At 47.0% G+C, this 140,156-nt stretch overlaps 4 protein-coding genes across 10 annotated transcripts; 1 reads left to right on the forward strand and 3 right to left on the reverse strand.

Annotated features, from left to right (window-relative positions):
* Window positions 1–720: 720 nt before the first annotated feature.
* Window positions 721–59,886, reverse strand: LIMK2 (LIM domain kinase 2). Of its 3 annotated transcripts, XM_080822046.1 has the most exons (16): window positions 59,687–59,886; window positions 47,470–47,569; window positions 17,672–17,807; window positions 16,904–17,013; window positions 16,136–16,324; window positions 14,837–14,942; window positions 14,279–14,475; window positions 12,223–12,409; window positions 11,298–11,384; window positions 10,088–10,219; window positions 9,870–9,926; window positions 7,745–7,810; window positions 6,617–6,791; window positions 5,839–5,894; window positions 4,667–4,824; window positions 721–2,553 (listed from the first exon to the last, which is right to left on the reverse strand). In XM_080822046.1, the coding sequence occupies exons 1-16, from the start codon at window positions 59,700–59,702 to the stop codon at window positions 2,409–2,411; spliced, it is 1,917 nt and encodes a 638-aa protein (XP_080678172.1). In that variant the 5' UTR covers window positions 59,703–59,886; the 3' UTR covers window positions 721–2,408. The 3 variants fall into 3 exon arrangements, with proteins under 3 accessions (XP_080678172.1, XP_080678174.1, XP_080678173.1); XM_080822048.1 differs by lacking the exons at window positions 47,470–47,569; window positions 59,687–59,886 and adding an exon at window positions 26,730–27,168; XM_080822047.1 differs by lacking the exons at window positions 47,470–47,569; window positions 59,687–59,886 and adding an exon at window positions 26,917–27,161.
* A 4,081-nt stretch (window positions 59,887–63,967) lies between these two features.
* On the reverse strand, window positions 63,968–103,786 carry RNF185 (ring finger protein 185). Of its 2 annotated transcripts, XM_080822049.1 has the most exons (8): window positions 103,660–103,731; window positions 79,547–79,597; window positions 77,045–77,265; window positions 74,350–74,368; window positions 73,066–73,178; window positions 71,592–71,646; window positions 67,915–68,032; window positions 63,968–66,445 (listed from the first exon to the last, which is right to left on the reverse strand). In XM_080822049.1, exons 3-8 carry the CDS (start codon window positions 77,218–77,220, stop codon window positions 66,348–66,350), a joined length of 579 nt encoding a protein of 192 aa, XP_080678175.1. In that variant the 5' UTR covers window positions 77,221–77,265; window positions 79,547–79,597; window positions 103,660–103,731; the 3' UTR covers window positions 63,968–66,347. The 2 variants fall into 2 exon arrangements, with proteins under 2 accessions (XP_080678175.1, XP_080678176.1); XM_080822050.1 differs by lacking the exon at window positions 79,547–79,597 and having other exon boundaries at window positions 103,660–103,786.
* A 15,753-nt stretch (window positions 103,787–119,539) lies between these two features.
* On the forward strand, window positions 119,540–124,594 carry PLA2G3 (phospholipase A2 group III; the record flags this gene model as incomplete). Its single annotated transcript, XM_080822196.1, has 7 exons — window positions 119,540–120,059; window positions 121,080–121,219; window positions 121,465–121,592; window positions 121,910–122,217; window positions 122,868–122,997; window positions 123,106–123,222; window positions 123,802–124,594. 7 exons carry the CDS (start codon window positions 119,540–119,542, stop codon window positions 123,998–124,000), a joined length of 1,542 nt encoding a protein of 513 aa, XP_080678322.1. The 3' UTR covers window positions 124,001–124,594.
* A 435-nt stretch (window positions 124,595–125,029) lies between these two features.
* Window positions 125,030–133,697, reverse strand: INPP5J (inositol polyphosphate-5-phosphatase J; the record flags this gene model as incomplete). 4 transcript variants are annotated; one of them, XM_080822220.1, is made up of 14 exons in its annotated part: window positions 125,030–125,797; window positions 126,000–126,104; window positions 126,230–126,307; window positions 126,434–126,571; window positions 128,162–128,345; window positions 128,485–128,594; window positions 128,735–128,846; window positions 129,222–129,397; window positions 129,738–129,854; window positions 130,081–130,189; window positions 130,333–130,449; window positions 130,811–131,642; window positions 131,724–131,973; window positions 133,572–133,682. In XM_080822220.1, 14 exons carry the CDS (start codon window positions 133,680–133,682, stop codon window positions 125,291–125,293), a joined length of 2,946 nt encoding a protein of 981 aa, XP_080678346.1. In that variant the 3' UTR covers window positions 125,030–125,290. The 4 variants fall into 4 exon arrangements, with proteins under 4 accessions (XP_080678346.1, XP_080678348.1, XP_080678345.1 ...); XM_080822222.1 differs by having other exon boundaries at window positions 130,811–131,955; window positions 133,572–133,697; XM_080822219.1 differs by having other exon boundaries at window positions 130,811–131,973; window positions 133,572–133,697.
* Between the last annotated feature and the right edge of the window lie 6,459 nt (window positions 133,698–140,156).

Raw genomic sequence — 140,156 nt, forward strand, 5'->3', positions numbered from 1 at the left:
AAGTTGTTGGACTTTCAGCATGAGATTTCAGCAACATGTTCTCCACTTCTAGGAACACCCAGGGTGATCTCTGCCCATGCCTAGACATTGCTTATACTTCTACAAACAAGGGATACCCTAGATTATCAGTTTAGCCAGAAACCAGGTTCTGTTCTTCAATTGAACTCCCCAAGCTTTGTGAAAAATCACCTTCGGGTTATATGGATTTATACCATGCCCAGGATCCTACTGGCCAGATATTATCCTGTCTGAAATCACCTTCGGGTTATATGGATTTATACTGTGCCCACAATCTCTACTGGCCAGATATTATCCTGTCCAGTGCTCCACATCTCCCATGTGCAGAAGCAAGGCACATCTTCTCTCAATCACTTGAAGGGAAACACAAGGGGTGGAGATGACTTGCATTCATTTCTTCTCTTTATAAAGGTGGCACCCAGCCCTGCAGAGAGGATATCCAGGTTTATAGGAGTATACGTGCATCAGAGGGTGGAAATGCTGTCCCCAAAGGAAGGATTGGGTTGCCTTGTTCCTTGGAGCAGATTGGTGTCTATATAAAAGGGAGTCAGAGGTGGGGTGGGGCATGAGAAGTCCCCCCGCTGTGGGGAGTCATCAAGCAGGGCCCTGAAAGTGGCCAACAGACCACCCCGCCCCCCGACATGTGTATCCTCCTGCTGAGTCAGGCCCCAAGTCAATTTTTCATTCTCAGTAACGTCACTTATGTTAACTGCTTAATTTATTTGGTCTGCTCAATGGCCCACCATGGGCCCACCATTCCCATGCTTGCTGGGGACAGCTGAGGCACAACCAGCTGACTCAGGGTTGCTCAGAGCCAGGACTCAACCCTACAGCAAGCTTGCACACTCCACACATAAGTATGGTCTATAAAGCAGGTAAACTCTGTCCAAAGAGGACATCTAATCCCACAACTTATCAGGTCTATGTACAGTATTTTCACATATCACCCAACAGATAAAGCAACAAAAACGGTATTAACATCAACCACTCTCCTGGATCACTCCCCCTCCCCTTACCTCCCCCTATTCCCCCAAAAAACACAACCACCACACATTGCAGTAATATCCCAAACCCATTCCCAATTTGTTAAATATGGTGCAAGCTCACAGACACACAGGAGGTGGCAAATTTTGTTGTGTTGAAGGGTCCCTGAAGTTCTGGGAGCCAATGTAGAGCATGTCTCCAGGGCTTTTGAGTGCCCATAGCTGTGTCAGGAAGCTGCAGCCAGGAGCTACAAGGAGCTAGTGAGCTGGGCCAACCAACAAGGGAGGTAGAAGCCAGAAAGCCCAGCTCAGGGAGCAACCTCCCCCAGCATCCCAGCTCCGGAACTCTGCCACCACCTCTTCCTGCCCAAGTTGCTGCCTGGACCAGGCATGGTGAAGGGGGAGCAATGGCTGCCACAAGGGAAGGGCTGGGATTGCTGAGACAGCCATTCTCTTGGCTCATATGCTGGGCCTGTGGCAAGCCACACAATCCTCCAGAACCCATCCAGCACTAAGCTAAAGGTCTCGGCTTCTGACTGAGGTGCCCACCAGGGTATGAATGACAGCAGCCAGGATATGGGCTTTCTAGAGGGCAGGGCCCCTTTCTCTCCAGGCCCCAGTCTCTTGCTGCATTTGTGAGTGAGTGCTCGTTGCAGGTAGAGAGGCCCAGGAGCTCTCAGCAAGCCTCTAGCAGTACAGTTTGACAGCGTGAGGAGGAAGCTCCCCCTCACACTGATGTGGCCCCTAGGCCGAGGAGATGAGCCAACTAGCCCTTCCCCTGACTCCTGGCCAGTTCCACCACAAACTAAGGGACTCTTCAAAACCTGCCGCCTCAACCCCTATCCCAGGGGACGGTGGGTGGGACACAGAGTGGAAGGGGAGGGGTAGCACCACTGTCATTTCACATCCTCGGACAGCCGCCTGGCCACCAGTCTTTCTCTTGTCCACACTCCCACTTGAAGTCCTCCTGTACCCAGCTGGACTAGAGACTTCAGAGCCCACAGGCAGGTTCACCCTGGAATCCTGCCCAGCAGGTCCAGGTCGTGCTGATTAGTGTAAGGAAGAGCCTCCTGGAATCCCAGTGCCAGGGAGGTCCCAAGTGGTCCCAAGTAACAGATTCCTCCTGGCCCATGGGCCACGCTTTTTTTCTTTTTTTTTTTTTTTTTTCTTCACAGCTTTCAGGCGAGTGTTGGATCTACAGACAGTAACCAGGCCCCCAAACCTTGATGTGTTTTCCTGGTGCTGCACCCGCTCGCCTCCTGGGGAGGTAGTAGGGATGGCTTGTTCTGTTTCTAAACAAGCTGCCAATCCACAGGAAGCCCGGGTGACCCTGCCCACAACAGGGATGGGGCGCAGAGGGGGCAATGGTGGATACAGAACGCCCCCCTGCAGGGGGCTGGGCCAAGGCTAGGTGGGTGAGTCCCGGGTCAGGCCGTACTGCATGCTCACAGTGTGGTCCAGCTCTTCCAGCTCTGCAGGCAGCGGGATGCCCAACTCTCCCAGGTACAGGCAGAGAGCCTCAAAGGAGTCCTCCAGTTTTGAGAATGCTGGTCTATTAAAAAAGAAAAGAGGGGGGTGAGTTGGAGGCAGGTGAGACAAGGGCAGGGCCAAGGATGCTGTGTAAGGCCTGCAGCTCAACCACTTCCTAGTTGTGTGACCTTGGGCAAACCCCTTAACCTTGTGCCTCTGCAGGAAGCGGGGAGGTTACATAACTTTACAGCTACTGTGTAGGGCTGCTGTGAAGATGAGAGATAGCACTGTGACAAGGCTGGCCTTGCTCGAGGGGGTAGCTTAAAAAAAAAAAAGTCCAGGGGGAAAAAAGCTTGTCTCATGTCTTGGAGAAAATGCAATCATCAAAGATGGAATTGGACTAAGTGCCTTTTTAAAGATTCTTTCCAGTCCTCAGACTGTTTCCACATCAATGGATCTGCTCAGGAAGGGACGTTTCATACTCAGCAGCTCTTCCCAAGGGGAAAACAAACAGCAGGCTCCCAGTGCTGTGGAAACAGCTTAGCTGGCCTGGAACCCTAAGCCAGCTCAGGCTTACTCCTCCACCTCCTCCATGTTTTTGTTTAACCATCTTGTCACCTTCTCAGCAAGGCCCACTCTCACCACCGTATTTAAAATTACAATTTGCACTCTACACATCCCTCTTTCTTCAGTTCTGCTCTTTTTTCCATACCATTTGTTACTTCCTAATATTCAGTGAAGGGTATTCTACCTACTGCTTATCATCTCTCCTTGTGAGAATGTGAGTTCCAGGAGGACAGGACCATGTCGAGCTCAGGGTAGGCACTCAGTATTTTCTGAGTGAATTAAACATGGGCAATTAAAATGACTAGGAAGGGATGTTAGCAAACAAATACTATGTAGCTTCACATTTTCTCCTCATGCTCTTACTCTGGTATTATTGAAGGACTGCAGTCCTTTGGCCCATGAAGGAACTAAATGTAGAGCCTCCCACCAGCAAATTCCAACTCTAACATGGACCTTTGGAAACCATTTTAAAATAAAGGCTATGTACCAACTGGTTATCTTGAGGGGATGGAGCAGGAGAATGAGGAGAGCTGAGGGGCATGGTTAGATAATCACAGAAAATGTGCACTTTCTGTGCTATATATTTTAGTCATATATGAATTTTTTTTTGAAGATTTACTTATTTAAATAACCTCTATGCCCAAAGTGGGCTCGAACTCACAACCCTGAGATCAAGAATTAGATGGTTCGGGGCACCTGGGTGGCTCAGTGGGTTAAAGCCTCTGCCTTCGGCTCAGGTCATGATCCCAGGGTCCTAGGATCAAGCCCCACATCGGGCTCTCTGCTCAGTAGGGAGCCTGCTTCCTCCTCTCTCTCTGCCTGCCTCTCCACCTACTTGTGATCTCTGTCAAATGAATAAATAAAATCTCAAAAAAAAAAAAAAAAAAAAAAAAAAAAAAAAGAATTAGATGGTTCACTAACTGAGCCAGCCAGGTGCCCTTTGAATTTGTTTAAAAGAAACAGAATTTTTGAGAGCAGGGAAAAAAAGGCATAGATTCTAGTTGTCTAATGCAGAAACTTGGAAAGAACTGGGGTAGTGCTGACAATAATGAAAACCATAACCTGAGATGAATAAAGGTCATTTAAAGAATTTTCCTTAAAGGAGATGATCAGCTGAATGCATAAAGATGCTCACTGCAGTACTACCTATTATAAGGAAAAACAGAAAAAAACCCGAGTATCTACCTTATGTATATTATAATATATTCAGACAGTCTCTTGAACTGAAGTTCACGTAGTCAAAAAAAATGATAAACAGGAAGACTGAGTAGTAACAAGGAAAATGCAGGGCAAAATATAAAACTTTTCTTTATTTGAGAGTATAACTATATGCATTTGGACATAGGTGAACATGAAAAACACTTATTCTGTGAATTTTCTTCTGTTAAAACAATTTGTTTTCATGGCTGTGTCTGTGTTATATCTAGGTCACTCATGGCTATGCCCTTGTCCCCCTATCCACCCCACCAGGCATGTCAGAGGTGTTAGGGCGGCTTCAGTGAGGGACAGCCGCATCCTTGAGCTCAAGGCTTTTGCCACCCTGCACCTGGGAAGGGCTTGGGGATGGCCAAGGCTGGGGCAACCATCCCAGGCCTGTGTGAGCTGGTGGAAAGGGGCAGGATACCAACCTGCTCTCAGGCTCCAGTTTGCAGCAGATGGCAGCCAGGGGGAAGAAGGCTGGGGGGCAGTCTGTGGGGACAAACTTCTCCCAGAAGAGCTTCACGTTGAGGCCAAAGTCCAGTGTTCGGGGCAGGCAGTCAGGATCTGCATACACCTGCCCAATGATCTGCAGATGAGAAGATGGCTGGTCAGGAATGGACTGTGGTGGGTGCAGTCACAGGGAAGTGGGATACTAGTGTATGGACAGGAAGGATAGGTAGAAGAGGGAGATAAAAACCAAGATTAGAGAGCTGTCCCCCATGCCCAAATGTCACTAATTCAGACTCTTCTCTCAGCTCAGAATCTGGTTACTGAGGAGGGTTTAGAAGAGGCTTCATTGTAGTAGAAGCAAGAGGTTTCAAATTGGAGAGGCAGTTCTACACATCCCACTCTGCCCTGCTATGTCCCCTCATGTCTATGTCCCCTGTCAGAGTTCAGGCTCTGGGAAGTGAGGTCCTGGGTCAGATTTATGTCTGCAACCTTTCAGTGGCAGCCTTGTGCTTTGCACACAATAAATGTTCAACTGACTTCTATTAAAGAAAATAATTTTTAAAAAACCTTCCTTCATTATTCCAACTGTCCCTTGTCTCCTCTCACCATTTGTAGGAATTACAGAAGACTCTGAACATATGTGCTTGACTGTTTCCAGACACAGAGAGCTAAGCTCCTAATGGCAGAGATCTTTCCAAGACTCACTGTGTCCATCCCTAGTGCTCAGTACTGTGCTAGACAGGCTGGCACTTGTTGCAGTGGCTACTTCCACTTGTGCAGCTGAGGACCAAGGCACTACTAGGACCCAGGGAAGGGAGACCAGAGGGAAGGGTTGCATCTGGACCAAGAGCTAGTTGGACAACTGTAAGGACCCTCTCATCTGCCCCTTACTGGCTGTGGGACTAAGAGCAAGTCCCTGCCCCTTTCTGAGCCTGTCTCCTCACCTGAAAAAACCCTGCCCAATCCATCTCATGGGACCAAGGAGATTCCAGTGTGTCAAGAGATGTGTGATAAACTGTACAACCCTACATGACTCGTGCTGATTTTATGGTGGAAATGCTCATCATGAGCAGTAGTCCCAGTACTGAGGCAGGGCAGAACTACTAGGCCTGCTGCCTCAGGCCTGGCCTCTGTGCTGGCTGGAGCTCACCTCGCAGAGAACGATCCCAAAAGAGAAGACATCCACCGTCTCATCATAGCTCTTTCCTGGGGGAACACAGGAGAGCAGGCTGTTAGTTTTAGTCTCTTACCCGCTCTGTACTGAGTCTGGGGCCAAACCAGGCCACAGCCAAGAACCAGGGCTAGAACAGGCTCCGCTGGGATGCCGTAAAGGCTGCCCAGGACAAAGCGCCCTCTGAATATTGTCTTTCCTCAGCCCTGGGTGGGCTGCCTGAGTCTTAATAAAACACACTGCCCAAAATGAAACTGCATGGGACAGCGAAAGAGAACTGGATCAGGGTTGACCTGCACTCTGTCATTAGCTAGCTGTATGTTCCTGTGCAAGCCACCGAACTTCTCTGGGCCTCCGACTCCATAAAATGGTTGAATTAGGCCTTCTGAGGCCTCACAACCCCATTCAGTTCAAGAATCCCAGCCCCAGTAATCTCTGGTTGGTTTGAACATTGTCCACAAGGGGGCACCATACTTCAGATCTCAGCAGGGTGAAAGAAAAGGCAAAATCTCTGGCAATAAACACCCTGAGTTCTCAGCTACCCCTGGGGCACAAAAGTCAGTCAGATCTCACCCTAGGTCCAGGAGATCAGGGAGGAAGGAGTTTATGAGGTCCAGTCTGGCAAGGGATAAATCATCTAGCCATCAGCTGTGGGTACCTGGCCTTACACTTCACAGGCCTCCCCCTGGAACACCCAGGACTCTGATCCAAGATGTGGACCCCAAACTCCCCTCCATTGTCCAGTGTCAGGACTCACCGTTCAGCATCTCAGGGGCCATCCAGTAGGGGTTTCCCACCACTGTATAGCGCTTCTTGCGGTCATTCTTACGCAAGGTGCGTTTCTTGGTGGTGGCCTTCTCCACTGGGGGCTTTTTCCTCTCCTCAACTATGAGCCGTGACAGCCCAAAGTCTGCCACCACCACAGTCTTGTCCTGGTAGGACAAGGGCCAGGTAAGGGCTTGGTGAGGACAATCCCAAGAGAAGGGGAGAAAAGGTATGTAGTAAAGGGGAGTCACAGCTAAAGATCGCTCTGGCTGACAAGGCTTAGTTATTTGTTTTCTAATAGTCTGCATCTGCATAACAGATTCCCCAGACCTTGGGGTGTTGACAGCAGATATCCTAGAGCCTGGAGGGGTAAGGCTCTGGGATCTGGAGAGTGGAACTCAGGGGCAGAAAAAGGGATTTTTCTTTCTCTTTTCTTTCTTTCTTTCACCATTCTGCCTTGTTCCCCAACAGATTTAAGGCATGGCTAGAACCAGGATAAGACAGAAAAAGATAAGGTGGAGGAAGTCAGTGGGGGAACTTGGGGGGAGATAAGTTCTTCAAATAGCTCCAGGGCAGTCATGCAGAAAAGGGTTAAGATTATTTAGTATGGACCCAGAGGGTCATCTAGCCAGGGCCAGTTACTGGACACCCAGGGAGCTAGACTGCAAGCTAACAGGAGAAAAGACTTGCTAACAACCAGAGCTGATGGGTGGTGGGAAAAATGCTGGCCCCAAACTGGCCACTGTATATTTACCAGTTCTGTGGCCTCAGAGTGAGGCTTCAAGGTGCCACAGCTATGGAACAGGGTGTGTAGGGAGCTGCATTACAGAACTACCATGGGGTGGAACCAGGAAAAACAACAGGACTTTATATTCAGTTAAGGAACTTCTGGAACTCCCTCTGACCAAAGGATTTCAAAGCCTGCTACTGGGAGGAGGTGTAACTGTGTTGGCATCTATTTGAGAGCCCCAGAAGACAGAGGAGAGCATCAGGTGCAGCAGGAAGGGCAAGACAGGAGCCCTAGGTGACAACTCAGGTCAAAGCACACGGGGACAGTAAGTCTCCTTTGTGACACGGTAAGAGGGCTGGCCCCAGGGAGACCCAGGGTGGTGGGACATACCAACTTGATAAGGCAGTTGTGTGAGTTCAGATCCCGGTGGATGATACACATGGAGTGCAAATAGGCCTGGAACAGAAGTACCAGCTGAGGCCAATGGCCAGTAACTGAAGCAGTTGCAGACTCTGAAACTGGGGCTGCTCTTCCCCCAGGCCATCCCTACTCAGCTTCAGAACCCAACCTGGACCCTAGGGCGAGGGCCTCCTGTAGTCACTAGTCCCAACACCAAGAGAAAGCCGACGGCTGCCTGGGCTTCCTCTCTCTTCCTGCTACTACCTTCTGACCATCCTTTGTTCACTGACCCCAACCCAGTGGCTGCTCTAGACCCTCACAGCTCTCTCCTAAAGTCCCCAACTCTATGGGCCCTGGCTCCTGCATGCTCCCAGCCCCTCTACCCACTTTATGTAGATACAGTCCACCTGAAGTGAGTGCCCTCAGATGCACTGCTCCTAGGCCCCCTCACTGCCATCCTCACCCCAATCTCTGGCTTCAGCTGCCCTGGATCCTTCCTGCCTGTGATAGGGGAAGCAGTGACTTCCCCCTGGTTAGCTGGTTCTGTATTCCTAACATTCTCCTTCCCTGAGTCTCAGCACACTCCTTGCTCTTCCCTGCCTACACTTTAACTTCTCCCTCTTCCTACCCCAATGTTTTCATGCAAATCTCTGCTATTCCACTCCCCGCCCCCACAACATCCAGGCCTCCACTCTTGGCTCTTGTCACTCTGCAGCCACTTCCTTTTCTTTCTCTTCCCTTCCCCAGAGAATGTGGAAGGAGCTACCTACACCACCCCCTCCACTCCCTTACAATACTGCTTCCATCCCAGAGGTTCCTGGCTCTGCTCACACACCCAGGGAGCACTTCCTGAATGTTGTAGCTCTTGTGACCTGCCCGCCTGTCCTTTCTCCAAAGGCTGCCTGCACTTCTCCCATGATACCTACTCCTGAGACTCTTAATGTGCCCACATTTTCCTTCCAGCCGCCTCAAAGCCACCTTCTCTACACATGCTGACCTCTACTAACCACACATCAGCCTCAGCCAACACTAGCTCTTCCCAAGCCTGTTTCCCCAACATCACTGCCCCAGCAAACATCTGGTAAATGACCCCATTCTTCTAGGTACCTCAAGCCACCCCAACTCCTCCTCCCCCTACCTCTGCTCCCTTGCTGCCAACTAGTCTCTCTGCACCCTGCCTCCCAGTCTCCCATCCCCACAGCCATACCTTAATTCAGAAACCCGAAATGTTTCACTAGCCCCACCCCTGGTCTCCCTGCCTTCGGTTCTCCTAACTTGACCCCCACCTACTGACTACACTGGACTCATATTAAAATAAAAAAACACAGCTCTGCTCACAAAACTTTCTTAAGTATCTTTTACACCTGTCTTTTTGGCTTCCTAAGTAAAATCCAGACTCTGTCATCTGAAACACAGGGATCTTCATGTATCTCCAGACTAACAGTCTTTATGGACCCCACATGAAGAGCAGTGATTAAAATCTCAGGCTTGGGGGTCAGACTGACAAGCCTAATCTCCTTGCTCTGTCCCTTTCTAGCATCAGCTTCTCATCTGGAAACTCGGGTTGTCATGAGAAACACATACATACATGTTAGTCCCTCAGCTCAGCACCTGGCATACAGGAAGCACTCAGCAATAGTCACTGGTATTACTACTATAACTGGTCTCCTTTCCCAGGTGAAACACACTATTTCCTCCTCCCTCCTCCCAGGTCTTTGCTGCTGTCATCACCTCAACCTTGGGGCCTCTCTGCCAAGAGGAACTTTTATCTAATTCCGACCCATCCTTCAGGCTTAATTAGAACATATATCCCCCTCTCTGATTTCATAGGCCGTGGTAGCTGGACACTACTAATTTGCCTTACCCTTGCCCTGTTTGCCTTGAAGATTTAGAACTCATTGAAAGTAGGTTGTGAGTGAAGAGAAGGCAACTGGGGACAATATCACAGGCACTGAGAGAAGCTCATTAAATAGCTGCTGACTGACCCAGCCCACACATGCTGCCCAGGCTGGGGACTCTGCCTTCTCGCCCCTGCCTGTAATCCCTGCAGCTATCCTGACTCCCCACCCCGCCTTGCCCCCCACTCCCACCCTTGGCAGTTGTTGGCAGAACTCACCATTCCAGAGGCGATGCCTTTGGCAAATCGGACCTTCTGCTGCCAGGGAAACGGGTCCTATGGGATGGAGGAATGCCATCAGAGGCTGTGGGGCCCTGTCCCATTTGGAATCCAGGCCCCAAGGGTGAACATGTTCTGCCAGTGAACCCTCCCTGCCTGTGCCCAGTCCTGCCCAGCATGACCCTTTGTAAGCAAAGCCATGAGGGTGGTTTGCTTACCACACTGCGCAGGAAGTCCTTCAGCGTGCCCCCCTCAATGTACTCTGTCAGCAAGTTCAGCTTCTTGTCCTTGTATAGCACACCAATGAACTTGAGCACATTGGGGTGGTCTAGGCTTCGCATCACCTTCACCTGGGGGTGGTAGAGGCCAAGGAGGGTGGATGGTTACTTTCTACTATGTCTTCCTTATCCCCTTCCCTCCAGGGAGTCAGTCTGACAAGTGTCACCTGCATCTCCTACCTCCAGTCTTATGTGATGGGGTAGAATACTTCCACATGGATAGGGATGCCTCAGAGGCCTCACCCTTGGGATCCTGCTTTTCTAGGAATTTTATTTGGGGGGAACTGGAATGGGAGGGTTTGAGAATAAAACAAAGGCCTGGAGGGCACTGGCCAGACCACAGGAATACCAACTAAAGGAATGGAACAACTTGGGAAGGGTGGTAAAAACTGTGTAAATGCTCCAGGGATGACAGTTCTCTGGGAGCCCCCACTCCAGGCTCCCTTAGCAGGGTGTTCAGGTGATGAGTGTAACTCCTACTTGTCCTAAACTGGTCTGTTTTCATGTCTATCACCCCCACAGCTATAAGCTCCTCTGAACCACATCCCATTTGTTACTGTATCCTTTGTACCCAGATCATGCTGTCATTAGTAAATGCTCACTGAACAGATAATTACTCATTCCTCTAGAGCTCTTTTCTCGTCGGCTTTTTTTTTTTTTAAGATTTTATTTATTTATTTATTTGACAGATCACAAGTAGGCAGAGAGGCAGGCAGAGAGAGGGGGGTAAGCAGGCTTCCCGCTGAGCCGAGAGCCTGATGCGGGGCTCGATCCCAGGACCCTGAGATCATGACCTCAGCTGAAGGCAGAGGCTTTAATCCACTGAGCCACCCAGGCGCCCCTAAGAAAGTGATTCTGAAGTAAGTTTCCTCCCAGGGCACCTGGGTGGCTCAGTCATTAAGTGTCTGCCTTTAGCTCAGGTCATGATCCCAGGGTCCTGGGATAGAGCCCTGCATCAGGCTCTCTGCTCAGCGGGGAGCCTGCTTCTCCCTCTTCCACTCCCCCTGCTTGTGTTCCTACTTTCGCTGTCTTTCTGTCAAATAAATAAATAAAATCTTAAAATAAAAAAGTTTCCTCCGAAACTGTTATTTATTAAGATCTTTCCCTCTTCCAACAGTGACACCTAACTCCCACCACCGTATCCTCTTACCTCAGTCAGGAAAGTCTTCTGTGTTTCCTCATCACACCGAATTAACTCCTTCATGACCATCACTTTGCCAGTGGCTTTGTGTGTTACCTAGTTACAAAGGAGGGCAACTATTACTGGCACAGAGTCCTGGTGAACTGTGTGGAAATATATGCAACTGGGCATCCCATCCCCTGGAAGACACACTGAGTCAGATCAGACTGACAGAGTTCATCTGTAGAAGACACAGCATGAGGTAACAGGGGCCTCAGAGGGGAGCATACCCTCTTCCTTGGAGAGCTGGGCATGCACAGAGGGGAGGCGAGAATGCAGAAAAGGCAAGTGTAGGAGGCAGGAGGGGACACTGCCAAGCCAAGCAGGGGCTCTGGTCATCTGACACAGGAGTGAATCCCTTGGGCAAACAGAAGTCTAGGGACAGGAGGGTCAGTGCCACAGACATGCACCAGGGAGCTGGGTGGGTCAGGGTGAGCTCTCCAGCCCCAAGGCCCTGAAAGCTGAGACACACGGCTTACCTGACCCCCCCTCCCAGCTCTCAGCAGAGGAGGAGGAGGAGAGAAAGAGAGAGAGGTTAGTCCCCAAGACTGTTCATCAGGGAGGCAAGAGCCACTCCCCTGTGTGCTCCCTGCAATATGCCCAGCAGTGAGGCCTCAGGGTACCTAAAAACACCGGCTGACTGGAGGTGGCAGAACCATGGGCACAATTCATCCCAACCTGGGTCTCCAGGTCCACCAAGCTCACTGTGACAGCAACGCTGCCTTTAGGTGGCCTGGGAGGGCCAGAGTGTAGCCCTCACACCATCACCTGCAGCCAGGAAAGGGGCCTGGTGTCCTCTAGCGTGTGGAGTGAGAGCATGTGATGAGAACTCCCCGAAAGAAGGTGAGAGAGAGGTTGGGGGCAGAAGAGCAGAGCAGCTGCTGCCTGTGCTCACCTTGATGGCCTGCCCAAAGAAGCCCTTCCCCAGGACCTCCCCGTGGATCAGGTCACATGGCCGGAAGATCTGCTGTGAGTTACTGCTGGTACAGCGGAGGGATTCCGAGCGGCTGATGTCACGGCTAAAGAGCAGGGGCTCCTTTGGGGAGCTGGGGCCAGGGGACTTGGAGATGCTGTTACTGCGCCTAAAGATGAGGAAAGATTAGGGTAGGGCTAGGGTAGTCCTCAGAGACCTGCCAGTAAAACCCTGGAAGTAGAAACCTCAAGGCCACCCTACTACCCTACCAATCCCAATGTCTGTAGCTCTGCTGCTATGATGAGGGAAAGGAACTCTTACGTCAGACAGATGTGCCATTTTGGGGCTGCAAACATCGGCAGTTTATTTAAGTATCAAAGCAGGAACCCTCGGGGTGCCTGGGTGGCTCAGTGGGTTAAACGTCTGCCTTCAGCTCGGGTCATGATCTCAGGGTCCTGGGATCGAGCCCTGCATCGGGCTCTCTGCTCAGTGGGAAGCCTGCTTCCCCTCTCTCTGCCTGCTCGCCTACTTGTGATTTCTCTGTCAAATAAATAAATAAATAAATAAAAATTTTTTTAAAAGGGCAGGAACCCTGAGCACTCACCTGGAATGATTGACTAGACTACTAGCTTACAGGGCTCAACATGTGACAGCGCTGTAAGGTGGCAACCCACCACTTCCCATGTCTGTTTGAGTCAAAGTGCTAAATGGGTTAGAGTGAGAGCCTACCACCATCCAAAAAATGACATGGGATTCTGGCTATTTTGCTCATCTTTCTACCTGTCTACATTTCCCAAATTCTAAAATAATGAGCATGTATGATTCTTACAGCAGCAGAGCCAGTGTATATACATTTTTAAGAGCAGTCCATAGCAGTAATGGTTGGTAACTGTTACTGACTTCTTGAAGAAGGGAAAAGAAGGCTGAAGTCCACTGCAGGTGAACTGCAACCCTGAAAATTCTCTCCCGTACATCCTGTCTCACTTGGGCTCTGAGAAAGGACCGTCCGCAGGCTTCTTAGCCCTTGCTCTACTCTCTTTGCCGCCCACCGACCACACCCACGGAAGCACACAAGGTGAGCTGCCCTCTCTCCCACAACGATGGCCCTCCAGATATCTAAGCAGCTCTCTGGCTACCCCTATGTGCTCAAGGCTTCTCTGCCCTCAGGCGTACTACTCTACCAGCTCACTTGTGCTGAGGCCAAGAGGGCAGCCAGAAATTCATGCCAGCAACCTGTGGGGAGGGCCCTGTTTCCAAAAGATGCCAGGCAAGCACCCTGAGTGATTCAGTCTGTTTGATCAGGAGGGCGGATAGAGAACTTGACTCCTAATGATACTAACAACACCTTGGTGCTGACCCTTTGCTGGCACTGTGCTACTTTGCATCCCTTTCCACACTGAATCCTAATGTAATTGGTGAGACAACCGTCTTTGTCTTACAACCCCACTTCATAGATGCAGAAACAGCATCTCAGAGATGATGTGATTTGTGAAGGGAGGGAGCTCAGCTCAAAGGCATGGTATGGGTGTGTCTATCTAGAGAGCTGGCTGCGTCTAACTCCTGTTCTTTCAGGCTCCCTACTCGGCACCTGCATCCAGGGCTAGTGCTCCCTCCTGTTGCACCTGGACAACTCTGGGGTTTTAACTGTTGGTCCCTCAAATCTAAAACAGCTTGCATTCATCTCTTGCTTTATAGTTTTCAGTGTTCTTATTTATACTTATTAATCCTCCCTGTGCCCCTACTCCAGTCTCTGAGCCCCATGCCTCCCTTTGCTGGTCCTTCAGGAGCCAGCACTGGTGCTTCCTGTTCAGCTCAGGAGTTCAGTGGACAGGTCCTGATTCTCCGGTTTCTAAGGAAACCTGGCAGACAGCTGGGTCAGATCACACACAGGCCCTGGCTATAAACTGTGACTCCCATGGGGGGAGCTGGGTCAGCACAATCCTCATGGCCCGTCCCTGGCCAGCGGTTTCCCTTCCTAACCATGCCGGCCTCCCAAAGCCAGCTCAGCCTCATCTGAGGGATAAGCATGGGTCAGCACCTCAGGGAGCGTCTCCTGAGTGTCCCTTCCAGATTCTCCTTGGTGTCCAGGGTGCTGAGGGTATGGGAGTGTGCAGCATTCTGCATGTGGGGAGAGAGTCGTGCATCCAGCCGCAGCTGGTCCAGGCGCTGGGAGACAGGATCATGTTCAATCAAGAGCTGAAGCGTCTGGCTTGTCTGGTTAATCGCATCCTCTACCTGTAGCCAAGAGCAGTGTAAGGCTGGCTCCCACAGGCTGTCCCAACCCAGGCCACCCACTGTCAGCCCAGATGATCCAAGCACACTATGGCCAATGTTCAACTTGCTAATGGTGGCCTCCAGCTGCCAGGAGCCCCCCCAGTGCCCTGTCCCTGGCATCCTGTCAGATATCTTATCTGTCAGGCCATCCCTGCTGTCCTGGGAATGTGCCAGCCTGACAAAGGAGGTCACCAGTGGTCACAAGCTCTTTGGCAAGACAAGAGATAGACTGGGGTGGAGAAAGGCAAAGGCCATAGCATGATGTCCCAGGGGGTCTGTTCCATGTCCCATCCTCACATGACAGACAGGACACACACTGTACCTCTTCCACTCGGAGTGTGCGGACAGGGGTCCCATTGATCTCCAGGATGCGATCCCCAGGGTGGATGGCGTTGCGGTTGTTGGGACTGATGTGCATCCGGTTGACCCTGGGCCAGACAAGAGTTGAGGCAGGATGAAGACATCCTAAAAATGTACCTGACCAATTTCATTTGTGCAGGAAGGCTCATCACGCCCCAGGCTCCTACCAGCCCTCAAGACTCAAACCACTCACAGGAGAAATGCAATGCCCTTTACAGGGGGCCCCCAGTGAAGGGCACCTCCATTCACCCAGTGGCCTAAGCCAGAGACTTGGATGGCATCTTCTCTACCTGGGGTCCCCCAACCCTCTCTGTCTTCAAAAACCCTGTCCTCACTTCATCACCATAGTTACCAACACCTCTCACCTGATCTTTCAATAGCCTCCTAAATGGTCTCTACAATACCAGGCTTGCGCCTCTCCCACCCAGCACCCATCCCAGCAACCCTTCTAGAACACTAACCGGGTTGCATCACCTTGTTGCTTATCCCTCAAAAAGACCTCCTGAGTTTTCGTAATCCCTATATGTCTTAATAGCCCCCTTTCTGGCTATTCCGAACTACCCAATCTACACCAGACACAATCACAGACTCCCACCTCTGCACTGAACACAATGGCCTCCCCTCTTCATCTAATGAGGTCTGAGTGCAGATCTCACTTCCTGATGACTCCCCCAACCCTCATACCTCTCACCTATACTGCAAGCACTTGGTGCTCAGCACACAGTAAACACACAATCACTATTTACAGGGTTGGCAGCCACAGGTGCCTCATTAATGGTATTAGACAAACACAGACTCTTTCCCTATCTGGTCTCTGGCCTGGACCTAGGATAAAGTCTTAACTTTTTTCTCTTCCTTCCTCCATTTACTCAACCAACAAAACAATAATCAATGAACATGTACTACATGCCAGGCACCATTCTAGGCCCTGGGCATGCAATACTGAACAAGACTAAGTTCCAGAAGGAATTCATCAGGAGGACAGATGATAAACTAACACACATACTAAAGCCAGGTAATTTCAGAGAATAAACATGATCTGAAACTTGACATGTGAAAGGTGAGCCGTTCTGGCATTGGTATCTGGTGGGAAGCAACCGAGTCAGAGGGAAGAGTACGTGCCAAGACCCAGGTGGAGTTACAGCATAGCTAGCTCCAGGAGAAAGATATGAGATGGGGTGAAGGGAACTCCACACCCCTGGAGCTCCATCTAAGGGCTCTGTGTAACAAGTCCTGCTCTAGGGGTCCTCAAAGTACTCACTCTTTGACTTGCACAGTGGTGGCGTAGTTGGAGCAGGCCCTTTCCACGGACACGGAGAAGCCCCGTCTGCCCTCGGTGGTGGCTGGCATGGAGATGTGTGTGACGGAGTAGGGCAGCTGGTCCTGAACAGACTCCGTGGAGAGCCTCTCAAACATGGGTGCCAGCACCACCTCATTATGGCACTTCCCACTGGGAAGAGGAACATAAAGGGGGCTAAGATCCTGGAGCCCCACCTGGAAGCCCCCAACAACTACTGCACCATGTGGCTTCAAGCAATAGTACCCACATTCCCACTATTACCATCCTTGTCTGCTCAGAATGAGGAACCCAGGGTCTCTAGGGTAGGCTGGGAATGTGGGTGCAATGGCCTGGGTTCTCTTTGCTCTGCTTTTGACTCACAGTGAGAACCAAGCCTCCTTCCCCTCTTAGGGCCTCAGCCTGACTTCTTTGTCAACTGAGGCAATTGGACCAAGCGAATTTTAAGGGGCTTTTGCCTTTAACTTTCTGGGATCATTCTCTGAGAGCATCTTCCCAGCCACTCTCCCTCCGGGAGGACTCCAGGGCCAAGTGTCATTATTCTCACAGCAAGTGAAGACAGAGGGCAGAGAGATGTTAACTCTCTTGCTCACGGATTACAGAGGTGGTTACAGGCATTGGAATGATAGGAATCCAGTACTGTGATATGCTCGCTGTTTCGGCCCAACTCACACTGCCACCTCTTTCTCTCTCTTGGCCACTCTTGCAGGGAGAGGATGGACACCACCTTACCAGTAGAGGGTGGCGTGCTGCACCAGGGCGTATGCATCCCCATCCTCAATGATCACCTTGCAGCTCATACAGGCAAAGCACTCCGGGTGGTACTTGAACTCCCCAGCCACCTGTTAGCAGATAGGGAGAAGGGTAGACAGATGACAGACGTCACCGCTGGAGGGTAGGGGTAGGTGAGGTGACCTTCAATCAAGGATGTACAGGTCCCAGTCACAATCCACTTTTGCACTCCTTGCCCTAGGAGCTTCCAGAGGACAAGTCAGATTGGTGCCTCCCTGTCATTTCTGAGATTACAAAATGTTTTGGTCTAATCCATGAAAGCAAGTCGCCAGAAGTCATCATCCCCACTAGAAAGGGACAGTTCCTCCAACACAGGGTTGGCAAATCTGTGATTAGGCTTAAAGACCTTTTCTGGAGCAGGTAGGGAAGGTGGAACTTCTCTCTAGCGTCCCACTCCAGGGTCTCCTTTTCTGATTCTCTGCACACAATGTGAGCGTATCCTCCTCAACCTGTAATGCTCTCCTTTGAGGCCTTCACCGCACTGTATTGTGTCTCTTCCCTGCCCACCCATCCACACCCAAAATCAGACTGTTAAGTTTTTAAGGGAAAGATCTTACCTGGCACTTAACTGGTATTCAACAAACATTTGTTAAATGACTGAAGAAATAAAAGGGGAGGGCTTGGCTAATGGAAGACTAGAAGATGAAAGGCCATGGGGAATCAGAGGTGCCGTCAATGGACTCTGATGACCAAGAGGGACTCACTCACCATGACAGGCCCTGTCATCAGCAGAGAGCATCCATGGCAGAACTCCCCAAACTTCCCCCAGTAGTCCTTGTGGCAGTAAAGCTTCCCATCCTTCTCATAGTACCAGTTGGTGAGGGAATCCTGGCATTCTGAACACCTGAAAGGGAGGAAGCAAGAAATTCTTCTCGATTCTTGGAACCAGGCTACACAGGCTGTCTCTGGCTCCCAGGTTTAACAACAAAATGGACAGACCTCTCTTTGATCCAAAGCCAGGATGGGGGAAAGTTACGGTTTACTGCTAGCCCCTCAAAGGAAGTTGATTCAGAGTGAAGAAGGTCCCAGAAACCAGTTCTGTATTGCCTGCCTCACCCAGCAGACATTAACCTTTTTGGGTCTTCAAGCCCTTAGAGAATCTAACAAAGGTCAAGAAGCCTCTCTCAGAAAAAGGCACACACAAGGAAAATGTGCATTTTTTTAAAAAAGATTTTATCCATTTATTTGACAGAGAGAGAGAGAGAGAGATCACAAGTAGACAGAGAGGCAGGCAGAGAGAGAGGGAGGAGCTGGCTCCCCACTGAGCAGAGAGCCCGGGGTGGGGCTCGATCCCAGGACCCTGAGATCATGACCTGAGCCGAAGGCAGAGGCCTTAAGCCACTGAGCCACCCAGGCGCCCTGAAAATGTGCATATTATTTAGGTATGGGGTGTGTGTGTGGTGTGTATATGTGTATGTGTGTCAAGGACTGAAACCAAGTCATGGCCCCAGTTAAAAACCTCTGGTCTACACAGGTATCTTGATGAACCAAAAAAGCTCCAATCACCTCTGTTTAAAAAACCTACCCACACCACCACCATTACTGATGTAACACTCTTGTGAAAAAATTATGTTAAGCATTAAGAAACAATCAGGCAAATCCAGAATGTGGGTCATTTTGTAAGACTACTCGTCTTGACTCTTCCAAAAAGTTAATGTCGTGAAGGAATAAAGGTACAGGGATTAAAAAGGCCTAGAGACGCAGCAACCAAGTGCAACACTTAAACCTAGGATTCAATTCTGGACTGAAAAACAAAACAGCCATGAGTGACATTTTCGGAACAACTTAGGAAATTTGAATTTGGGCTGTACATTAGATTATATTGTGAAATTACTATTACTTTCTTAGGTGCCATAACGATACTTTGGTTATACAGAATTTTTAGAAGAAACATTGTTAGAGTAAGGGTGAAAGCTATCTACAACTTAGTTTTCCATAGTTCAGCAAAAATAAAATACATTGTGTGTGTGTGTGTGTACATGTCTGTGTGTACATACTTAAAGAAAAAAGGGCTTAAAGTTAACAAATCTAGGTGAAGGATACATGGGTATTCTTTGAATTATTCTTTCAACTCTTCTATATAATTGAAAATAAATACTGTGGGGGGCAAAATTCCATTAGCACTGTGTGAGACACATGTTAGACCCACAACTCCTTTCTCCTCCAAGTTACCTGGTTGTAAAGCTCCACCCCTCAGCCAGGTTGGGTGTGTTCTCAGACCAAGTCTACATAAGATAAGCTCCTCCTCATTTCTGAGCCTCCCAGGACCCAGAGCTAAGGGCTTCCTGGCCTGCTGAGCCCATGTTATCTTTCCAGTGAAGAATCTACTCTTGTTGTCAAGACTTTGTACCACCCACCCTGGCCACATCCTTGTTTCTAAGAGGCAGGATGGAGCGACCTCTTAGTGTGAATCCTGACCCTGCCAACTCATGTCATCTTGGGGAAGTTACCTTACTTCTTTGACCCAGTTTCCTCATCTGTGAAATGGACTACTGTGAAAATGAAATAACATGTATCAAACTATAAAGATGTTTGTATAAAAGGCTAAGTCCAGGAGGAACTCAGTTTAAGTGTTAACTGCTCTTTAAGATGATAATTATGCTAGCCGCTAACATTATTTGCCACTTCCTCCACTAGCTGGGTAGCTCTGGACAACTTCTTTCATTTGCTTTTCCTCCTTGACAAAATGTGACCAACAGCATCTTAGTACAAAGAGCACTGTGAAGATCAAGTGAGCTAATATATGAGGAAAGCCTTTTGCAAACTGTGAAGAGCAAAGCAAGTATACTATTACAGTAACTTGGCAGGCACTGTAGATATAAAAGATAGAGGTACAAATTTCCCTACTCCACTTTCCAAGAGCTTATAATGAGTTAGGGAAGAGAAAGTCTAAACAAAACTTTACAATGAAAGGTGAGAGGTCACAATGGGTGCTACTACTTCCGGGCATTGCAGGAGGTAGAGAAGGGAGACAGGAAGGCATTGAAGCAGCTGTAGAAAGCAACCAAGCGAGGGAGGTCTAGAGAAGCAGGACCCTGAGAATTTCTCTTTAAGGAGTGTCCAGTTCCCTCTTGGTGCTCAACTCCCGATGGCTTCTGCCATCAGTCATTCCCATCCTATAGCATTTCCTCTTGTTCTTTGGATGCTGAACTTCAAGGACTTGATAGCTGGATACAGCATGAAGAGTATGGGTATGCAGTACCTAGAATGGTGTATAATCAGAACCATGAATTATAGGAGGTGGTGGAGGAAGACCCTGTTCTGGGCAAGCAGTTCAAATTCCTTCCAGTGTAAAAGGCATACAAGATGAGCTCTGAATTGGGAAAAATGAGGTCTGGTTCAAGTTCTTGGGAGCTATCTGCCCTTGGACAAGGCCCTTTCTCTGCGTAGTTTCCCCATCTGTAAAATGAGGTAATTATACCCCATTTCCCCTTAATCCCGTGTATATCAGGTCTTTCCCTAAATGATCCAAGGTTCAAATTTCAGAATCACCACTTACCACCTAACTGATGTTGGGCTGGCGGCTTCACTTCTCATCTGTGAAATGACGACGACACCACCTACTTTCAGGGTAGCAGTGAGGACATTAAATCCAGTTCTGAATGACTGTGAGAAGCCTAGCAAATGGCCAGCACTAGAAACAGAGGCTTCCTTCTCGCCTCCCAGCTTCTGACTTGAAGCTCTTAGGTACCAGTCTTTCTCCTTCACTAGACTCTGAGCTCCTTGAGGACAGGAGCAGTCCCATTTACTGTTGGTAGATTCAGCACCTAACAAAGGGCCTAGCAAAGTAAGCCCTTGGCAGATGTTTCCAAACTGAAAATGGTGGGAGTGGCAAGAACAGGCAGTCTAGATGGGAGCACAAGCGTTCTGTGGCTCACGGTCACCAGGTCTTGCCCTTTTGCTGTCTGCAGTGGAGAAAAGCTGGTGCACATGTATCTGCACCTAACTGCAGGCCTGGGCCCTGTTACACCCTCTCAATGGTATGTGTGCTGCAGGGCACAGGAGTACCAGAACACGTCCTCCTTTCCACTGCCAATATCCTGCTTTTGTTTGTTGCGAGTAGCCCTGGCCAGGCCCAGGAGAGTGGGGAGAGAAACGAGTGCAGACATGCCGGACAGAGCCACGCCAGGCTTCTGGGAAGAACACCTGCCTGGAGAACGACATCACCAATGCACACATCTGTGTCAAGAAATACTTTTGGAGGGTATGGCCAGCTATATGGTCAAAGTCGGCTGTCACAGGTGTCTGAAGAACAGGAAGCTGAACAGCTGATAGGAGGGCTGGCTGTGGGTCCCTAAGCTGTTTTGTCACAACTGGTTCTTAGGTCACTGGAGTGGTAGACTTAGAGTCCTAGTTTAGAAATTAAGGAGAGTTACTATTACCTGTTACTTGAATGCCAACTGTATTCTGGGCACTGTATGAGGTGCCTTACTTCCACCATCTCTAATCTTGATTACATCCTGCAAGGTGACAGGATTATCCCTATTCTAAGACCAGAGACTGAAAAGCAGAGTCAAATCACTTCTGCAAAGTCGCCTAATACATATTGATGGAGCTGGAGTTTTAACCTGTGTGTACTTGGCCATGAAGCCATTTCCACTAGACTGCATCAACCAAAGTAATGCAGCACATTGACTAAGCTGGGCCTCAGGATTTGCATCTGTGAAAATAAGGTAGTCTGGAGCCCTGAGAGCTCAAGTTCCTTTGGGGGTTAACACATAACGAATGAGGTTTTTCTTTAAATTCAAGTACTTAATGTTAAATGGCACAATGATTCTCTCCTTCCTTTAGTTCACAGCTGTGTGTTCCCCAGCAGTCTCTGCCTTTTTAAGAATCTAAAATACAGTCTGGAAATTTAAGGAGCTACTCCAAAAAATCCCCTCAGATTCTTGGAGGCCATGGTCACAATATATTTCTCCAAAGCCAAGGCTTTTTTTCCAGCTTTCAATTTTTTAAACGTTTCAAGTAAAAGTCAAAATCTGCCCTAGCTGTGGGCTGCCCAAGGGCATCCAGCTTAGAAGTAGTGGAGCTATAAATCAAGGTCTGAGGCACTGGTCAACACCCTCTCCCAAACAACCAGAGTGAATAGACCCGAAATCCTCCAGTCAGGAGACCACAGAGAGGTCCACATGCACTGAGGGCAACCTCCAAAATTCCTCTCCCAAAGCACTAAAGTGGGCCTGGGTAGCTGCCAAGTGAACTGAAACTTGGGGGTCAGTTCAGTGGGCAGTTCAGATCCAAACGGGACTTTTTTTTTTTTTTTAAGATTTTAACTTTTTAAAAAATATTTTATTTACTTATTTTAGACAGAGAGAGAGCAAGCGGGTGAGCGGGTTGTAGGGTGGGGTGGGGGAACAGAGGCAGAAGGAGAGAATCTGAAGCAGATTCCTGCTGAGCATGGAGCCTGATGCAGGGCTCAATCCCAGGACTTTGAGATCATGACCTGAGCCGAAATCAAGAGTCAGGTGCTTTACCCACTGAGCCATCCAGGTGCTCCTAATGATTTTATTTTTAAGTAATCGCTATACCCAATATGGGGCTTGAACCCACAACCTCAAGATCAAGAGTCACGTGCTCCACCAACCAATCCAGCCAGGGATCCCAAACTCAGGACTTTGAGTCAGCAGGGAACACACAGTTTAAAAAAAAAAAAAAAGATAATCAGGTTGAGATTCTCAAAAATAACTCAAAACCTGGGTCTACATTCCTTCTTTGCCATTTACTATCTGTGTCACCTCAAGCCAGTTATTTCATGATCTGGGCCTTAGTTTCCTCATTTGTGCACTGGTGATGGTAAAACCTCGTGAATTTATGAGAATTACGTACAAATGCCTAGAATGATCCCAGGCAGGTGTCCAGTAAATGTTCATTTCCCTCCCTCCCCTCTTTAATTTGAGAACAACAAGGGCAAAGGCAAGCAGACTCCTTTCCCTCCGTGCCTAAGCAGTATGGATCTGTACCTAGGCCCATGACCAAACAGATTTCTGTGAGTAGAGAAGGTCATAAAATGAATTATTTATCAAACCAGTTAGAAAGCAATTGATTATTATCAATTCCTATCAATTGGGAAATAGTTACTGTGCATCTAGGATGTGCAAGACCAAACAGGTAAGGTGCTGTGCTGGGAGAAGCCAAGTAAGACAAGACATCAGCCCAGCCCTCACTCACATGCACATTCTTCAGACCAAATGTTTACAGGTTAAATTTTCAACCTTATGTGGTTGAAGCAGCCACTATTACAGTGTATTTACAAAGGTTAAAGAACGAGCCCTCCCATGTCCTGGTAAAGGCCTGGTTGGATGCTCATCCTTAGCCTCCTGAATGAACAGACTGTTGGAGAGCAGCTGTTTCCAGCCCCTTGCCTCTGAGCTCTGACTGGGCTAAAAAGGGAAAATGGGTAGGTCTCTCTGCCACAGCCTGAGGGTACTGTGACCAGGGATGCCAACTCTCCCCCAGGCACAGAAGGGCAGATGTAACAGGGGCCTCACACTTCAGGGTAAAGCCTTCATGACAAGGAAAAAGTGGAAAAAAGCTTGTGTGTCTCTGAGGAGCCACATGAGTTGCGGACTTAGAGGAATCACTCACCTGATGTGAGTCCTTCACTTTCCAGATAAAGAGAGTCCTAGAGGAATCTAAGACAGCTGCCAATGTTACTGCTAAGCTGGACAGAGTTAAGAATAATTTTTCCCTTTAAACATGGGTTGCAGGGGCACCCGGATGGCTCAGTGGGTTAAAGCCTCTGCCTTTGGCTCAGGTCATGATCCCAGGGTCCTGGGATAGAGGCCCGCATCAGGCTCTCTGCTCAGCAGGGAGCCTGCCTCCCCCTCTCTCTCTCTGCCTGCCCCTCTGCCTACTTGTGATCTGTCTATCAAATAAATAAAATCTTTAAAAACAAACAAATAAACATGGGTTGCAAAAACAACAACAGAAAAACAAACCATGGGTTGCTTTAGAATACAAAGATGTACTTGTTTTCTTTAAGAGACAATGTGTAAATCAAATCCATTAAGTCAATGTTGGACATTAAGTGAAATTCTCTAAGAAAAAAGTCCTTTAAACATATCAAACAAAAAGTCACTGCTTAATTTACCTCTTCTGTAAATTCCAATTTGAGCATTTTCTTACTTGGGAGCACAACTATAATTGTATCTCTCCCCTTTCACTAGGGGCAATGGCAGAGAAGACCATGCACTCTGCTGAGCGCAGTCTGTCAGGTAGGGTGGTACAGGGTACAGAAATTACATTCTTCATTCCCTGCTCCCTCATCCCTCCCTTGTGCATTGTCACGCCTGATCATGTCCCCGTGGAATTTGGTTGCGTCACTTTCCTGCAACCACAGTCCTAGAACTCCTGTGGACTTTGTACTCCCCCAGATACTTGGGGTCAAGGACTTAATTTGTTTCACAGAATCTGTCAAGGGTTGTGTTCAGGAGCCCACGAAGTCCAACCCCTATGCTCTGCAGCAGAGGAAACTGAGGCCCAGGGAGGGGACTGGCCCCTGGTCAGCGAGGAGCCCTTGAGGATGCCCTGTAATAATGGAGGAGGCAGATAGTGGGAGCAGTTTTCTGACCAGTGACAGTAGTGATTGATTAGAATGATACCTAAGAGAGCAGAAGGTCTGGGTGATCCCTCCTATGGGGCACAGGACCGTGCATGCTGGCTATCTCTTCAGAAGTGGCTCCAGGAATGTGGCCTCTCATTTGGGGGAGATTGGGTGGGGGGGCTAAAGTGAATCAGTACACCCTTGACTCCAGCTGGGCAAACAAGAACTAGGGCAGAGAGAAGGTAGTCAGTTCCCCAGAGGCATGGAGAGAGCAAGGCAAGGAACAGGCAGACCTGGGCGGCATTGGTGGCATGACCCTCAAAAGGTCCAGGTTGAGAGTTCATTATCTGCTCTAGCTCCTGAGTTGTGTCCAGTTCCCAGAGATTAAAAGGGGCACGGCATTCCTTGCTCCTAAGGGAACAACCCCTCCCCCAAGCTGCCTTTCCAGGATTAAGAGTAAAAGGATTAATGAGGCCCTGGTCTAAACTAGTGGCTACTTCAAACACTTGGCATCTTGATTCCACATGGTAAAACCTACTCCTAAACTCAAGATCAATTCCCATTTGCTCTTCAGAAAAGAATTTTTGCCATCCCTTCAATGCGCCAGGCAAACTATGGGGGCCCTTTTTGGACTCTCTCTGCTGGGAGAGAAAAGCAAATCTGAGACTTGCCCTTGCAGGAGGTTTGAACAGAGGATGATGCAGCCTCCTGAAGGATGAAACAAACTCAGGAAGACGGGAAAAGCTGACCAGAGACCACCCCCCCCCCCACATGTTAATTCTGTTGAAAGTGGTTGCCTCTTTTGTAAAATGGGGATACATAGTTCCAACAGGCTTTGAGAGAATCAAAGGATAAAGTGCCTAGTGAGGGCGGGGGTGGGGGCGAGCACCTGGGTGGCTTAGTTGTTAAGAGTCTGCCTTTGACTCAGGTCATGATCCCAGTGTCCTGGGATGGAGCCCTACACTGGGCTCCCTGCTTGGTGGAAAGCCTACTTCTCCCTCTCCCACTGCTCCTGCTTGTGTTCCCTCTCTCGCTGTGTCTCCATCAAATAAAAAAATAAAATCTTAAAAAAAAAAAAAAAGTGCCTAGCAGAATGCCTGGAAGAGTCAGCACTGAGGACCGGTTCCCTTCCCCCTCCCCCAAAATCCAAACGCTTCCCACCACTCTACCAGGGTCCAGTAATTCCGGAAAACCACATGGTGTTCTGCTTTTCTGCTCAGGGCATGGCCACCTGACTAGTATCCTGGCAGCGAGGTCTGGGCATGGAGCTGAGCTGGGGAAGCCAAAAGGGAGAGGTCGACCAGGACCACTGGTGAGGGGGAGGCAGCCCTTGGAACAACAGGCTGCTCCCAAAGAATGAAAACAAGCCCCACCCTGGCCAGGAATGGCTCCATTCAGGAGGGACCCTGAGGGCCAGAAACCCCCTGGGGAGTTTCTGTTGGAGATAGGGTGGGGCAGAAGCAAAGAAAGGCAGGTCAGAAGTATAAAGTTTCCACATCTCCCTCGAGAAGCCCTACCGAAAAAGGCCCACAGAGGTCTCAGGCTTGGGGACCTGGCCTGCATGGGGTGGGTGTTGGGGGGGGTAGGCAGAAGCTCAGAACACTCCGAAACCAATTGCCCCAGTCTTGGAAGCACCTGCCCAGGCCTTTCCCTAGCAACTGTACTCACCTGGGAGCTTAGAAGCCCTCAGAGCCAGAGGCAAACGTGCCTGCCATTAATAGAAAAAACGTTTATAGAGTACCTACTGTGTACCAGGCTGCCCACACCCAGGCCTTGCCAGCTTCTTCCATGCTTTTTGACAAAACCTGCCTATCCTGTTTGTTGGGACAAATTCCTGGCAGACAGTACGGCCTGCAGGTAAGACATGTGAAAGCTGGAAGAAAGCACCCTATTTGTGCTCTTCCCCCGGAAGCAGTAAGAACAGGCAGGGTCACCGGCATCTTCTGGAGGCTCTTCCAGGTGTGCCTGGGAAGGAAGGAGAGCCGGAGTTCCCCAGGAGCTTCCGTCTGGGCATATCCCCCACCTCACCATTCCTAGAACATGGTGGAAGCCTTCACCAGGCCTATTCTGCTTGGGAAGAGCTTCTGCTAGCTTCTGCCTGACAGTACCGATGGTGAAGGGACAAGTGAAATCTGAGAAGCAGGTTCAGGGAGACCTCGGCCCTCCCCTCAGGACCAGGGGCCAGAAGAGGAGATGGAGAGGGGGACTCAGAGCCCAACTCACCGAAAGGGGTCTCTGGAGGTGAAGTAAGCCGGGACGGACAAGTAACTCCCCATCTTCTTCCCACACCAGATAAACAAGCTCAGCTGCAAACCCGTCTGGGAGTGCCTCAGGCTGGCTGCGGACGGCCACCATGACAGGCCTAGGGCTCCCGGTACCTCTGGCTGTGGGCGGGCTGCCCAGGGCTCACCTCTCCCTCCGGAGAAGCCGGAGGGGCGTGAGGACTCCAGGCCACTTGCCCCCCAGCAGATTCCTGCAGGGGGTCATGACTGGGACGGCTCCTCCCCAGTTCTCCGAAGCTCCAGCGGACCCTTGGGACTCCGGGAGAAACACCTCTCTGCAGAGGTTACACACACACAGGGATTCTCGGGCCGGGCCGGTGACTAGCTAAGAAAGAAACGCGGCTGTCAAGTTAGCCTTCTTCTTCAGTCCCTCCCCTGATGAGGGAGGGAGGGAGGGAGGAAGAGGAGGGGCTCCTCGCGGAACCGAGGTGTGTGGTTGGAGCAGCTATTAGGAAATAGACCTTGCAGGCAAGGGGTGGAGCTGGGCTGGAGGGAGGCTGCAGGCTAGCGCCACAGACAATAACCAGGACTGGCTGAGCGTCCATCCCTGAGCTGGGGAAGGGCACGGCAGGGAGAGAAAAAGAGCCCATCTGCTTCCGAGTGTCCCCAGCTTGAGGAGCCGCCCAAAGGATAGTCAGTTCTGCTCGGAGATGAAGGAAAGCACAGGATACCAATTCCAGGCCAAGCCACGCCCCCCCCAAAAGCCGGGGTGGGGGGGGGTCTCTTGGGCAAGGGAGGCAGGTCTAGAGACTAGAGAGCCAGGTCTAGAGAGCTGCCCTCTAGGTTCTATGCTCTGGACTGGTATCTACTGGGTCCTGGTGCTAGGTCCCCATTCATCCCTTTCCTCTGCCTGGCCTGGGGACAGCCCCCAGAGCTAGCCAATGCGGGTTGCCACTCCACTTCTGGGCAGAGCTGTGCTAAGCATGAGGAAAGGAGACCTAGAGTGTTAACTGACACCTGACGTTTCTCCAAGTAGCAAGCCCTATAAGGCACTCTCTTATTTCTCCAAGATGAGAATTATCTCCATTAACAAGGAAAGCAAGGTTCAGAGAGATTAGCTAACTAACCCAAGGCCAAAATATTATTCAGTAGCAGGGCTGGGATTTAAAGATTTTTTAATTTGAGATAGAGAATGAGTGGGGGGACAGAGGGAGATGGAGAAGCAAGCTCCCCATGAGCAGGGAGCCCGAGGCAGGGCTCAATCCCAGGACCAGAGGATCACGACCTGAGTGGAAGGCAGATGCCCAACCGACCAAGCCACCCAGGCACCCCAGGGCTGGGATTTAAATGTAGGCCCCTATGAGAGCTCCACAGCCAGAGCTCTCAGCCCAGAGCTCATTCTGACTCTTTAAGGGAAAATATCTCCCTCAAAGCCTTTCTTCAAGTTGGAAACAGCGCAGGAACTGGAGCCCAGGTCACCTGTTACCTCTCTCATTTTTTTCTTTCATTGCTAGAATGCCATCCATTGGCCCCAGGGGGCAGTGGTGCCTCTTCCGTTGTGCCATGGCAACCAGGCTTCTCAAACTGAAAAATGGGGCATGATGGAGGACAAGTGTCTGGGGGGATAATGTGCCTTGGTATCTGGAGGGTGGCCTGGCAGAAGAGTAACAGCTGAGGGGATGACCAAACCGGAGCCCACCATTGAGAAAGCCCCTTAATCCCTCTGCCTGCAGGACTGTGAGGGGGAAAGCAAGGTTGCTGGAGTGGGACACGTCCAGACCTCACTGTTGGACTTGAGGGAGTAACAGCAGCTCTCTCTCACCAGGCACACATTCCTCTCTACTGAAGTCACCCTGTCACCATGACAGGAAAATCTGTGGCAAAGGTGGTGGCTGGGTTACAAGGGAACGTTTCTCCATTCCTCTATTGATTGGGCACACAGGTAACAATGAATGTGATAAGAGAGATTGTGTTTAAACCCTGTTATATCATTTATTAAACACTTAGTATGTTCCAGGCTCTGTGTTAAGTGCTCTCCACTTGTTATCTATCATACTTAAACTGCTAATATACGGGGTAGATATTATCATCCCCATTTAACAGATGAGGAAACTGAGGTCTGGAAGGGTTATATCAATAACCTGAAGACAAACAACTAATAAGTGGTACAGCTGGGTTTCAAACCTAGTCAGTGTGATTGTAGATCAGGGGTCAAGACACTTTTCCCCTAAAGGGCCAGAGACAAATATTTTAGGCTTTGCAGGCCTACACAAATACAGAATCTGTCAGTGCAGTGCAGAAGTGGCCATATATAAAATATAAACAAATGGACATGGCTGTTTTCCAATAAGCCTTTATTTGTGGACAATGAAAATTGAATTTCATGGAATTTTCATGTGCCATGAAACATTCTTTTTCTCCCCTCCTGCCGTCATTAAAAAATGTAAAAATCACAGGCCATACAAAACCAGGCAATGGGCTATAGTTTGCCATCCTCCACTCTGTAGCCAAGGCACTCAACCACTCTGTTAACTGCCCCTAATACTGAAGACCAGCTTTTGGCATGTGTGCAGAGCTCAGCCACATCTATCTACTAGCACACAGACACCACACTCCAGACCCAGAGGCAGCCAGCAGGGAGTAAGCACTGGACAGGCGCTCACTCTACACCAAGCACTGCTCACAGCACTCACACATAAAAATGAATTTTAACCCACACTAGTCAGTGCTATACTTTTTCCCTATTTTTTTAAATTTATTTTTTTTCAGTGTTCCAAGATTCATTGTTTATGCACCACACCCAGTGCTCCATGCAATACATGCCGTCCTTAATACCCACCACCATGTTCACCCAAACCCCCACCCTCCTCCCCTTCTCCAAAACCCTCAGCTTGTTTCTCAGAGTCCACAGTCTCTCATGGTTCGTCTCCCTCTCCGATTTCCCCCAACTCCCTTCTCCTCTCCAACTCCTTCTCCCTTTTTACAGAGGGAGGAACTGAAGTACAGAGTCTAAATTGCTTGTATGAGGCTACCCAGTTGTATAAGTGAAAGGACAAGCCAGGATTCGAACCACATTTTCTATACTGAGCTCCACCATCGCTATGCTGGAGCCCAGTCTGGGCCGGGAGCCAGACTGTCTGGGTTTGAATGCGACAATGCAGTGTGTGTAAGCCCTTGGCACAGAGTCTGGAACACATTAAGGTTTGATAAATGTTAGCTGCTAATATCATTAAGACTATTGTTACTACCACTATGGACTAGCTATGTGGCCTTCAGCAAGTCGCAGCCTCTGTCTGGGCCTTGGTTATACGTCTCTAAATAGCTTCCGGCTTCAACATTTGTCAACCCTATGAGGTTGCAGAGGGCTCCCTGTTTCCCTTGGGTCTCAAATTGAGTTTAAACCTCTTGAGCCAGCTCTGAGGTGATTGGGATCCCAACCTGGGGGCCACACAGGAGCAGCAGAGGAGGTCAGGCAGGGTGGAAAGGGTAAACAACACACAGGATACCAAAAGGCCTGTCCAGCTGGAAAGCTGGGAGCTCTCTTTCTCCTAGTGATAGAGCCAACTATTTCTCACCAAAACTCTATTATGTTCCCTTGTAATTTGATCAGGCCAGAAGGGGGCCCCAAATTAAGTCTGGAACTAGCAAATTATCTTCTAATTGCACCCTCTGATTTCCATCTGATGAACAGAGTACAGATGGAAGAAAATGCAAGCCACAAAGGGACTGGGGCCAGGGAGCCCATGAGCATAACTCCTCTTGACATTTCACACAGCTCTGCTGCTCCAGCGGCGGCGGGCGCAGTGAGTCGGTGTCTAGGAATGCGAGCAGGAGGCTGCAGGCGTTCTCTATTCCCCCCACTCTGCTTACAAAGGACTCGGTGGGTCGGTGGGTGGGTGGGTGGGCGGGCGGGTGTGTGGGGAACTAGTGTGAGGGCTTCTCAATGCTATGAAAACTGCCTCCCCCTCAAAGAGGGGCAGCTGTCTCCCCATGTCATGAGCGGAAGCCCCTCCTAGGTGGAATCCATCTGACCTCCATAAATCCAGACTTCAGGAGGAACCACTGAAGGACTGATCACCAGATGTGATAAGCTGTTGGCTGCTCAGACCCAAGTGCGTGGTTCCTCAAGGCGAACTTCAAAGGCCTAAACCACCAGAACTGGGAGGTGAAAGGTCACAATGGAGACTATACTTCCCCTTCCTGCGTTTGGATACTGGCCCTGGGTGGAAAGCTGCTCTTCTAGGTCCCTACAGCATCTGGCAGAGGATTCAGCAGTTACAGATGACAGAGGCAACTGCAAGGATCCTTGGACTGGCAGTTACGAACAGGACAAGATGGCAAGAGAGGTACTAATCTCCAGCACATTTCTTAAGTTGGAAACCTGATGAGGAGCCCAGCAAACTGATTCTTCAGAGCCAAATGGGATGCGAGTGGCTGAAGGCAATAGCCTTCAAGGCTGGCAGACCCAAGTGAGCACTCTGCTGAGGAGTGGTGAATGAATGAATCACGGGAACCTCCCCACAGAAGGCAGCTCTGGTTAGATCATCTGAAGCCCAAGAAACTGTGTTTGTGTGGGGCCCTCTATTGGTCGGGAGGACTCCATCCAAGGAAGGGAGCTTCTGGGGACTCTATGGCTTCTGAACCTTGAAAGGTGAGCATTGCCAGCCCCATTTTCTGACCATCAGTCTCTGTTCCTTCTCTCTCTCTCTCTCTCTTTTTTTAAAAGATTTTATTAATTTATTTGACAGAGATCACAAGTAGGCAGAGAGGCAGGCAGAGAGAGAGAGGAAGGGAAGCAGGCTCCCTGCTGAGCAGAGAGCCCGACTTGGGGCTCTATCCTAGGACCCTGGGATCATGACCTGACCCGAAGGCAGAGGCTTTAGTCCACTGAGCCACCGAGGTGCCTCTCCTCCTCTCTTTCAACATGACTATAGCAGTCATCTTTCTAAAACAGGAGTCCTAGAAATTCCACTGAGAGAAATTTTCCCCAGAAGGGGTGCCTGGGTGGCTCAGTCAGTTAAGCATCTGCCTTCTGCTCAGGTCATTGATCCCAGGGTCCTGGGACTGAGGCCCCCCTCTCTACACCCACCCCGTGTGTCATCAGGGTCCCTGCTAAGCTAGAAGCCTGCTTCTCCCTCTGCCTGCCCCTGCCTCTACTTGTGTGCACTCACTCTCTCTCTCTCAAATAAATAAAATCTTAAAAAAGAAATAAATTTTGCCCAGAGAAATATTCCTACAAATGAGCTAGAACATATCCAGCACTGTTTAATACTAAAAGACTAGGAACAGTCGTGTGTCTATTAATAGGAGTGGGCTTGGGACACCTGGGTGGTTCAGTCAGTTAAGCATCTACCTTTATCTCAGACCATGATCTCAGGGTCCTGGGATTGAGCCCCTCATTCTTCTCCCTCTCCCGCTCACCCTGCTTGTTCTCTCTCTCTCTCTCTCTCTCTGTCAAATAAAGAAAATCTTAAAAAAAAGGAGTGGGCTAAATACAATTACATAAGCATACTATAGAATATTATGCAGCTGTTAAAAATAATGAGGTAAGGTGTTACATAAAAAATCCAAGTGTCAGAGACAGTGTACACTATAATTCCATTATTTAAAAACTCTATGTGCACAATCCTTAAAGAATATCTGGAAGACCCCACTACTTGGTTATCAGTTTCTCCTTTCAAGTAGTGAGACATCTATAAGCAGGGATAAAAACAGCATTGATTTTCTACCATTTTGATACTGTTTGCACTATTTTCTTACACTTAAGTGCTGCTTTTTAAAATGATAAGTGGGGGGTGCCTGGGTGGCTCAGTGGGTTAAAGCCTCTGCCTTCAGCTCAGGTCATGATCTCAGGGTCCTGGGATGGAGCCCCACGTCAGGCTCTCTGCTCAGCGGGGAGCCTGCTTCCTTCTCTCTGCCTGCTTGTGATCTCTCTCTGTCAAATAAATAAATAAAATCTTTAAAAAAAAAATAAAATGATAAGTGGAGGGGCGCCTGGCTCAGTCGTTGAGTGTCTGCCTTTGGCTTGGATCATGGTCCAGGGGTCATGGGGTCCCATCCCGCATTAGGCTCCCTGCTCAGTGGGAAGCCTGCTTCTCTCTCCCCCACTCCCCCTGCTTGTGCTCCCTCTCTCACTGTCTCTCTCTCCCTGTCAAATAAATAAATAGAACCTTAAAAAAAAAAAAAGATAAATGGATAACAACCAAAAGAAGTCCCAAGATTTAGAACAAACACCTCCTCACACTTTTTTCCTAGTGCTCTTGTCCAAAGACAAAGCCTGTCTGGGTGCACTGCACTGAAGACTCCTGGGGCTATTTCTTTTTCTTTCTTCCTTTTTTTATTTTTTTAAAGATTTATTTATTTATTTGAGAGAGAGAGGGAGTGCATGTACAAAGCGGGGGAGGGGGAGAGGGAGAAGAAGAGGGAGAGAGCCAGACTCCCCACTGATAAGAAGCCCGATCCCACAACCCTGAGATCATGCCCTGAGCTGAAATCAAGAGTCAGACGCTTTACTGACTGAGCCACCCAGGCACCCCTCCTGGGGTTCTTTCTTCAGCTTCCCCAGCAGGGTCATGGCTCTGGCCACCTCCTGCCCCATTCCACTTCCTGACCCAGTGACATAGGCTTGCCCAAGCCTTTGCTGTCTTAGCTCCTCCCAAAGTCTCCTCCATCTTCAGGCTGGTGGCTGTCTCCTCCTTTTTCCATGTCTAACTTCACCAGAGCACTCAATTTCCTCTGGGAAGAGTTCCCATGATGTGTCCCTAAGCACCACACGCAAGAAGGGCTCTGAGCCTGTATCTGTCTAGTGTCAGATCAAACTACATGAGGCCCATACCAGGCTCGCCCTGCATCCAGAGATGGCCACTACGAAACATATGACTCAAGAACCCCCTTATGAGCAACTACAGTACTAGAATGACAATGTTAACTAATGTTTGTAATGCATTTTCAGTTTACAGAGGGTTTTTATACTCACCATCTAAACAACCTCATGAGGACTACCTATAGCACAGACCGGGTAAGGGAAGCCCAGAGATGTTAGGTGATTCATCCAAGGTTACTGCTGGGAAGTGCAAGACTGAAATTAAAAGCTGCCTTGCTGACCTCAAATCCCATGCCTTTTCCTCAACGTGAGCCCTACCTAGCAAGGTGTTTAGGAATCCCACCTCTCCAGTATAGAGCCCCAAACTGCTGGGTGTGTTGAATTCCTGCATCTGATTTTTCTAGGTCTCCTGCCCATATTCTTACTGTCAGGATCATGAAAGAGTTTACCAAATGCCTTGTGGCAATCAAGAGAGGGTCTCATGACTTTCAACCCAGTGAAAACATGAAGTCATGACTTATTCACTACTGCTGAATCCTAGTGATTGGCTCTTTTCTAAGTGCTCCCTGTCCACCTAGTCTATCATCTGCAAAATTCCACAGAATTCCATTGGGATTTGATGAGGAAGTCAAGTCAAAAGGATTATGAGTTTGCTTTTTCCAGGACCTCTTTTTCCTCCTTTTTGAAGACTGAGCCAGTTAGCCATTTCCACTTTATTTTAATAGATCCCTGATACATGGCAGGTGTGGATCAAATAATCATTATACTTGGGTACTGCCCCCATTCTACCAGGTTTCTCCAAAAAGTTAAAAATAGTGGTTCTGCTACTATGTCACAAAGATTTTTCATTTTTTTTTTCTTTTTTCAGTATACTGGGAAATAATTTTCTGTCTAAAAACTAAACACATTTCATGTGATTGGGTACCCTCATGCATCTTGGGCTTCCCATCCACCCTTCCTAGTTTCAAGTTGATGAGCTGTAAATCAAAGGATTGGACTAAATCTCTGAGGTTCTATCCAGATTTCCATGACACTTAAGACGGATGCCAAGGATTATCTTTTGCTGGGTGTTTGTTAGCATGACACCACATTCCAGAAGTTGTGGACACTCTGCAAAACACTGACTAAGTTCTATGAGTTAGGCACTGAGATAGGCTTGCTCATATATGCTTTCACTTAATTCTCAAAACTTTCTGAGGTTGAGGTTGCCATCTCCTTTTTACGTATGAAGAACTAAGGTTCACAGAGAAGGCTGTGATTCGAGGTCACAGGTCTAGGAATTGGCAGAGCTGCGATTTAACCCAAGTCCTTGGATTCCAGATCCAAGACAGTAAAGTTGCCTCAAATAACTATTTTACACTTGCTATTTGATTTGCAGGGTATTTCTGAAATGTAGTTGAGAGAACAGCAGCATCAGACTCCTGGGGGCAGCTTGTTGACAGTGAAGACTCCAGGGCCTTACCCGAAGCCTATAGTAAGAACTGCTTAGACTGAGCCCAAGAATCTGCATTTTAAACAAGCCCCAGTGTTTCTGATGCACACTGAAGACTGAATCCACTACTTTACTCTTTCCTATGGGCTCTTCCATTTGATTTCATTCTTCTCTCACATTAACCTTGAGAGGCAGGCAGGATAGGTCATTATTACCCCTGGCTACAAATGAGGAAACGATTCAGATAGGTTGTCTACCTTCTTATTGTGGACTGAGCTTAAAAAATAAATGTTTGGAGGCTGACATTTTGTAAAGCCTTGACTCACTGGGAACTTTCACCTTCCTGGTATTGTTCTTACTCATTTGTAACCCCACAGTAGCTGCCTCTCTTTTTTCTTCAGTGACATTATAGTGGTATTCAGGGTACGGTGGGAAAAGATGGCTCCAGCATATAGGGTCATCTCATGCAAGGCCACCTTTGGAACTGAAACAAAACACAAGGGCTGACAGCCAATTTCAGAAACAGCTGATGCCACTGTACGAGTCAGTACCATTGAGGGGGGCCCAGTTGAGCACCCTCTGATCTAAGCTGGATCACTACAGAGCAGTCTCAGGAAGGTATGAACAGAAGATAACTGACAGAGAGAAGAAAACTGTCCTCAAATCTGGTTTGAGGTACTTGGGAAGTTTTTCCTGGTAACAGTGATGAATGTAGAGAAAGAGCATTTGTTAGCACCCCTCCAGTACTGCCCAAGGGAAAAGGGATTCTATTAGCCCTTGGGGGAAAAATACAAGGCAAATTAGCTGCCACAGTACAGAAGCCATGCCATCTCTTGAGCTTTGATGGTTTCAGGCTTTGTAATGATATTTATAGGCAGAGGTCTGCCTATGTCTCCATGCTCCCACTTCAGAAGGAAAGCTCTTGCTTAGGAGAAAACTGCAGAGCAAAGAGATGGTGATGATGCATACCGAAAGGGCTCATCCACATGTCAAAGAGAAAGGTGGTCATTTGACAAAAACATCATTTGCTTAACAGACACTGAGCACCCACTACACTCTGGGCCCTCTGCTAAGCTCTGGGATACAAAGACGAACTAGATATGGCTCCAGACCTGGAGTGATGTTAGATGTGTACATAAATACCAACAGAACTATAACAGAGGCATGAGAAAAACAAAGGAGAAAGGCTCCTCTGTTTGGTTGGGAAGGTTCAGGGTGGATTTGGTGAGGCTCTTCCACAGGGGACAAGATGTATCAGTTGAATCTAAAGGCTGATTACCAGGCAGACAAGAGGTATTCCAGCCTGATGGAACAACATGTGCAAATGCACTGAGGCATAACACAGTATGGTCCCTAAGCTGCAGAGCAGGGCACATGTGAAAGGTGATCGGAGGGGAGGCTGGGATGGTGGGAGAGGGCTAGGGCAGATCACTAAGAGGTAGGTCTGTCAGGTGAAAGAGTCACCCACAGGCAGTGAAGAGTTATCAGAAGTGTTGAAGCAACAAGAGGTTCACAATAAATGGAACATAAAGCCGAAAACACCAAAGACAGTGCTGGTCTTTAGTGGTCAGTTTGTCTCCTTCAATGTCTCAAGTCTACACTGGCTGCAGATATGCCCACTTGAAGTTTCCTGGCCAGTTAGTGTTCACAAACAGCAAACTATGGCTTCATCCTCAGGCAACAGTAGAGACTGAGCTGGTCATTTTATCAGCTGAAATTTGCCTGTATGGGCTACAAGCACTTAAGAATGAAGTTGTGACCCCTTAAAGATAATCAGCTACTGTTGCTCTGTGATACAACTTAATGTCCAACATTCAGTGTCCAAAACTGTGTTTACATAGACATTCTTCTCCTGGCTGCACTGGAAAATAAATGCTTTGGACACCTTAATAAATCTCCAGGTGATGCCAGGAAAAGAACCCTGGCCTGAAAGAGAAGACCTGATAATTTGACCTGGCTAAAAATAGACTTGCTATGTGATCTGAGGCAAGCCATTAAACCTTTCTGGGCTTCAATTTCTTCCTCTGTAAAAGGAAGGATTTAGGTTAAAAAAAAAAAAAAATTCCACAACAGTAGGCCAATACTAAAGACACAAGGAAGAGTTGTGGTCAGAAAAAGGTTGACTGGCTGATCACCCAGGGACCTTTCCAAGGCTAGCATTACCTTGGTGAATGACCCTAATTCAGGCCTCATTTTTGGCCTCTGAGGTCCAGAAACAGGTACCCAGAGAGGTGAAGACATTCTAGGATGGCTCTAACCATTTATCAATTCCATGGTCCATTTATGAATTCACACTTGGAATTAGAAACACCTATATCATCTTACAGTTACCACCTCCAGACCCTTCCAGTTATCAAGAAGCACAAGAAGCTGAATTAGGCATCAGAAGGTTGTTCTATGAGCATGGACTTAAAGGGAGATGAGCAGCCACGGAGGGAAATTTCATTCTGGCACTAGTGAGTCAGCCCAACCAACCCTGTTTACACTAAAGAACCCCCTTCTGGTGACCAAATCCAGATTCAATATTTTTATCTGGCCACTCAATACTTCACTGATTTTAACTCATTTTTAAAAAACATTATTTATTTATTTATTTGAGACAGAGCGTAAGAGAGCGAGCACGAGCAGGGGGAGGGGCAGAGAGAGAGGGAGAAGCAGGCTCCCTGCTGAGCTGGGATTCCAATGTGGGACTTGATTCCAGGACCCCAGGATCATGACCCGAGCCAAAGGCAGAGGCTTAACCAACTGAGCCATCCAGGCGCCCTCAACAATTTTTAATGGAAAAAATAGCATTACTTCTTCAGATACTTAACAATCACCGATTCACATATTATTCAGCTCTGAGAGACATGTGGCTCCCTAGTAGCTAGTTACAAATGGCTAACACTCATGAGTGCTCACTCCCTGTGAGGCCCTATTCCTACCCAATACTACACAGGACTTCCTTCATTTACCCCTCCACGATAACATTAGGAACTAGGCAGAAGGTTAGTATCTCCATATTATAGATGAAGAAATTTGGGCACCTGGGTGACTCAGTAGTTAAGCAGCTGCTTTTGGCTCAGGTCATGTTCCCCGTGTCCTGGGATTGAGGCCCGCGTCGGGCTCCCTGCTCAGCGGGAAGCTTGCTTCTCCCTCTCCCACTCCCCCTGGTTGTGTTCCCTCTCTCGATGTCTCTCTCTCTTTGCCGAATAAATAAATAAAATCTTAAAAAAAGATAGATGAAGAAATGAAGCACAGAAGGGGTAAGTAACTTGTCCGGCATGAACAACTAATAAATATGACAGAATCAGGATCTGAACCCAAGCAATCTGGTTCTAGAGTCTGTGCTCTTAACGACCACATGACACTCCTATTACATGTAGATCTAAGTATTTAACCTCCAGAGGACAAATTTCATTTCTAACTTCTTGGAGAATCACCAACCTATTAACCCACTCCCTACCAAAAATTACCCATAAGTAAAAGATACTTTGTAAGTATTCCATTTTTTCCACACTCTTCTTATGTATATCTTTAGCTAATGCTATCCTTCAAAGATTTCTAAAATATAAAAAAAAACAGGGGCACTTGGGTGGCTCAGTAGTTAAGTGTCTGTCTTCGCTCAGGTCATGATCTTGGGGTCCTGGGATAAGCCCCACATCGGGCTCCCTGCTTTGTGGAGTCTGCTTCTCCCTCTTCCTCTGTTCCTCCCCCCTGCTCATGCTTTCTCTCTCTTCAATAAATAAAATACTTAAAATAAATAAATAAAATATTAAAAAACAAATAAATGGGGGTACCTGGGTGGCACAGTAATTTAAGTGTCTAACTCTTGGTTTCAGCTCAGGTTGTGATATTGGGGTCCTGAAATTGAGCCCTGTGTTGGGCTCCATGCTCACCATGGAGTCTGCTTAAGACTCTCTCTCCATCTGCCCCTCCTCTCCCCATGCACTTTCCTCATTCTCTCTCTCTCCCTAATAAATTAAAATATAGTGGCACCTGGATGGCTCAGTCAGGTAAGCATATGGCTCTTGATTTGGGCTCAGGTCATAATCTCAGGGTTGTGGGATTAAGCCCCGTGTTGGGCTCTGCATTGGATATAGAGCCTGCATGAGATTCTCTCTCTCTATCCCTCTCTCCCCCACTAAACTAACAAACAAACTTATGATTTCAATTCAAATTTGTTTGGTCTACAGTAGTTGAACTCATTCTTCCCTCTACCGCTTTTCGCTCCAGTGTTTGTTACTGTCTGGGCAGTACCTACAGAGAAGTATAACTCTGGGTCATCCTTATCTCCTTTAGGGGAAGAAGACAAAGCTTTAACTTCTTGCCTGGACCCTTGCAGGCAATTTTCCAAAAACAACCCAATCTCTGGAACCTACTCCTCTCTGCCACTTACAGTAACTGCAGCCACAGTGGCTGCTAAGGGAAGGATATGGAGAAGGGCAGGGAAAAGCCTCACTTACATCATATCTCTTGGCCACCCCTGGCAATTCATACGACAAATATCTCCCCCATACCAATGATGTGCTCAGTGGTGACACAATGGGGGGCAAAATGTCGCATGGTCCATGACTAGGTTATACTTATAGAATATTAGAGGTCTCAGGATATCATTAAGAAGATGATCAAATGAATAAATGTAAAGTTAAAACCACAAAAAAAGCTTCAAACGGAAGGTCTGTGAAAGCATAGAAGAGGGGCCATGACCTATTCTATTACTATCTCCCTGAGACATCGAAGTAAAGATCTGAAGGTTGAGGAGGAGTTAATTAGGCCGAAAGGGAGTGAGGGCATTCCACACAGAGAGAAGAGCAGGAACAAGGGCCTGTCAGAAGGAAGCAGGGTGTATTCTGGGCCCTGTGAAGAAAAGCAGTGAGACTGGAATAGAGAGAGCAGGAAGTTGTAGGGAGAGGCCAGACCACAAGGGGCTTTGTAGGCCACATTAAGGACTGGTCTTTATCCAAGAGTGCTACCAAGTCATGGAGATATATAAGGATGGAGAGACAGCAGTGTGAAAAAAACGGATTTTTTTTAAGGTCATTCACTCTGGCCACTTTGTGGAGAATGGATTGGGTAGTGTGAGTGACTGCACAGTTAGAAGGCTACTGCAATTATCCAGGTGAGACATGATGGTAGCCTGAACAGGGTGGTGGTAGGAGAAATAGAAAGACATGGACGCATTCAAAATATAATCTGGAGGGGTGCTTGGGTGGCTCAGTGGGTTAAGGCCTCTGCCTTTGGCTCGGGTCATGATCCCAGGGTCCTGGGATCAATATCGAGTCCCAAATCGGGCTCTCTGCTCAGCGGGGAGCCTGCTTCCCCCCCTCTCTCTCTGCCTGCCTCTCTGCCTGCTTGTGATCTCTGTCAAATAAATAAATAAAAAATCTTAAATATATATATATATATGTATATATATATATAAATAATCTGGAGATAAAACTGACAGGTGTGGATATGGGATAAGAGAGAAGAGCTATCAAGAAGCACTTCCAGGTTCTGACTTAGGCGGAGGGGTGGATGGTCGTGCCATTAAACAGGACAGGTTATATTGAAGAGAAGCCAGTTTTGGGAGGAGATTAAAAGTCCAGCTGTGTCTGAGATGTCTGGAAGACACTCAAATGGGCAGGGAAGTTGACAGCAAGACAGACAAGACTAGAGCCCAGTGGAATGGTTCAGACTGTAGATATGAATTTCAGGGTCATCAAAGTGTGGAGGACAACAGAAGCCATAGGTGTGAGTGAGATTGCCTGAGGAGAAACAGAATGTGCCTGGAGAAACAGTAACATTTCAGAGCCAGATAGAGGATAAGCAAACTGGAATGACCAGAAGAATGTGTATGGGAGTGGAAACCAGAACAGTATGGAATGTCATGGAGGCCAAGGGTTTCAAGAGTGACAAAGACAATAATAATAAATGCTAACATCTATTAAATCCCAATACGGCCAGGTACTGTTTGAAGGGCTTTCAATACATGATCAGATTTAATTAGCACAACCTTTTGAGATAAGAAGCATTTCTATTCCTCTTTTCTAGGTGAGAAAACTGGCAAAGAAACTCAAAGTCAGCTGACTAAAGATAAACTAGGATGAAAACCTAAGGAGGCTGACTCCAAACTCATTCACTTGTCTCTACAACCTCTAGTACAATTTGGGAGGTCATGTAATATGAAGCCTGAACAGCAGCCAGTGAATGGACCAATGTGACTGTCCCCTGGAAACTTACCAAGGGAACGCTGTTTCAGGGGAATGAGAATGGAAGCCAGACTAGAGCCTGTTATTAGAAATGCTCCATAATATTTCCTGTTCTTTAGATGTCTGAGGGAGTCAGTTATGAGACAAGGCCACTTTGTTAAATCTGTATCCCCAACATCATCTAATTTGGTGACTTTAATATAGCAAATCATGCTCAAAATTCTATGTGAACTGCTAATGTAAGCAGCACAAAGTTGCCATGTGCTTGCTGCTTGCTGCTAACCCTTTACAACATACCATCCTCCAGTTTTCAGAGTGCTTTCTTATCCATCACCTCTTTGATCCTCACAACTTCTTCATGAGGTGGATTACCTTTACCACATCTTTTTTTTTTTAACTTAGAAAAATTTTTTTTGATTTATTTATTTATTTGACAGAGACAGAGAGCGAGCGAGCACAAGCAGGGGGAGTGGCAGGCAGAGGGAAAGGGAGAAGCAGGCTCCCCGATGAGCAGAGAGCCCCCTGTGGAACTCGATCCCAGGACCCTGGGAGCATGACCTAAGCCAAAGGCAAACACTTAACTGACTGAGCCACCCAGGTGCCCCTACTTTTACCACATCTTATAGATGAGAAACTAAAGCTCACGATGACAAAGGAACTTGCCCAAAGTTACACCGCCAGCCTGGCTCAGCTAAGATTCAAATCCAGCTTCTCTGACTCCAAGTCTACTATTCCTTCTGGGGCATCCCAGTGTTAAGAGGACCCTCTTCAGAGCCAGGGAGACCTGAGTTCAAATGTGTGCGACCCTGAGCAAGTTCTTCTTCCTTTCTGGACCTTGCTGTTTTGTGTAAAATGGGGTTGTAGAATCAGATAATCTAAGTGAAACTCCCAATACAATGCTTAATAAATGTCTGGCATCCATCCCTGGCTCCACTCTACTCCTCTTCATCTCTGCTCCAGACAGTAGCTGTAGGGTTTCTTTGGGATCTTCGTTCTCTCTTCCCAAGGAACAGAGCAGTATTAAGGCATGTTGAAGGTCATATACTGCTGCTATATGCTAGGAGTCCCACTCTGTGTTCATGCTGGACTCCCTCGTGCGGGCAGAGGAAGGCCCAGGTGTTTGTCCTCTGTCAGGCACGCCCCAGTCCCCTGTTTAACAGCCAGCCTTAATGAGTTGCTGGCTGGCTGTTTCCTTAGAGATAAACTAGACAAATAAGCAAACTAAAATCAAAGGCTTGGGTCCATAAATGCAGGAGCAACATCAAAATTACAACAGCAGAGGGCAGGGTTGCTCCATGAACTCCCATGCCAGGAGCCAGAGACCCAGGAGAAACCTAACAGCACTTTTATATGACACTTGAGAGTTCATAAAGCCTTTGAACCAGTACCCTTCAGTGTTATCTGACACCACCAGTGACAGGCAGGGTGAGTGTATTTTATTCTGAAGCTACAGAAGAGGAAACTGAGCTTCAGGGAGGTTAAATGACATGACCATATTCAGGAATGCAGAGACTCTTGTAAGCAAGGAGTTAGAATGCCTGGATTCAAATCTCAGCTATGCTACTTACTAGCTTTGTGACTGTGAGCAAGTAAACTTCATTTCTCTATTTGTAAAATAGGTATGACCAGTACTATAGTTATTACATTGTTATAAGAATTAAGTCATGGGGCACCTGGGTGGCTCAGTGGGTTAAAGCCTCTGCCTTCGGCTCAGGTCATGATCTCAGGGTCCTGGGATTGAGCCCTGCATCGGGCTCTCTGCTCAGCGGGGAGCCTGCTTCCCCCTCTCTCTGCCTGCCTCTCTGCCTACTTGTGATCTCTGTCTGTCAAATACATAAATAAAAAAAATCTTTAAAAAACAACAAAAAAATTAAGTTAGATGGGGCGCCTGGGTGGCTCAGTTGGTTAAGTATCTGACTCTTGGTTTTGGGTCAGATCATGATCTCATGGGTTGTTAGATGGTGCCCCACATCAGGTTCCCTGCTGAGCTTCTCCCTCTCCCTCTCCTTCTGCCACCCTCCCCCCCTACCGCTATCTCTCTCTCTCTGAAATAAATAAATCTTAAAAAAAAAAAAAAAAGAAGAAGAATTAAGTTAGATGATACAAATGCTTAGAACAGTGTCTGGTACATAGTAAACACTCAATAAATGGTAGCCTTACTATAATTATGATGTACTAAGCTTGTTGAGGTTGGGGTGTGGGTGAGAAAATGAGCATGGCTTTCAGCATCACAGAAGCTATCCTCTTGTCACCAGCCCATCACACCACAGTCTCTGACTGCTCATTTTCACCTACCCTGAAGTCACAAATTTAGCAGAAATGGTCTGTTGCCCGATAAAATAATGACAGCTTTATATTTGTATTATTCCTTTTCCAGAGTATAGGCATTAGAAATCACTTCTCAAAAAGAGAAAGCTCAAAGAGTCTGTGCTCATGATCCCATGAAAGGAGGCCTGAAATGTTCCCAGGAGCCTTAAGTATGGAAAATACTTCAGTATCTTCCCTCTGATAATGTCCTTAGGAACCAGGTCAAGCTAGAGAGTCTCAGGTAAGGGCGATAAAGATGAATTAATACAGGCAGTTTTCCCTTTTTCCACAACCCCTCCTCCTTGGCTAAGCACTTTTGATGAGGGTTAAAGGACAATCATCAGAAAACTTGACAAGTTTCTTTGGTTTTCCGACATGCCAAGTCACCATTAAAAACATGCCAGCTCTATACTTTAACCTCAGCTACAAACAACATGCCGTCTGGTTGCCTTCTTGGCCTCCTTCATGGAGAGGAAAACCAGTTCCAGAGAGCTTCAGAAAGAATGGCCCCAATTCTAGAACCAGTGGCACTGCTCAGGGTAAGGGAAGACCAGAGGTACTTAAGAGTCCAAATAGGCCTGTTGGGAAGGCTGCGGAGAAGAGGCAGGAGGGCTACTCAGACAAGCATCCAGGATCAGAAGGATCCTGGCCACATGCCCAACTGCACCAGACTATGCTACTTCCAGGAGGTTGTCAGCTGGCCTCTGCTGTACAGTCCCAGGTTCCAGCCTTCAGTGACTTCCTATTGTCCCAGGCACTTGAGAATCTGGCGGAAGTGTATCAGAGGCAGGATTACAGACCGGCTACAGATGAGAGGGATGGGGTAATATAAGGAGAAGGTGAAGGGAGGAGAGTTTGGGCCAAACCCCAGCAATTTCTCCATTGAATACCCAGCTCCGCCCTGTGACTAGAAAAACAAAGGTGTGGGGGAAGGGGAAAAGAAAAGTCATTTCCTTTATTGTAACTAACTCAACTTGGTAAGAGCGAGGCTGGAAGGGAGTCATGAAAAATGAACTTCTTTGGGTACCATGCAGGGAAGAGGGTCCTGCTTTTAGCAGGTCTGTGCCTAGACACTGTATTTATCAGAGAATTTAAAAGACATTCAGCTGATGCCTCATGATCCTTATAACCAGGTTATTTCTGGGGTCAGATACAGTTGTTCCCAGCCCTGTAGATCTTTCTCCAATCTGGGCAAAAGTCAGTTGGCTCCAAAGCAGCCTGTCTCCCCAGGGCAAATTACCAGGCTCTGTCTGAGGACTTCATGTCATCCAGTTTTTGAGGGAAAGCTCAGGAGTCAGGAAATGCGCTCCTTCAATAGAGCTGGATTAGAGAGACTCTGTTCTTTTTTTTAAGATTTTTTTTTATTTACTTATTTGACAGATCACAAGTAGGCAGAGAGGCAGGCAGAGAGAGAAGGGAGGAAGCAGGCTCCCCGCTGAGCAGAGAGCCTGATGCAGGGCTCCATCCCAGGACGCTGGGATCATGACCTGAGCCGAAGGCAGAGGCCTAAACCACTGAGCCACCCAGGTGCCCCGAGAGACTCTGTTCTTGAGACAAAGATATAACTAGGAGACCTACCCCAGATACTCTACTTCCCCACAGGCATGATCTTCCGTGTAACTATGCCAGGGTAGTTCAAAGTTAACCTTAATCTCTGAGGCTCCACATTAGAAGACCAATGGGTGTGTATTAAGAGAAATAAATGCATGCACGTAGGTGTATACAGACACACTCAAAATATAATGTAAAGTGACAGCTACTGAATATTATGGGAGTTCTATGTGTCAGATGCTATGCTGAGCACTTTATATAGATTATCACATTTAATCCTCCCTGACAGCCTGTGGGATGAGTACGTATCTCCATTTTATAGATGAGATGCCTAATGCTCAGGGCAGTCACCCAAGGACAGTTAATAAATTGCAAAGCCAGGATTTGAAACCAGACAGTCTCATTCCAGAACCCGCACTCATCCACCAGGATCACGTACCTTACTTTTTTCTGAACATGTATGTGCATATATGTTTTTCTCTCCACCCCTCACTCTGACATACACACACACACACACACACACACGTTCCCTAACAAACTAGCATCTAATTAGACCTAAGACTTCAATTCTTTTTTCTTTTTTTAAAAAAGATTTTATTTATTTATTTGACAGTGAGAGACAGAGAGGAAAACACAAGCAGGGGGAGTGGGAGAGGAAGAAGGAGGCTCCCCGCTGAGCAGGGAGCCCATGCAGGCTCGATCCCAGGACCTGATCTATCATGACCTGAGCTGAAGGCAGATGTTTAACAACTGAGCCACCCAGGTGCCCCGACTTCAGTTCTAAGGTCAACTCTGGTCATCCATGACCTGTCTTTGTAACTCTTTTTGTCTTGTTGGTTTCAGGCCTCTCAACGGTGATATGAAGGGTTATATCACACAATAGATGGTCTCTTCTGGTTCTGAATTTCTTTAGTGTTCAGAGAATCCAGAAATCCCAAAAATTAACTTGTTCTACCCTGTCCTGGTTATTTTGGATAGAAAATATTAACATAGGGCGCCTGGGTGGCTCAAGTTGGTTAAGTGACTGCCTTCGGCTCAGGTCATGATCCTGGAGTCTCTGGCTCCCCGCTCAGCAGGGAGTCTGCTTCTCCCTCTGACCCTCCCCTTTCTCATGCTCTCTCTCTCTCTCCCATTCTCTCAAATAAATAAATAAATAAATAAAAAGAAAGAAAGAAAGAAAGAAAGAAAAGAAAAAGAAAATGTTAACACAAATAGGAAAAAAGCAGGAATAAATACGACTATATGGGTTAGGTGCCAAGGTGAGCCCTGGCCTAGAAACTCATTAGGATTCGCTTCAGCTCTAAATGAAAGGGCAAGTCAAAGGCTTTATCTGTTGGTCCCTTATATTTCTCACATTTTTGCTCCAGCCCTTACTAAGAATCAACTTCCCTGAGGGTAAAAGGAAGAATCAAAGCAATTAGATCCACAGAGAAGACTGGAGAGCCCAGAGTTTGAGTTGAAAGGGCAGAAAAATGCAGTTCCTCCCTAGCTCTTCCAGAGGCCAGAGCTCTCCAGGCCAAACCCCCCACATGGTTCCTGGGTGGAGGCAAGTGCTTAAAGGTCAATAACATTACTTGATATCAGCATGGGGGATGCTTTGTAACATGAGCTGTGTGTGGGAGCTGGAATCTATATCACTTGGTGCCTGTCTACAGTCTGTCCCATTCTAAAGATGTGAGCAACAGCCCTACCACTTTAGACCACGGGGGCACACATGCCCACCCAGCCTCCAGTGTGGAATGACTGTAGGCCAGGCACTGTTTTATGTTCTGGAGAATGCAGACAGGCTCCCACTCTTGAAGATTCCAGTCTCACAGGGGAAAGAAATAACCATTCAGTGGGTGCCTTCCATGAGCTGGGCCCTTGGCATATATTATTTCATTCGATCTCAACAATTCTATGAGATAAATTTTTAACATCCATGTTTTCCTGATGAGAAAACTGAGTCTCAGACAACAGGAACAAATCCAACTTTAAAGTCTCTTGTTATTTCTAAGAAACAGAGCTGCCTTCAAATAATAATCTAAGAACTAAAATAAAATTAAATAACAAAAAGCAGGAAACTAGGGAGGCATCCTGCGGTGAAGGGCTGACTCTGTCAACTGCACTAAAAACAACCCTTGAGGCACCTGCATAATGAGTAGTGTAGCTGTGGGAAACTCATTCTTTCTGGGTCTTAGTTTCCTCCTCTGTAAAGTGAGGGTGGTGCTGGGACACCTTGGAGAGGCTGCTCCCACTGCTTCACCCTACTTCTAGCTGTACCCAGCCCATTTGTGACTTTCACTTTCACACCAGACATTTGCTCACGTGCTCTTCCTTGGCACGTCCCTCCCCCTCCCCTCAACCCACGCCAAAATGGGAACTCTCAAGTCAGAAACTTGTTTTTGTATTTTCCAGAACATGAAGTAGTGGCTGGCCTGTAGTACACTGGCAAAGACAGGACAGACCCACTTACCGGAAGCAAGAGCTGTGCCAGGCTTCGTTGACAGTCCTGTACCGCCTCTGGCTTGGAGAGACATGGTCCCCACAGCCCCGACACTTCCAGGTATCTTCACCTGCACACAAAACCAGGGAGTTTAGAGGCCCAAAGTAGCAGGAGGTACAGGACAGGATTCCTATCATGCAGAATAAGACTGAGTAATGGACTTACAATGAAAGGGCTGGCTAGTGCTCTGATAAATGCATAATTCCCCCCTCCACAAGTTCTCTGGGAAGCACTTATCCAGCCTGCTCATCACCCCAGGGACAGGAATTCATGGCCTTAAAAGTTGAGTCACATGAAAAAGTGCTCAACATCACTTAGCATCAGGGAAACAGAAATCAAAACCACAGTGAGATGCTACCTCACACCAGTCAGAAAGGCTAAAATTAACAAGTCAGGAAATGACAGATGTTGGCAAGGATGCAGAGAAAGGGGAACCTTCGTACACTGTTGGTGGGAATGCAAGCTGGTGTAGCCACTCTGGAAAACAGCATGGAGGTTCCTCAAAAAGTTGAAAATAGAGCTACCCTACGACCCAGCAATCGCACTACTGGGTATTTACCCTAAAGATACAAATGTAGTGATCCGAAGGGGCATGTGCACCTGAATGTTTATAGCAGCAATGTCTACAATAGCCAAACTATGGAAGAAACCTAGATGTCCACCAACAGATGAATGGTTAAAGGAAATGTGGTGCGCGCGCACACACACACACACACACACACACAGGAATACTATGCAGCCATCAAAAGATGAAATCTTGCCATTTACAACGACGTGGAAGGAACTAGAGGATATTATGCTAAGTGAAATAAGTCAATCAGAGAAAGGCAATTATCATATGATCTCTCTGATATGAGGAATCTGAGTTTGAGGCAGGGCGGGGCATCGTGGGGGGAAGGGAGGGTGAAAAATGAAACAAGATGGGACCGGAGAAGGAGACAAACCATAACAGACTCTTAATCTCATGCAACAAACCAAGGGTTGCTGGGGGGTTGTGGGGAGGGATAGGGTGTCTGGGTTATGGACATTGGGGAGGGTATGTGCTACGGTGAGTGCTGTGAACTGTGTAAGACTGAGGATTCACAGACCTGTACCCCTGAAGCAAATAATACATTATATGTTAATTTAAAAAAAAAGTTGAGTCTCATTCCATCTTCTAGAAATGTTCTGATTGTTCCTTTTTTCCACAGAAACAAAACCTGCCTTTTCCTAGAATTTCAGCCCTTGCTTATTATAGCTCTGAGTAGATAAAATGAACAAGGTCTCTTTTTTTTCAGGGTCAGGCCTTCCTATGACTATTCCCAGTCAGCACCCAGAAAAACTTCTCTGGGTTAAACATGTTATTGCCTTTTCCTATTCCTCAAAAGCTCTGGTTGTATAGCTATTCCATCACTGAGTCCAGGAGCTCATTCATTCAACCAACATCATGGGTCCTCTTACTGGACCCATGGGTCCTCTCCAAGTTCTATGTTGGAGACTCCTGGATAACATCATCTCTGATCTTCAAGGAGCAAATCCACTGAAAAGGAATCCTTCTCCCACATTGTAATTTTTCCCTTACATGTTATTGCAGAGTTAGAAGCAAAGTGCTATTTTAGTTTGGAGAAAGGAGTTATGGGTATAGAAGGGAAAGAACATTTAATGAACACTTCCTATATACCAAGGCTTGTGCTAGGTGCTTTCAGAGACCCAATCTCATTTAATTCTCAAAACGATCCTGTGAAACAGGTATTAAATTTATTCTAGGGGTGGGAGACTTGAAACCCAGGGCTAGGGGGTGTCAGGCCAAGCAGCAGATCCAGCATTCCAACTCGGGCCCAGCTCATACTAAAGTGCATGCTCTTTCCACTCACTCTACCATGTTGATTCCTGCTCATTCCACTTAGCGAAGTTACGAAAGTCTTTGTAAGGGAAGCTAATACTTGAGCTAAACCTTGAAGGATGGAGAAGATTTGCCTGAGGCTGAGTAAAGACAGGGAAGGGCTGTGTAGGCTGAGAGGTTAGCATGCGCTGTAACACAGAGTGAATCCACGTCCCTCCAAAAAGGACAAAACACAATATGCCTGCTGTGGCTCAGATACCAACTCCTTGAAATAAAGAAGGCAGCTGAGATCAAGCTGTGGTACCTGACTCAGCCCTAGAAAGCAGGACAAGGTTGTTACAAAACTCCCTTGTATGCTCCGTGTATGCAGCTTTGTTCTCTCTGGGTAACTCCAGACTGCCACAGGCACGGTGACAGTCACTGAACCCTGTTTCACAGGCACAGGGGTCATGAATAGACAATGCACAGCTCCAGACACTTCAAGATTGCTCAGCAGCATTCTGGGACAGCCAGGACACAGGCAGCTTAAACAAGCTGGCAGAAAGCTTTAAAACCTTGACCCACCAGTTCCTCTCCTCCAGTTCCACAGCGGTAAGACATATATGCCCATCACCACATGAATCTAAAAATTCTCAGACTCTCAAGAGGGCCCTTTTTGGTTTTTTGGGTGGCAGTGACCCAGAGAATGCACTACTATCCTCACAAACTCAAAGGTACAAAGTCTGAGAGACTTACTCAAATTGGGTTATGGATAGTGCACAAGCAATGAATTTGTAAGGTTATCTTTTCTTTTTAAAATTATTTATTTATTTATTTGAGAGAGAGAGAGAGAGAGAAATAGATAGAGCGCAGAGCCAGTGAGAGAGAACACAAGTGGAATGGGGAGGGGCAGAAGGAGAGGGAGCAGCTGACTTCCCTGCTGAGCAGGGAGCCCGATCTGGGACTCGATCCCAGGACCCTGGGATCATGACCTGAGCCGAAGGCAGATGCTTAACAACTGAGCCACCCAGGCACCCCTGTAAGAAGGTTTCAATGAAGACAGACGTCCAAATGAATCTTCCAAGTTATAGGGGTACAGGTTTGAAATGTTTTTGGAACTCTTAAAGGGAAGGGTTTTTAGGTCAGTTTGTGAACTATTTTGTTCTATCCCCAGCAAATCTCATTATTTTAAGCCACATTGTTTCTAATTTTTATTTTTTAACCCAAAGGAATGGTCTCTAACTTGACCATCCACTTACTCAACAATTCAGCATCTTGGCCCTGAATGACTTCTGGCTATTTACAAAATTCAAAAATGATCAGGACTTTCCACTATGAGGATATTTAAGATAACTTGTTATTGACACACCCTCCAGAACCTGCCCTTTCTTGTCTTGAGAAACCCAAAGCCATCCACCAACACTTATTTAGCACCTGCTCTGTGCTAAGCTCTAGGGGCATAACTCCAGACTGCCTTTGGCTTAGGTCATGCTCCCAGGGTCCTGGGATTGAGCTCCACCTCAAGCTGTCTACTCAGTGAGGAGCCTGCTTCTCCCTCTCCCTCTGCCTGTCGCTTCCCCTCCTTGTGTTCTCTCTTTCTCTGTCAAAAGAATAGGTAAAATCTTTTAAAAAATATATCTAGGTTAAATCTCTTTCTCATTTGCTGCTCTTTCCCAACAAGACACATAGTTGGCATGGAATAAATATTTGCTGAAAGAATGACCAAAGTGTGTCCATTCAATTTAGCAATAAGTGGTCACTTTGACACTCAGTGAGACAGTTTCAGAGAAATGGTGGGGGCGGAAGTCAGATTGCAGTAAGTGGGAAGTGAGGAAATGAGGGCAGTGATGTGTAGATAACTTTTTTAATACGTGTAGCTGTGAAGAGGAGAAGGGTGGTAGCTCAAGCAGAAAACAGGGTCCAGATTTTTTTTTTTAATGGGAAAGACTTGAACTAATATAAATGATAACTAGAAGGAGCCAATGGAGAAGGGAGTAGTGGTAGAGATAACAGAAAGTGCACATCTTCTGAGAGATGGGATAGGATAGACTCTAGAACAGGAGCGCCATACGAAACAGTTGAGCCTTTCTTCTGTAGACACTGGGAAGTCTGGGTGAGCCAGCTAAGACTGTGCTGTAGACAGGGAAAAGAAGTGAAAGACCTGAACTCAGGCTGTGGTGAAGGACAGGGAAGGACTGGAGAGACATTTGGAAGGGGGAACCAGGTGGGTATGAGAGAAGGGAGTAGTATAATATTAAAGGAATGAATGGCCCTCTACAACGTGGCTTCTCACATCCGTTACAAAGGGATGCTCTAATCACATCTTTTTTTAAAAGATTTTATTTATTTATGTGACAGAAAGAGAGATCACAAGTAGGCAGAGAAGCAGGCAAAGAGAGAAGGGGAAGCAGGCTCCCTGCTGAGCAGAGAGCCTGATGTGGGCCTCGATCCCAGGACCCTGAGACCATGACCGGAGCCCAAGGCAGAGGCTTAACCCACTGAACCATCCAGGCACCCCACTAATCACATCTTGATCTATTTTCTGTTTCTGCTGCACACATTCATGTTCTTGCATACTGACATTCACATCTCAAGCTATTGGGTGTTTAAGATACTTTACTGTCCCTTTCCTTAATCAAACTTCTATCCCCCTTTGATGGTCCCCCAGAAGGGGACTTTTTTCACTTTGTCTATACCTGTTTTATATCATTTGTTTTGTGATTATAGTTCATTATGTTTCATTATGTTTCGTTCCCTCCCACTCTCTGTTCTCCATCCCCACTCCTAGATCTAAGGGACAAAGGCTGCATCTTGACCATCTTCAAATCTCCTGAGCCTAGCATAAAACCTGAAGCAGAACAGACACTCCTTTGTGTGGCAAATCCAACTGAAAAGTTGGACCAACTGCCAACTCCAAAGGTAATTTCCAAAGATAAACTTCAATAGTCAGAGGAATGATTCCATTGAATAAGGGTTTGGGCTCTCAGGATAACTACCTATGGGTAAAGTCACATGTAGATGCACAGGCCTCAGTTTTTCTGTTGAGCATTCACACTGTTTTTCAGTTAAGTACCTGAGCAAGAGGGGCACCTGGGTGGCTCAGTGGGTTTAAGCCTCTGCCTTGGCTCAGGTCATGATCTCAGGGTCCTGGGATGAGTCTGGCATCAGGCTCTCTGGTCAGCGGGGAGTCTTTCTGCCTGCCTCTCTGCCTACTTTTGATCTCTGTCTGTCAAATAAATAAATAAAATCTTAAAAAAAAAAAAAAGTACCTGAGCAAGAATATTCACCCAAAGCCTTCAGCTTCTCAAGCCCAGATACTCTTTAAAAAAAAACTCTTGGCTTCTTCAGCTCTCTACAGCCCTGAAAGTTGATGATCTTAACTCTCTTACAACTTTTTTTTTTTTTAAGTAGACTCTACACCCAACGTGGGGCTCAAACTCACAACCCTAAGATCAAGACCTGCATCCACCCCCAGCTGAGCCAGTCAGGTGCCCCAACCCTTTTACGACCTTTATTCTAAGGAATGCAAGAGAAATATAATAATACAAAGTCCTGGAGATTTCTGTGAGTCCCAGTGAAAGACCAATCCAGAGTCCAGTCTGCCCGGAAAATATTTCATCTAGGAAAATACCTCATTGCACCAGGACCTTCACCCTCTACTTCTACAATATTTACTTCTCATATTTGCAGACTTATCAACCGTGCCTACTGATTGTCAGAGGCCAGAAAAGGAGTTTGACAAATTAAATGTCCCCAGCAGCCTCAAAACAATAAGGGGCCCTTATTAGTAGTTTAATAATCAGAAAATGATTTCACAGTTCTTATTGCAATTTGTTGCTTTTAAGAAGTTATATGTGTGCAACGCAAAGAGGGTGAGAATTACAATAAATGGCTCATTACTAAGGTTCTCACCTTCAGGATCTTTTGAATCCTGGCATAAAATACATTTAGTTAAAAAATACATACATATAGGGGCGCCTGGGTGGCTCAGTGGGTTAAAGCCTCTGCCTTCGGCTCAGGTCATGATCCCAGGGTCCTGGGATCGAGCCCCGCATCGGGCTCTCTGCTCAGCGGGGAGCCTGCTTCCCTCTGTCTCTGCCTGCCTCTCTGCCTACTTGTGATCTCTTTCTCTCTGTCAAATAAATAAATAAAATCTTTAAAAAAAAATACATACATATATTCAGCTTATATACACTTCTCTCTCCCGCCTTAATAATTGGTGATGTGGCCTCAAATAATCTCTGAATCCACTGGGGCAGGCAGTAGGATGACAGGAAGGTAAGGCTAGAAGGGCCTTTAAAAATCATCTACTCTAGTCCAGTCTTTCTATTTTTCTGAAAGAAAAATGGATTTGAAGAAGGAAACTCGAGTTGCCTAACCATCAGAAAGCTGGTCCAGGAGGGGCTCAAATCCAAGTTCTGAAACTACCAGACCAGTTGCATTTTTATTATCGTATACAGCCTCAGACAAGTTAGGACTTGCTTAAGACTACACAGTTATTCAGTGGAAGGCCTCAGCCTGGTACCCCAGATGAGTGCCAGCGCATTTCTCACAAGACACTAACGTTCACCTTAATCTTGGTCTAAGAACTGGGTTTCTGCAAACTAGCCCTTTTCAGACTTCAAAGTGGTGAGAAAATTCCAGGTACTGAAAGCTCATGAGACCATAAAGCCTAGCCTGAACCAACACGCACTGACCCAATCCTTTCATTTGAGAAAAATCTTTGATGCTTCTCATGTTCCACTAGACAATGAGAACCAGGAACAAAACCCAGCCAGTTCAGTGCAGCACAAAACAACTTGTATGGTAACTGCTGTGCTCCCTGGGAACTGGCAGGTCGGGTGTATAAATCCCACTTGTCCCAGGATAAAGCAGGAAGCAGAGGGGCAGGGCAACAACTGGTAGGGATCAGCCAAAAGAGAAAAGATCACACCTTAATGAAGTGAGTACCAACAAGACTAACAGTATGATTAACATTCCTCTAGATACTCTCCTTTATATCCCAAAGGGTTTTCCTCCTCACTAGCTTACCAACTATTACCAAGTGTCTATGGAAAAAAAGATTAGATGATTTATTAACATATAGTGTATTATTAGCCCCAGGGGTACAGGTCTGTGAATCGCCAAGTTTACACACTTCACAGCACTCACCATAGCACATACCTTCCCCAATGTCCATAACCCCACCACCCTCTTCCTCCCCCCGGGCAAGGATTAGATGATTTTTAAAGGAGCTTCTGGACTTCTCCAAACCTTATATTTCTCCTTCATAAGAGGAGGGATCAAATTATTCCTTCTAGCTCTCAGTTGGTGACACCAAACCGGGGGACTCTCATTTTTTGGCTTAAGACACATACATATCTCAGAAGGTTTCATTCTTGCTGTTGTTTCCATCTACCTTTTATTTTATTAGGAAAACTTTGTAAGGGTCAAGAAGAAGAGCAGGAGCTAGACCTAGGTTTGAAACCTGGTTCTGTGTCCTTGGGCAAATTATTAAACCTCTCTGAACTTGTTCCTTAATCTTTAAAAAGAGGATAACCACCTACCTTACAGGATTACCAAGAAGATGAAGAGAAATAACTTAATGTATGTGAAAATACCTCCTGCGGTGCCTGGCACTTAGTTGGCAACTGAAAGCTTTTCTTTTTTTCCTTCATGTATATCTAGAGAGTTGGCGAGGGAAAAGGTTGAGTTGAATTACACTAACCTCTAAGATCTGAAGGAAATGTTTTCTTTTCTTTTCTTTTTTTTAAAAGATTTTATTTATTTATTTGACAGAGAGAGATCACAAGTAGGCAGAGAAGCAGGCAGAGAGAGAGGAGGAAGCAGGCTCCCCGCTGAGCAGAGAGCCCGATGCGGGGCTCGATCCCAGGACCCTGAGACCATGACCTGAGCCGAAGGCAGAGGCTTTAACCAACTGAGCCACCCAGGCGCCCTTGAAGGAAATGTTTTCAAAACAAATTCAACAAATGTTTTCTACGTGCCCGTGTGCAAGACAAAGACTAGGTCATGAACTTCTGGGGCCCTTGGTGAGTAGTCATGGAGTGTAAGAGACAAGGATGTGTACAGAAATAACACATGTCAGAGAGGGACAAACTAGGTGCTGAGAGCAGCGCAAACTTGGTAGAGTAATAAGACACTTGGTAGGGAAACAAATGAGACAGATGGTTCCTGTGGCTTTCTAGCGCTCAGGTTCTCCTTTCCAACCATAAGTCTCCTTAACTGTGAATGAATAGGCATTTTCTTATCTGGGGGAAGGCATTTTCTTATCAGAGAACTGGTTAACCAATTAATATGTTCCCGAACAGCAGTTTTCTACCTATTGTCAATGATATGGGGAAAAACCAACTACTTCTGAGTCCTTATAATTGGACAATGGTGTCCTAAGCACATGTGAGCATAAATTAATAGAATATAAAGATCCTATAAGACAAAGACTCATACTGAAGGACTATTACTGTTCCCATTTTATGAAGATGAAGCTGAAAAGCTCAACTAACAAGTGTTAGAGCTGGGTTTAGACCACAGGTCTGCTAACTCCAAAGTCTATGTGTTTAACTATATTTTAGATTTTCTTTCCTAGAATAAAGAAATTACAGGCAGAAAGACTTGACAATAAAATGCCAAGGTAGATGCTCAAGGAATACTCTAATGGAACTAGACAATGGTTCCATGTTCTAGCTCCTGCTGGATATATATTAATAGGTAAAAGAGTCTAATTCTTGTTACTATATAAACAAAGGTTAAGAGTGAGAAGGCTGACAGGCTTGTAAAAGAATCCTAGAGCTCCAGGTCCTCTCACTGAAACGCCAAAGTGATACAGCACCCCTTCCTAATATGCCCCTGAACCCTAGCCCTTTCCAGGTTTGCACTGATCAAAAGCCAGCTCTGCAATGGTAATCAGCTCAGCCTCCAGAAGACATGGAAAACCTAATAGAGCCCTTTGAACATGATGGGTTTCTTTTTAGCTTTAAAACTTTGTGGTCCTCTTGGACCCTATGTTGCTCCCTCCATCCCATATCCATGGCATCCAAGTCACCCTGCCCTGCCCAACATGAGGTAATTCCTATGGTCTGTGCCTTCCTCCCCATTCCTGTCACTAACACCTAAATTCAGGGCCCACTGTACCCACCCCCAGATTAATGCCTTCCTCAGCCTTGTCCAATCCATCATGACCACCAAAGTCAGATTTATAGTCTAAAAATAAAATACATCATGACTCTCCCAGCCTCTAAGCCTATGGTCTCTACAAATTCCACAAGTCTAGCATTAAACCCTGCACGTCTGGCTTTACCTACCCTCTCAGCTTTATCTTTCACTTCCTATAATTTCCCCATTTGTGCATTCTGGCCTCTACCACACCTATCAATTCACTATCCCTTGTGAAAACTTTGAAACTTGCCCAGCTAAGCATCCTACTTCCAGTTTCTTCCCTACCAGGATATCATACTCCACTCCACCCTCCACACCACTTTTAATCTACCTAACACTTCACAAATTTTACCTCAAATTTTGGTCAGCATTTCCTGACCAGATCTGGTAGCCACCCTGGATATCTTGCTTTTCTTCAAACATGCCAAGCACATTCCTGGCTCAAGGCCGTGGCTCATTCCCTTTTATTCTCTCTGCCTAAAACGTTCCTCCCACAGATATCCAAATTGCTCACTCCCTTGCTTCATTTCTCACTTAGATGTCATTAACCAGGGAGTCTTCCCTGACCTCCCACTATCCCTGACTTTATCCTACTTTCTTTCTCTTCAGAGCATTTATCACTGATGTTTAATATTCATATATTTACATATTGTCTATCTCTCCCACCAGAACATACTCTCCATTAGGGAAGGGATTTGGTCTGTTTAGTTTCCTGCTGATTTCACCAGGGCCTAGAAATGCTTGGCACATAGTATGAATTCAATATATATTTGTTGGGATAGATGTATGAATAGAGTTCTCCCCTACCTTTGAAATTCTATAATGTTATCACATACAGGCTTTCTTTCTTTCTTTCTTTCTTTAAGATATTTAATTTGACAGAGAGAGAGATAGTGAAAGGGACAAACCACATATTATTGATTTCCACAAATATTTATTACGGACTTTTTGTGTGCCAGACTCTTTACCTCAAGCAGCTAGAATATCAGAAAGAGCACTGGAGGAGAAATCCTAGGTTAGTCCTGCCTCTACCATTAGTTGAGTGACCCTTGACAAATCCATTTTTCTCCCTGGGTTTCTTCATACGTAAAACAAGGAGAGTTACATTATCTCAAGTCTCTCCTGGCTCTAGCATCTGTTAAAATTTATAAGAGGTAAAACATGGCCCAGCTCAGTGCCTTAGACATCACAGGTACTCAGTAAATATTTGGTTTCTTTGTTGTTGATTCTCCCGTTACACAGGAATCTGAGTAGTCTTGGAACTGTTTAGACAGAACAAGTAAAAGTTTAAGCCCCACTTCCTTCTCTGACTCCATGGGACAACCTCATTCTGGTGTTTGTGATAATAAAGGATTCTGGTGTTTGTGAGAGGACAAAGCACTGAATTTGAAGTTGGAAAATATGAACTCTGACCACTGCCATTTATTTGGCTACAGAACCTTGAACAAGTCATTTCTGAGCCTGAGTCTCCCCACACATAAAAAAAAAGTCATATTGGCCTACTCTCAACTCTTCAAAGGCACCTTTTTATGCTGTTACATCTACTTGGAATGTTCTTTGTCCTTTCTTTGTTGGACTAATTTCTACTTATCCTCAAGGACCAGCATAAATTTGCTTTATTCACTCTCCAACCCCTTACTCTTACAGCATTTACCTCCATTGTTTATCTCAATTATTATAGCATTTATTTCCATTGTTACCTCAATTATTTACTATCTGTTTCTAGAACTGTAACCACCATAAAGGCAAGGACTGTGTCCATTATACTACTTTATAGTAGTATATATAGTCCATTATAGCCCATTATACTACTCAACGCTCGCTTAAGTGCATGGCACAGAAGTATCCAACAAATATTTTTATGGACAAATGTCTAAGCTAATGCACCTAAACACTTTAATACCTCTAGAAAGCTTTTGGTTCACTCAGAGAATCTAATAAACACTATCACCCTCTAGGATCTTTTACAAGTTTCTGTGAATCAAGGTTCAAAACAGGGAATGTACATAGAGGTTAGAAAAGTCACTGGAAATCATTTGAGCTGAAGAACTCTGGAAGCTAAAAAAAAAAAAATCAGAGAAAGGGACAGGGGATATTTATACCCCAGCCCTCTTGCTCCAGAAGCCTATTATCAAGAATGAGAAGAAAAATCCCATGCTTCCATGGTGAGGAAGTGACCCACTGGTGGCCTGGTCCTTGTATTCAGGATGGAGGAAGTGACTGTCCACAAGCTGAAAGCCAGGAAGTGGGGGCAGATATCCAAGACAGACTCCCTAACCCTTCACCATTCCCTCCTGCCACCTCTAGAAATCTTCTGGACGCTGACCTGGTCGACCTAGAGGCTAGGCCACCCACACAGGTGGCTGGGAAACAGCCAACAGAAAGTCCTGGTGTAGGGAGGACAGCCAGAAGGGCAGGAAGCTGTAGGGTGGTGTGTGAGGTGACTGGGAAGGGACTGCAGGCCTGGCTAACCCAACCCTAAAGCGACCATTCACCTCTGGACAACTCTTCCTTCCAAGAGGGTTTGGCCACATTTCTCTCTTGTCTCAGAGTGGCCAAAGGAGGACCCCGTTCCCATGGAGGCCCCAGAACCCCACGGGGCCTACATTCCCCAGGAATAATAATGCTCCAAACTCTCTCTAACCTCTAATCCGTTTCCTAAACGCCAAGGGAGCCCAAGCTCCGGGTTCCGGCAAAGGACCAGGGGTCACAGGCACCAAGATACCCGTGAGAAGCCTTGGATCCGGTCAGAGAAGTCATACTATCCTCCATTTTCCACAGAAAACGCAGAAACCAGGGTAACTCTCTATCCCCTTATAACTGCTCCGAACCCTGAAGATTCCGCCCTCCCCATATTCCACATATCCCTCACGCCAAGGGAACCCAGACCCCCAGCTTTCTTAGAGTTTTAATTTGAGGGCCTGTGGTCACCAGATCCACAAGAAAAGCTGGCCCCCTGACAGAGCCAGCATCCTTTCCTTCAGAGACCTCAACTCTCAGAGAGCCTCCCAACCCGCCTGCTCCTCGGAGCCTTCTGTCTCCGGTCCCCCAATTCTCGAAGACCCATAACCTCCTCGCGGAGTGTTATGCTCACTCCCCCCAATTCTGCTAAGGAGCGGGAACCCACGGGAGCCCACTCAGCCCGAAACCCCCGAGGCTGCCAGCTCCCCTCAGGCGTCTTGGGCCCGGGTTTCCGAGATAACGGCGGGACAGGACGGGGAGGCCCTTCCTTACCCGCCTGCGCGGCCATGGTCCCGGGACGCGGAAATGGGGAAGTGGCCGGGACCGCAGCGGCTCCTCTCAGATCCCGCAGCCAGCCGCTTCAGGCGCCGAAGGAACTCAGCCCCGGGCGCAAGCGGGATGCATCGCCTACGGCGCCCGGGGAGGACCAAACCGCACCTGGCACCGGGGTCCGCCCGCCGACACCCCGCCCCGCCCCGCCCCTGGGGCCAGGCCCCGCCCCCTGGCTCGGGCGCTGTGGGGACCCTGACGCCTCCTACTGCGACTGGCTCGGAGCTGGTAAAGGTAGTTGTCAGAGGCCCTGAGCTGGCTCCTCAGGAGAGTCCTCAGGACTCCCTGGATGTCTCATCAGAGGACCTTCAGCCCATTTTACAGATGCGGGCAGCCGAGGACCCGAGGGAACAAGTTTGACTACTTTGAAATGGCTCAGCTCATCAGAAGCAGAAGTGAGATAGGAACCCAGGTCTCCTAACTCCCAGGCAAAAGCTGTTTCCAGTAGAGTGTTTGGGATCAAGAATACGTATGAAGGGGGAACCTGGGTGGCTCAGTGGGTTAAAGCCTCTGCTTTCGGCTCAGGTCATGATCCCAAAGTCCTGGGATCTGGCCCCGCATCGGGCTCTCTGCTCGGCAGGGAGCCTGCTTCCTCCTCTCCCTCTGCCTGCCTCTCTGCCTACTTGTGATCTGTCTGTCAAATAAATAAATTTAAAAAATCTTAAAAAAAAAAAAAAAAAAAAAAAGAATACGTATGAAGGGATGCCTGACTGGCTGAGTCAGTAGAGCATGTGACTCTTGATCTCAGGGTTGTAAATTTGAAACCCCAGGTTGGGTGTAGAGATGGCTTAAAAATAAAAAAAAACTTTAAAGAAATGAATATGGAGAAGATACCCCACAAAACTTAGGAGACTGAGGGTGGACTTTTCTTAGAAGCTTCCAGCTCAGAGAAGCCACTTATCTGCACCACTATGCGTAAACTGGCACCCAGTAGATAATCTCTAGGTCAAAGATGGTATGAAGGTGGTGCAACCAGCATTCCAGGGGCAGATCCTTCTTGAAGCCAAATAGGTATATAAATGAATCCAGCACACCAGATCTTCCAGTTTTTCTAGATAAGCCAAAACTCCAGGTATTTAGGTGAATTTTCCCACTTTTTAAATGTTGGTGACATTTGGAAATTTTTTAAGCCATGTAGACCAAAGGAAACACTTGTGGAGTAGATTTGCCCTGCTGGCTCCTCTTTGTGGAGGAGAGAGCAGTGGAAAAGGAGTTAGAACAGCAGACTGGCTCCTGGCAGCTGTTAGCTGGCTGAGGGATCTTGAGAACCACTTCCCTGAGTAAGGAATTGTGGTCTTCCACGTGACAAAGGATGGACTACATCAGCTGGACCTGCAGTCCCTCCCATCTAATTCTCTGGTATTGTATGTTTGGCAGCTGTCATTTCCTCAGACTGGATTTAGGTCATGGGAAAAGTGTCCAAATGACCAGGAAGAGGCAGGGATGGGGCTCAAGGAAATGGATCATGACGCCCCTACCAAGGACAAAGTTCAATCCTGCTGTATCTGGTTCCAGCACTTGAGTAAGCAAAGGTGAGCACAATTCTCTTTCTTCCTGCCCTCTATAATCCAAACCGGATGCAGGTCAGTTGGTTCTCCTCTGGGTGTGGCAGGCGGCTCCTGAAGTGTTCTGAGTGTGGAGAAAGCGCTGAGGGGGTGGGGGAGGGGATGTGCCTGACTTCCTTTAATTCCTGGGAACCTCCAGTGGTTGGTTTTTACAGTTTGAGGAAATCCCTGATTACAACGGCCACAGGATTGTGTGTTGAATTAAAGAGACAGGGTTCCAGGGGACACAAGCCACTTGTGGCTAGCATAAAGGAAGCAGGGATTTTATTCATCCTATACATGCAAAGAAGTCATGCTGTGTTCCCAGGCTCAAGGGCACTGACAGCCTTGGAACCAAGACCCCTGTTTGCCCCCATTCCTCTGCCCCATAGCAACACACTCAGGTCTGTCTCTTCTCCCTCCTCTCTCTCTCATTCCACTTCCTTCCCACCTCCAGCCTCCAGGTGTTCCCTAACAGTGAGTGTGCAGGGATAACCAACTCTCCCTAGTTCCCTCCAAGTAAGTTTAGGTATTTCTTGAGAAACACAAATTGAAATGTAAAGAAAGAAAGTAATCTGTAGAAATGGTATAACCAAGAGATAGCGTTCCAATATAGATCCAAAGAACAGTCCCAAATCACTTGTGAACTTGAGGTGAACTTCTGGAGGACAGAAAAGTCCTGGGTAGGGAGAAGATGGGGGTTTCTAGTGCCCAAGTCACCTGTTCAGTTTGATTACCTGACCATAGTTTGGTCAGTTCCTGAGGCCAGATCCTGCCGACTGATTCACAGTCAACTCTTTGGACATATAGAAATGAGAACCTGGACACTGAAAACCACCCTAAGGTTCAGACTCTGCCTCTCAAAAACCTTCAATAGCTCCTTGTTGCCAACAAAATAAAGGCCAAACCAGACCCTCATGAGTGAACTACATCTCACTTTGCAGCCTTCTCTCCCTACTTCCTTCACTCCAGAACTCTTTCCTGAATACATTCTGCCCTTGTACCACTCTGCCATTCCTATAACCCCTCCATGTTCTCTGTTATTGCTCTATCTACCCAGAAATGCACTCGTCTATAAATGCTTAACACATTATTTTCAATTATGTCATTTTACAATCCCTGTAAATTAATCAAAATCCACACTGATAGCCCTATTAGGCACAAGGGGCTATTTAAGTTAAAATGAAATAGAACTGAAAATTAAGTTCCTCAGTCCACTGTCCATGTTTCATGTGCTTGCTAGCTACGTGTGCCTAGTGGTTACTGTGTTGGACAATGCAGACAGAGAACATTCCATCATGGCAGAAAATTCTGTTGGACAGTGCTGTTTTAGACAATGATCAGGACGGGCTGTTAACATCACAAAGAGGGACCTACCAGGCATTATGTGCCTCCTGAAATGATGCAACAAGAAGTATACACTACCATTTATGACATAGTTATACCAAAAAACAAGCCTGAATCTGGTCAAGCTTCTGGATCTAACAACCAATTTACAGGAAATATAAGAGGAAGAGGAGCTTCTTAACACCACAGTGATACATATAGCAAAACACTGAAGCTGTGGGAAAAATCAATAGTACAAATGAACTGGTTTCTTTAACAGATCAACTGCAAGAAAAAGAAAAGAGGGAACATATGGCTGTAAGAGAGACTAAAGAGAAATCCAATACCAGGGTATGGATCTGATTTGGATCTCAGTGCAAGCAAACTGAACAAAAAAGTTGAAACAACTAGGAAGACTTGAGCAATGATTAGATATATGATGACATTTGGGAATTATTGTTAATTTTTTTAAGGTACATTAAATAGTATTTTGGTTGTTTTAAAAAAATCCTTACCACTGAGATGCATATTTAAAATACTTAATGAAAAAATAAAATATTTAACGATGGCATAGGAGTAGGATTCCCTTCAAAATAGTCCAGGCAGGAGAGAGGAAGCAGTGTGAGGGTGGGGATGAAACAGGATTGGACACAAGTTGATGAATATTGGGGTTGGGTCATTGGTACATAAAGGCTTAACTGTCCTATCCTACTTCAGTGTAGCTTTTGTTTTCCATTCCTTAACGGGCTCAGAAGTTCTTGGAAATCCCTCACCTTCGCATTTCCTACCAAATCTTGGTGCTATTCAACTTGATAACTCTTAGGTCAAAGTGGAAAAGAGGGAGAAAAGAGACCTTTTCAGAGGGATGACCTACAGCTCTGGTGTGCTGGGGAGCCTGAGGCTAGGCCAGGTTTGTAACCTCACTATCTTCCATCTCATACTGTGCTACTGAGGAACCTCAGGAAACTGCACAGCCACGGCTCTACGTAGAGGGCTTGGCCAGGGGCCCATCTGCCCCCTTGCAGAACATGTGGAGATGCAGACACTGAATAACCTGTCATTGTCCTCAAGGTTCTGACTATCCACAAGCTAAGCTCCATCATGGTAGCCTGCAAGCTTAGGAATTCCATACACTTGTCACGACCAGGACTGTCAGATGGGTCACACCTTGGGCAGGGCTGTGTATGAAGCACTTCTCATCTCTAATTATCGATGGCTACCTGAGCCTTTGTTCCTCAATGTGACATTCTCACGTATGCAGGGTTGTTTCTCAGAGGCCAGACCAGTGTGACTACTCCCCGTTCCATTCATGCCCCACCCCATCCTCTTACACAGACAAGTCCACAACTCACAGTAATGTAAAACCATTTGTTTAATTCTAAATCAAATCACTTTCACAACAGTGAAAATTAGTGACTGGTCAAGGTGTGCCACTGTACATGGTGTCATTTTCTGACTGTGGGTGGGACCTGGTCCTAATCCACAAAGGTGACAGAAGGGGGTGGAGGCCAAGAACACAGACAACACACAAACGAAAGGAAAACTGCCTTGGTAGAGGGGCAAGGTGGTGAACCTGCAGAGGGGTGGTGGGAAGGGGGTTTCCTGTTGGGGCTGGGCCAGCAGTCCCAAGTTGGCTCTCCTGCCCCAGCTCCCAACAGAAGCTGAGTGGGGACCTAGAAAATTCAAATCAAAGGGCACATGACAAACCTGGCTTTGCTTACAGGTTCCTGGGATGCCTTTGCTGGTGGAGTTCTCCTGGGCTTACTACTTTGTTAGAGTCCAAGTGATTTCTCTTCCTATCCACAACCCTTCTTTTTTAACCTTTCTTTCTGGAAACCCATTTCTGGTTGGGCCCATCTGACGGAAGTCCTCTCTCTCACCACTAGGTGGGGCTACCAACTGAGAGATCCCACCAATTCACTTGTGCTGAGAATTCAGGACATCCCCCTCCCTGCAACTTTCCCAACTTTGGAGATTTCCAGGAGGTGATTAAAGAGGGAAAAAAAGCACTCGTGAGTGGGTGTCCCAAGGTTTAAAATCCATCAGGGACACTGTAAAGCTGGTGGCTTCTCCTACCAAATGAATTTGGCAAACCAACCACCTATTCAATACTTACATTTTGTCTGATTAAACACTGAAATCTGGTACTGACAGGTACAGAGGGGAAGGGGTGGGGCCTGTGGAGAGGACAGGAGGACCTCCCTCATCTTCCTCAAGGTCTTGGTTTCCACATGCTATGCAGAGCCACATCTGGAAAAAACCATCAGGTGGGGCTTTCTACCACTTGTTGTCTATGGCTGCAGGTGAGCCAGGAGCAGTGTGGATGGAAAAGTGATAGAGAGACCTCCAGAGGATGTCCATCTCCCTCCATCCCTGGAATCTCCTGGGAGAGACTGGATTTCTAGGAAGAGGTACGACCAGCAGAGTGAGAATCATTCTACAATTTAACTGTCCTCCTGCCTGGAATCACTCCCTCAATCATATTCTGAGGAAAAAGTTTATGAAATGGAAAAAACAAGTCAAGGGCTTGGGAAGATGATTTCCCCTGGAAATTTCCTGGGGAAGACCACACACACCACATCATCATGCCAAGGTTCTCTAAGCCCTGCTGCTTGGCTTTAGAAATCATCAGGAGTTGCCTGCTCTGCAGTTTCATGCTTCTCTGGCTTCAGCAGACATGCAAGGAATTTTCAGGGGTATCCACCCAAACCATACCAAAACCGGGGTCACATGTGGGTCTCCCCACTCCTGCCTCTTCATAAAGGACAATCTGGCTTCTGGGAAGATGGTCTTCAACATGCAGCTGAGCTGACATGACAAAGCATTCCACTCGATGCACCCAGAGCTTCTGTAGCCTTGGGGACAGGGCTGCTTGTTCAGCTGTTCCTGCAGCAGAGCTCCAAATCCCACCAGAGTCCCACTGGCAGGTCTTTCCTAATGAGCAGCAGTCAGTCCCAGCTTCAGCAGTAATCTCCACTGTGGGTCCTCTGGCAGATGTGCATACTTTGGGAGGGAAAGATGATGGGGAATCTGTGACTGAAGCCACATGTCTCTGGGGATAATCTACTCCAAGAAACCAGGAGGTCATTCAAGCCACTCTCTGGAGCCAAAGAGACTGAGCATGGCTCAGAGCCAATACAAGATCTTTGGATCTCTGGTTAATTCATGAAATGAGTCCAGCTCTAGCTGCTGTAATTATGATTGTCACAGAACAGCAATTTCTTGCATTTCTGCTCAGGAGGAGATAGGGCAGAGGAGCACTGGGATATGGGGGGAAACCTCTATATGAAGAGTCCACTGATTTTGGGAGGCCACTACCAAGGGGTATTTAAAGAGATGAAACAAAGTTTCTATTTGGTTCATCCCTTTGTTTTCCTAGTATCAAACTCAGGTGAAATTGTACTGACAGTTTCTCTCTTCCTGCCTCTTCCTTTTGCAGAGTCAGGACCTGCTGAGCTGGCTGGAACAGGACTTGAGGGTTTAACTCATGAGAGATGATTCAATGCCAAGGACTGAGGTTATAGCAGGGTGTTTACCGCAGTGGCCATACTCTAAAGTCCTTGACAACTGGTCTTGAGTCCCTAAGCTCTGATGGAGAAGCAAAACTCCTTGATGTGTTACTGACGCCACCGATTCCAGGGGTCAGGATTAGCCAGGAAGCCAAACATCAAGAGTGGGTGTGGCATGTCATCAGTCCAGAGGCCCTGCCATGGATGTAGGCTGGGAGCCCAGCATTAGGCAATCAGGAGCCAGAACATGATCACTAGGGCCACAAACAGGAAGAGGCGTGACAGGAACTGCTCATCCACATACTGGGGTGTTCCAGGGACAGCTGCAGAGACAGGAGGGAAAAGAGAGGTCAGAATGCTGCAGCTGTGCACACTGCTGCCCAACTGGGCCAGAAGTCGAGAGCATCAATCTTCATCTCCTTACAGCAGAATTACAGAAAGCCCCACACAGAGTGTCTTCCTTTTCCAGAGGAGGGGAAGTAGAGCCCAGACAAGCAAAATGACTTGTCTTGCCTATCACACAGCAAACTAGAGGCAGAGCTAGGCTTCCACTCCTCCCTGCTTTGAGAAAAGCTACTATGTAGCTGTCCAGACACTGGGGAAAGAAGAGTAAGAAATCTATATCCAGGATGGGCAAGTTTTATCAAATATGACAAAGGAAAACTGTGATTGTGGCAAATAGATAAAGGGATCCAGAGTCCAGCCGACTGTAGAACTCTCTTTACCTAAGGAACCCAGCCATAGCCCTCAAGCAAGAAGGGAAGCAAGCTGCCAAGGGTTCTTGCTGCCTCCATAGTGCCCTGTCCCTCCTTCAGGGCAGAGCACACCCTGCCCTTCGGGGTCTTCTTTGAGAAAATGCATAAATGAAGGAGAAACTTTTGAGGTAGAGGAGGTAAAGAAGGGCATTCTAAGATCTCTTGGGGCTGTACTATTCCCCAGGTAGGTGCTCTGAAATGTGCCAAGCACCAGAATAGGGGGTGAGGAAAATTCCTGGGATGACCCAGGAATAGGTTTCTGTCCCTAAGAGCATAAGCTCCTGACCAGGAACCACACACTGATCCCTTCTACACCACACACTGTGTCCAGCACACAGGAGGTTCCAATGAGTGCAAGTAGAGCTCAAATGACCTCAGCACCTCTGTAGACTCCGTGGTAAGGATCTTGGCCCAGGTGCCAGATTGAGACAAAATACAGAGCACCCACCTTGCTGCCCGAAAAGGTACAGCTGGCACCTTTAAGCTGGCTGGAGAGAAAGGTAGTAGCAGGTAACTGACCTAGAAAGGGAGAAAGGGGGCTGGTCCCAAGCCCCACATGTATCCTGAGGGAAGCTGGACAGAGATACCACAGAATAGAAAGGCCTGGAATCCTGGTGGGTTGCCTCACTCCTTTCTGTCCCTAAATGGGACATGTACAGGACTAGGCTTTTCTTTAGTTAGGTATCCTGGGTCTTTAGCTAGGTATCCTGGGTATCATTTTATTCTTTTTCATCTTATAGGCACAGAGTAGGTCTTGGGAAACATACTGAGCGTTTTCTGATTGTAAAACAGAGCTAAATGAACACTCATCCCACAGGCTTATGGTGAGGATCCCCTGCATTTGTGATGACAAGCACTTTGAACATGCCTAATATTTAGTAAGCAGGCAATATACATTATCATGACCACCAGTAATCCGAAAAGAGTTCACATTTTGAAAAGGCTGATTGAACAAGCGGTGACAGTTATCTGTAATCTGCATACTAATGAATTCCAAACAGCCTTCAAGCAGAATTATCAAGGAAGTAGAGTCTCACCTGGAGGAGGCCGCCCATCATTTATGTTAAATGCTGTGGCAAATATCCCAAAAGGAAATGCCCCAATTCCAAAAGACATCTGGAAGCCACCATCTCCAAATCCAAATCCTTGAAATCCCTGTATGGAAGAAATGCGACTCAGAACAAGCAACCTGTCAAACATGTCACCCACAGGTGGCACCTGCCTCTCCTCCCTACCCTCTGCCACCTGTTTCCAAGGGGGAAATTTTTTCCTCCCATTTAGACTGCAAGGCAGAGGAACCCTGGTGGCCCCTCTGCCTTCCTGGCCTGCAAGGGGTTCCAGCTAAGGAACTGTGAACGCCAGAAAGGACTGGCTCTGGCCCAAAGTAAAACAATCTGCTGGTGCAAGTCAGGGTTCTTAGAGCACCAGGTTTTTTCCCAGAACCCCACCCTAGTCAATAAAATTTTCTACATGCTTTAATAACATGCATGTCATATATATATTGCATATATATATGAAATATAACAAGCAAAACTGACAACAACCCCTATACCTAATTACAAGGGAACATTGCAACAAGCGGCACATTGCTGATAATAGCATAAAAAAGTGGAACTCTAATTAACCAACAATGGAGGTCATGATCAAAATCTTGATACACACTCTCTAAAGACCATCATGCTGACTATGCAGCAACACAGAAAAACTCCTATGACCAAGCTACCAGACAAAACTGAACACTATGGTCACAAGTACATGCCAACATGCAGGTATGGGAACAAGATATAAACAGGTATTTTCCCTCAGTTTTAATATTTTTAAGAATTTAAAAAACGTAAGACACTATTTTTTTCTGATTATTTTCATATATATGCTTGTTATAAGAAACTTACACATTAGAGGAATAATTGACATAAAAAGTCAGAGGTCTCCTTATTCACCATCCTCATGGTGTATCATCCTCAGCTTTCCCCTTCCTTCTCCCACCCTCAACTTTCCCCTAAACCACATCATCTTTCATATGAAAAGACTTAGTAGGAATTCTAACACTGTGAAAAAGTGACCCGTTTTCTATCTTGACCAAGGTTGCACAGATAGTAGAAGGGGTAGAGTTTAGACCAGAAACTAGGTCAATATGATCTGAAAACCCATGCTCTTAATTACTGTACACATCTTATTAAATCTTCTCTCTTCCCCCACATCCCTAAGTAGATCTTTAGAGCAAATGATTAAAAAATTAAAAGTAGAAAATGTATTGGGTCAACTGCGCTCCACAAAGAGCTTTCACTTATGAGTCTTCTGCAAGTCATGAAAGTGGCTGTTCCCTATCCCATACCAAGCAGCCTGGCATCCAGCTCCAAACATCTTGCTGGGTGGCACTACCTACATAAAGCCTAGTAACAGATATAACAAGAGGGTAAGCCTAGAGAGAAGAAAAACAACCAGTTTTCCATCTCCTCAGTGCAGATGCCTCCTACTCAGACCCAGCATGGTTGAGTTTGAGGGCTCCTGGGACCGAGGCTGCCTTACCCAGAAAGGTGCAACTGTTTCATCACGAACTACCACTTCACTGAGAGCAATCCCGAGGACTGACCCTCTGGCCTCCCTTTTAGAAACCTCTACACAATTCCACAAGCCCTCACATTTGCGGGGTTTATGTTCCTGGGAAAATGCAGGCAAAAAGCATCACTGGTGGCTGCAGGTACCTGTATGTGCTACAGCTATGCACTAGGACCTCTGGCTTCCTGAGGTTAGGAGCTGATGCTCTCTGTTGAGAAACAGTCTATGAAAGTTAAAGTGATGTCACCTGGTAGTCAAGGGGGTAGCATTTAGACCAAAAACTGTCAATATGTCAATAGCATTTAGATAAAAAACTGTCAACTGTCAATATGATCCCGGAGCACCTGGGTGGCTCAGTGGGTTAAGCCTCTGCCTTCAGATCAAGTCATGATCTCAGGGTCCTGGGATCGAGCCCCACATCCCTGCTCCCCCACCCACTGCCTGCCTCCCTGCCTACTTGTGATCTCTGTCTGTCAAATAAATAAATAAAATCTTTAAAAAAACAAAACAGGGGCACCTGGGTGGCTCAGTGGGTTAAAGCCTCTGCCTTCAGCTCAGGTCATGATCCCAGGGTCCTGGGATCGAACCCCGCATCGGGCTCTCTGCTCAGTGGGGAGTCTGCTTCCTCCTCTCTCTGCCTGCTTCTCTGCCTACTTGTGATCTCTCTCTCTGTGTCAAATAAATAAATAAAATCTTAAAAAAAAAAACAAAAACAAAAAACAAAAAAAAAACCTGTCAATATGGTCCAAAAAACCCATGCTCTTAATTCTTGTGGGGAAATGAAAAACTCTTGTGACCACACTGTCAGACAAAACTGAACACTATGGTCACAAGAATCCTCAGGACAATATATAGGGATGTAGACAAGATACAGATAGGTATTTTCCCTCACAAATTTTAATATTTTAATCTGGAGAAATGAAAATATACTTGTTTGGGGATTCTGGTAGAGTGGATAAATATTCTGCTTTTATAATTTCTTCAATATTTTAACAAGAAAATTTTAATACTGGGGCGCCTGGGTGGCTCAGAGGGTTAAAGGCTCTGCCTTCGGCTCATGTCATGATCCCAGGGTCCTGGGATTGAGCCCCGCATGGGGCTCTCTGCTCAGCAAGGAACCTGCTTCCTCCTCTCTCTCTGCCTGCTTCTCTGCCTTCTTGTGATCTTTGTCTGTCAAATAAAAAAAAAATGTTAAAAAAAAAAAGAAAATTTTAATACTAACATCTGACTTAAATTAGCATTTTTGAGCTAGTGATTTTTTTCTAAGAATTTATCCTAGAAAAATAACCATGAACCTGCTCAAAAATGTATCTATAAGTTCATCAGAGTATTTTTAAAATGAAAAAAAGAAAACAGTTAAATGTCCAACAAAGGATCAAATAACGTTAAGTTCATACAACTCAACACTAAACAGCCTGGCATGTAAAATCTCAAGATATGTCATTAAAAGTCCCCCTCTCTGTGATAAATATTTGTAAGGCCAGGAATCTTTGCTATGTTCATGATCTATCACCAGTGCCTAGAATAATGCCCAGCATACTGAAGGCACTTAATACAGAATGAATGAAATTTTTAAAAAGAGCTATGAAACAGGAGCCAAGTATTGTTAAAAATAAACAAAAATATATGTATACCCGGGGCGCCTGGGTGGCTCAGTGGGTTAAAGCCTCTGCCTTCGGCTCAGGTCATGATCCCAAGGTCCTGGGATTGAGCCCCACATCGGGCTCTCTGCTCAGCGGGGAGCCTGCTTCCTCCTCTCTCTCTGCCTGCCTCTCTGCCTACTTGTGATCTCTGTCTGTCAAATTAATTAAAAAAAAAAAACTTAAAAAAAAAAATAAATAAAATTAAGAAAGATATTCTCAAAATTAAAAAAAATATATGTATACCCAATATAGCTATAAAATATGTGCACATAAATAGATCTATAAAATTTACATGTGTGTATATATAATTATAGAATAGAAAAAAATAGACCAAAATATTTCCTGTAGTTATCTCTGGATGGTATGATTATAAGTTTAATCCCCCTCCTTTCCTTTGTGTATTTCAATTTTTCCATTACTTTTATAATCAAGGAGAAAAAGTATAGGGCCAAGATGGAAACTTCTAAAGCCATAAGCTCATTTCTAGAAGCTTCTCCTAGAATGTTCCTCACCCCTCTGTTCTCTGGCTCTGGCCTCTGTCCTTGAGGACGGGGAGGGGTCTTCTCTCTGAAACAGAAACATCGTAAAATTAATAATTATAAAATGCTCTCAGCTGCTCTGAGTGGGGTGGGAGCTCAGGGTCAGGTACACTATGCACAGCATAGGAACTTATACCAAATTAAACCAAATCCTAACCTTCATTCTACTTGCAACTGTTTTGCCAACTATACAGAAAAGCAGAGAGAAAAATCTGCTAATTCTAAGATGTTCATCATGTTGCACTAGAGCCTACTCCTCTCACAGGAGCCTGACCCAGACTGGTTATGAATGCTAGCCAGACACCTTCCCTGGACCTGTGTAATATAGGGGTCACCGATGTTAAAAATCCCAAATCCAAACTGAAACAGAAATGGCCTGTCAGCATAGAGGGCAGAGATTCAGGATCTCTCTATCTGCCCCTATTAACTTCAGCTTTACTTCCCACTATTCCTTGGTAAGTACTCTATACACTTCGCTTTTTGCCTCTGGGTCTTAGCCTCTTCCATCACTCGTCCCCAACATACTGGACTGAGGGCTTGTTAGCCATGAGGCACTAGGCAGGACACTACCAATACTAAGACTGCGATGGACTCTACTCTTGAGGTGTTTATGGTTTAAAGGGGGCCACAACCAATCATAATACAGCATGGAAAGGGACTTCTTGAACAGAGATCTCAACCACATAGGGTGGAGGCACAGGTGAGAGCAACTGATGTGAGGAAGAAGGGCCACTTCAAGGAGGAGGTAACTTCAGGACTGGTCCTTAAAGATGGACCGAAATTAGTGGAGGAGGAGGGTGTTAAGCAGGACTGGGGAGGACAAAAGAGGCAGAGGGAAAACAATTACGAAGGCTCATGAATGTGAAAGGGTAAGTTCCTTTAGGAGAAGTCCAGTATATGTGGATACAGGGTATGCTGGGGTGGGGTAAGAGACGGTATTAGACACTGCTGGGAGAGTCTGGGGGTGTGTGAGCGTGTGCACGTGTGTGAGCAGACCATGAAGGGCTCTCAGAACTTGTGTTTGTAGAATGACAGACCCATCCACACCCCAAACCCCACAAAGCCTCCCAGACCTCCTGTCCCCTCTTCCCTCTGTACTTTATATATCACTGCTGCAGCAACCCCCCTCCCTGCAGACTCTCCTGCTAGACACCCTGCTTCCCAAGCTGCTCCTTCACAGCACTTTGCATACTTAAAACTGTGCTATCTTGTGCACTGCCTAGCACATTGCCTGCTTGCTGGCAGACGCTCAGTGGATATTCATATTATAGCCCAGTGAGCAGCAACTTGGCTTCCCTCCCTTCCTGACGAACTCCCATCTGGATCCCAATTGCCTCAAAACTGAGGGTCTGTAAGCACTAAGTAGAGGGTGGAGTGAGAAGGTGCTGAATGGAAGTAAATTCATATCCAAAGGGAGGAGTGGGTGTGAGAGGTACCCCAAGCTCACCTGGGGTCCTGCTGCCCGGTGCTGCCCCTGCCATAGAGCGGGATCACTTTATCTCGGCTGATGCCGGCTTTGCAAACTGGACACACTTGTCTGTTAGGTCTGGTCTCCAACCACTGCAAACAGGAGAGAAAAATGCACGAATGGTGTTTAAGCCCATTACAGAGCAATCATAGACAGCGAAACAACATGGGCCAGCAGCCTCAAACTGGAAACACCGACACCAGCATGGAACACTTCAAGGAACCCAATTCTCTGATTCCTGCTCCTGGCACTCAATAAATATTTACTAGCGGTGAAATCAAAATTACTTATAAACACCTCATAATTAAACAGGCTTCCTCATGCTTCATTACTTCTAGGGGCTCCCTGCAACACAGCAGGAAGGAACTGCAAGCCTAGAGCTGTGTCAAGGGGCAAGGAGAAAGCAGCATTTAATGATTTTATATCCCACTTCCTTTATCCTACTATTGAAAGTTTCAAAACTTATGTGCTTTTTATAAATTTCCAGCAGATAAATTTATAAATTTATTAGGTTCTGCTGGAGGTCAGAATGCATAGCCCTAAACGTAGTGGGAACCCCTCTCTTCCTTCCTTTGCTTCTTTCTCCCACCTCGATTCTGAGACTCTAGAGCTCTGGAACTTCTGTCCTCCCCCTACATTCCTAAGCCACCTACTAGTGGGTGCTCTTTTGCCAACAACCGTGGAGACAGTCGGCTCACAGTGATTATTCACAGCCAGCTGTGAATGCCAGGCCCTGCTCTGTCTCACCGAGCATGTGCCTGGGTCTTGGTGAATACTTAACTGACTTGTTTTCCTAATAATCTAGAGCTGAGAAAACAGACTTTTTCCCCCCCTCACACAAAAACTCTGAGACCAAAAAAATTTCTTCCTTCCTAACATTTCCAAGACCTTTACAGGTAGGGGGAATAGCTGATATTCTAGGAGGTTCTTTTTGTAGAGGCAGAATCTCAAAAATAAAAACCACACATACTATCAAATCCAAGCTAATCTATAGATAGGGAACTGTGAGCCAGAGAGGTGGCCTGCTAAGGCCACAAAGACCATGGATAACAGTCAGGACCATCCCAGGTACTATACTGACCCCTTGTTTTCAGCAAGTACCTGTCAGTGGGCAGGTGTATAAAGAGGGTTGAGGGGGGTAAAACAAGCAAATGAGTCCACAAACAGGGGAGATTGCAACTTCTGACAGTAGTCTCCTGAGATTAGGGATGTCTTGTGCAACCACAGCTGATGAAAGACAAAGTAAAATGAAATGCATCTTACCTGATGTAAACACGGCCAACTGCCAGAGTCCCCAGGGCAACCAGTCATCAAGGAGAAAGAGAATGGGGGTAAAGGAAGAAAAATGCTTTCATTAGAAAAAACACCATGGGTGGGAGCAGAAAAAATGGGAACACAGGGTGGAACTATGGAGCACTGCAACCCCCCTGAGTGTCTGTGGGGAATCACTAGTACCAGAAATCAGAAAAGCACGGGCTAAAATCACAGGAAAAATCAGGCAATAGAGACAAGACCCCAGTCTCTACCTCTGGGATCTTACTTGTAAAGGACCCCCAGGTCCCAGACCATTCCAGACTCAGCTTCTCTACAAGTCAACCTCTGAGGGATTGTGACCTCTGAAGGAATCCAATATAGGCTAAAGACCCTCTATGCAGAAAAATTCATGAGGCGTTCTCATACACACAGCACACGCACACACGCACGCACACACACACACAAACACACCATATTTTAGATTCCATTTCAGTGGGTTCCTAACCTAAGACTCAAAATGTGTGACTCTAGATCTGGTTTAAGAGAATCTTCAGGCTAAAAAAAAAAAAGAGAGAGAGAATCTTCAGGCTGTCCTCAACCTTGAGTGCTCTGCTGGCAGGAAGTTGTTTAAAAGTTCAAGTTTACTATTAAAAAAATCTTTAAATAATGAAAACTGGGATGATGCTTGGCAGAAAGGGCTACCTTCACAGTTTAATGAGTTGTACTACAATGAACAGCTGCCCAGTCTCTCATTTTTCAAATGAGGAAACCGAATTCAGAAACAAGAAACAACTTGCCTGTGGCACCAGGACTAAAAAGTAAGTCTCCTGACTTTCAGCTTATTGTCCCTTCTATCACCCAGCATTGGGTGCAAAAAGTGACATTTACAGAATTGAAGGAAAAATTACTCTAACTCTAGATTTTTCATTTTTACTCTCTTGGTTTATTCATCCAACTAACAGATATCCACTGCACACCTCCTGTGTGCCAGGACAGTGGAAAATGTGGACACGGTTTCTGTCCCTCATAAAACACAACTCCTTTAGCTGAGTAAAATTTGTTGGACTCAGAGGTTAATTCCTTTCCCAGTTCTTGACCCACAGTTTAGCCCCACAATCCAGACATGCAATCTCCCTGGATTTAACAGACACACCTGACATCTGACTCCTACATTAACCTTGCAATGTCATTCCAAACTGAGCCCAATGCACCCAAAATCAGAGATCTCCTCCACTGGCAACTTCCCTTGAAGTCTATGGGGGAGAAGTGGAGGTGACTTTCCTTTAGTGGAAAGTTCAAAATTATAACAAAGATGGTGATCGCTTCAATTTATTAAGCAACTATTGAGTGCCAGGACATGGCTGATTAGCTTCCCATTTGTTAATGTCACTGGAGGGTCATATTAACCTAAGACAAAGTGTAATTAACTCCATTTTACAGAAGAGGATACTGAGGTAGAAAGAGGATTGCAGATTTGCCCAGGGATAAACCACTCTGACAGGAAGCATCTGTTTCATTTTAGAGTCTGTTCTTTCTAATGGTACCTTGATTTATTCTTAATTTTGTCACTTGTTTCAAGTCCTGGTTTTATACTGCCCCAGAGAATCTTCAATTTCTAAGAAACAACGGTTTCCGCATAAAACTTAATGACTAGGGCAAGAGCTGCCAGAACAAAATATGCCCCATTCTGTTAATTCAATAAAGTTATCTCTTTATCTTAAACTACCTTAAATAATACTTAAATCACCCTTTCTTCACACCACTTCCCTGCTCAAAAATATCCCACAGCTTTATGTCCTACTCAATCAAATCTGGGTTTGATAATCTGGCCCAGCCCTCTCTTAACCACTCTTGTTCCCTAACACTTCCCAGTCCCCCATTCCAAGGCGCTATCTGAAGTACACAGCAGTCTCAGGGTCTTGAAGTCTCATACCCAAAAGTGCGTATGTCTATCCCTAGAAAATGTCTCTAGGGGGGCACATACTCTTTATCTGCCACTCTTACCCCTCCACTTAGCCCAATTCACCTTCAAGGTCCAGCTCAAAATTAAGGGAGAAGAATAAAATCGTAACATTTACCCAGAAACTCAGATCCATGAGGGACTCCTATGATGGAGGCCAGAATGAAACTAACCCTCCCACTTCATTTTGATATATATAAAATATAGCAACAAGTATTAGGATCATTGCTAACACACAGTATGCAGTGTGTGCTATGTGCTCTTCTAAGCTTTTTACATATTTTGAGTCATTTGATTGCTCACAAACAACCCTGTAAAATGAAAGAGTGTATGTAAACACCTTGCCCAAGGTCATCCAGGACGGAAGTGGCAGAGTCAGGATTCAGAACAAGGAAGTCTGGCTCCACTGTCCTTGCTGAACACTGTACCACAGTCTAACCACTGTACATAATACTTCCTCTTCACTCAGCACAGCAAGTGGTACACGTAATTGCTCACTAACTGGTAAGTATTTTCACGTTAGAGGTCGGGGTACAGAGTCCAGAGCGGGGACAGGATTTGCCCAAGATCACTCAGCTTATCAGCAGCAGAACTGGGATAAGAACCCAGGGCTTCTGCTTCTTGGATCTGATCGTATCAGGAGACCCAAAGTGGGTGGGAAACTTCCTGTTCCAAAGCTGCCCAAGCCACAGGCTTTCTAAGCACGGCCATGTGTCTTCTGGGGGTGGTGGCAGGGGTACTGACCAGAAGAGGTGGCCACACAGGCTGATGACAGCGTCCTTGGCTGTGTCCAGGCAGATGTTGCACTCGAAGGTGCTGTCCTGCCCTCCACTCTCGCCAGCACCATTGCTGCTACCGCTGGGCCCCCCTGCACTGGAGTTCTCAGGGGAGGCAGAGGCCGAGGGCCCCTTGCTCGCCATCCTTGGCTGTCAGCAAACTGACTGAAGATTCTCCCCAGGAAAATCCTGAAAGGCAGAGAGGCCTTGATTATCCATTTCTGCAGACCACTCTCCCCAGCTTCCATGGCAATACCCTAATCTTCTCTCAACTCCAGAAGTTCAGATGACTGAACCTCTACACAGACTCTGCAGAGGCTGCAGAGGCTGATACTCATGGGGCACTACCCAGAGAACAATGACTCAAAAACTTTCATGAATAGCCTAGAAAGTACCACGCAAAACATACTGCACAAAAACAGAACATCCTCCATGCAGATGGCTCTCCAAAGGAACTGAGACCCTTTCTCACATGTCTTTACATTCTCCCAGGATAACCAACCCAGATAATATGCGCTCAATAAAACTAAATGTTCACAGACTGTCCTCTAACTTTGGACTGCCTCTATACTGGCGGGTGAATCTGCTTAGACCAGAAGGCTTATGTCACTGCTATACATAAAAAACCAGTTATTAGTTACCGTAAGTGAAAAATAAATACAAATACATAATGACAGAAAAGCTGTTTATCCTCACACAGAAATCATGTGGCACATTCATATAATGCTTTAGGCAAACTTGATCTGGTCCAGTTTCTTCAGGAAACTGCAGCCCAAGACCTCTCCTCTAACTGACTAACATGGAGCTGAGACAGGGAACTCATGACACCCAGTCTGTATTCAAACTACTGCACCGCCACAGATCAAGCTGGCCATCAAATGCTGAGAGAAACAGACCGCTGCTCAATACTGCCTCCAAATCAAAGAACCTGCCAGGAACTGAACAAGAATGTAGACAAGACCAACACCAGGGACACCCAGAAATTCTGGGTGCAGATTAAGAATCTGTGAAGAGCTTGGTCGGGCCACCCCCACCATCTTAGAAATTCTAAGCGGGAACTGCTGGCTGGTTATCACAGCCAGAGAACCACCAGCTTGGATGCTGGCTTCAGCTGAGCCTCCAGCTTGGCAGATGTTTTAAGAACCTCCCTTCTCCTCTGGGGGCCACAGTTTCCTCATCCGTAAACTGTCTCCTAGTTGTCTCCTTCTAGCTCTGATATTGTGCTACTCCAGGTCATCTCTTCCGCTCTTTCCAAAGTAGGCAGCCCCTACCGTAAGTGTGGGACTCACCACACTCACCAGAAGACCGCTCTGATTTCAGCTTCCAAAGTTTGAAGAAGTGAAGGACCAAAAAGCCAGTCTTCTCAGACCAACAAGCCTTCCTACACACCACCAACTCAGAACTCTGGACTCATGAGCATCCCTCACCACCACAGCAGCTCTGTGACTTGGGCAGGGAGAGGAGACCGGCTCACTGCCACTTTTTCACTCAGTTACATCATTTTACATAATGTCCCTGAAGGGCAGCTGGCTGCTGGCAGCACCAGTGCCTCACTGGCCTCAGCTCCAAGACCTTCCCCCTGACCCAGTGCTTCTTCCTCTCCACATACAACTGTTCTCTTCTTCTTAGGATAGAGGCTGCTTCTGATGGCCATGTTATGGCCTTCACATGTCATTCCAGCTCAAGTACCTGACCTGTGTGAGCTTCTTTAAAATATGTTTATCTTTTAAAATTAAGGACTGTGTGGATACCTGGGTGGCCCAGTCAGTTAATCATCTGTCTTCAGCTCAGGTCATGATCCCAGAGTCCCAGGATCAAGTCCTTCATCAGGCTCCCTGCTCAGTATGGAATCTGCTTCTCCCTCTACCTTTCCCTGCTGCCCATGATCTATCTCTCTCTCGCTCTCGCTCTCAAATAAATAAATAAATAAAACCTTTAACATTAAGGACCGTGTATACAGAAGTGGAAAGACAATCATAAAGTCAGGTTCACTGATCAATCTTAATGATAGTCTCCTGATGTGATGCAATAGGAAGTACATATCACCAACAATAAAGCCCTCTTAAACCATGGACTCTAGGAGTGCCTGGGTGCTCAGTGGGTTAAGGCCTCTGCCTTCGGCTCAGGTCATGATCTCAGGGTCCTGGGATCAAGCTCCACATTGGGCTCTCTGCTCAGTAGGGGGCCTCCTTCCCCCTCTCTCTCTCTGCCTGCCTCTCTGCCTACTTGTGATTTCTGTCAAATAAATAAATAAAATCTTAAAAAAAAAACACACACAAAAAAACCATGGACTCTAATGATGTCTCCAAAATAAATTACCCATTTACAGAAAATACGGGGCATAGAAGGACGTGTTTAACAACTCCAGAAGACAATCTCCAGAATGCGGGATCTTTTAAAGGCAAATAATCCAAGTTCTTAAAAACTAAATAGTGGGATGTGGAGTTCTAAATTGAGACTTGAGACATACCGACCACTGAAAGTGTGTGGATCTCACCAGAACCAGGTTCAAAACAACCACCTGTAAAAAGACACTTGTGAGATGACTGTTAAAATTAGATTTAGTCTGGGTATTAGTTGATCTTGAGGAATTACTATTAATTTTATTGAGTATGACAATGGTATTGCATAATCTAAAAAATACTCACCTGCTAGAAATATTTTTTAAAAAAGATTTTATTTATTTATTTGAGAGAGAGAGAAAGCACAAGCAGGAAGGAGGGGCAGAGGGGGAGGGAGAAGCAGGCTCCCTACTTAGCAGGGAGCCCAATGCAGGGCTCGATCCCAGGACCCCAGCATCATGACCTGAGCCAAAGGCAAACGGTTAACCAACTGAGCCACCAGGCACTCCAAGAAATATATACTTAAATATTTATGAAGGAATGATGTTTGGGACTTGTTTTAAAATACTCCAGGGGGAGAAGTGAAAATGGAGAGAAAAGACTAAGAACAGGGAAGGTGGAGGTTGTTGGAACTAGATGATGAATAGGGGTTTATCCCATTAGCTTATTTTCTGTATACACATGTGCTTGTACATTTCCACAATAAAAGGAATTAAAAAAAACAGGTGAGGGTGCATAAAAGTATGTGTCTAAACTTATTTGGGTAAAATACAAAATATATAAAAGAATATACACATATATACATACACACACACAGGCAAAGAAAACGTCTAGAAGGCACACACTAAACTATTGACAATTATTTCTGGGATTAGGGAATGCAGAACTTCAATTTTTTTTTTTAAAGATTTTATTTATTTTTTCAACAGAGAGAGATCACAAGTAGGCAGAGAGGCAGACAGAGAGAGAGGAAGCAGCAGCCTCCCCGCCAAGGAGAGAGCCCGATGCAGGGCTTGATCCCAGGACCTTGGGATCATGACCTGAGCCGAAGGCAGAGGAGCCCCGGAACTTCGAATTTTATATTCTCATCCTGTTGTAATGTTTTATGACAAGCAGGCTATTACTTTTATAAGAATGTTTAAAAAAAACTGTAAAATGTATGTATAACATTACATTAGTTACAATAATGAAATATAAATATTAGAAAATGTCTTTTTAAAATGTGGAAAAACACACCTGTTTTTTTTTCTTTTCTTTGTTTTTAAATTATTATTTTTTTAAAGATTATTTATTTATTTGACAGAGAGAGAGCTATCATAAGTAAGCAGAGAGGCAGGCAGAGAGGGGGGGGAAGCAGGCTCCCCGCTGAGCGGAGAGCCTGACGTGGGGCCTGATCCCAGGACCCCGAGACCATGACCCAAGCCGAAGGCAGAGGCTCAACCCACTGAGCCACCCAGGTGCCCATTTTAATTATTATTTTTATTAACATATAATGTATTATTGGTCCCAGGGGTACAGATCTGTGAATCGTTAGGCTTACACACTTCACAGCACTCACCATAACACATACCCTCCCAAATGTCCATAACCCAACCACCCTCTCCACACACCTCTTCCCTGTAGCAACCCTCAGTTTGTTTCGTGAGATTAAGAGTTTCTTATGGTATGTCTTCCTCCCGATCCCATCTTGTTTCATTTTTTCCTTCCCTAACCCCCAAACTCCCCACTCTGCCTCTCAAATTCCTCATATCAGAGAGATCATAATTGTCTTTCTCTGATTGACTTACTTCACTCAGCATAATACCCTCTAGTTCCATCCACATCGTTGCAAATTCAATATTTCATTTGTTTTGATGGCTGCATAGTATTCCATCGTGTATATATACCACATCTTCTTTATCCACTCATCTGTTGATGGACATCTAGGTTCTTTCCATAGTTTGGCTATTGTAGACATTGCTGCTATAAACATTCGGGTGCATGTGCCCCTTCAGATCACTACATTTGTATCTTTAGGGTAAATACCCAGTAGTGCGATTGCTGGGTCGTAGGGTAGCTCTATTTTCAACTTTTTGAGGAATCTCCATGCTGTTTTCCAGAGTGGCTACACCAGCTTGCATTCCCACCAACAGTATAGGAGGGTTCCCCTTTCTCCGCATCCTCACCAGCATCTGTTGTTTCCTGGCTTGTTAATTTTAGCCATTCTGACTGGTGTGAGGTGGTATCTCATTGTGGTTTTGATTTGTATTTCCCTGATGCCGAGTAATGTGGAGCACTTTTTCACATGTCTGCTGGCCATCTGGATGTCTTCTTTGCAGACATGTCTGTTCATGTCCTCTGCCCATTTCTTGATTGAATTATTTGTTCTTTGGGTGTTGAGTTTGATAAGTTCTTTATAGATTTTGGATACTAGTCCTTTATCTGATAGGTCATTTGCAAATATCTTCTTCCATTCTGTCAGTAGTCTTGTTTTGTTGACTGTTTCCTTTGCTGTGCAACAGCTTTTGATCTTGATGAAGTCCCAATAGTTCATTTTTGCCCTTGCTTCCCTTGCCTTTGCCGATGTTTCTAGGAAGAAGCTGTTGCGGCTGAGGGTGAAGAGGTTGCTGCCTGTGCTCTCCTCAAGGATTTTGATGGATTACTGTCTCATGCTGAGGTCTTTCATCCATTTTGAGTCTATTTTTGTGTGTGGTGTAAGGAAATAGTCCGGTTTCATTCTTCCGCATGAGGCTGTCCAATTTTCCCAACACCATTTGTTGAAGAGACTGTCTTTCTTCCATTGGACATTCTTTCCTGCTTTGTCGAAGATTAGTTGACCATAGAGTGGAGGGTCTATTTCTGGGCTCTCTATTCTGTTCCATTGATATATGTGTCTGTTTTTGTGCCAGTACCACACTGTCTTAATGACTACAGCTTCTGTAATATACCTTGAAGTCTGGAATTGTGATGCCACTAACTTTGGGTTTCTTTTTCAACATTCCTCTGGCTATTCGGGGTCTTTTCTGGTTCCATATAAATTTTAGGATTATTTGTTCCATTTCTTTAAAAAAAATTGATGGTGTTTTGATGGGGATTGCATTAAATGTGGAGATTGCTTTAGGTAGCATAGACATTTTCACAATATTTGTTCTTCCAATCCATAAGCATGGAACGTTTTTCCATTTCTTTGTGTCTTCCTCAATTTCCTTCATGAGTACTTTATAGTTTTCTGAGTACAGATTCTTTGCCTCCTTGGTTAGGTTTGTTCCTAGGTATCTTATGGTTTGGGGTGCAATCGTAAATGAGATTGACTCAATTTCTCTTTTTTCTCTCTTGTTGTTAGTGTATAGAAATGCAACTGATTTCTGTGTGTTTATATCTTGACACTTACTGAATTCCTGTATGAGTTCTAGCAGTTTTGGAGTGGAGTCTTTTGGGTTTTCCACATAAAGCATCATATCATCTGCAAAGAGCGAGAGTTTGATGACTTCTTTGCCGATTCTGATGCCTTTTACTTCTCTCTGTTGTCTGATTGCTGAGGCTAGGACTTCTAGTACTATGTTGAATAGCAGTGGTGATAGTGGACATCCCTGCTGAAACACACCTGTTTTAAAACTGTTAATAGTGACTATCTGTATTGGTGGGGGGTTAGAGGTAGTGACATATTTTCTTAGTCCTCCGCATTTACAAAACTGACATTTTTACATGTATTATTCTGAAATCAGACAAAAACAAGAGCAATCGTGCATTTGAAAGAAAAACAAAAAACAAAACAAAAAAAAAAACAACCTCTGGTGCGCCTGCATGGCTTAGTCAGCTAAGCATCTGCCTTCGGCTCAGGTCATGACCCTAGAGTCCTGGAATGGAGCCCTGAGCTGCCACAGGCTCTCTGCTCAGCAGGGCACCTGCTTCTACCTCTCCCTTTGCCCCTACCCACTTCAGGTGCGCATGTACAGCTGTGTGCACACTCTTTCTCTCCAATAAATGAAATCTTAAAAAAAAAATAAGTAAAAAATAAAAACAAAAACACTTCTCAGTGTTCCAGTTTTCCACAAATCCTGACTCTACTACTCTGAGTAAATACCTTGATGACTACAATCTCTTTTCTCACCTGAAAAGTGAGGGTGTCATGCCTTCTACAGGGCTGCAAAGGTGGCCCTATGAGATAATACAGTGACCCAGAGGGTCACCAAGACCCTCAGTGACACCAGAGGGTCCACCAAGGTAGGAGGGGGCCACTGCTACTGGGCAGATGTACATAGACACTCCTTACCCTGGTTCATTATCCCCCTACTCCCTGGACCCAACAAGGCTCTGCACGGCTCATACTCCTAAGGGACAGAAGGCTTAAGGGAACAGTCAGGATCAAGGCAGGTGTTAGGGTGGAAATGGTCAGGGGACAGTAACAGGACAGGTCAGTTTGCAGATAGCAGCAGGCTTGCAGCAGGTTAGACACTGGACAGGCCTGCACATTTCTTTTTTTTTTTTTTTTTAAGATTTTATTTAATTTGACAAGACAGAGATCATAGGTAGGCAGAGAGAGAGGAAGGGAAGCAGGCTCACAGCTGGGCAGAGAGCCCGATGTGGGACTCGATCCCAGGACCCTGGGATCATGACCTGAGCTGAAGACAGAGGCTTTAACCCACTGAGCCACCCAGGCGCCCAGGCCTGCACATTTCAACTCAAAGCAGACCACATTAACTCTCATTCTAATTCTTAGTAGACTCACCACGTGGTCCTACTCAGGCTCTAAAGCCTCCTCCTAGTAGGCACTCAAATATTTGCGAAGTGAGTGGGTATGGGCATGTGTGACTGGTTTTGATTAACAGGCCAGCTGCTCACAAACTTCTCTTTGCAACACATCATGGGCCCTAGAGCTGTGCACCTATCCGTGGAGCCTTTTCTCCTCACCTCCTCCCTACCCTCATGTAAAGGAACCTCACCACACCAAGGCAGCATGGCAGAGATGAGCAATCTTCCCTGGGGGCTAGCTACTAAACACTGGCAGAACAAGAGAATGTGACCACATCCTCCTGTACCCAGAAGTGGGACAGTGGCTAGAGGCCAGAGAACCCTGGTTGGCTTAGGAAGTGCACAGAATAAAGGGAAGCAGGTCCTGAGCATGCCTAAGCTGCTGTCCTACTAAAACTTTCTCCTGGTCCTGGTAGAGACTATGAACTTCAACCTGACCACACAGCAATCCTGCTCAGGACAATTCTTCACTCCTGATCTGAATCTACTTTCTGCTTTTCAAGCACATTCACATCTATTTCCACTATGATTGTCACTCCACTTTATAGATCAGGCTATCACGCCAGGGAGGTTGGAGGACCTGCCCAAGGCCAGGCCACCATTCAGCGCCAAATTCAGACGTTCCAACACAACACTGGCACTCTTTTCACTTTTACATGTTATGCTTTAACATGTAGTTTTACAAAATTAAATACCTGGTCTTTGTTTTCCTTCAAGTTTATTGTGCAATGCTATAACTTTTGTGTTCTTTGAAGTGAGTGTGACGCATGCATTCATGCATTCAATCAATATATGTCTAGCACCAACTACATTTAAGGCTTGGGGCTACCAGCTGTGTGTGTGGAGGGAAGTCACAAAGACCACAGCCAAGCTGAGGCTCTGGAATCTGGAATAAGAGCTAAAGAAGACACATGGATAATTATAAGAATTCTTATCCAGGGGCTCCATCAAACTTGCCTGTTTTTCCTAAACAAAGCACCCTTTCAGAAATCTGGCTCCTAGACCCCTCAGTGATTATTTTTCCAAGATTTTATTTATTTATTTGACAGACCGAGATCACAAGTAGGCAGAGAGGCAGGCAGAGAGAGAGGAGGAGGCAGGCTCCCTGCTGAGCAAAGAGCCCGATGCAGGGCTTGATCCCAAGACCCTGGAATCATGACCTGAGCTGAAGGCAGAGGCCTTAACCCACTGAGCCACCCAGGCGCCTCCCACTCAGTGATTTAAATAGGATTTGGATCTGGACAGTGCCCAAGAATCTGTATTTTCTTTTCTTTTTTTTTAAGATTATTTATTTATTTATCTGACAGACAGAGATTACAAGTAGGCAGAGAGGCAGGCAGAGGGAGAGGAGGAAACAGGCTCCCTGCTGAGCAGAGAGCCCGATGCGGGGCTCGATCCCAGGACCCTGGGATCATGACCTGAGCCGAAGGCAGAGGCTTTAATCCACTGAGCCACCCAGGTGACCCAAGAATCTGTATTTTCAAATAAGTGCCCCTACCTTTCACATTAGATAATTCTTTGATGAAGTTTTGGAAACCCAGCTCCTAAACTCTACCAAAAGCACAAAGCAGTATGACACAACACAGAGTTAGGGAGGGACAGCGACCTCTGGGCCTGTCCTTCAAAATGTACAAATGTACAAACCCCAGCTACAGTACAAAGAAGTCAGATAAACTTGGGGGATGGGAGACAGACAAGTCAGCTGAGATCTCAGACCAGTCAGCACTTCTGGTCCATCTAAGACAGAACTGATCCTTAAAGAAACAAATTCATACTTAGTTTCAAAAAACATTCCTAAATTTGAGATGTCCAGGTTGGCACAAGTGGTACTGAGACTAAAGCAGATTTGCAATACTTAATGATCCCTTAGGAATGCAGAGCCTGGAAGCTGATATTGGCTGACCCAGCATCCTCACTCCTATTACCTTCCCAGAGCTGGCTTGGTCTACCTCACAGGAACTGAGCAAGGAGGAGAACACAAAAGTTGCATATCCCTTCAGGAAACACCGGGGAACGTGACCTCATGAAGAAATCTCTTCGTAGCATTCTTGTATTCAGTTCTCAGGTTCTAGAGAACTGCAGGTATTCAAAATCTGCCTTCTCAGTGCCTTTAAACTCTAAGAATTCCTGGACCAGCGTATGCTGAGGTGTCTAAGTTAATCCTAGTGATGACGATTATAAATTTGGGTGATAAATGACTAGCACGATCCCAGAGGATACCCAGAAGAGTTCTTGTTCCTGTGGGCACATACTTGTTCACGTGCCCTCACGTGGAAGCTTTCTGCCAGGAACTGTAGCTTGCCTGAGCCTATCTGTGCTGCTCATTAGGCTGCTGCTGGACCACATGTAGGCAGAGATGAGAACTACATTCTGAAAATGTCTACATCACACTCACAGAAGACTGGAGTAGGAAGAAATCTAAGTAAGTTGATTGGAACTTGGAACACACAGAAACAGGCTCTAAAATTTTAGAGTCTGAAAAAAAAAATAAAAATAAAAATAAAATTTTAGAGTCTGAATGTTGTTTAGGTAGGTCCCTAAAGAGAGGTCTGGCCCTCAAATACAGGACCATGGGCATGAATGACCTTCCAAGTCCCAAAGAACAGAGGAAGCTGAGATTGGCCTCTTTTCTTTGGGGGCAGCACTGCTCCTTTTCTATGGCATCCTTTAACCTCTCTATCTGCTCAACTAACCACTCACTTATCTTCAAAGATTTTTTTTTTAAGATTTTATTTATTTATTTGAGATAGAAGTGAAAGCACAAGCTGTAGGGAGGAGCACAGGGAGAGGGAGAAGCAGGTTCCCCGCTGAGCAGGGAGCCCAACTAGGACCCTGAGATCATGACCTGATCCAAAGGCAGGCAGATGCTTAACTGGATGAACCACCCAGACATACCATCTTCAAAGATTTACTAAAGATCTTATATGCCAAGCATTCAGGATACAGAGATAAAGGGTTTCAGTCTAAAGGGGGACACAGACAGGTAAACAAGGGAGCCTAGCTTGCTGAGTGCTGACGGAAATACGCATAGAGGGCATGACTTCAACGCATGCTGGGGAGACACAGAACACAGAAGTGGACAATGCACTGTGCCGGGTTCAGGGTGGCTGGAGCCCAGGGCACATATGGGTGTGTAAGGCAGCAAGGGCTGGGACTGAGGCAGAAGAAAGGCCTTAGATTCCTTGTGCCCTTCATATTTGAGTGGGGACTCTGGGATCAGCTATTCCTACTTTTTCACGTTGTCTTCGGTTACTTCTGCATAGAAAGGGTTTTTGTTTGTTTTGGCTTAAACTTCAATCCTTTCCCTTTTTTTTTTTTTTTTAAAGATTTTATTTATTTGACAGAGAGAGAGAGAGATCACAAATAGAGAGAGAGAGAGCAGGAAGCAGGCTCCCCACTAAGCAGAGAGCCCGATGTGGGGTTAGATCCCAGGACCCTGAGATCATGACCTGAGTTGAAGGCAGAGGCTTAACCCCCTGAGCCACCCAGGTGCCCCTTTTTTAAAGATTTTATTTATTTGAAAGAAAGAGTGAGAGAGAGAATGAGCCAGGGGGAGGGGAGGGGTAGAGGGAGAGGGAGAAGACTCCCCGCTGAGCAAGGAGCCCCATGCGGGACTTGATCCCAGGACCCTGGGATCACGACCCTAGCTGAAGGCAGATGCTTAACTGACTAAGCCACTCAGGCACCCCCTTTAGAGCTTTTCCTTCAAGCTTACCAGGTTTCATAAGAAAAGGTAAAGCAAGATCTGGATGATCAATGGTACAAACTTTCACGGGTCATCCGAGAGCTGCCTTTTATTATCCCTTCTATCATGGTCTTAAAATGTTCTTTATGGGGCACCTCCCCCCTGCTTGTGCCAGAGCTCACGTGCTCACACTCTCTTTCTAAAATAAATAAAATCTTTAAAGAACAAAACACAAAAACAAAACTAGCATAGCAGAGGAATTTGATGGCTTTGGGTTCAAATCTCAGCTCTGCCACTTACTTGGTAACTTTAGACATTATTTTCTGAGCCTTTATTTTACTCCTATGTGTAAAACGGGCTATTACCTTTCTCCCAGGACAGTTTATAAGAATTAAAGAAATAAAACAATAAGGCACTAGCACAGTGCCAGCAGACTTAAGTGCTTGAAAAATATTAATCTCACCCTCACTGTCAGATCTCACAAAGTACACAAAGATCCCACAAAATATTAAAAAGTCATACTTTTTTATATTCCCCACAGAGCTATGTAATCAGCAGGTACTTGGTTAATTTGCTTAATGAATGAGTCACAACTTCCCTTTCTGAATGGCCATCATTCTTTGAAGGCATAGTAGGTGCAACATCAGAACTGTGTACGAAAAAATCCAGAATGGGATCCACTTAATTTGATTCAGGCAAAATCAGATTTTCACCAAAAGTTTTAAAATCAGGAGCCATTTTTAATATTTATTATTACCATGAATAATGTCAGCTAACACACAGCATTCTTTACATGAATTATCTCATTTAATCTTCATAACCTACCTCTGCGGTTAAGTACTACCATACCATTGTTAGCATCCCCTGGGGTGTTAGATTAAGGGTTAAGAGTAGTTAGGTCATTTGATCAGAGCCAGTCAGAGGCAAAGCTTCCCAACTCCCAAGCCAATGTGCTTAACACATCTCAGTGAGCTGTTTGTGTGTCTCCGTCCTTGGTCCCAGCTTCCAGGTGCCTTACTCAGCACACGGTCAGGAACCTGAAGAACACCTCATAAATGTGCGTAGGCTGATAGATCTGATAGCCAGACTTAGAACTATACAACTCAAACAGACTCAATTTAGCCATCTGAAGTTGTGGAAATCAGTATCCTAAAAGAACAAAATATCCTTCAGGGACGTTTTTCAGAACTGGAAATATCACATAATCGTTTTAGAGTAATAAAGTTTAAGTATTGCTCAAAATTCTGAAACAAATGAAAAAGAAACATTTTTTGGTTTAAACTTCAGTCCTTTTCTTTTTTTTTTTTACGATTTTATCTATTTATTTGACAGAGAGAAAGATCACAAGTACAGAGAGAGAGAGCAGGAAGCAGGCTCCCCACTGAGAAGAGAGCCCGATTCGGGGTTTGATCCCAGGACCCTGAGATCATGACCTGAGTTGAAGGCAGAGGCTTCACCCGCTGAGCCATCCAGGCGATCTGCAACCAGAAAAAGCTTTGGGGTTTCCCAAATTGGTACCACCTCTATTAGAGATAACTACTGATACAGAGTGCTAATTATTCATTTATCTGTCTATTGCTTACTCTAAGTTAGACACCTCCTAGATCTGCCAGCACAGTGCCTGACACAAAGCAAATGTTTGATAAATGTATGTGAATGAACAATGGGGCTCTACCAATTTCAATTCAAACCAATTGCATAAAATATTGTATTAAAAAAAATCTTCAGGGGCGTCTGGGTGGTTCAGTGGGTTAAAGCCACTTCCTTTGGCTCAGGTCATGATCTCAGGGTCCTGGGATCGAGCCCTGCATCGGGTTGTCTGCTCAGCAGGGAGCCTACTTCTCCCCCATCCCCTCTGCCTGCCTCTCTACCTACTTGTGCTCCCTGTCTGTCAAATAAATTTAAAAAATCTTAAAAAAACAACTTCAGATTGGACAGATCTCAGTTAAGGGCTGTAGATTTCTAGTATAATACAGTGAAAGGAAAAATCTGGAACCAGAAGAACTAGTCTGACACTCAGCTCTGCCACTCACTAAGCCAGGGTCCTCACTTGCGAATAGAGTAACTGCGTCTGCCCTTCCTTTTTTTTTTAGGTTTTCAAAATGAGAGTTTTGCCTTTGTTTTCATGTGGTCAGTAAATCCTTATTAATACAGAATCTATAAAATCTCATTAATTCAGATTTTACCTGAGGCTGAGCTAAAGAGCTCTAAAATATCCTGAAGGTAGAGTATAAAAAGAAAATAAAAGATAAGATTTAACTAATTAAGGAGAAAACTTCCTAAGAGTTTAATAACACCTAGCTCATACTTGACAAAACAATGATCTCACTTCTCCTTTGAAAAGGAGGTCCAAAGGAGGACCATCAAGAGAACATATATAAGATAAACCAACTACAGTTTAAAGTAATAAAACCAAAATGATACCATTTTGAATAATAAGTAATACTGACTTTTACAAGTCAGGTTTGTGCCCTGAGCCACTTGATGTTACTTGTCAGAGCAGTTTGGGAAACATCTGGAGAATGCCAAGGACTATGCTCAATGCTCAATGATAAAAATAAATTAGATGAAGTTCTGGTTCCTGCCCTCAAGAAATCTATGGTCTAGTCATAATATAACTATCCTTTTAAAAAAAGAATCTCGCTGAAAAATGTGTCTGCAGAGCTGGTAGTGCTAAGAAAAGACAAGTAATTTTCCTGGGCTTTTGCCTAGGACCCACTCCCATATTGAGAGAGCTGTTCCTCTTTAAAAACTTCCCCCATGCCTATACCACACAGCACTTCTGAGGAGCAACTGGGAGCATGGATATCAAATAATCAGGTGCTACAGAGACTACCAGGGGAGTCAACCTGGTGACTGATACCAAGAGTGGAATGGCCAGCCAGACTACTAGACCATTTCCACAGACACAAGTCACAGCTTGCTGCTTCTGACCTCTGTGTGTCCTTAGACCACCATTCAGTCGTGCTTTCCTCCCACTGCTCAATGAGATGTACTCATGACATCCTAGCTGATGTGAAGAGTAGAAAAATGGGGGCCATGGTAGTAGCTATGTGACAATTCAGGCCACTTCAGAGACTCTTAAGCCAGAACCCACTTGGTAGCTTCTTCCCTCCTTTAAATACTACATTTCTGGGAATGATTTCTTAGATAAAACATCAAAGGCAAAGGCAACAAAAGAAAAAATAGACAAATTAGACTTCATGAAAATTTTAAAATTTTAAAATTTTGTTCATCAAAAGACACTAAACAGAATAAAAAGGCAATTCACAGAATGGGAGAAAATATTTGCAAATCATGTATCTGAGGGATCAATATCCAGAATATATGGAAAACTCCTAAAACTTGGGGCACCCTGGTAGCTCAGTTAAAGGTCTGCTTTTGGCTCAGGTCATGATCCCAGGGTCCTGAGATGAAGCCCTGCAGTGGGCTCCTTGCCAGTAAGGAGCCTACTTCTCCCTCTCCCTCTGCCCCTCCCTCTACTTGTGCTCTCTCTGTCAAATAAAAAAATAAAATCTTAAAAACAAACAAACAAAAAAAATCTCCTAAAACTTAACAACAATGAAACAACAGTCCATTTCAAAAATGGGCAAAGGAGGGGAGCTTGGATGGCTCAGTTGGTTAAGCATCTGGCTTCAGCTCAGGTCATGATCCCAGGGTCAAATTTCACATTGGGCTCCCTGCTGGGCGGGGGGGGGGGCGGCGGGGGAGGGGGGGGAGCCTGTCTTCTCCCTCTCCATCTGCCTGCTGCTCCCCTTGCTTATGCTCTCTGTCAAATAAATAGAATCTTAAAAAAAAAAAAAAGAATGGGCAAAGAACTTTATAGACATTTCTCCAAAGATATACAAGTGGCCAAAAACAACATGAAAAAATGCTCAACATCACTAATTACAAAAATCCAAATCCAAACTACAAAATACCACCTTATATCCATTAAGATGACTACTATAAAAACAAAATAAAGAAACAAAAACCAGAAAATAACAAGTGTTGCTGAGGAGGTGGAGAAACTGGAACCTTAGCGAACTTTCGTACTTTCAGTAGGAAAGTCAAATGGCACAGCTGCTGTGGAAAACACTATGGCAATTCCTCAAAAAATTAAAAATAGAATTACCATATGATCCAGCAATTCGGTTTCTGGGTATATAGCCATAAGAACTGAAAGCAGGGTCTTAAAGAAATATCTGCACACCCATGTTAATATTTCCATTATTTACAACAGCTAAAACATGGAAGCAACCCAAATATCCAGCCACACATAAATAAATGGATAAACAAAATGTGATATATGCATACCATGGAGTATTATTCAGTCTTAAAAAGGAAGAAAATTCTGACACATACCACAACATGGATGACCCTTGGAGACATTACGCTAAGTGAAATAAACTAGTTGCAAAAAAGACAAATACTGTAGGATTCCAGTCATATGAAGTACTTAGAAGAGTCATAATCACGGAGACAGAAAGTAGAACTGTGGTTGCCAGAGGTATGGGAAAGGAGGGAACGGTGAGTTACTGTGTTTGTTTGTTTAAAGATTTTATTTATTTATTTGACAAACAGAGATCACAAGTAGGCAGAGAGGCAGGCAGAGAGAGAGAGGGGGGAAGCAGGCTCCCTTGCTAAGCAGAGAGCCCGATGCGGGGGCTTGATCCCAGGACCCTGGGATCATGACCTGAGCCAAAGATAGAGGCTTTAACCCACTAAGTGACCCAGGAACCCCTGAGTTACTGTTTAATGGGTACAAAAGTTTCAGTTTTGCAAAATGAAGAGTTCTGGAGATGGATGGTGGTAATGGCTGCATGACAATATGAATGTACCTAATACCACTGAACTATACACTTAAAAATGGTTAAGATGATAAATTTTTTTAAGATGATAAATTTTATTATGTGTATTTTACTACAATAAAAAAATTGGAAAAAAGATCCCTATGTTTCCACAAAGTGTCATTTATTTTATGATTCCATTAACAGAAAACATCTACAACAGGAGTTCCTGGCTGGCTCAGCTGGTAGTGTGTGTGACTTTTTTTTTTTTTTTTAAGATTTTATTTATTTATTTGACAGAGAGAGACACAGCAAGAGAGGGAACACAAGCAGAGGGAGTGGGAGAGCGGAAGCAGGCTTCCCGCTGAGCAGGAACCCCAATGTAGGGCTTGATCCCAGGACGCTGGGATCATGACCTGAGCTGAAGGCAGACACTTAATGACAGGGCCACCCAGGTGCCCCAGTGTGTGTGACTCTTGAACTCATGATAGGTGTGGAGCCTACTTAAAAATTTAAAAAAATACAATAAAAATGGGTGAATGCTGTCTTAATTAAAAAAAAAAAAAAAGAAAAGATCTACAATAGACAAATTCATAGAGATAAAAAGTGGATTAGAAGTTACCAGGAGCTAGGATGAAGGGGGAATGGGAAGTTACTGTTTAATGGGTACAGAGTTTCTGTTTGGTGTAATGATAAAGCTTTGGAAACACATAGTGGTGATGGTTGCACACACTGTGAATATACTTAATGCCACCAAATTAACTGTACACTTAAAAATGGTTAAATGATAAATTCTGTTATGTATATTTTATTTTATTTTTTTTTAAATTTTTTATTTATTTGACAGAGATCACAAATAGGCAGAGAGGCAGACCGAGAGAGAGAGAGAGAGAGAGAGACGGAAGCAGGCTCCCCGCCAAGCAGAAGAGCCCGATGCAGGACTCGATCCCAGGACCCTGAGACCATGACCCGAGCCGAAGGCAGCGGCTTAACCCACTGAGCCACCCAGGTGCCCCTGTTATGTATATTTTATCACAATAAAATATTGTGATATGCTCCTTATTAGAAAGAAACCAGACTTCCACTCACTAAGAACATGCTGAGTCATTGTTCTATATACCCAAGCAATACTTATTAACTTACTGAATAACTGAATGGTTAAGTGTATGTATCAGAAGTAATGCTTACAAAAAAGGCTGGCAAAAGCACAGAGACATCAACATTAAAATGCTAACAGGAGGGGCCTCTGTGTGGCTCAGTCCTTCCTTAGAGAGTATGACTCTTGATCTCAGGGTGTGGGCTCGAGCCCCACCTTGGGTGTAGAGATTACTTAAAAATAAAAAAATCTTTAAAAAATGCTATCAGGAAAAAGCAAGCTATAGAACTATGTGCACTGAATGGTTCTAACCATTAAAAATGTACACACTGGGGGAGAAACAAAGAAATAAAGCAACTTAATAAAGGCTCTTTTCAGAAACAATTTGGGTAGGAAGAGAGGGAAACTTTTCTGTATTTCCCAAAATGAGCACATATTATCTTCACAATTAAAATTACTGTTTTGTGCCTCTCACCCAAAATAGTTTCAACTTAGAACTTCCTAATTGTTTCAAAAAACAAGTTCCAAAGTTATGTGTCCTTTTTAAGGTACTGTGATACCAATTAATAGGGGAAATAGGGCTTATTAAAAACCAAAATTAACTGTGGAGAATGTATTTAGGTTGAAAGAAACCTCTGTATTTCATTTAGCCCTAATTCCTCGTTAAACAGCTCTGACTTCTTCACAACATAGTTCCAACCCTAGGTTGATCAGTGAACAAAGAAAAATTTAATGATGGTCAGCAGAACCCCCCCTACAGCTGCAAAGGTACCTCTCTACAAACTCCTCACAGAACACTGTGTAATTTATAGTACAGAGACACACACACAAAAAAATCACTTCAAAGAAGAAAGTATTAAATAGAACTTATTGTGAATAAATCATCAGTGTAGCTGATTACCAAGTCTAATCTAATCAGTGCACATATTTCCTTTGACTAAGCTGGTGATGTCCTTTTAATTTTCTATTTTAGCATCTGTCTAACTGCACCTCTCTCCACCACATTTCCCATTATTTTTAAGAATATGTTCAATATCTCCAGAGACAACCTGCCTGGTACCTGATCCAGCCACTTGCTTCTTTAAGCTTTTCATTAATATCTTGTTTTCTGCTCAACTTCACCAACCCCCGTCTGTGGCCAGGCTCTAAAATTTGTCATTAACTATTACTGGACTATTAAAACATGTATTTCAGTAGTCTCATCATCTGACCACCACTTCCCAAATTCTAGCAAACTCCTTCTTAACTGTTCAGTTTGATAAGACTTCAAATACCTGGGATGGCTGGTTCACTAACTTTATCCTCTTTATACTGCAAACTAAGGCTCAAGTCCTTTCTTCCTTTTTATCTTATTTAGATCTCATGGTCCATCCTTTTCTCCATATGCATACCTCCATAATTTCCTTCCCCCCACCTTAGTTTCCATAAAGGACTTACTTTAAAAAATGTAAACCAGTAAAATAATGCCTTCCTACTTATTGATATATTAAAAGAATTGAATAGGCCTACAAGAAGATTTTCTGCTGATCAACTTACCTTGAATTTATGACCTCAAGACCCCTTGCAATTTTTTTTTAAAGATTTTATTTATTTAACAGAGAGACAGCGAGAGAGGAAATACAAGCAGGGGAGTGGGAGAGGGAGAAACAGGCTTCCCGCTGAGCAAGGAACCTGAGCAGAAGTTAGACACCCAACAACTAACTGAGCCACCCAGGTACCTCAAACCCCTTGCAATTTTTAGCAATCCTTTCACCATATTTTGAGTCAATGTAATTTATGAGTCTGTGATGGCTGTTTCATAGCTTTCTACTCCTTCAGTTATAAACAGCCCCTACTTTCTCTTCACCTTCACTAATGACCATCCTTATTATTTCCCTGAAAAAAACAAAAAACAAGAGAGCTGCCTTATCTTTCTACTTCCAAACAGGACGACTTGGCTCTGTCTGTAGTCTTCTTCTTTCTCTCTTTACTACCACGCATGAACTATCTCTGCTCTTAACTAAGGTTAAACTACCCACTCATACCATGGATTACATTTTCTCTCACCTGTTCAAGGTATTTGCTCCCCAAAATATATCTTTTTCCTTGCATCTTTTAAAGTTTGGCATTTGGCTAAATATTTTCTTATTTCTAAATCAATAAGAAAAATCTATGTTATCTATACTGTAATGTCTCCCATCTTAATTTCTATATACTTTATTAAAATACTTGATAAATGAGTGAATTACTCAATTAATGGTTCTCAGGAATATGCCTATATTTGGTTCCTAATTGTGAGGATTATCATATCTCATTCCTCATTCCCCAGTCCTTCTAATCTTTGGAAAAGGAAACATATCCTTTCTTTTCTTTCTTTCTTTTTTTTTTTTTTTAAGATTTTATTTATCTGTCAGAGAGTTTCAGGTCCCTAATGCTAGAAACGCTCTTTATCTGGTATAAGTCTGAAGTAAAAGGGGAATGGTGTGCATTAGTCTAACTGAATAATTCCTCTTAGTTAAATGTAAAGATTCTGCATTTTGGACTACATTTTTTTATTAAGGACATGAATTCTACCAACAAATAAAATGCTGGAGGAAAATGCAGACAACCCTTGTTTGGTACAGTAAAGCAGAACAATAAAAATGCAAGCTGATACTAAGAAAAATGGTCATAATAATCAATGGGAAAATCACAATTGTCTGTGAATTTTAAAAATTTTATCACATTAAAAACACTCTTACTATTGGTACACATGCTTAGTGAAGTGAAAAAGTAAAATTAATACTCATTTAGTTTACTATAACTTAAAACATTAGAAACATTGAAAATTAAAGTGTCTTTTTTCTTTGTAAAAACTTTCTTTTAAAGAGAGGGGGAGGGGCAGAAGGAGAGGGACAGATAAAATCTTTTTTTTTTTTTTAAGATTTTTATTTATTTATTTGAGAGAGCACGAGAGAGAGCAGAGAGCACAAGTTGGGAAGAGGTGGAGAGGGGCAGAGGGAAAGGAAGCAGCAGATTCCCCACCAAACAGGGAGTGACGTGAGACTTGATCCCAGGACCCAGAGATCATGATCTGAGCTAAAAGTAGATGCTTAACCCCAAGGGAGAGGCTCCACACACAATGCAGAGCCAGATGCAGGGCCTGATCTCACAACCCTGAGATCATGACCTAAGCCAAAATCAAGAGTTGGATGCTTACCCAACTGAGCCATCCAGGCGCCCCTGTTTTATTTTTTAATTATATGTTCAAGATGGTCTGGGTATAGCCAAATGCTCTGGAGTCAAAAGAGGCATGGGTGCACTGGTAGCTCTGCCACCCCAAGCAGGTGCCCAATATCACTGACTCCTCTACTCCTTGACTGTGACCAGACAACCACCAGAGTAGCTCTCAGATGTCAGGACTTCCTAGAGGTCTTATCACATTTCAAATAATACTGTAGTACCCCTTGTACTTGACTATGGCCATCCCACCTCTGCATGATCAGCAGTGGTTGGAGCTGAGAGAAGCTCTGAACGGTCAGCAGTTTCAAAGGGACAATTACTCTGCACTTCAGCATGTTCAAATCCAACCTCATTCAGATCAGGGAGTTACTGGCATTGCCCCAGATTTTGCAGTTCAGCTCACTCTCAGTTACTTCAAGGGGCTTCAGGCAATCTGCAAACTCTTTTAATATTTACATGTAAAACTGTGTGTGATAACAAATAACTCAATTACAAAACAGACAAAGGATTTGAATAGACATTTCTCCAAAGACACACAGATGGCCAATATGCACATGAAAAGATGTTCAACATCATCAGTCATTAGGGAAATGAAAATAAAAACTACAATTAGATGCCACTTTGCAACCACCAGGGTGGCTACAATAATAACAACAAAAAGAGACAATAACAAGTGTTGAAGAGGATGTGGAGAAAATGGAACCCTCACATATTGCTAATGGGAATGTAAAATGGTGCAGCTGCTGTGGAAAACAGTTTGGCAGTTCTTCAAAAAGTTAAACATTGAGCTGCCATATGACCCAGCAAATTCCACTCCTAAGGAGACACATCTAGGAGGACTGAAATAATGTTCAAACAAAAATGTGCACATGAATGTTCACAGAAGCATTAGTCATAATAACCAAAGGGCAGAAACAACCTAAATGTCAATCAATTAATGAATGGATAAACAAAATGTGCTGTAACCATACAATGAAATATTATTCATCAAATATAATGAAGTACCAATACAGGCCACAACATGGATGAACCTTATGAAAACATATGCTTAATGAAAGAAGTCAGACACAAAAAGCCACACATTGTAAAAAGGGCACATACTATATGAAACCGTATTAGTGACTGCCAGGGGATGGAAGAGGAGGGAACAAGGAGTGACTGCAAACATGTGCAGGTTTTCTTTGGGGGGACATGAAAATGGTCTGGGATTAAAACATTGGTGATGATCATACAACCTTGTGAACATACTAAAAACTACTGAATTGTACTCTTTAAATGGTGAATTTTATAATATGTGAATTCTGTTTTTAAAAAAAATCAACAGGGGCACCTGGGTGGCTCAGTGGGCTAAAGCCTCTGCCTTTGGCTCAGGTCGTGATCCCAGGGTCCTGGGATCGAGCCCCGCATCGGGCTCTCTGCTTGGCAGGGAGCCTGTATCCTCCTCTCTCTCTCTCTGCCTGCCTCTCTGCCTACTTGTGATCTCCGTCTGTCAAGTAAATAAATAAATCTTAAAAAAAAAAAAAATCAACAGACATTCTACAAAATAACTGGTCAGTCCTCTGCAAAAGTTTACAGTCGGGGCGCCTGGGTGACTCAGTCTGTTAAACCTCCGCCTTCAGGGGCGCCTGGGTGGCTCAGTGGGTTAAAGCCTCTGCCTTCGGCTCAGGTCATGATCCCAGAGTCCTGGGATTGAGTCCCCCATCCCCACCCCATGAGGCTCCCTGCTCAGTGGGGAGCCTGCTTCTCCCTCTGCCCCTTCCCCCGGTTTATGCTTTCTCTCTCTCTCAAACAAATAAATAAGACCTTAAAAAAATAAAGTTTACAGTCATGAAAGACAAAAAAGACTTGAGGAGGGGTGCCTGGGTGGCTCAATGGATTAAGCCTCTGCCTTCAGCTCAGGTCATGATCTCAGGGTCCTGGGATTAAGCCCTGCATCAGGCTCTTTGGTTAGCAGGGAGCCTGCTACCCCCTCCCCCTCTGTCTGCCTCTCTGCCTACTTGTGACTTCTCTGTCAAATAAATAAGTAAAATCTTTATATATATATATTAAAAAAAAAAAAGACCAGGAACTGTCTCAGATCACTAGAGACTCAGGAGACTTGACAACTAAATGCAATGTGGGAAACTGGGCTGGATCCTGGAACAGAAAAAGAACATTAGCAGACAAATGGTTAAATCTGAATAAAGTCTATAGATTAGTTAGTAGTATTGTATTAATGTTAAATTACTTATTTAGATAATTTTAACATGGCTATGTAAAATGTTAACATTAGGGAAAGCTGGGTGAAAAGTATACAGGAAGTTTGTGTATTATTTTTGTAAGTCTAAAATTATTTCAAAATAAAATAAATTATACAAAAGTTTGAAAATGTTAAAAAAGGGGACGTCTGGGTGGCTCAGTTGTTTAGGCAGCTGCCTTCGGCTCGGGTCATGATACCAGGGTCCTGGGATCGAGTCCCGCATTGCACTCCCTGCTCAGCAGAGAGCCTGCGTCTCCTTCTCCCTCTGCCTGACCTTCTGACTGCTTGTGCTCTCTCTCTCTCTGTGTCAAAGAATAAATAAAATCTTAAAAAAAAAAAAAGTTAAAAAAGTTAAAAATGTAAAAAAGTCAAAGAGTTAAAAAATGTACATGAAAAAACTTAAAAAAAATGTACACAATGCAAGTCAGGAGCTGGTAAATTCTTTCTGTAAAATGCCATACCGTAAATACTTTAGACTGTAAACCGTATGGTCTTTGGGGGAACCACTCAACTCTTCTGCCAAAGATGATATGTAAATTAATGGGTGTGGCTGTATTCCAATAAAATCTTATTTACAGTTTTAATTTTCCTGTAATTTTCACATATCACAAAACGTTATTCTTTTTTGGATTTATTCCCCACCGTTTAAAAATATAAAATCCGCCCTAGCTATATGCCATGCAAAAACAGGCAACAGAGCCAGATTTGGCCTGCATACCATAAACTGCAGACTCTCCAGATGAGAATTTGCCAATGTAAGGGGCACCAGGGTAGGTCCAGTCTGGAAAAGCATGAGACTCTTGATCTCAGGGTCATGAGTTCAAGCCCCAGATTAGGTGTAGAGACTACTTAAATAAATTAAAAAAAAAAAAAAAAAAGAATTTGCCAATGTGTGCGTCAATTAAAAAAGAAGTGTTGCATGCACATTAATTAAGTTTGGCAACGCAAGGTTAAACAAGATTAGGTATGTTTCTTTATTATAGGACATCTCAATACATTTAATGTGGTATTATACGCTGAGAAGTTCCAAGAAAAGATAATGATATACAGCATTTTCCAAACTTATTTTTACTATGGAACACTTTTTTTCAGAGGCATTGCTTCCGAGTAGTGGCCTGAAGAACACACTTTGGAAATGCTGATTCAGGTTACTTTTTTATTTATTTTTTATTTTTTTATTTTTTTTTTAAAGATTTTATTTATTTATCTGACAGACAGAGATCACAAGTAGGCAGAGAGAGAGAGAGGAGGAAGCAGGCTCCCTGCCGAGCAGAGAGCCCGATGCGGGGCCAGATCCCAGGACCCTGGGATCACGACCTGAGCCGAAGGCAGAGGCTTTAATCCACTGAGCCACCCAGGCACCCCCAGGTTACTTTTTTTTTTTTTTTTTTTTAAAGATTTTATTTATTTATTTGACAGACAGAGATCGCAAGTAGGCAGAGAGGCAGGCAGAGAGAGAGAGGAGAAAGCAGGCTCCCTGCGGAGCAGAGAGCCCGATGTGGGGCTTGATCCCAGGACCCTGGGATCATGACCTGAGCCCAAGGCAGAGGCTTTAACCCACTGAGCCACCCAGGCACCCCAGGTTACTTTTTTAAAAGGAAAATTTCAGATTAATAAGTATTAAAGATATCACCAAATTATGATCATTTTAAACCAGCACCTGGATAATATCTGAATAAGAATTTCACAATTTTGTTTTTAATCCTAGGAAACACAAACAAAGCAGGAAGGTAAACACAAGCAGGAAGTCTTAGCTCAAACACAATCTATTTTTTGGGAGGGGGATAGGATGTGAGCAGAACTGGGTCATAATATAGAATCTTTGCTCCACAGGGCACTCTAAATATTCTTACAGGTTTTTTTTTTTTTTTTTTTTTTTTATTTATTTGACAGAGAGACAGAGAGCACAAGCAGGCAGAGAGGCAGGCAGAGAGAGAGGAGGAAGCAGGCTCCCCACCGAGCAAGGAGCCCGATGCGGGGCTCGATCCCAGGACCCCGGGATCATGACCTGAGCCGAAGGCAGCGGCTTAACCCACTGAGCCACCCAGGCGCCCCTCTTACAGGTTTTGAAAACGCGATCTGCTTTTAGGAACTTCAACATTCGATTAGAAAACTAAAGACAGGGATGCCGGGGTGTCTCAGTCGGTTAAGCCGCTGCCTTCGGCTCAGGTTATGATCCCAGAATCCTGGGATAGAGTTCCACACCCGGCTCCTTGCTGGAGGGGGGGCCTCTTTCTCTCTCTGCCTCTGCCTGCCACTCTGCCTGCTTGTGGGCCCGAGCTCGCTTGCCCACGCTCTCTCTCTCCAAATAAATAAATAAAATTTTAAAAAAAGAAGAAGAAAAAGAAAACTAAAAATGATCTAGGGATGCATGGGTGGCTCGGTCAGCTCAGGTCATGATCTCAGGGTCCAAGCATGAGCCCTGGGGCTCTGCACTCAGTGGGGAGTATGCTTGTCCCTCTGCACTGTTCCCCACCCCCACAGCTCTGCTCTCCCTCTCTCAAATAAAGAAATAAGATCTAAAAAAGAAAAGAAAACTAAAGATATGCTAGAAGCATTACCTGTAGATTATACATTAGGGAGAATGAACTGGCAGGCAAGTCAAATCCCTAGGAGGACTGGTTTCAAATGCTGGATGAAAAGTTAGCTGACAGATTGCAAAAATTCTCTCATTAGATACAAGAGCTATATAATACATTGGTGGAGAGAAGATTAAAGAGGGATTTATGACCCAGGGAGGAAAGGCTGGCCTGAACAACCCTGAGGGGCCCTTCTTGACAGAGGCTCCTCAATTCTATGATCCAAAGAGTTCACTGGCTTCTCCTGATCAAACAGTCTCTCTTTCTCTCTCTCTCTTTTAAAAGATTTTATTTATTTGAAAGAGAAAGAGAGATCATGAGCAGGGGGCAGAAGAAGAAGTAGACTCCCCGCTGAGCAAGGAGCCCAATGCGGGACTTGATCCCAGGAGCCCAGGATCAAGACCTGAGCCGAAGGCAGATGCTTAACTGACTGCGCCACTCAGGTGCCCTCAAACACAAAGTCTTTAACAGCATTTCCAAGTTATTCTAAGAACATAAGCTAAGAACATAATACCTCCTTAGTTATTCAACAACATTTAAGGAGCCCTTATTAGATGGGCCATTCCAAAGTCCCTGAAAAGAAAAGATGGTGCAGGATCTCCTGGGTGGCTCAGTGGGTTAAAGCCTCTGCCTTCGGCTCAGGTCATGATCCCAGAGTCCCCGGATCGAGCCCCACAGGATCGAGCCCCACATCGGGCTCTCTGCTCAGCAGGGAGCCTGCTTCCTCCTCTCTCCCTCTGCCTGCCTCTCTGCCTACTTGTGATCTCTGTCAAATAAATAAATCTAAAAAAAAAAAAAAGATGGTGCACAGGGACAGATTACATTAATTCACACCACTGGCCTTACTTCTAGAAAATGTAGGCTGTGGGGGGATGGAGGTGTCAAGAAAAGAGGGCAGAAAATGTAAGTCAGTCAGCACCAGAAAGGTTTAAAGAGTTACTTAGAATCAGACATTTCAGGTTGGAAAGGACCTCTATCTAATATCTATATACTTTCTTTAACTGGAAGTTCATTACTTTTGGAGCCAATCCATTCCATTGCTGGTCACCTCTGACCAGCATTAAGTTCTTCTATTAAACCAAGAGAATCCGCCTACTGGTCCGAGCTCTGCCACTTTCATCCCCAAGGATAAAAAGTGAAGCACTCTTCACCGTAACAATTGTTTTCCGTTTTTAAAGACAGTTTCCTTCTACTTTTCTTTTCTGGGCTAAACATCCCAATGCTTTCAAAGATCCAGAGACAGCTCCAGCTGCCTCAAAGCAAAGAATACGGATATCTAGTACTCACAGCAGGAAAGCACTTCAAATCAGTGGCCTTCAAACATCAGTGTGTACACCCCCGAGGTGTTATGTTCAAAACGTTCCCAGGTTCCGACCCAGATTCTAAATCAGAAGTCTTATTTGAGAACGGCACTGTAAAGCATGCACCTCAAGACATTTCAAAACAGACCAGTATAAGAACCATATTTTAGGCATAATGCCCTGTTTTACAAACGAGGAAACTGAGGCTCAACAAAGGGAATGGATTGGGCCCATAACGCACAACTGGCTGTATGCAGCGAAGTCTCTCGGCTCTCTCACTCCCAAGCCCAACTGTGCAAAATCATTTAAAGCACATCCACCTGAGAAAGGCTGTCTTGAGCCGGGGACAGAAAGTGAGTTAGAGTGAGTTCCTTCCCGGAAAGGAGAGCTCGTGGTTGTCTTTTTCCTTCTCGGGGCCTCAGTTTCCCAAAACTAAAATCACAGGATAAAAGACCACAACGCCGACTGCACCTCTCTTCTGAGGCGGAGGGTCCCAAACAGAGCGGGGGTTGTTGTCTCTGCGCCGCTGGGCCAGGTGTCTCAGCCCGTGGGCCCGGTTAAGGCAGAAATAAGGCAGAAACCGTGCCCGCGTCCCTCAACTTCGACAGCCCCTAAACTACCACCCGAGCCCACCACGTACCTGCCTCTGGTCAGCTAACACCGCTGAGGCCAACCCAGCTTATCCGTCCGGCCGATGCCCTGCCACTCCGTCTCTTCAGGCTGTCGGGTAAGAACTGAGATCACTCCTACGCAGACTCCGGTCACCTGACGCAAAGCCGCCCCTCTCCTAGGACTTCCGGCCATAACCGGAAAAGGTTGGTCCGCTGCGGGGTTCTCCCGCCCAGGTCAGGGGCTCTAAGGTTCCGCCTGAGCGCAGGAAGCGGAGAAACAGGGACTGGTGGGCTGCTTTTTCAAAGAGCCTGAGTCAGGGCAGGGAAAGTACCAGCTAAGCTTAGAACATCTTGTTGAATCGGAATGTAAGAATGATGGGAATCAGAATGATGAGAACGTGTTAAAAGACACAGGAGCTAACTTGAAGGAGATACCACTGACCAAATAGGGTCAATTTGATCATCAAAATACATGATAGTGACAGAGTGTAACTAATGAAATAAAATGGTAACTCACGAGTCTTTGCTGATATAAATAAAGAAGTAAATAGATAAGGAGAAGGGAAAACCCCTCCTTTTAGTAGAATCCCAACTAACAAAACTGACGAAGTTAGAAAAACAATAATGAATGGTAGAACTAGAGGAACAGGGTAATTACACATTAAAAGTGTCTCCCATAAATTACTTATTGATTACGAAAGGAAAATGGTAATTGTACAGAGGTATAACCTCGAAGAGCAAGTGAATCAAAATGATCCAAATTATAGGTCAAGTAAAGATCATGGTCCTTCCAATAAGATGCACTGATAAGGACACATCTCTTCTGTGATATTTCTGTCAAAAATGTATAACCCAAATCTCACAAGGAAGCATGAAATAATCCCAAATTGAGGGCACTCTACAAAATAACTGTCAATATTATGAAAGACAGAGATAGGCTGAGGAGCTATCCTGGTTTAAAAGAGATTAAAGAGGCATGACAACAAAATGTGGTGTGTGATTCTAAATTGGATTCTGGAGGGGGAATGGGAAGCAGAATAGGTGTGACGTACAATATTGGGATAAGTGACAAATTTGAATATGAATTGTGGACTAGTTCTTAATGTCTATTGTATCAATGTTAAATTTTCTAAATTTGATCACTCTATTGTGGCTTTGTTAAGAGAATGCCCTTGTTCTTGGGAAATACTCACCGAAGTATTTTGGAGCTAAAAGGGCACAGCTTAATTTTGGATTACTCAGAGAAAAATGCGTGTATGTGGGGGGCATGATTAAGCAAATGAGGTGAAATATTAAAGAGTAATGAATCTAGGTAAGGGGTACACGGGAGTTCCTTATATACTTTTTGCAACTTTTATTTAAGTTACTAAAATTTATTGCCTAAATGTGGGAGTTCCTGGGTTTTAGCCAATTTACTTATTTATCTATCAAACGTTTGTTTGTGTTAGGGACTGGTGATAAGAGACAAGATAAGATCTTTGCTTTCATGCCTAGTGGGAAAAATATTGAACATGTGATCAAAAAACTAACAGACTACTTATCCTGAAAATAACAATAGTTAACATTTGATAAGCTCTAACTAAGCACACTCCACACAATAGTTCATCTGACCCTCACAGCAGTCCTTTGAATGGCTTTGGTGGTTATCTCCATTTTACAAATGGGTAAAGGAAAACTTTTTTAAAGTTTACACAATTTTATCATTTAATTAAAAATTTCCAGGGATGCCTGGGTGGCTCAGTTGGTTAAGTCTCTGCTTTTAGCTTGGGTGATGATCCCAGGGTCCTGGGACCGAATCTTGCATCAGGCTCCTTGCTCAGTGGGGAGCCTGCTTCTCCCTCTGCCTGCTGCTCCCCCTGCTTGTGCTCTCTCTCTGACAAATAAATAATAAATACAATCTTTTTAAAGAATTTCCAAATCACATACTGATAGGTGGTGGAGATGCAATTTGCACCCAGATAGTTGTTCTCTGGAGTTTTTGACATTTTCATTATTTCATAAATTTAACAAATATTTATTAACTGTCTGCAATTATCCCAAGGACTATAGGAGAGGTTGAGTCTGAGTAGGTGGTGAAGGTAGTAGACGAAATAAACTCATAGATGAAATTCTTTGTCTGCTTGTCTTCTTTTCAGGTTTCTATGAACAGAGAGTAACACGGGAAATGTTTCCAACCACACAAACCTGGATCTGGGTTCAGGCTCTGAGAAAAATAAAAGCAGTCCCTGGTATCCAGGAGCTGGCCTGGCACACACAGGTAGGCCTTGGTGTTCTCCTGTCGAACGTACACACTCCCCCAAATTACTTAATCCAAGCCCAAATCCTAAATGTCCTTTCTAACCCTCTGTTACTGAGATGCTCCATCATTCCTTATATTTTGCATCACCCAGTTTGTGATAACAAGTAATAAAAACAACCTGTCCAACCACAGGTATGTTCCTGGTGGTCTTTGACTGGAGGGCATTGAAAATTCCCATTCTCACCAACTATGTGAATTTAGATGAGCCATTTCACTTACAGAAACCTCCATTTCCTCATTCATTTAATGGGAAAATTTATTTCTTCAGAAGATTATTGTGAGTATGTAGAACAGGCTTAGCACTGAATGAGCTCTGTATACTTTAAAAAATTCCTGCTTAAGCTAATTCCTTTGAAAAAGCCAGAGTACCATCATTATAAAACAACATAGGAGCATAAGCTTCAATTAAGACAAAGTTGTCAATTACATTCTCCTTTGCTGTTTTTGCTGGGTTCATCAGGCAGACTAAAGGCAGGAGTTCAACTTTTCCTTTGTGAGAAATGAGGTCATTCTCATGGTCTCTTCTGGAAAGCAATAACCACATTCCTGAAACTTTAATGTTAGGGAACCAGCACTGTTTATTTCTTCATGTTCTTGTTATTAAAGACATTCTCAAGAAATAGCAGAATTGAAACTACCAAACTTGGAAGCACTTCAGTTTAAAAAATATATCAAGTAATATCTTCTCTGTTTTACCACACTAAGGCACTTATGGACCACAAAAACACACTGTTGGTGATGTTTGCATGTATTCTCCTACGACCCAGCCTGGATTTAATATTATTTAATGCTTACAACAAATTATGATGAATAAAAAATATTCATTCCAGTGGGAAAGATTAAAATAAATAGAAATGCTCTGATTTCTTCTTCTGCTTGCTCTGAGCATCCCAAAGACTCTCATTTTGACAGCTCTAACCTTTCTCCTGCCCCCTTCCTTCCCCTCCCCTTCCTCTTCTGATATTAATACTAATATTAATATTAATACTAATGCTGGCAGCTAATAGTTATTGAATGTTTATTAAGGTGCTACACACTGTGCTAAGGGTTTTATGCAATTTAATCCTCACCCCCTAATCATGAAGCAAGTATTACTACATATGAGGATCTAGAGACCCAGAGAAGTTAAGCAACATGCCCAGTGCCACACAGCTGGTAAAGCTCACACTCAAGATTGGAATCCGCCTACTGGTAAAGCTCACACTCAAGATTGGAATCCGCCTACAAAACCAGCACCTTTTGAAATGTTGCCTCACTACCCTGGGCCAGAGAGTAGGGTCTGTGAAGGGATGGAGGGAGGGATGGGGCTGGAGAGGAAGGAAAGGGCTGGGGCAGGCATGGTTGGAATCCATGCAGAGGCATTCAGATCTTCTCCAGGGTACAGAGGAGAGGGGTGGAGATTAGGAGCACAAGACGAGTAAGAGGCCACTGCAGAGCCTCAGAGGGAGCAGGAATATCAGTCAAGGAGTTTGAAAGGCCAGGAAGGTTGAATAGTGGGAAAAGACAAGTAGTTGGGGAGGAGAATGCTATGATTAAGGACTTGAGGCCTCAGATGTGTATCTGCCAGTTGAGGAGAGGCAAGAAGTCTGGTAGACCTTCTGGCTTCTTGGATCAGTTGAGGCTCACAGGTCCTTGCCCTTCTCTGAGCCTCAGTTTTCTCTTCTGTTCAATGCAGGGAAAAAATATTCCAGGATCCTAGGAACCAGCCCAACTCTGGTGGATGGCATCACTTTTTACTCCAGTCTCCTCACCTGACATGGGGGAGAATATTCCCTGGGCCTGACCCACCCCCACCCTCACCCTTCACCCTAGGCTGGAGTCAGCCTCCCCTCATGGGTACAGGAAGCTCAGAGAGGAAGACCATGTGTGCAGACAGAAGGGAGAAAAGGCCAGAGAAATCATCCCCTAATCCTCCTCAACTCCAACCCTTAAACCAAGGAGGCTGCAGGTTAGGAACACGGCCTAGTTACGCAGCCCAGAGCAAATGTGCAAATTCTTTTTTTTTTTTTAAGATTTTATTTATTTATTTGACAGACAGAGATCACAAGTAGGCAGAGAGGCAGGCAGAGAGAGAGGAAGGCAAGCAGGCTCCCTGCTGAGCAGAGAGCCCGATTCGGGGCTCGATCCCGGGACCCCGGGATCATGACCTGAGCTGAAGGCAGAGGCTTTAACCCACTGAGCCACCCAGGCGCCCGCAAATGTGCAAATTCTTGCTGTATGCCCTTGGGCATGTTACTAAACCCCTGGGCCTTAGGTTCCTTTTGCTCTCTGTGCCTGGGTCCTAAGGTTAAGATAAAGCTCATTGCACCCCTGCCATTAAGCCTTGTGCCCCAGGACAGCTTAGGGTCTGTTTCTTCTGCCTCCTGTTGGAGCCTGGCTTAGGACTCTGCCCTTATGGTGACCTGTTGGTTTCCTAGGTTTGGGTCTGGATAGCATTATTTGTTTAGGGACATGGCCACGAGGTGGTGTCAGAGCCATATTCTGGAATCTTCTGGGATCCAGATCAGGAGCACCTTATTCCAGGGAGATAGGCTCTTTCCAGAGGATTCTGGGATGTTCCCAAAACATGAGGTGTGAAAACCAAGTCTAGAAAACCAAGGAAGGGGAAAAATAGTAAAGGAGAGGAAAATCTGGAAGGCACTAAGAAATCCTGGGATCCAAGCCCTGGGCAGTATAGGGAGGAGGGGCCCTCACTGGGTAGCCCATCTCTGCCCTCCACCTCCAGAAGCCCAGGAAGAAAAGGTAAAATGTTCACTTAGGGCCTACTATGTGCCAGGCTTTATGGGGAGTCCTTTTTAAATATTTTTTCTCAGTGAGTCCTCTTAATAGGTCATTAAGGAAAGAATTATTGATCATTTTACAGAAGAGAAAACTAAAGCTAAGAGAGATGAAAAAATGTGGTCAACATCCCACCAGGAAGTAGAGCCAGATTGCATGTTTCAGAGTCCTGGAAGATGAGCTAGAAGTCAGGCTGCCAAATAAAATACATGATATCCAGGTAAATCTGAATTTCACATGAACAACACATGGGACATACTTATACTAAAATTTTTTTTGTTGTTTATCATAAATTCAGATTTAACTTGGTGACTTTTATTTTTTGCTAATCTAGCAATCCTAGGTAGAGGAGATGCCCATAGCCCCTACATGAGAATGGGAAGAGCCTAGGACTGTGGAGTCCAGGAGAGAAGTTTGGATGGGACCCATGACCCCCTCTCAAGTCTTGGGGACAAGTCCTAGGTACCAAGGCTACCTGATCCCTGCCACCTGCTACCTGAACAGCTCCTGGTTATGTGTCTCTGGACACTTTCCCAGGGCCTAGGAGCAACAAAGACCTAAAGGGACAAAACCCCTCAGGCTCTCAGCTTTTCCTCACCTTGTACCCCATCTGTTTACCTTAAACCTCTCCCATTCCAGGAAATTGCCCCACCCTTTGTCCATCCAAGTTCAGGCCAGAACTGGAATTACTCTTTTGTTTTTTCTCAAGAGTAGATATAATTTGCACACAAAAAAGGTCAAAGTCTTAAGTGTTCAGCTCCACAAATTTTTACATATGTACACACTCAGGTAATACCCACACAGATGTGTGTGTGCAATACAGTGGCTTTTGACCTCATGAGTGCTAGAAACATGGAATCCAAATTGAGACACACGTTAAGTGTAAAATACGCACCAGATTTCAAAGACTTAGTATGAGGAAAAGAATGTGAAATAGGTCATCGATAATTTTAGAATATTGACTACATTTTGAAATAATATTTTATGCATGGATTACAAAATAATATTTTATGCATGGATTACATAAGAGGATCATGAGGGGCACCTGGATGGCTCAGTGGGTTAAGCCTCTGCCTTCAGTTCAGGTCCTGATCCCAGGGTCCTGGGATTGAACCCCACATCGGGCTCTCTGCTCATCGGGGAACCTGCTTTCCCCTCTCTCTCTCTGCCTGCCTCGGGCGCTGCCTACTTGTGATCTCTGTCTGTCAAATAAATAAATAAATAAACTCTTTTAAAAAATGGATCATGAAAATTAATTTCCTCTGTTTCTTCTACTTTTTATTTTTATTTTTTATTTTATTTTATTTTATTTTGTTTCTTCTACTTTTTAAACTGTGAATAGAAAATTCCAAATTATGTTTGTGGCTCACTTTAGAGTTCTGTTGTCCAGCACTAGTGGATGGAGTATGATTTATTCACCTGTGAGAAAGGAACTCAAAGAGGTGGACCCGAAGTTCACACTGCCTAACTGCGGCAGAGTGGGATGGAAAATCAGGTTAGTTTGAACCCTGAACCTGTGGGTGGGCTGAATGGACTGAATGGACTGAAAGGACCTCTTCTAAGACTGAAGTTGACCTCTTCTAGGTTCATATCTTCTTTGAGACCTGAATCAATCTTCTCTGGGGGCCTAAAGTACACTTGCTGTCCTGGGTTGGGGGTGTCAAGAAAGAGGGCTTCCTGGAGTAGCTAATTAAACTGACACATGAAGGATGAGTAGGAACAAGCCAGGTAAAAGAGGGTGTTATAGGCAAAGGGAATGGCATATACTAAAGTCTTAAGAGGGGCTAGTTATTAAAGAAATGAAAATAGCTCTGTATCACTAGAGTGGAGAAGTGGGGATCTGGTAGGCTTAAGTCATGCTTGGTATGACAGGCTTCAACCTGAAGCCCAGGATGGGTCAGGGGACAGACCCGGCGAGGGCTGTTTTAGAAAGATCAGGCCTGCTGCAATTTGGAGAATCCGTATTCCAAGAGAGAAAACTGAGAGTCAGAGAGGCGAAGGGCTTATCACGGTTCTACAGTGAGTTAGAGGGTAGAGCCCAGAGAAGAAGGACCAGGAAGGTGCAAAAAGGGACCAGAAACTTGCAAAGACAGCCTTCCTTGTTCGGGTTCTCTATGAGGTGCTGTCTTTGAGTGCCCACTAGATGGTAGCAGAGGCTGCCCCAAACATTGTGGGCTCTGGAAGGGCCTACTCTGCTGAACCCACAAGCCTTCCTGCTCCCATCTCCCTAGTCTGGGCAGGAGGGGGCTCCTTGGGCCCTCTTGTCCAGACCCAAGAGCAGCAGGAAGAGCCCTGGGTGTCAAGAGGCCCAAAGTCTTGTTCTAGCTCTAACTCCTATCTGCCATTGACTTTGGGCAAATTGACAGATAAAACTGTGCTTGAGCGGCACCTGGGTGGCTGAGTTGGTTAAGTGTCTGCCTTCAGCTCAGGCTATGATTCCAGGGTCCTGGAATCAAGCCCCATGTCAGGCTCTCTGCTCAGGGGGGAGCCTGCTTCACCCTTTCCCTCTCCCTCTACCTGCCATTCTTCCTGCTTCTGTGCGCGCTCTCTGTCAAATAAATAAATAAAATCTTTAAAAAACAAAACAAAACAAAAACTATGCTTGAGAACTTGAGTGCTTGGCTATAGAAATGGGATATTTATTATTTAGTCTACCAGAGCTTGAGTTCTGCAGTCAGATCCCCCTCTGATCTCCTGATCCTTCTTTTATGCTCCCCACCACCCTCTCAGTTCTGTTGAATGAGTTAGACTCCCAAGGTCCTTGAGGCCCTCAAGGGCCAGTCCAACCCCAAGAGGGAAGGGGGGTTGTGATCTAAGGTCTCTGAGTTAGAGCCAACAAACAGCCCAGGTTTCATCCTCAGACAAAGTGCCCTACGTAGATTGAAAAGGTGGATAAGCAGCGGAGCTTTGGGCAAGTCCTATCTCTTCCTTGTGCCTCCACTCTGAAGGGGGATGAAGAGTTGCTGCCCTGCTTATCCTCATCTCACTGCTACGTAGGGTTGTCAGATGCAGCAAATAAAAAACACAAGACACCCACTTAAATTAGAATTTCAGGTAACCAAAAAATAATTGCAATGTTGGGAACATACACTTTTTTTTAAAGATTTTATTTATTTATTTGACAGACAGAGATCACAAGTAGGCAGAGAGGAAGGTGGGGGGGGGAGCAGGCTCCCTGCTGAGCGGAGAGCCCGATGTGGGGCTCGATTCCAGGACCCCGAGACCATGACCTGAGCCGAAGGCAGAGGCTTTAACCCACTGAGCCACCCAGGCGCCCCTGGGAACATACACTTAAACTAAAAATTATTCACTGATTTCTGAAATTCAAATGTAACTGGGCATCTCTATATTTTATCTGACAACCTTACCACTTGGGCTTGGTGAAAATATAAATGTCAAGTGACACCTGAGTAGGAGGGTTGTGATTCTTGTCCTCAGTGGCATTCTGTCCCATACCCTGAGGCCCCCTGTGGTCACCACATTGAGCTAGACAGAGCTCTCAGGGCCCATTCTGCTCCATGTTTCCCAACAGTTCTGGAGGTGGGATCTCATGCCACATGAACTCACCTGGGCTATTCATGACCTGATGTCAGCGAGCTCCTTTAACTCCTGGGAAGTGAAAGAAAGAAAGGGGGGGGGGAGAGAAAAGAAAAAAGAAAAGAAAAGAAAAAAAGGTGGGCGTGAGCGTACCAACTGATAGATTATATCATGGGAATCCAGCCAAGATAAAGGACTTCCCCTAAGCTGATTAGGGAGGGGAAGTGGAATCAGAGGTGAACTCAGGGTGTGGGTAAGATCTACTGACCCAACTGGCAGGCTGGAGTCAGTTGGAAGAATGGAAGGAGCCCACATTCTGCAGCCTGGAAACTGGGCATTAAATTAGTCACCCTGTGATCCTGCCTGGCTCCTGCCTTCAAATCCCTGTCTACTTACCCAAGGCTGCTGTATGTCAGCCACGGAGGTACCTTATATATAATCACATCAGTCCTCATGGTATAGGCACTATTCTCATCCACATTTTACAAATGAGGCACAAAGAGGCAAAAGAACTTGCTTAAGATCACACAAAAAGTAAGGGAGAAGCTAGGACTCAAATCTGGATCTGTCCTGGACTTAATTCTATTCCATTAATGCTTTTCCCATCCTAGGCATTGGATACACCTGCAGTTTCTAGGTGGATAAATTAATCTACAAACAATGACAGTTTTGTTTCTTCCATTTCAAACTTAACAATTTGTATTTCTTTTTTTTTTTTTTTAAATTTCTGAGAGAGAGAGCACAAATCAGGGAGAGAGGCAGAAGGAGAGGGAGAAGCAGACTCCCTGCTGAGTAGGGAGCCCGATGCAGGGCTTGATCCCGAGACCCTGAGATCATGACCTGAGCCAAAGGCAGATGCTTAACCTACTAAGCCATCCAGGTGCCCCTGTATTTCTTTTTCTTATGTTATTGCATTGGCTGGGACTTCCAGTAGTATTAATACTGGGTACCCAAGACATATACCTGAATCCTTCTGTGTTACTTATGTATTGATGTGTAATAAATATCTCAAAACATAATATCTCAACACAACAAACATTTATCATCACACAGTTTCTGAAAATTAGGGATTAAAGAGTAGCTTCATCGAGTGGCTCTGGTTCAGGTTCTCACAAGGTTACAGTAAAGATATCTGCCAGATTTCTTCAAAGAAAATATGCAAATGGCCAGTAAGCATGAAAAGATGATCATCATCATTAGCTGAAAAATGCAAGCAAAGCCCATAATGAGATGCCACTTTACACCCACTAAGGATGGCAATAAGATAGACAACAACAAATGTTGGCAAGGATGTGGAGAAATCAGAATTCTCAAACACTGCTGGTGAGAATGTAAAATGGTGTAGCCACTTTGGAAACAGCCTGGCAGTGCTTCAAGTGGTTAAAGATAGAGTTACCACATAATCTAACAATTCTACTTCTAGGTATGTGCCCAAGAGAAATTAAAACATATGTTCACACAAAAATTTTTACATGAATATTTGTGGAAATGTTATCCATAGTAACCAAAAAGTGGAAACAATCCAAGGGCCCAGCAGCTAATGAATGAATAAACAAAACGGAACATTCGTATACAATGGAATATTATCCAGTCATAAAAAGGAATGAAGTACTAATACATGCTACAACAGAAATTAATCTTGAAAACATTATGCTATGTGGAAGAAGCTAGTCACAAAAGACCATTTATTGTATGATTCCATTTATATGAGATGTACAGAATAGGCAACTCTATAGAGACATGAAATAGATTAGTGGCTAATTAGGGGAAGGGAGGAAGGCAGAATGATTGTTACTTGTTACAGGATTTCTTTTTGAAATGATGAAAATGTTCTGTACTTAAAACCATTAAATTGTATACCTTCAGTGAGGGAATTGTATGGTGTGTGAACGATATCTCAATAAAGCTATTACCAAAGGCAGAGGGCAGGGGAGGTCAGGTGGTGCTGTAGTCATCTGAAGGCTTGATTGGGCCTTAAGGATCTGCTTCCTCATATGGCTGTTGAATGATCCCTCAGTTGCTCACCATGTGTGCCTTTTTGTAGGGCTGCTTGAGTGTCCTTGAGTGTCTTCATGACATGTCATCTGGCTCCCCCAGAGCAATTGATACAAGAGGGAGAGCAAGAAGGAAGGCACAATGCCTTTTATCACTTAGTCTCAGACGTTACATCATGTTCACCACATTTTATATATTAGAAACAAGTGACTAAGTACAGCTCACACTGAAGGGGAGAGGAAGTAGCCACCACCACTTGAAGGGAGGAATATCAGAGAATTCGTGCGCATCTTTAAAACACCACAGCTTCTAATATTGTTCAGTTAGTAGAATAGTTTCCAGTGTCCCTCTGACTCCCCATCTCTCTCTCTCTCTCTCCTATGCATAGTTTAATAAGCTGTTGAATTGAATCTAATGTATTTCTTCCTATCTACTGAGATGTCTAGATTTTTTTTTAAAAGACTATTTATTTATTTGGGAGAGAGAGAGAGTGCACACGTGGGGGAAGGAGCAGAGGGAGAGGGAGAAACAGTTTCCCCACTGAGCAGAGAGCCCCATGCAGGGCTCGATTCCAAGACCCTGAGATCATGACCTGAACAGAAGTCAGATGGTTAACCAACTGGGCCACCAACGGCCTCTGAGGTGTCTAGTTTGAAACACTGTTGTTTCTCAGTATTTATTGCCTGAGACCTGGGACTGGGCTTCATTTATGCCACAAATACTTGGGTTTGAACCCCTACCTGGAAATGTTTTTTTTTTTAATTAAAAAAAAGATTTTATTTATTTATTTGACAGACCGAGATCACAAGTAGGCAGAGAAGCAGGCAGAGAGAGAGGAGGAAGCAGGCTCCCTGCTGAGCAGAGAGCCCCATGCAGGGCTCAATCCCAGGACTTTGGGATCATGACCTGAGCAGAAGGCAGAGGCTTTAACCCACTGACCCACCCAGGCGCCCCTCCTACCTGGAAATCTTATGAGGGATAGTCCTGTACTCAGATTCCTACTGCCTGTCTCCGTCCTACCCTCTCTTCTCTCATTTCTCCACTCTGGCTCTGAGTAACCCTGTCCTCTCCCCAAACTCTTTCCCTCTTTTTCCCGTTTCTCTCTTAATGTTTTCCCTCTCTTTGTTTTCCTCTCTTTTTGTTTCTTAATGTCTTCTTGTTTCTCTCCTCCCTTCCTCTTCTCTTTCTCATTCCTTCCCTTGTTATGTCTCATGGTTTCCTCGTTTGTGTGTGTGTCTGTGTGTGTGGGATCTCTGGAAGAAGACTGCCTACTGCGCTTCCTCCCAGCTTTCAGACTCCACCTACCCATTGAGTTTTTTCTTCTGATCTGCGGTGGGGGCTGCCCCAGCCAAATGGGCGGATAAATTCCCAAATGTGGCAGCATCAGCTGCAGCAACTTCAGCATCTGTAGCAACATCGGGGTGGATGCCACTGTCCTCCTGGGCAGCCCCCAACCAATGGCAGGGCACAGCCAGGGCACTCGGGCCTGCCTGTGTCTGCCCAGCTTGGACTCTTCCATGGGCAATCTTTGCCCTAGAGCTCCCCGTTGGCTGGCTGAGATCTGCTCAGACTGGCACCGAGGTGTGACGCTCTTATCCAGCTCTCCTTTCCTTCTACTCTCTCCTCATAGATGTCAGACTTGGAACAGTCCGAAGGCTTTCCCTGCCCAGCCCTGCATCTTCCTTATCCCCTCTATCTTCCACAGGCATTTCCTCCACCACATCTCTTGCACTTCAAACTCCATTTTGGTGGTGGCTTCCTAGAGGACCCCACTGACACTAAGGCCTGGCTCCCCTGGGCCGCCAGACCCTGCCCCGGCAGAGAATGTGTTCCTCTCCATCTCCTGACTTAAACATGCTCTGTCTCTCCTCCCCTCCTCTCTCTGTTCAGGGCTTCTGCCTGTGCCTGGCAGTAGTAGACACTCAACTGTTTTCAAATGAACGCAGAATGTTCTGGAGCTAGGCACTGCCCGCACCATTCTCCCAGCACAGAGAGCTGCGGAAAGACCTCCAGATGGGGGAGGGAACACAAGTTCCAAGGGCTCCAGGGAGTGGGGAGGAAGTGCCTGAGATGGGGAGAGGGTAGGGGAGCCAAGAGACTCCCAGAGTCACAGGAGGTCCTCCCCACAGGCCAAGAAAAATCTGACCTGTCTTCTCCCCTGGTCTACTATGTGACTCCTGGCAAGTTCCTTCTTTCGTGGAGCCTCACTCCATCCATCTCAACAATGGGCTGAGAAAGCCCTGCCCTGCCAGTCTCCCTAGGGAGGGGCAGGGGTTGTGAGCATCAGATGAGGTCATGGCCTGGAAAGGGCAGGATGCACTGGGTCCTGGGCCTGGGGTCAGGGTGTAGAGGGGAAAAACAGAGAAGGAAGAGAGAAGAATGAAAAGAGAGAAACAGACACACAGACACACACACAAACGAGGAAACCATGAGACATAACAAGGGAAGGAATGAGAAAGAGAAGAGGAAGGGAGGAGAGAAACAAGAAGACATTAAGAAACAAAAAGAGAGGAAAACAAAGAGAGGGAAAACATTAAGAGAGAAACGGGAAAAAGAGGGAAAGAGTTTGGGGAGAGGACAGGGATACTCAGAGCCAGAGAGTGGAGAAATGAGAGAAGAGAGGGTGGGACGGAGACAGGCAGAGACAATAACTCAGAGGGAGGGGCACCAAAAACTGGCACAGAGAGACAGAGGTGAGAAAGAGAAAGGAAAGGAAAGAGAAAATGAGATGGAGAGGGAGGAATGGAAGAGAGAGAGAGAGAAAGAAATGAGGAGAATCAGAGCCAGAGAGGGCAAGAGACCAAGAGACCAAAGGATGAGAAAGAAGCCCAGGGAGACAGAGCAATGAGGACTGATGGACAGAGACAGGGATAAATGATCAGATCCCATGGACCCCAGCCTCTCACCTTCCCTGGCACCCACTGTGCACCCTGCCCAACCCCAGACATGTGGGAATCCAGAGGAAAGCTTTGTTTCCCCTTTTGTCTGCAGGGCGGGGCCCGTCCTATCCTGTCCTGCTGGTTTGGCTTCTGGAATCCTTTGTGCCAAGGCCTCTGAGGGGCACTCCAGTGGGAGGCAGGGCTCCGAAGTCTGTCCTGTACATTGACTGACGTGGCCACCAGGTGGAATCTGAAGGGAAAACCCAGTGACACCTTCCCTCGAGGCCTAGGCAGGCTTCAGCCTGCCTTCCTTTGGGGCCTGGACAGGAAGAGAACTCAAGGGTCACTTCCATTGTTTTCTTCACTGTACAGAGGAGGAAACCAAGGCTCAGAGAGGGGCAGGGACTAGCATGAAGTCATACAACCAGGTCATGGCCTAGCTGGGACTAGCTCTCGTGGATGCTGTGGTCTGAAAATTTGGGGACTTGCTTTCTCCTGGCTAGACTGTTTCCTGCCCAGGGATGTCCTGAGGCTTTAGTGACAGTGTCTTGGTGCCAGTCACTGTGCAGAGAGCCTTCCCCAACATCCAGTGAACCGACTACTGTGATTATACCCATCACACAGATGAGGAGACTGAGGCTCAGAGAAGTTAAGACTTCAAAGTCTGAGGTCCCACAGTGCCGGGACCCAAGTTACATGTGTCTGACCTTGAAAGTTGAGTTCCTGACACCGGACCTCCCAGCCTTCCTGGGTGATGGACTCTGTAGTACAGGAAAGAGGGCAGAGGTGAGTGGCCATTCCTACAACTGGGTAAAATTACCAGAACATGGTTTCCAAACAGTAGAGTTCTTTCCAGAGAGACCCACCTTTGTTCAGTGGTGTCCCTACCTTTGGGAACCCCAGGTCTCCCTACCCTTCCTGCCTCTACTCTTTTTAGTCCACACTCCCTTCCCCTGCTTCTGGAGAGAAGGGCTTTGGCTCCTGGGCTATTCCCACCCTCTTTCCCTTTCCATTGTCCCCAGCCATGACCTTCTGAGAGGCAGGAGCCGGCTGGTTCTGAAGCACAGAGATGGGCCTGCACACCCAGCCTCACCTCCTTCCCCCTGCTATGTACAGTGAGCTTCCCTTCCCCAGCTCTACCCATGGCCCTGCCTCACCAGGCCTTACCCTCCTGGAAGAGACTAGGATGGAGATTGAGAGGGATGCTGGGGAGCAGTAGGCTGATGGGCTGATGGACAGACAGACAGACAGATCACTGTCTCTGCCAGCCCTGACCTCCCAGCAAAGCTTTCTGAGAGCCGTGCTTCCAGCCTTGAAGTCCTCCCTCAATGGAGCCTGTCACCTAAAGTTTCCTCTCCCTTGATGATCCTCAGTTTCTTCATATGCACCGTGGGTGTGAGCATCCCAGCTTTCCTGGATGGTTGGAAGCTGGGTGATACATTAGCTTTGGGACACAGAAACACTGGCAGTAGCCCTTCCCTGATGGAGAGATCATTCCTGTCCCTTGGGGAATGCATGATGCTTGCTGTGTCCCACTGGTGACTATAGTTCAAGGATGGAGCCGGCTGCAGACTCAGCCCTCTGCCCAGCCTTCCACTCCTCTGGGGACTCCAGTCCCTTCAAGTCCAGAGCATTAGCCCTGCCCTATGCTGTGCTCTCAAGGCCTGCTCTGGCTCTGTCTCCACCATATATCAGACCGGGAGGGTTGCTGCTTGGCCAGGCCTATGTCTAGGAGTCCCAGGAAGTGGGGAGCCCTGGGGCACTGTCTCCTGATTATGCCTAGAGGCTTTCTTAGAACCAGCTCTGGGCGGTGGTGTACCCCAGGTGGCGAGGGAATGGGCGCTCCCTTTCCCAGAAGCCTCAGGACCTCCCTGGGGGGCGGGGTAGTGGCCATAGGGCCCCAGCCCTCCCTCACCCACTTCACCCAGGTCTGGTAGAGGCCATGGCTCTCTGCCAACTTCATGGAGGTGGGTGTGGCAGCCGCCACTGGGGAAGGGGTCTGAGGACGGAGTTCTGGGAGCTTCCTCTGAGCCCCTGAACCCTCTTCCCTCCCCAGGAAGGTAGAGATCCCCTCCTGGCCCCCTGCCCCACAGCCCAAGGCTTTGGCTCCCACAGTCCCCATCCAGGCGGGGCTGGCAGCAGGTGACTGGATAAGAAAGGCATGGTGAATGGGGGCGTGGGCCCTGGCAAGTGCACTCCTTGGCCAATCAGCAGCCTGCCCAGCCGGTGGATTCAGTTACAAGCCCGAGATCACCCCATACTCCAGCCTCCTTCCTACTCCTCCCAAAGCTCCATTCATTGGCCCCGCTGCACTGGGTCTGCAGGGCACTGCTTCCGCTCAGTTGCTAAAGCTCCTGCCTCGTGGGCTGCCGGGGGTAGGTGTCCTGGGGGCTTTGTCTGACTGGGCTGGCCTAGGACGGAATGGGGGTTCCGGTAGTGCTGTTAGGGATGCTGAGCTTCCTGGGAGTGGCTATGGGAGGCCCCTCTGCCCTCCGCTGGGACAGCACCTCCTGCCACTTGGCCAGGCCCATCCCCGGCAGCCCCTTGGGGACCCTGAGCTTTTTGAGCAAGGGTGCCCAAGGACTGGCCGTTTTCCACACCCGCTGGGACCGGCACGGGAGGCTGCAAGCATGTAGCTGGCAAGACGAGCCAGAGCTCACCGCAGCCTTCAGTGCCCTCTGTGTTGGTGAGATCACCCGGGGCTCCTTCATCCACACCCCCGGCCCCGAGCTGCAGAGAGCCCTGGCCACCCTTTGGAGTCAGTGGGGGGCCTGCCGAGGGCCTGAAGGGGCTAGGGAGAAGCGAGCGGCAGAGACCAGGGAAGAGCAAGCAAGTGGAGCTCCTGGGACAGTAAGACCTCAGCGGGTGAAGAGAGGCTGGACCATGCCTGGCACGCTGTGGTGTGGAGTAGGGGATTCCGCTGGAAACGCCTCGGAGCTGGGTAAGGCATGGGGATGTGGACTGTGTTGGGGGGTGGTGGGGAGTGCTGGCTTCCGCCCTGGCCCCGACTCTCCCAGGCTGTGTGTCCTCGGGCGAGTGACTTAATCACTCGGTATTTCAATGTCCTTTTCTGTAAAATGGGGGTGACCTTAAGTCTCATCATGGGTTCCTTAATTTAGGTCATAGATGGGAAACGTCCTCGTCAAACCTCGGAGTCCTCATTAATCACCATGCCTGGGAGGGGTTGGACTGGGGTGGGTCCGAGGTTGGCTGAGCCAAAAGCCATTACCCAAGAGGAGGCTTTATGAGGCAGGATGCCCAGGGGAGTGGATGCTGAGACCCAAAGGCCTGGGTTAGCAAATGCAAGCTAAACAAGTCACTTCCCAACTCTGAGCCTGGGTTTCCTCACCAGTACATGGAGGTGACATTTCCCTCACAGAGCTGCTGGGAGCTTGGCTGTGGGAAGTGCCAGGCAGTTGGGAAATGCTCAGTAAAAGGCACCATTGCTCAGATGGTAACAAACTTGGATGACTTTCCTGCACTCAGTACAGCTGTCTTTGTGCATGCACGGCGGGTTGGGGGAAGGCTTTGGCACCTGAGTTGGAGCAGATTGGCATCGTGGCAATCAATGCTTCATCATGCCAGTGAGAAAGGTTGCACCCTGCCTCTTTGCCATGCCATTCTGTGCACATTCATAACTTTGGAGTTTTATTCGGGGGGTGAGCTTGGGAGCTCTGGAGGAAGACTTCGTTCGCTTCCCTGGAGGAAGTCCCTTTCCCAGACAAAGCCTCCTGGGTGGGCTGCCTGGCATCTGGAGCTGCCCAATAAAGCCTGTGCCTGGTTGCTCTCTTTAAGCTTTGAAACCGAGAGTCCCACAGAGGGAGAGTGACCTGAGGCCACTCAGGCCATCTGTGTCAGGGCTGGGGAAAGAACAAGGCCCCTGCTCCCTGTACCAGCGAGGCATAGCCAGCGAGGGGAGCCCCAGACCCCGCTCAGCTGATGCCCCCTCTGCTTCCTGCAGGTGTCTTCCAAGGCCCTGATCTCTGCTGCCGGGAGCATGACCGCTGCCCACAGAACATCTCGCCTTTCCAGTACAGCTACGGCATCCGAAACTACCGATTCCACACCATCTCCCATTGTGACTGTGATGCCAGGTTGGCGGTGGGTAGAGAGGGCTGGGGGCTCACGGGTGGGGTAGTTCCTGGGTGCAGAGACTGCGATTCCAAAAAACCCTAAAGGATCAGCCAGCCAGACCCCACCTTGCAGGTGGGAAAGTTGAGACCTAGGAGAAGAGACTCTTGGATCCCAAACCACTGGCATGGTAGTGACTGGGTGGTCTTGGAGGAGGAGCCGGGGGACTCTCTCTGGTCCAGGGACCTGAGTGCCAGCTCTTGGGCAGGTTCCAGCAATGCCTGCAGAACCAGCGAGACTCCATCTCGGACATCGTGGGCGTGGCCTTCTTCAATGTGCTGGAGATCCCCTGCTTTGTGCTTGAGGAGCAGGAGGCGTGTGTGGCGTGGTACTGGTGGGGAGGGTATGTGGCTGCTCCCTTCGATCTCCTTCCCAGCCAGAGGGGGAGCCCAGGCTCCAAGCCCTAGGAGGGAGGCTTGTCTGTATGTCTGTCCTCCAGCAAATGATGCCTCATCCTCCCTGTGCTCTCCTCAGGACAGGGCTCAGGATGCGGAACTTCCCTGGGTGCTCTACACAGGGCAGTGGGATAAGGGATGGGACTGGCAGAGCCTTGGTCTCCATGGAGATGAACCTGAGGCTTCTTCTTGGGGAGGGCGGTCGGGGGGAAGGGGGAGGAAGGGGATTGTGAATGACCAATTGCCACCAATTGCTACCTTCCAGGTGTAGAACATATGGCTCCATACCCCTTGCCCGCCTCCAGTCCAGGACTGTCTACAATGCCTCCTGGAGCTCCCCCGCCACCCCCGTGACTCCCAGCCTCCAAAGCCCAGCCCCCAGCAAGCCTCGACAGAAGCAGCATCCTCAGAAGCGGCCGCCACAGCGGAAAGGGTCTAAGCACACCCACAAAACCAACACCACAGCCCTCTGGGTCCCCATGGCCTCTACCAAACCTGATATGTCCCCAACAGCCTGGCTGGAGGTCACCCATCCAGGCCTCCATCGGCCACAGGATGGCCTAAAACCCCGGGGTGAGCGCAGAACCTAACTTTGGGGGTTCCTGATATGGGAAGGTGGCCCTGCCTCTGTGAGGGGTTGTGTTGCTTCCTTTCTTTTTCCAAACTCCTCCTGGGATATCCCAACCTCCTATCAGGTCATGCTGCAGCAAAAAGGATTTTTGTAAGCCCTAAACTTGACCATTTCACTCCTCACTGAGCCCCTACCATGGTCCTTCTTAATTCACAATGTGCCCACATACAGGGGTCCTCAGGTGCTGGTCCTGCAGACTCTACTCCCCAGCTGAAACTCCAGCCTTATAAGCCTCCTATGGTTCCTCAAAAGCAGCTTGCTCTCTCCAACCTCTGGGCCTTTGCACATGCAGTTCCTTCTGCCTGGAGCACTCTTCCCGAGTCTTCTTGTCCTAGCTCAGCAGTCTCTTCCTTCAAAAAGCCTTTCCTGACCAACATTCTGGGTTCTATGGTAGCACTGCTCTGTGTGTGTGTGTGTGTGTGTGTGTGTGTGTGTGTGTGTGTGTAATGAGACAGGAAGTATGTGAGACAGGAGGACCCTGTGTTTGTGTGGCTGAGCACATGTGCCTCTGTTTCCCCTAAATGGCAGTGGGCATCAGTGGGGATTTGCTGGGGGACTGGGCTCCCCTCACCACCATGCCCCCCAAACCCAGATGCCCGCCGGGCCTGCCGCAGCTTCCACCACCTGGATCAATGCGAGCAGCAGATTGGGCCTCAGGAGACCAAGTTCCAGCTGCTCAATAGCGCCCACGAGCCCCTCTTCCACTGCAATTGCACACGTCGGTGAGGCCTGCTCGGACCCCTGGGGGTGGGTGGCCTGCTGCCAGTCTGTGAGAAGGGGCTCCCCGGTGGCCAGACCCTGCCCCAACTTAAGCCTGCCTCTGCCCTCAGTCTGGCACGCTTCCTGAGGCTCCACAGCCCACCTGAGGGCACCAACGTGCTTTGGGAGCTGCTCGGCATGACCTGCTTCGAGCTTGCCCCTCCACTGGACTGTGCTGAGGGCAAAGGGTAAGTGGTGGCCAGGCCAGGAGGGAGGGGGTGTTTTCCCAAGGGGTGGTTTGCCCATCCTCCCTTTGTGTGCCAGGGCCGAGGGGATGGGGAAGCAGGTTAAGGCAGCTCCGAGTTCCATCGTCATCTTCCCTCTGCTTCCTGGTGACCTAGCAAGTTCAGTCACCTCTCCATGCCTCCATTTTCTTACTTGTAAAAAGCTTGTAGGAACCAAGGAAATGGTATGTGCAACCCATATAGCCCAAGGCCTGCCTGGCACATAGTAAAATGTTTGCTTAACTCTTACTCCTCACCTAAAATCTCATTTCAGCTCTGATTCCCAGAGCAAGCCCCTTGTTACCGTCCCCATTTCAGGGCTGAGGAAACTGAGGCCCAGATTGGCCCACGTCTCTGCAGCAAGCTGGTGGCCAAACTGGGGCCTCCGGGTGCCAACCCGGGTTTCTTTTGCCTCCCCACTTCGAGGTGTAACCCCTCCCTGGCCCCAGCCCTGCTTCTCACCAGATTCAGCCCCTGAGTCTGCAAAGTACGGTGGGATCTTTGGCAGCCATGACCACCCGCCCCACTTTTCCTGGCCCACAGCTGTTCCGGAGACCCTAGGGCCATTAAGGTATCAGCCCGGCACTTGCGGCGACTTCAAAAGAGGCGACTCCAGCTCTGGGATGTGGGCACAGGTGAGGGGCAGTTGCAGCCTTCAGATCACCCAAGAGCCCCCGTGTCATTCTATGACCGCTGCCTGCAGCTGACCTTGCAGAGACCCAACAGGAGGGAGAAATCCTAGAACCGGTGATCTCAATTCCAGCTCTCCTGGGCACCAGACGGGGCCCTGCCCCTAGCTCTGCTAGGCCCCAGGGGTTCTTGGCTTCCTCTCCATGTGTTAGACTGAAGCATGGCTCGGGACCCTGTGGACAGCCAGGAGGCAAAGGGAGGTGAGGCTGAAATGCTGGACCACATCTCCTGCTGTGCTGGGTGATTCTGAGCTGGTGACCCAATCCCTCTGTGCTTGGCTGTGGTGTTCAGGAGGCACACTCTGATGCTCTGGGCTTGGACCTTGCCAGATGGGAATGAAGAAAGGGTAATTTATTACAGCAGCCTCCGGAGGTATGAGGAAGAGGTACCGTATCTCCTGGTTGCAAAATCAACACGTATCTCAAAAACTTGTCCAGAGGAGCCCCAGGAACCTACTTGCTGAGGCCTGAGGCAGCCAGTGGGAAATGGGATGTCACAGAAGTGCCTGTGTCTGAATCCAGGGAAGGGGAGGGTGGCTGGGGGGGCACTGTCCAACCCTTTTCCCTGGGGGATCCCTTCTCAACAGCTGCTGTGCCCTTCCTGGCCCAGCCCTGGCCCATTTTTTCCTACCCTAAACTTAAAACTCAGATCTCCTCTGTGTCCTTGATCGAGGGACCTCCCCCACTCTGAGCCTTAGTAACTCCTCTGAAAAGGGGCAGTGTGATCAGGGCCTACCTCATAGGATTGTTGAGGATTAAGGAAACCAATACATGGACAGTGCTTAGCACCGAGTAAACGTTCCCTCCCTCTAACACATAGCCAGACTGTGGTTGGGTGTCTGATTCTGAGAGGTTCGCCTTCTGGAGGCCTCAGTTTGCCCACCTGTGAAATACGTCTAAGAACTGCACTGAACTCAACACCACAACTCAGGGTTGTGGTGCAGATTAAAAGAGATGGCATCTGTAATGTATACAGCTGGAGCCTGGTAATTGTCAGATCTATCATCCTCTTGCCTCTTTAGTCCCTTCCTCTGACTACCCCCACCCCCAGACTGCTAACAAGTTAGGAAGGAGTCAGGAGTGAGGCTGGAGCATTTAATTTCTAACTGATGGCCTCCAGGATTGCATCCCCTTCCCCATCTCAGATGGGGGTCAATAGGGGTTTGCTGATTGTCACAGTTGAGGTGCCAGGACTGAGTTTGGGGGACCCCACGTGGCCACCCCTGGCCAGGACAGAGTGGCAGGTGCGGATAAAGCTGGAGCAGCAGCAAGAGGGACACAGGTGGGTTTGCAGGAGATCAGGGCACAGCGGCGGCCACCTGGGCCCACCTGCTCACCCACCCTCAGGGCCCCAGACCCCCTTCCTCTAGCCCCTGCCGGCCCTGGGGACTGGTAGACAGGCTGCTGGGGGCTGGGGCCTCCCGATTAGGTCTCCAGGAACCCCCACCACCAGGGTCGACAGGCTCCAGGCGCAAGGCAGGCAGCAGGCCGAGGCTTTGAGGCACAGATGGTGGGAAGGCCCAGGGACCGGGCAACCCAGAGGGCCCCTCCTCACTACTGCCCCGGCTGCCACCATCATGGCTCCTTTCGGGGGCCACCCGGGGCAGGCGGCGGCTCTGTGGCGAGGGGCTGCGGCTGGCACCGCGGCGTTCACGAGATGAAGGCCGCAGGGCAAGGCCGGGGAAGCGGGCCAGGCCTGGGCTGCGGCTGCGGTGCCTCTTGGACTTGCCAGGGCTGGGGCTACGGGACTTGGGTGCAAGCAGCTCCAGGGTACTGTCATCCTCGTCCTCTGAGCTGGCACTCGAGCTGTCTGTGCTGCTGCTGGCCACCTCCGAGGTAGGCAGAGAGATCTGGGGGAGAAGGGTGGTCACTGGGCTGCCCCACTCCCCAGCCAGCCACTCAAGGTGTCTTGGAACCACTCCCACCCTGGCCATGAGCAGACCCGGGAAAAGTCAGGCTACTTGTAGGAGACCATGGAGCAGAAGGTAGAGGCTACAGCATTGTGAACAGGGTCTTTGGGAAGCCCCCACTCCCACAGTGTGACCTACTCACCTGGAAGGGCTCAGTGACACCAATAAGGATACTGTGCGTGTGGCTGTAATAGCCCAGGATGAAATCTCCATGCCCCTTGGGGAGTGACTCCTCACTGAAGGTCACCTGGTGGGCCCGGGGCATAGGCCCAGGTTGGGGTCAGGGAGGCAGCCTCAAGGACTGCCCAAGTCAAGTCCCAAGCCCCAAGGGCGATGGGGGCTTCCTCCCACCCTTGCCCTCCCTTTCAGTACCTGGTAGATGCTCCCATCCACATCCTCGTGTTTGGCCCACACGTAAGCCACGTAGTCCTTGCAGTGGCGGAAACCCACCTGGGGTGAGAGGATTCAGGGTGGTATCTCCTATCAACCCCCCACCCCTACCCCCCATCCCCCCACCCCTGCTGCTCCTCCTGCTCCTCCCTTCCCTGAGGCACTGACCATCCCTGCCCTTCTCACCCGGTACAAGCCGATCCAGTCCCAGGAGCTGCGGGCGAACACGGTTTCAATGCGGTACCTCACCACGGCCTGCTCGGGCCGCACCCACTCATCAGCCACCTCCAGCCGCACTAGCGGCACATCGTCCCTGTAAGCGAACTGCCCAGGGGTGGGGGCAACATCAGGGGGGACCCTCCCGAGTGCCCTTGGGCCCGAGTCAGCACAAATTAGCTGAGAGACAGGGCCTCCGAAACCACCTTACAGATTGGGAAACCAAGGCTGAATAGGTCTAGGATAAATGCCAGGCTTCTCACCTCCCAGCCCAGGGCTCTTTATGGCAATAGCCTCCTTAGGGAGCAAGGATACAGCTTTGAAGGGAATAGGGGAGCCCTGGTTCTGCCCTTGCCCCTCCTCTGTCCCTCAGGGAAGGACTCAGATAGTGTGTCAGCCTCAGGCCTTTGTCTGCTCCCCTCCTATTTATCGAGTTTTGGGTTTCCCTCCCTCCTCAGCTTTTGAGCCAGGCTGTTTCAGAAGAAACCAGAACATCTTCTCCCTGTCCTTAGGTTCTTAACAGCAGTTTTGCCAGGGGTGGCCTCTTGGAAATGCTCTCTGGGGCCTTGCAAAGTCAAAACTCCCACTAAGTCCCACTCTGATTGTGTTGCTTCAGTTGAAACTTAAGTTCTCTGAGTCTCAGTTTCCCTCACCAGTAAAACTGGGAGGAGAATTTGGATCTCTCAGGGCCTACAAAGGCATTCAAAGGGATGACAGAATCCCAGGGCTTGGCATGCAGTAGGCACTCAACAGGTTAACATTCTACAAGGGTCAGAGTCCTTGATGAGGAGGGAAGGTCAGGGTAGGGCACCAAAAAGGAGTGGTTCTCAAGATGAGGCCCCTGACTGAGGGTGAACCTCACACCCAACTCCTTTACCAAAGGTCACAGGAGGCCAGACTTGGGCAGCTTTCCATTCCCAGCTGAGGATACTGGCCAGTGTCCCATGGACTGACCACATGACAGAGTTACCAGGGAAAACATTCTCTGGCCTCCAGGCTCCCTCTTATGAGATCAAGGAAGGGAATTGGAGAGCCCAGAGTTGGGGTTCAGGACTGATGTGTGGCTTGGGGTACATGCTTGCCCTACTGGGGGCCTCAGTTTCCCCATAGAAAAATAGACTGTTGGACTACGTGGTCTCCCAGTTCCGATTCTGACATTCTAGCATTTCTCCTTTTTACTTTACCCCTACACACAATGCTAAGTTACAGTAACTGTTTAGAATTTAGCTTTGTATTTTTCATCTCTCAACTCCTCCTCCCCATTACTACCTCACTCACGGTGCTCGACACATGGTAAAATGGTAAATAAATATGAATGAGTGCTACATGAAGTTTGAATAAACATTTTGATTTTGCGGGTCTTATTATATGACTACATAATGTGAATTTTCACAAAAGTGGTCCTAATCCTTTCTCAGAAGAACCGAGTTAGGGATTAGTGGAGAAGGCATGGACTCTGAAAAGAGACTAGCTTGGGTTCAAATCCCAATTCTTCCATTTCCCAGCTGTGTGACCTCGATGTGATGCCATGTCTCTGAGCCTCAGTTTCCTCATCTGAAAATGGGGGTCATAAGCCACTCCCACTCTGCTACAGTGAATGGATGCTGCTGAGGGCAGGTGCAAGGGGTTACCAGTAGGCCAGGTGATGCTGAGTTGGACCTGGGGATGTCATGATGGGAGGATGAGGCCAGGACTCACCTGCAGGACGAACTGGGCTGCCACGGGCTTGTGGTCGCTGACTGTGTATTCCATGTGGCTGCGGTAGCTGTGCTGTGTCACCTGGAGCCGGTGGCTTTCCCGTCCTGAGGGGCTGGGACCCACACCCGGAGACTTGACCTTCCACAGGATACGGTCTGTCCAGGCTGGCTTCCGCTTCTTGGCACTGAAGTGGGCAGGGGTGACCTAAGTTTCAGGGGTTTGAGGCACAGCCCCAGCCTTGCTTCTTGCCAATCGTCTTCCCTTTCTTCCCTATCCAGAAGACTTCAGCCCATGCCTCCACCTCATCCCAGTGCTGAGCTCACCTGGTATCATATTTATTAGTACCCACATCAAATTTGAAGGTGGGCGCAAAGTTGAGGGGCCCCTCCTGGAAGCCCTTCAGGATGGGCCAGGTGTTCTTGGCCATGTTGAGCTGTGAAAGTTCAAAAGGGAAAATTGGACAACGGCTTGGATGGGACAGGTGAAGCCAAGAGCCAAAGCCTAGTAGACAAAAGTGTGGTGGGTCATGTTCTGTGTGTTTGGTGTTTAGGGTTGCGGGCTGAGGTTCTGCACCTGGTCCTTCTCCCAGAGCTGGTGGAGCTGGTCGCTGTCAATGGCAAACTTGACGAAGTGCAGGTCATAGCTCTCGATGCGGAAGTTGAGGTCCCCAAACCAGAACACGAGGCTGTTTGGGGATGGGGGCCAGCAGGGTCCGTGGGGTGAAAAAGCCCAACCCAGATCCTTCTCCACCCCCAACCAAGCCACCAAGGAATAGCAGGGGGACGTAGATACAAAAGAAAGTTTGATTGGACCCCCACCAAGGCGGTGCCTCTGGGCAAAGCTCCACCTGGCAGTTTCTGTCCCCCATCAAACTTACCAGCAATCGTGTTCCTAGATGTAGTTCGGGGGGCCGCCCACCCCGCATAGGCTCTGCCTCTCCCTACAAGGCCCACCCAGGCTGGTACTCAGGTTCCAGGGGCCAAGTGTTCGAGACTCTGAGGCCCACCTCTCCTTCACTAGCCCCGCCCAAGCTCCATTTGGCCCCGCCCAGAGCCCATACTCGTGATCCAGGATGCCGTGCGCCCCGGGCCCCGGGAACTGCTGGAGGCTAAGGATGGTCTGGAAGTTGTCCTTGCGCTGCTCTGCCTTGTCCATGTGCGCGGGCAAGTGGCAGTTCAGGAAGCAGAGCATGTGCCCGAAGGCCGCCAGTCGCACGCTCACTCCACCCTTGTTGCCCTTGGGAGACAGGGTTGGTCGAGTCGTGGGCGGGGCCTCGGCAAGGGGATGAGGCACTGGGCGGGGCATAGAGAGGGGCGAGGCCGCCAGCCAGTGGAAAAGGCATAGAGAGGGGTGGGTTCTAGGCAAAGGAGCAGAACCAAGGGATGGGGCTGGGACTGGAAGGGGGTTGGGTCTAGAAAATGGTGTGGGGGGTGGGGTGTTGGGCGGGGTTGGGGAGAGGCAGGCGTCAGAGTAAGGGGCGGAGCATGGGGAGACCTTGCCAGTGCGTGGAGCACCCAGAGGACTAATCTATAGACCCCTTAGGGCCTTGTCCCCTCCCGGGCGCTCCGATGCTCACCCAATAGCCACCCAGGCCGGTGCGCGTGCAATCCGTCTGCACGTCCCTCAGGAAGGGCAGGTGGTAGTACTTGGCGAACAGCAGCAGGATGACGCCCTGCATCCGCACTGTACTCACCTAAGGCCAGAGGCGAGGTGGTTGAGGGACCGGACACAACCCCATTCCCCCCATCCCCCACCCCCGGCCCGGCTGTGCGCTTTCCCCTAGTCTTTGAGATCTGCTCCTCCATCCTGTTTCGCGGACCCAGCAACAGAGGTCCAGCAGGCCACACAGTGAATCAACGCAGAGCTCGGGCCAGGAATCCAGGGGGCTCCCCACTTCCAGGGGCTGAGGGAGACGTTACCAGCACGAAGTTGAAGGGTGCCAGCGCGTCCATGAAGAGCTCGCTCCACTGGTCTGTGAAGAGCGCGTCCTTGAGCCGTTTGTTGATCATGGAGTTCACTTCCTGCAACCTGCGGGTAGGGGTGGGGATAGGAGTGGGGGTGGGGGTGAGGCGGCTGTCGGGTTGGGGGTGCCCTAGAAGTCCTTCCCATGGGCAAGGGTCTGGGAGGCAGGAAGGATCCAGGAACGGGGTCCACACCCCCAACCCCCTCACCCTATGGCAATCATGTCCGCCCCATCACTGTCATTGCCGCCGCTGCCCAGGTGGAGCAGGGATGTGACGTCATCAGGAGGCATGGCAGTGCCCACATTCCACGTGACCACAGTGATCCTGGGGTTGGGGGTATAAGAGGGGTTACCACTGGGCACCACTCCCTCCTCAACCTTCCTCCCACAGGGCTCTTTCTGGGGAAGTAAACTGAGGCAGGTGTGGGTGTAAGCTCTCAGAGGGAGGACAAGTGGGCCCAATATCCCTCCTACCAGACTCTCCCAGAGGAGATCGATCGAGGCAGGGGTGAGCAAGTCCCTCAGGAGAAGATGCTGTCTCCTGAGGGTCCCACAGTAGGCCCAGTACCCCAAAGAATCTTCCTCGGGCAAGTAAACTGGGGTAGTGTAGGGTAAGCCACCCTGGAAAGATGGCTAGCTTCAGAACTCAAGCCCCACCAATGTTTCGTGGGAGAGGGCCCCCTCACCAGAAGCCAGGGTCACTCTTGCAGGTAGGCTGAGCTGACCAAGAGGATGATGAGGTGGAGGTAGAAGGGGAGGTGGTGACCGGAGCTGGAGTTTCTCGGGGCTGAAGACTGGGGCTTGTGTGCCCACTAGACCCTGCACCCTGGGTGCCAGGCCTAGGGAGGGCCGTCTCAGGGGCTGGGGGGACACAGGGGGAGCGGTTGGGGGAGCGGCTGGGGGAACGGCTGGGAGACCGGGGTGGCTTGGGCAGAGGTGGGGGCACAGTCTGGGCTGAAGAGGCTCCTGGCCGGAAGGTAGGGGACAGAAGTCCTGGGGAACGGGTGGCAGGCTCTGGAGGGCCCTGGCCCATATCCAGGGGCAGGGTCTGGGGTGGCCGGGGCAGGACAGGATCCTCAGGGCTGCTGCGGGGGGCCTCAGGCCGGGCTCTGAAGGAAGGGGAGATCCGGGGGTCTGGGGGGGTTTGGCTCAAGGATGTGGAGCCCACAGGACCAGATGTCTGAGCTGAAGCCTGGAGATGCCCTTCGGAAGAGGGGAGAGGTTTAGGGGCTGGGGGATCCCTCTGTTTAGCTGGTGTCCATCCCCCAGAGGCAGAGGCCGATGTTACAGAAGCTGGAGCCAGGACCTGGTCCTGAGAGGATGACAAAACTGGACTGGGCACTGGGGAAGAGTTGAAGGGGGGCTGTGGGGGCTGCTCCTCAGGGGCCAGAGCCAGGCTCAGGCCTGAGGCAGCCAGTGCTGGCTTGGGTCCCACGGAGGCAGGTGGCACCTGCTTCTGGTCCCTGGACGTCGGAGACAGCCTGGGCCGCAGGGTGGGTGGGGGAGGCCTTGGCCCTGCTGAGGCAGACATCACCAGCTGTCCCAGGGATGTTGGAGCCAGGACTGAGCCTGAGGTCACCGGAGGAGTCTTTGGCCCACCTGAGGCAGACACGACCAAGTGACCCACAGATGTTGGAGCTAGGCTGGAACTGCGGCGGGTAGGAGCTGTCTTCTGCCCTCCCGGGGTAGACAGTGGAGCCAGGATGGGTCGGGGAGACACCAGAGCAGACCGTGGACCCTCTGTGGAAGGTGGCATAGCTGCTCTTGGGCCCACGGGCACTAGAGCCAATCTTGGTTCCGAGGGTGCTAGGGCCACGTTCTCCACTGGGAGCTGAAAACTTGCATCCACCTTGCAGAAGACAAGTCAAAGACTCAGAGTAATCCTAACCAGGGGCTTGGGCCCCAACTTCCATAGAGACCCCAGCAGACTCCATCTAGCTAAGAAAGGCATGTATTTGCAAGGATGTACTCCCTAATTTCTCAGCTCAATCCATTCTGTCACGAATCAGCTTCTCTTTTGGAAGAAACAGGATGCAGAACTTTATCCCCTCCCTCAAGTCTGACCCCTCTCATAGATGGGGAACCTAAGACCCCAACTCAAATGAGGCAGGATGTGAGCCTGAACCCAAGGGCTCTCTCCTTGCCCTCCTGACTGACACCCACTCCCTGGGCAAGCTGGAGGTTGGGTCTCTAGAATCAGCCCTCCTTGCATTTCCTCCTGCTCCCCTGGCTAAGGGCTACTGACCTTACACCCCAGATCTGCCCTCTCTGGACACCCTGGATCTAGCCTATTAAATTTGTCTCCTTTCCTCCACAGTTCCTCAAGGAACCCCCAGCTTTGTCCCTGCCAAGCATCCCAAACTCCTTGGTCCCAGTGCCAGAGTTCCATATAGGATCAAGAGCCCAGGGCTAAGACTAGCCATGTCAATTCCAAGCCCAGCTCCGTTTCACCGCAGGCAAGCACCTCTCTGCCCAGGGCCTCAGTTTTTGTCTGTAAAATGAAGGCATCTGGTGAAGGGTTGCTGGCCACATTTTCCTCCCGAGAAGCCTTGGTCTCCTATTCTCTGTGTTTATGAGCTGAACATTTGCTAGGATTCCATCTGAGCCCATGGAATAGTCCGTCCTTATCAAGTGTGATTCTAACAGTCAGAGCAAGTCCAGGATTCTGTTGATCCTGGCATTCACTTCTCTGTGCCCAGCTGTACCCTCTCCCCTGTCTCCCCCACCTCTGAGGACAGGCAAGCAGGTATCCTCCTTTTGTCTGGCAGGTGGAGTGGGGGGATGTGAGGCCCTGCAGGGACCTCCTCTCTCTTTCCCATCTGTCCTCTGTTTCTGATGCCCCTGTCTCCGGAAGACAGGATAAAACGTCCTCTGCCAGGGAGGGCAGAAGATTTACCCTCGCCCTGAGGCGGCCCATCCCTGCCTCCAGACAGGCAGCTCTGTCTGTGTCCCATGTCCTTCTCGGTTCAGAGAACCTGAAACTCTGCCTTCATCTTCCTCCTCAAACTTAGCTCTTTGAGGCTGCATTTTGGGCATCCTCCTTGGCTCCAAGTGTCCCCCCAACCACCATACCGCCTCCAGCACTAACAACTTAGACATCCCAGATGTCACCATTTTAGTCTTCAGGGACAAGCCTCCTCATTTTGCATTGGTTCAGAGAAGACCAGCAACTTGCCCAAGGTCACACAGCAAAGCTGGAGTACAGCTGGATCCCCCGACACCCGGCCCAGATCTCTCCTGGGGGCTCCCAGAGATGGCTAACTCCATCTCTCTCTGGGTGTCCCATCACTGCCCCCTCACCCCCCAGAATGCCCTGTTTGCCTAGCCCCTGCCAGTGGGCAGAGGAGAGTGCCCACCCCTCAGCCAGGGGCACCAGAGTGCCTGCGGTGTGTGGGGGTGTGTGGGACCAAGGATCAGGGATGGGGGACTAGGTTTTAGGGGTCTTACCTTGGAGGGTGCCCCAGTTTGGGAAACCCCACGGGGCATGGGCACCGGCAGGGGTCCCAGGCCAGCCCGGGTCCCTGGCCTCCTGCTGCCACTGCTGCTCTGGCCCTCCATGTCTGCAGCCCCTAGCAGCCCGGGCTCCCTTGGGCTCTGGCTCTAGCTCCTCCGCTCCCGGGAACCAGTGATGTCATCAGCCGTTTCAACCTGCTGAGAATTTAAAGACACAGGCACCTACTTCCCAACCTAGAGGTGGCCAAGGCAAGGTGGCCTGCTCTCTGGGAACCCTTCAAGCTGACTGCTGAGGCTGAAATGGTCATGCAGTGGGGTAGAGAATGTGCCCATTGGCCTGGCTTGGGTCCCAGCTGGCACCTGTCTGCCCCCACCCTCCGGCCAGTAGGCCTGTGGGTCCTTACTCAAAGGTGGGTTATTGACACACCTGAGGGTAAGATAGAGACAGGTAGCTCAGAGGTCAGCACCCTTTCCAGGGCCGCAGAGACACCCGAGTCCCTGCCATGATCCTATGAGCTGCCTTGACTCCCTGCCAGCCCAGGGCTTGCCTTGGCCCCCACCTTTGTCCCATTTTTGGGCCTTAGTGCCCGCCCCCTGCCTGGCTCTATCCTTCCCATCCCAAAGCCAGACACTCCGGCTCCAGCCACTGGAGTCCCGTCCTGTCTCAGCCTCAGTACTGCCCCTGCTATTCTGCAGACACCTGGCCACCTGCCCCGGATGTTTTCACAGCCCAGTCCCTCTCTGGCGGCTTTTCTCTTTCCAGTACTCAACTGGGTGTGGTTTGGGTGAGGGACTAGCTCAAGGTCACCTGGTGGGGAGGTCTCAGTGTCTCAGTTTCAGTGAAGAAAGGGAGCTTTTTCAGTGACCCAAGACCCATGGGAGCCAACTGGGGTTTCTGGGGGGCAGGGAACTAGGGTGGAGAAAGTCCCAGCAGTGGGAGAACAGGCTGGCAGGAAGGTGAAAAACAGGCCCAGGAAACTTCGGTGGTCAGGACCCAGCACAGGGTCCCTGGAAATGTTTGCTGAATGAACTGATGATTCAGTCAATGAGTGAGGAGAGTGAATGAGTGACAGGGCTCAGAGGTGGGCCCTCTGCTTCTGCCTCTTTCCCTCTCTCTCTCTCATCTGCTAAGTAATCCCTGAGATCCTGATGTTTCCAGAATTGCTGGATTGCTCTGAGAGGAGTGATCGCACTCAGTGTGGCCAGAAAATGCCCAAAGTTTTGTACCCAGAGCTCTCTGGTGGTCCACGGTCACCTCTGTATCCTCATAGGCCTGTGGTCCCCTGCATGAAAGCTGCATGGACAGATGCCTCACCCCTTCTCCTGGATGGGTTTCCTCCCTCTGCTTAACTGTTTCTGGGTCTCATCTGTGTTTCCCACAGAGGGAAGGAAAATTTGGACTTACCCCTCCCAGTCCTCTGACTTCCATTGTATAGATGAGAAAACAGAGGACCGGTGAGGATCAAGGTTCCTGAGGATTGGCCTCCAATGCAATCCCGGAAGTTGGGTGGGCGGGGCAGATCCTAGACCCTGGGGCCCGTCACAGGGCTCAGCCATCCACCGCTGAGAAGGGGCATCAGTGTCCTTTGGAGACCCGGCAAATGTCATGCAAATGAGTGTACAGAGGCCTGCTGCAGGCTGCAAGGCAGCCCAGGACTTCTCGTTACTGTCCCTCCCTCAAGTCAGATCCCGTAGGGGATTTTGTTGCTGGCCCTGCCACTGACTTACCTGGGGAGGTCACTCTGATTCCTGATTTGCGATTTGTGTAAGAGAGATGAAAACAGCAGATGCTTCCTATGGTTGTGGTGAAGGTTCATCAAGAGGATGTAAATGGAGTGTTTAGCCACGGAGCCAGAGCTCTCGGTGAGCTCTCTCCACGAGGGCAGCTGCTCTGGAGTTAACATCATCAGTGCCGTCATCAGCATCAACATCACCATCATCAGCATCTGCTCCAACCTGCCCATTTAGCGGATGCTGAAACTGAGGCCCAGTGTTAGCTGCATTCCTGGGGGGAAGGGACAGGGACTGTGAGACCCAGACATGGCTTTGCCAGGAGAAGGGGGTGGGGGAGGCGGACCCTGGCTGAGAAGGGAGCAGGGTAAGAGCTATATTTGAGCTCCTGGTGTGATGACTAAGGAGGTTGATAACAGGCTCTGGGGCTCTGGGCGGCAGGCTGGGGGCAGCTGCCAGGGAGAACCGCCCCCCTGGAGACGGCTGTCTCCAAAGGCCCCTCCTGGTTCCCTCCCTTCCCTCACTCCAGGGAGTAGGGGGGTGGTGTGCTGAGGCAGAGGGTACATCTTGTCCAACCCCCCTCTTGGAAACTCTTAATGCTACCCTTCAGGCTGTTTAGGTCAGGAATAGGAAAGGAGGGAGCTGGTGATTGACAAATTATCTCACTCTCCATAGTAACCCTTCGAGGTTGGTAATAAGATCCCCATTTGACAGGGGAAGAAACTGAGCTCTAGGGATTACACAGCCATTAGGGGACAGAGCATGGGGTTCCCAGGAGAGAGTGGATAATTCTCCCCTATAGAAGTGACCGTTGAACTTCTTCTTTGAAGGAGAGTTGGTGTTGCCAAATTGAAAAAAAGGAGACATGCCCTGGGAAGCAGAGGGAGGAGCAGGGGCAGAAGAATGGAGTGCAGAAGGTCCAGGCTATGTATGACAGGGTGTAAAACCTGGATATGTGCCCTCGTGGTCCTTCGGCTCAGAGTAAACCCACTATAAGTGGGGAGGGGAGAGAGACTTTCTCTTTCCTTCCCCCCTCTTCCTCTTCCTTCCCCTTCTTCCACCTCCCAGGGGCACCTGAGGATGGTAAGGGTAAAAAAGGTACATCCTCTTTCCTTTTGCTCCCTGGTCACCTTGACCCAGGCCCACAGAGAGGGAGGTCACACTGTGGCCACTAGCTGATAAATAAATCCCTTGTGATGTAGAGTGTGCCATAGGGTCCTGTAGGAAGGTGGAAGAGGGAAACATTGAGGAGGGCTTCCCTGAGGAGGAAGCATACAGAGCATAGAGGAACATTTCTCCTCCCTTTGCTCCAGGGTTCCTTATTGGTTCCAAGTGCCACATGTTATGTTACTGTCTCCTCCTTCTCCCCCTCTGGGGCAGGTGTCATCCTTACCTCCCATTCTGCCCCAAGGAAATGGGTTCAAGGACAAGTGACTTTCTCGAGGTCACACAGCTGGGGCTGCACTCAGGCATCCCTCCTCCCTCTCCTCAGCTCCCCCTCCTCCCAGGCAGCCCAGCACCCGCTGTCAGCTGCTCTGAAGTGAGCAGCTATTTTTATTCTGGTGCGAGGGGATCTTGGGCAGCAGAGCCATGTAGGTTAGAAGGCTCTAGGACACCGGCTTCAGCAGGAAAAGGGAGATTTACTGCAAGAACGTAAGCTTACCTGGGGGCTCGCATTTCCTGCACACCAAGCTGCCCTGGGCTCTCATGTATCCAGAAATTGCTTTTCTGGAGCTCAGAACAAAGCACAGAACCAGACTAAACCATGGCCCTGAGCCTAGATCCAGTTTGAGCCCTGATTTTGGTGTTAACTGAGCCCTGATCCCATGCCAAGACTGACCCTATACCCTATCCTGAGTGTAGTCTTAGATGGAGTCCTGACTCTACCCAGGTACTGAACCCTATCCAAGCCTGACTAAGGCTGATCCCAACTTGAGACCTTGAATCTGGAGCCAGACTGAGCCCTGATCCTCATCTAAGACTGAGCCATAGTCATTGACTGAATTCTAACCCCAGTCCAGACTAACCCTTGATTTTAGACTGAGCCCCAACCCCAGGTCTAGACTGAACTCCAAGTCTAGTCATTAACTAAATCCCGAAACTGGTGGCAGATTGAGCTATGATCTTGGTCACAAACTGAGTCCTGAGCCAAATCATTGATTGAATCCTGACTTCAAAATGAGCTCTAACACTTGGTCACATAATTCTGGTCACACATTGAACCCCGTTTCAGACTGTGCACTGACTGAATCTGGTCAAAGGCTGAGCCTTGAATGTAGTCATAGACTGAGGCTTGATCTTGGTTACAAACTGAGGTCCAAGTCCAATTATTGACTGAGGCCTAACCTGACTCCAGCCCTAGACTCGGTTCTAAACCTGGCTTTAGGCCAAGGGCTGACCCTGACCCTGACCCCATTGCAGACTAAACACCAAACCCAGCCCCATCCGAGGAAGGCTGCTAGCCTAGATTTTAAAAAGTGCTACATAAGGGCATGGATTACAAGCAAAGATCTGTTCTGGGAGATCCTGGGCTTCCCATGGGTGCTGATGCCAGAATGTTCCTGCTAGTGTCTCTACCACTGGTTCCACTGGCTGGCTAGTCAACCCTCAGCAGCCCAGACTGTGGCCCCTCTAGGCCACAACATCTAGGTTAATGCATTGAGAGTGGTTTGGTGGCATCTGTCCAGTGAACAACGTGGGCCCATGAAGAGCTGAGGTTTGGCTCTGTCAGCAGAAAAGCCACAGGCTCCTTGGGGCCTCTGGCTTTAGCCACTCTGAGGCTCTTGCTGGGGTATGGGCTAAGGGTGAGGGAATCCAAGGCATTTGCCCCATTATTTTTGTAAATAAAGTTTACTGTTTGTATTTAGGTAATACATAATTATTATAGAAAATAGAGAAAACAGTAGAAAGAAGAAAAACTTCACCCTATAATTCTGTCTACCAAGAGATGACCATTTTGACTTCTTGGGTTGTTTCCATCTAGATTTTGTTATTTGGTCTAGGCATATATATCTATATATATGTATTTTATAAAACTGGCTCACTACTATGTTGATGTCTCAACATCTGTTGTAGCCCACAACCTTGAGAGGCTTCTGAAATGGTTCTCAACTGGCTAAGCCAATGAGAAATTTCCATTCCCCTAGCTACAAGACTGGATCACAGATGGACTAGTGAGATATAAAGAGACTTTTACGAAAGAGAGCTTGCTTCTCTCCTGAGAAGGTTACCAAAAAAGATCATCTCCTCCTCATTAGATATAAATGAAGAAGTCTGTGATCCTGGTTACTGTTGGCAGCCATCTTGATACCATGTAGCTAATGGGCCTAATAATAAGCTGACACTATGGAAGGCAGAATGGAGAGAAATCAGTTCTTGGTGACTTTATCAACCAGATCAAACCTTACCTGAAGCCCTCCCTGCCACTGAATTTTTTTTTTTTATTTGAGCCAACAGATTTCCTTTATTGTTTAAGCCAGTTTAATTTGGGGTTTCTGTGACTTGCAGCCCAAAGTGTCACAACTCCCAACTGATATTACTGTTTTATAGCTTAAAATTTTTTTAATACCATAACTATGAACACTCTCCAATTGTTCAGCACTATGCTGTATCATTTAAAACAATTGGATGATTTTCTATCTTATGGAGGTACCATCATTTATTTAACTCATTCCCTGAGGAGACATGCTTAGGTTGTATTTCCAGTTTTTCACCATTATAAACAGTGTTGTTTTTTTTTTTAATCCATAAAGAGATTTATTGCAAAAAAAAAAAAAAAAAGGCTTATACTACTGTCGGGGCCTGTAGGCATGTCTGAAATCTGTGGGGGCAGGCCGGCTGTCTGGAAACTTGTAGGCAGGAGGGGCTGCTGCAGTCCACAGATAGAATTTTCTCTTCCACAGGGAAATTCCAGTTTTGCCTTATTGTCCAAAAGATCTACGCCTTGAAACACAAAAGCTAGCAGGTACAAGGAGTCCAGTGCCCAGCAACTACTCAGCAACTCCTCTAATGCTGCCCATGCCTTGGGGGCTAGAGTTTAGCCAGAGCAGGTGCGACAACCACAGCTGGGTCAACAGTGTTTCGATAAACAAACTTAACCTAACAATTGGTGCCTTCTCTGATGGTTACTTTGAGCCAAATCCTGACAAGTGGAATGACTGGGTAGAAGCAATGTTTCTGGGGTTTTGATTTATTGAGTCAAATTGCCCCTCGGAAAGCTCGATGAATTCACACTTCCATAGCAGTAAATAGAGTGTTAGATGTAGTTTATAATGTCAACAGTCTGGATAAAACCAGTTATATTTACAGTGCCCTACTGTATTTACAAAGAATGGGTATTCAATAACAAAGAATGGGTATTCAATAACAACTCTAAGCCCATTATTATTATATCTTTACAATCAAGTCAGTGAATGTGAGGTAGCCAGGTATAAGCAAAGGTCTCAGTGCAAACCTGACTTAATCCATTAGCCTTAGTGTTGTGGACCCAAGATACTTTTAGAGGTTATGAACATGTTTTAATTTTCATTTCTTTGAAAATTGAAAGAAAAAAATAGACATATAATAATGAATCCAGCCAGGATTATGTTCACTTTTTAAAAAAATTAAAGCCGTTGTAAAATGCCATTTTTAAAAATTAATTAATTAATTAATTAGATTTATTTTTAAATGCCTTTTTAAAATATATATTTATTTAATGAAGGAAAAGGCCCAGGAAGACAAAAATGCCTAGGGGTCCATGAGAGTCATAATGCAGCTCTGACTTGATGTTGAGAAGGATTCTGATTCCCAGTCTAGATTCAACAGCAAAGAGCAGTGCGATCAATTTGCTGTGTCTGCCTCAGGCTT

Source organism: Martes martes, assembly GCF_963455335.1.
Source record: "Martes martes genome assembly, chromosome: 13".
Classification (NCBI taxonomy): Eukaryota; Metazoa; Chordata; class Mammalia; order Carnivora; family Mustelidae; genus Martes; species Martes martes.

Coding starts and splice junctions, on each gene's coding strand:
- LIMK2 (XM_080822046.1), bottom strand. Junction 17,808..47,469: donor TGGCACAGCTCTTGCTTCCG/GTAAGTGGGTCT, acceptor CCTCCCTTTCAG/GTGTTCAGAATGCCAGGATT. Junction 14,943..16,135: donor ACCACTGTGCAAGTCAAAGA/GTGAGTACTTTG, acceptor TGTCTGGCCCAG/GGTCAACCGGATGCACATCA.
- RNF185 (XM_080822050.1), bottom strand. CDS start 77,220: ATGGCGAGCAAGGGGCCCTCGGCCTCTGCCTCCCCTGAGAACTCCAGT. Junction 68,033..71,591: donor CAGAGCCAGAGAACAGAGGG/GTGAGGAACATT, acceptor TCTTCCATACAG/GGATTTCAAGGATTTGGATT. Junction 66,446..67,914: donor TGATGGGCGGCCTCCTCCAG/GTGAGACTCTAC, acceptor CTGTCTCTGCAG/CTGTCCCTGGAACACCCCAG.